Genomic DNA, 119,992 nt, shown 5'->3' with positions numbered 1-119,992 from the left:
AATTGTCTACATGACCTGCATTTTTAATAAGTAATCACTTCAGGGTAACCAGTCACTAACCAAGAATGTAACCTTTATATCAGAGTGGTTGCTTTCACTAATGGTTGATTTATCACTGGGAATGAAGTTCCTCCACAAACTAGAAGACCAGCACGTGTACACCTAATGCACACACCAAGCAACAATCCTAGTCCTGATTATGAGTTTACATCATGCCATTGGTCGCATGCAGACGCACTGATCCAGAGATCAGACAGCAGACTGTTATGAGAGTCTATGTTTTCATGCATGCACGCATTAGACTGAGATCACAGAGTGAGTCAGACTCCTGCTAGTCGCATTCAGTCGTCCTTCTTATCTGTTTGGAAGAGTATGTCTTAAGTTGTGCCAACTTCAAATATGCACATAGCCCGGACGAGCTTTGTGTTTTCAGATCCTCAAGAATCTGACAAGCCTGTCTGGACTAAAGTCTTTGTAGACGACTAAATGGAAATGTCTCATTGGCTACCTTAAAAGGGCTAACACAAGTGAGTCAGGAAAAGTGCTGCTCTGTGAACGTGTCCCTGCTGAAGCCCAAACATAACCAGATAACAGTTTCAACAAACGCTGTGACAGAAAAAAGGTAAATGCAAATATAACAAAAGACCATAAAACAACCTTCATTTTATACTTACTGGATGTACTTGGTGAGGGAGAAGGAAAATCACACTCAAATAAAATACAGTATTTATCTTTCACATACTTGATGTCAAATCTGGAACCACTCTGTGTTCATGTGTGTGTTTCTTAACTTAGATACTTCTAGCTTATTGGGATTTGTTCATCTCACTCCCGGTGAGCCAGTGTGCACGTCTGATATGGTTCAACAGAAATTCCACCAATACTGTAGGATTTTTTTTAACTTTATGCACTCATCCTTTAACTCTTTCCCACTTATAGACAACATTTGATAAACCTCTTTTGCACCTTGGTATATATCCATAAAGATGTGGTTTGCAGCTTTTTCCAAGGGTAGCTGCACAGGCACAGATCACACTCACTACTGATGCACATCCAGTTGTTTTGAAGGTTATTCCCAGTCGGCTTTCAAGGTGTAAAGAGTTAAAAATAAGTCGACATTTTACGCATTTCTTGAGTTGTACACATTGTTCTGGGGCATTAAAAAAATGAGTTTAAGCCAAAATTCAAATATAAAAGACTGCATTAAGTTTTTCCTAAATTGAGACTTTAAAATATTGATATCTAACCATGTGACCTGAACAAGAACACAACATTGTCTGACCTGCTATAACTGGGTTAAAAGTGCACTTCTGTGTAATGCAGAGAGGAGCTGACAAACTGATGAAAATAATAATGACGCTATAAGTGTGGTCACATACTTTAGATTATCAAAGTGAAGCTTACAGAAAACAATGGCTCATTTCCTGTCTTGAGGGCTGCGGTTACCACTGAGGATGCACAGGTCATGTCCTTACACACAGATAAAAAGGATGAGTCCCTCTGGAGTGACTCTTTTTTATTATGTTTACTTCTAGGGAGCAAAATCACGAGCTAATCATCTACTAAATTATAACAAGCAGAAATACGGGAGGTGGGTTTGAGCAGTTAGTTAGAAAAGTTGAATTTGGGCGCTGTTGTCAGTTTCCTTGTAAAAAAAGAAAACTTACATAACACGCTTTAGTGGAATCATGATATCAGAATCTGGACACAGCCCTCATTTAGCGTTGAACACAAGAAAAGTTATTTTTAAAGCACTGCATGATGACAGTCTTTGCTCCACTCCTTATCTTTTTTATTAATTGTGCACTGCAATTACAACAGAACAACTGAAAACATTAGTCACAGTGTGTGGGTAATTTCACTGCTTCTGTTTTTATTGTGTTTCTACATGTGAAACCCCTGAAGGCAGACAGAAATATTTTCACACCTTCGGCAGGGCAGTTTCTCAACAACAGGAGCCATACGTAACGACAAACACACCACGATTTCTAAAGCCAACACACCCAGCTCTTTGGCAAATCAGCTCTCAGGTTTAATGCTGTGTGCTGGAAAACAGGAATCATATGGAAACCCAATCCCACCCACGGAAAGTATGTTCTAGTCTAGCAAAACAGGTATTGTACAAACATTAAAGGTGTGACTTCATGCCAATAAGTTTGTTCCAAGAAAATATTTACAAGTTCAACTCCCAGTGAGAAGGAAAGGAAAGGCACATTTTACCTCTTTTGTAGATCAATCGCACAATAGCTCCATGGGAGGTAAAATAACTTTGTTAAAAAATCAGCAAGACTTAAAGTCTGTGTGTGCCGATGTGCCAAAAAGGATGTAAACACATAAATAACCCAGGGAGTTGGTGAAGTGTTCCCTCCAGGGTGCTGACTTTGATATCTTTTTTAAAAATGCAGCAAAAAAAACCCCTAAAGTCATAAAATGTTGTGTCTTAAAGAGCAAAAGCCACAGATTTGTTCCCAGTATAGTGAGGAGAGTTTGCTGATTGTCTCCTTTCATTATTTCACTCATTTGCACTTCTGTAGAAGCTTCCTTGAACTTGTTTTCACGTTGACTCGGTACATTCCTGGAACGCTTCACCCAGTTGTGCTTCTGACACCAACAAACCATCCACCACTGGGCATCACTGGGAGATTCACGGTGCCGGCTCAAACACACTGGGCTATTTGTAGTAACATGCATTGCACGCCCTAATCCTATTTACACAGTTAGAGCTTCGACAAACAGATGTTTTTAATTCGTCTTAAGTCTGTCAGGGTGTTGCACAGGTTGGTTTCGGGATTTTCATGCTCTTTGCTGTGTGAATGTCCACTTTTAACAGTGTAATGTTTAATTATGATGATGATAATAATCGTGCAACTGTTTCTTTAAAAAAAATGATTCCAGTCACACAATAAACAAAGTTAGAGGCAGATTTGGCTTAGAGCGTTACGGTCATGTTTGTTCCAGAAATGTAAAAACATGATGATAACAGTGTACTGAGAGCGCGGGAGCCCAACGCACGGTTGATTTCTGCTCTTCTTCTGATGTCGCTTTGTGAAATGTCAGATTTAACTGAGAAAAGTGTCTTCCAGTTTAATGTTACTAAGTCTTGTTTGCTTGTTGCCTCATCCTTTGTTCTCTAACTGGCCTCATCAATGTGCCAGCATGTCAGTTTGTTCTGGGGTGTTGGAGAATGTATGAGCTGAGTCAGAAAGCTGAAATCTAACAGACAAGAAAGCAAAATATTCATCCAGATTTGACTGACCCCTGTAATCACATGGATGTGTGCCTGTGTTGATAAAATCTTTTATCAGCACAGCAGCTGTGGTTGATTCTGCTCTGCTTGATGGATATCACAGGCGTGATGAGCAGAAACAGTTATGCAACAGGAGACACCCGGAGTCAAAACAACACTCATTTGTGGCCTCTACAACAAGCAAAATGTGCAGTTTTAAAACAATTTATAGCTTGTTGTTCTATTCTGCCACAGAGCAGAACATCAGGGGTGTACTTTGGATCTCGCCCCATGACAGCTCAGACAGACTCCAGCCTCCTGACAACTCTGAACTGGATAAGTGGCAGAAGATGGATGCTGTTCTTTTTGTTATTGAATCTACAAAGTGCCAAGCTAAAATCTGTGTAATTCTGCTGTCATTCTCTCAAGTGTTCATGCAGGATGTATAGGCTACTTCACTCACTTAAGGAAAGACGGGCATTTAAGGACTCAGTACACTTGAAACTGTGTGATGAAAAAAAAAAAAGACAGCCACAGAAGACTTTTTACCATAAAGTCTTCTGTACTGTAAAAGTACAGCTATGTTACATTTCATTCATAAATGTTTTTAAGTCATGCCTCTGTGTTAGAGCCTTGGGGCAGGTAAACTGAAATAAACAGAAACTGTGTTATCAGAGTTATTAATTACACCTGTGGTTTTCTGTGCACACTGGCAACATGTCATTAAAAAAAAAAACATTCCTCCAAAAGAGCTGGAAGCAGACTGGAATAAAACTGCTTAGAAATCATAGCCAGATCCAAATACGCACTTATCAAACAGTAATAGGAAACAGACTTCAGTGGAACTCACCTTTAATTCCTGAGAAGTTTGGTGCTGCTGCCAAAACAAACATGAGCAATCTTTGCGATATTGTATCTTTGGAAGTGATACTATACAGACAGCATTTATCAACTGCAGGTTTAGATTAGAAGTGACAAATGTTAGTTTGTAGATTTCTGTGTTATATGTGGCAGCTGAGGGTTAATGTCTAGGTGTCTGTGAAGGCTCTGTCATCCAGGTCATGGTAATGTAAGGAGCTTGGAAAGACAAGCGACTCGACGTCTTTAAGTTATTTTCAAGAAACGTAAAAATTCGTCCAGTTGCTTTTCTTTCCAAGCTCCTTAGGCTAATGTCTGCGGTTACAAATTCCTTCCTTGTATCAACAGTTTAGGCTGCTGCTGGTGTAATGGTGTGGGGGATATTTTTTGGAACACTTTGAGCGCTTGGTACCAACTGAGCATCATTTAGAGCGTATCTGAATATTGTTCTTCATCATGTATGTACTTTTATTTTTTATTTTTATTTTTTTTAAATTTTATTTTATTTTCACTTACTGAATATGGGACAGACTTGACTGGGGGAAAGAAGGGGAGAAAGAAAGAGGGAAAGAGAAACAGCTGAGAAGAGGGACGGGGGAGAAGGGCAAAAACCAAAAACCAACAGAATGAGCAGAAAAAGAAAAAAAAGAAGAAAAAAAAATGCATATATCAATCACCTGGGTCACCTGCTGAGAAAGAAAAAAGAAAACAAGCAGAAGAGAACAAGAGTAATAGAATAAACAACATCATAATGATATATGGGAATATGACAGTAAATACTAAATATTAAACATTATTGTGCAGCACATAAGACCAACAGAACACAGTGTGCTTTGAGGTAGGAGCCAAAAAGGGTGTAGTTTGTGGGTGTGATCACCCGTGTGTACACCTGTGAGCATGGACGCGTTTGTTTTTTGTTTTTTTAAAAGGTTCCTTCATGTAATGATCTGCTAGAGGGTGTGGGGGGGCCACAGCCCTGTCTTCCAGGGCATGAAGCAGGTATGGTGGAGATCAAAACTCCAGACATCCAGAGGCCCCCAGAATACAAGAGACCAAGGAAGACCAACAGAGGGGCAGCCGCGCCACTGTCCCAGAAAGAGCTGAGGAGAGTCCCAGATGAGGGCTCACTCAGCAGCCGCGGAGCAGAAGCCAGGGGGAGTTGCAGTGACGCGCCCGTGAGCTCCGCCGGCAGCCAGCCGTGCCTGAGTGACCGAGCCCCCGGCCTCTCGGCCTGGGGCTCGTACGTACTTTTATGACCACACTGTGCTCTTCTGATGGCTGCTTCCAGCAGGATAACGTATCATGTCACAAAACTCAAATCATTTCAAACTGTTTTCTTGAACATGAGTTCACTGTATTCAAATAGCATCCACTGTCACCAGATCTCAATCCAAACCAACAGAGCGCCTTTGGGATGTGGTGGAACGGGAGAATCTCTTCATGGCTGTGCAGCAACACTATGATGCCATCATGACAATATGGACCCTGCTGTCTCAGTCAATGAGAGATACACAGAAAGAGAGGCAGGCTAGGGTACAAAATCCTATCAAGTAAAAACTTTCACTGTGAAGTAGGGCTGTTGTCCTCTTTAAATTAATAGATTTAATGTGGCTTAATTATTGCAATACAAAAAAACAAACAAACTTAATTACAGACAGCTTTAAATGTTTCCAGCCAACAATGACAGCGTACCAGCATCTTTTGATTCAACATGTTTATCTGCATTTAATAAATCATATTCATTACTATTTTCCAGTTTCTCTGAAAACAGTTTTACACTACGGAAAAAAGTGATTTTAACTTCAACTGATTTTTCAAAAATGTTTACAAAATTAAAAAAAAAAAAAAAAAAAACATTTACAAAACTCATTGTCAAGTGAATTACAGATGATTCTTTAACAACTTCAAGGCATTATAATTACATACAAAGTAGATACAGCATAAGTTTAACTGGTTTGATATAAGGGAATGCACAGGAGCTGCGCAGCTTTAATCTTCTGACTAATTGAAAATTTTGGCCACTACTTTTGCTCTAAAAGTGAAAAGGCTTTTTCATTTCATATTCAGAACAGTTGTTAAGTGAAAAGACTGTTTCCTGTCAGGATGGACCACAAAACCAAAACACTGGAAATCCTGGAAAACCAGGAATCCTGTTCAGATGCAGAAAAGACTCACCAGGTAAGTCTAACCTGAACTTTCACACATTCTTCCCATTTCTCCCATCACACCACAAACAGAATTTATGTCTCTCCCCAAAACAATAAATATAAGATGGCAATTTTGTTATAATTGTACAATTCAGCTTCCCTGTGTATTATTTGACATTGAATTCTGTCATTGAATGTCTCAAATGTATCGGACATATTCCATAGCTAAAAATTTAAACAAAAACTAAATATTTTTGTTTTCAGTGAAAAAAAATCACTTTTTATTCAGAAACAACAAAATGCAATCCACATAAGGTTGTGTTAGTAATTTACCTTTCAGAAAATGTAAGATTTTTTTATGTGAGGTTGTTTGTATCTACAATTAATGCTCGCAGTGTCAACATTTGGTCCACGTTTGTTAGAAAATCTACGTCATTTCTTTGCATTGTGTAGAACAACAGCAGAGGAAAAAAGTCCAACATGTAAATAAGGAAATGATGAGGATTTCGCTCAAGGCAAGACGATCAGCTTTAAGTGCTTGACCAGAGGCTTCATCCCTGAAAAAGACATGATGAACTTGTACCAAAAACAAACAAAAAAAAGAAAATCATAACCTGCTTGTTTTTTGTTTTGTTTCAGATTGTATTTCTTCTCATGCAGTTAACATACAGACTTGGTTAGTGATACGTTTTTGTATGCTGGAGGCTTTTGACTAGTCCCCAGTGTCTGCTGGTGTACAATGTGCATCAAATGGAGGGATTTCAACTGTACCCTGGAGGACACCTGCATATATTGAATGCTGAAGGAAATTCCCTCAAATGTTGAGGATGTTTTGTTTCCTTCAATTCATACTGGTATGCAAAAAAAAAAAAAAAAAAAAAAAAAAAAAAAATCATTACCTCCCCAGGTTCCCCTGCCTCATTGTCTGTAGTGCCTTTTGGCCTTACTCCAAGCCTATAAACTGCACACTCTCCTCCATAGTCTTGGCAGAGTTTTATTTTCCCACCTTCGACCTGCTCTCAGAGCGTTGCTTTAACAGGAGCTGGTCTGAAGGTTGCTCTCTGTGAGGATGGAGGTGATGGTGGAGGAATCGTAAAGACTGTCGTCATCGTCTGAGCTGAGAGCTGATGAATCCAAAGCTGGGCGTATTGCTGCCTGAGTTTTCCTCCTGTGAGACATAATAATCACTATCAGTAACCACATTCACAAAATCAGCTGCCGTCAGGTTTGATAAGGGAAAAAAGACTGTCTACACAGCTACAGTCATGGCAGGAAGTTTACATACACTCATCAGGAATCCACACAGCCTTTAGGCATAGTGTAAAAATCTTTCAATACGGTTCAGGTCAGGGTTTTGGGAATGCCATTCCAGAAGCTTAATGTTTGTCTTTTTTATCCATTTCAAAAAACTATTTTGATTTATGTTTGGGATCATTGTCCTGTTAAAACAAACAACTGTGTCCAAGTTTAAACCATCTAGGTGTTTACATGCTTGACAGCTTGTACAGTGTTTTTACGTTGGAAAGCTTCACCTTTAATCATCCAAACATACCTCATGTCATTGTGGTTAAATAACAAAATCTTTGTGTCATCTGAGGTAAACCGTTTGGGTCTTCTTGGAAAACTGGTGACAGAGCTGAATAACTTGTGCTTACATTATGATTGGTTGAAATCATGACCTTGGAATCTGCAATTGTTTAGAAATGGCTCCAAGAGACCTAAATCCATAATTCTCATTCTTAGATTTTCACTGAGATCTGTCAAAAAATTATTTTTATGCCAGCAAAGAGAAACTATCAACTGTAGTTAACCACGATCACTAATGAGTGTTAATAGGCCTTGGCCTTACCAAATACCAAAGTCAATTTAAACCTAATTCTTGTTTTTTATTAGTCATTGAAGATGCTTGCTGTACAATCAATCCACCATTGAAGACAGAACAATTCAAAGAAATCTTTAAAAGCCCAAAATGTCCATGTCCATGATGAGTGTACATCAACATCTGAGCACGAGTCTGATCATCCTTAAAGTGGTTGGATACCCCGCCCTCTGCTGGTAAAACCAAAGAACTACATGCAATTCATTGGAACTCGTTAGAGGATGTTTGTAATTTAATTTCCCCTGTGGTATATGAGTAATGTACCGTTTTAGTTTAATGAAATCGCCGATCCACATGTGGCTGATTGCTGGAATGTTTTACACACATCAGACTGTGTAATGCTGCACCTCAGGGAGGCTGTGTGAATCTTTACCATGTGTCTGTATCAATGTGTCACAGCTAAACAATGTGAGTTCACTGATTATTACATCATGTGAATGCAGTTTTTTTCATTCTGTGACGCAAGTAGGAGGAGATGGTGTCTCTCTCAATTAAACACACACACACACACACACACACACACACGGCTGTGATAATCTGGCTGCCAAGAAGAGCCTTGCATAATCGTTACCAGAAGCTCACATTGAGTAACAAATTGGAAGAGAAAAGAGGAATGGGACAGGAAAAGGAAGCACTTACTTAAGCTCAGTCTCCAGTGCCGTGACTCTGGTCTGCAGAGCCTCTTTCAGCTCCATTTGTTCCTCCAGGTCTCTCTGAGCTTTTCTTCTCATTCCGTCTAACCTTTCCAGCTCTGTCTCTCCTTCATCCACCTGCCTCTTCAGAGCCTTCACTCTCAGAGCAAGCTGCAACACCAGTTGACATTTAAGCATGGTTTGCCAGTATGTGTTTCAACTTTTCCACTTTCTGTGAGTGGATTTCTGTATTTACATTCAGCACATGGTAAATATTTATACCTGGTCTCTCTGTTCAGTGTGTGTTTGTCTTTCCTCATCCAGTGTCATATTGAGGTCTTTTAGCTTCCTCTCCAAACGACGTTGTGTTGCCAACACAGTGTTCTTCTCTCTTGAAGTCAGAAAAAGAAAGCAAGACTTCTCAGCTACTGAGCAAAACCGCTTACCAACTCACTGCTGTTACATGTTACAACTAGAAACAGTGACTCAATCACTTGACAGAAAAACGAGCACGACCTAGAAAACCTACAAAACCAATTTAATGAAACGTTTAATTTACTAGATTTTAGGATTGTCCTGAACAACAACTCATGATCGTCATCAATTAATACCTGTGATGCCATCTGGAACAAAACAGTAGCATACTCTATTTGGACAAAAGCCACATGTCCTAATCGTTTAAATCAGATGTTCTCGGTCACAGGTGTAATTTCAAGCACCTAACCATACAGTCTGCCTTTACAAACATTTGTGAACAAATGAGTTGTTCAAATGAGCTCACTGAAACTGAGTGTGGTACTGTAATGGTCTGTGACATTTCATCATTTCTGCAAAGTGGAAGCATCTAGGAACCACAGGAATGAAGTGGCAGACTACATAAAATTATAGAGCAGGGTCGCTGAATGCTGAAGCACATTAAGCATAAACGTCAGTGCTCTGGTGGCTCACTAATAACAATGCATAATAATCACTTTTGTGAGTAAGAGGAATGTCAGACTCATTCTTTACATTTCTATACAAAAATCTACAAAAACATTCTCAAACACAGCAATAAATAAATAGTTTCACTATATAGATCAACATGAGTGCAGTAGTTGCTGTTTTCACTGCACCTCTCTTCGCTCCGCAGACGGTCTTCCAGCTCCTGGATTTTGCTTTCCAGCTGGGAGACTCCTACAGAGGTACGCGACTGACCCTCCATGTCAACCACACGACTCCTCAGCTCCTTCAGCTGCAAAGACAGACATGAGCAAATATGACGTTAAAAAGTATAGACATGTTGGATGCAAACCCAAAGGCTTTATTTGTAATTAAATCGATAATACATGAGAGTTAAACAATACTTTGGTTAACTTAGCAAACACAAATTTGGTGCATGTGCACATACATGTCTCTCCATTGCATTCTTGTCCAGCTCCAGGTCCTGCTTCGAGGATCTCTCCTGCATGAGCTCAGAGCGGAGCTGATCGATCTGGTCTCTGCTGCGAGCCACACGATCAGTCAGCATATCCACACTGCTTCTCTCCTCCTCCACCTCCACCTCCAAACGCTTTAGTTTGTCCTGATAGAAACAAGAAGAGATCAGTTTAATAAGCTGCTCAGAGGAGACACCGCTGGAAAAACCACACTAATAAATAAATCACACTACTTGTGTTTATTAAAATAATCAGCATTTATCATATTTTGATAGCTATGCTACCCTTGATTTATAAATGTAATAGATGTGCAGACTGTCACAGAGTCAGTGCATGCAGAGCACAACTATTAAAAGCTGTGAGCACAGTATCCATGGGTTACACTCCCAAATGACTCATTCTCCCAAACCAGGAGAGGAGCAGATGAGCCGCTTACCTCCAGGATGCGAATCTCTCGGGTTTTCTCATTGTGGCTGTTTTTGCTGGCCTCCAGCTCTCCCTCCAGGTGGCGCAGCCTGTTGGCGAGCAGCTCTTTATCCAGCTGGTGGTTGTCTCTCTCCTCACATGCAAGAAGCAGCTCCTTCTTCTGCCGTGATATCTAGTTAGAGCGATCAGATTTTTTTTAGAAATGTCATGCATGTGCTAGAGGAAGTAGAATTAAACCCTTGATTATTATTCAGACAGGATATAGTGCCATAACAGTTTGGGTTGATTCCCTTTGAAATGAAGGATCATTTTACACCATGCAGGGCCTTAATCAGACAGTTTTTTTTCCTCGTTACCTGTCTATACATGAATACAATGAAAAAAAAAAAAAAGAAACTCAGTCAAAAGGTTAAAAACACAAGTCCTTAAACCACAGGCACACACCTCTTCCTCCAGTTTCCGTTTATTCATCTGGCTTTTTTCCAGCTCAGAGTGAGCATCGTTTTCGTGACGCTGCACCTCCTGCACTTCCTTGCGTGCTCGCTCTTTCTGTTCTTCCAGTTGAACCCTGAGAGCCTGCGTTTCTTCTCTTAAGGATACGTTTAGAGAGTCATACTGACAGAAGGACGGAGGCAGGCAGGACAAAACAAAAACAGAATGAATTGTGCTGTGCATCCTCCAGTGAGCAGAGAGGACAAGATATAGACTTTTTTTCATTTGCACAGGTATAAAAATGATCCATCCTTCTTACGTCTTTGTTGAGTTTCTCTAGAGCTCTCTCCTGCTGTTGTTTAGTGTCCTCGAGCTGGCTGATGGTCTGTTTGAGGGCCTCCTTGTCCTTTTCTGTATCCTCCAAACGCTGGCTGAGTTCACGGTGCTCCTGGCTCAGCCTGGAGGCTTTCCTCTTAGCCTCATCGAGCTCAGATCTCAGGCCTCTAACCTCAGTGTGGAGTGCGAGCTCTGCCTCTGAGCTCTCTGTAGCATTGCTTTGCAGCTGAGCCTGAGGAAACCACAGAGGACATCCAAATAAGCCTTAATGTGAACAGTTTCCCAGGCATCACTAAGCTGGGTGGTGCTGTAAGGGATGCAACCTTACCTCTAATCTTGAGATTTTCTCTTTTAGACGAGCAGTCGCCTCCTCCTGCTCCTGCTGGGCATCATGGAGCGAGTTAATGTCCAGGTGAGCTCTGCTTAGCTGTGCCTTACTGGTGTCTAGTTCCTCTTCAGTCAATGAGAGCTTCTTTTTGAGCTGGGCAACTTCACCTTGGGCCTCATTAAGCTTCTGCTCTAGCTCTGAGATGGTTGCTGGGTCTGGCAGCTACAGGCAGGAAGACAAAAGATAAACCAGAGGATAAACCACAGTCATTTAAACAGATGCTTTTAATACCAAAACTACCACATTCAGAGAAATGTGTCGACCAAACTGGCTAGTTTTTATGATTAAAACAGGAGTTTAAATTATTATTATTTTTGCTGGGAGATTAAACCTACCCGTTTATTTTTCTCTTGTGCTTTAGCAAAGTCCTCCTTGGCCTTCTGTAACTGGCCCTTCAACCTGTCAATCTCATACTTCAGTTCAGCCTCTTGGTTCTGGTGAGATTTTTTCAAAGAGATGACCTCCATGACCTTCTTGTCAAACTCCACCCTCATTTTCTCTACCTCAGACTTGCCCTTCTGCAAATCAGCTTTGCACTGCTGGAGCTCCTAAACAAAAATGTAACATCTTGTTAAACAGATCATTCAGCAAAGCCTCCGTGATCAGATGAAGTATAGCGTTTGTCTACTGCACCTGGCTGAGAGTCTGTGTGTGGCTGGGGTCTGGTGTCTGTTGTTTCATGGAAGTCATTTTGTCTTGGAGTTCCTTTAATTCTTCCTCAAATTCCTCCTTCTCCAGACGGGTTTGCAGGAGTCTAAGAAATGTGCACGTGCATCTGATCTTAACCAATCAATCCATATATAATTGTTTTAAATAATGTTTTATTATCTGATCAAGAGCAGTTTGATTGTATTCGTTAATCATTCTGATGTATCAGAATTTGCTTTGGTGTTTTCATGGAGGTAAAAGATTATTTTTAAGTGACACAATAAATTGATTTCCAGCTACCACATAGCAGTCAAATAAATTCACAAGAAAAAAAAGTCTATATTATAGTTTTTGCTAAACACACACAAATAAGGCCATCCACACCACACTTCAGCATCTTAAAATGGACAGTTTATGCCAAAATCTAATTTACACATTTTTCCTCTGTAGTGCTTTTTTTTTTTAATAAATAAAGATTGTGCACGTGAAAAGTGAAAATATTTATTATGGATTGCATTTATATAGTGCTTTTCGAGACCCTCAAGCACTTTACAATTCCACTATTCATTCACTTTCACATTCACACACTGGTGGAGGCAGCTACAGTTGTAGCCACAGCTGCCCTGGGGCAGACTGACAGAAGCGAGGCTGCCATATCGCACCATCGGCCCCTCTGGCCAACACCAGTAGGCGGTAGGTGAAGTGTCTTGCCCAAGGACACAACGACCGAGACTGTCCGAGCCGGGGCTCGAACTGGCAGCCTTCCGATTACAAGACGAACTGCCAACTCTTGAGCCACGATTGCCCCAGTTCTTAGATTAAACTGCTGACTGAGTTTAAAAAAAGTTTTATGGTTATGATTTCTCCATAGACATTAGCAAATAAAATAGATGGATATATACTCTATTTTACTAGGTACACCCGTTTAACTACTCATTAACACAAATATCCAGTCACATGGCTGCAACTCAATGCATTTAGGCTCACAGCTTTAGACATGGTCAAAACTGAAGGTGAAACAGCATCAGAATGGGGAAGAAAGATGATTTAAGTTACTTTGAATGTAGCATGGTTATTCGTGCCTAATGGACTGGTCTGAGTATTTCACAAACTGCTGATCTATTAGGATTTTCCGTACTCTGTGTCTCTATGGTTTACAGAGAATGGTCTAAAAAAGACAAAATATCCAGTGAGCGGCTGTTCTCTGGGGAAAATGCCCTGCTGATGCCAGCGGTTAGAGGAGAATAGCCAGAATTCCTTAGGTTGGTGGGAAGGGGGCAGTAACTCAGATAATCTCGTATTACAACTGAGATGAGCCTCTAACACACAAAATATTGATCCTTAAAGTAGACGGGCTATTGTATAAAGAAGACCACACCTGGCGCCTCTGCTGCCAGCGAAGAACAGAAAACTGAAGCTAAAATTCACACTGGCTCACTAAAAATGGACAACAGAAGAGGATGCCTGGTCTGAGAAGTGTCGATTTCTGCTGTGACATTCAAATGTTGGGGTCCAACACGAAAAGCATGGATCCAGCTTGCCTTGTATCAAAGGCTTAGGTTGCTGGTGTAATAGTGTGGCCTCCACTGCTACAAGAACTCAATTCAACAGAGCACCTTTGGAATGTGGAGAACAGGAGATTCACTTCACGGATGGACAGCTGACAAATCTGCAGCAACTGTGCGATGCTATCATGTCGACATGGACCAAAATGTCTGAGGAATGTTTCAGCGCTTTGATCGATCTGTGCTACAAAGGATTCAAAAGTGCTAATTTGTTATTAGCAAGGTGTATCTAATGGACATGGACAAAAGATGTAAATTTGATTTTGGAGTTAACTGTCCGTTTAAAGCTTTATGCTTAGACACTGTTTTACAGTAACTCAGCCCACTATATCAACACAACGAAGAACAGGAAAATAGAATTTTTTAAGGTTCAAATTGTGACTAGACAACTAGACACATTAAAAGTAGAACTAGAACAAATATGATCCATATTTGATTGTTGGTTTTAGACACAAACACTTTGATTTGGCTAAAAATAAAATCATGAAATACGTTTATTGAGAGCGAATGGCCTTGACACTATAGACAGTTGTTAGCACAGTTCAGCACATCTACAGCTCAGTAAAGCTAAACAAACACTGTTTAGTTTGCGACTCTCACTGTGTTTCAGGGTGGCTGGGTGTCTCTCTGACAGAGAGGGTGAGAAACATTTACCAGGTAGAATGAGAGAGAAAGAATGGAAACACATTAGTAAAGAGAGTGCAAAGGAAAACATGACAAGATGATGACAAAAATCCATGTCCACGTGAACACTGGAAATGTCAAAGTCAGGTCAGCAATGATGACTAAACACTGCGAATGATACGACTGTTACATCAGAATGTATTAAGACTCACTCTTGTTTAGTTGTTCGAAGTTCGTCTCTGGTCGAATGAAACTGCTCCATCCAGTGGCTGCTCTCATCTCGACAGTCCTCCAGCTGCTGCTGCAGGGAGCGAACTGACGCATTTACACGCAGGCGCTCTGCTTCAATCCCTGCATGAGACTTAAGTAGGAGACAGAAAAACTGATCACCTGTTGTGTCATTTCTCTTTCGTAGTGTGTGTTAAATCACTCTTTTTGCATTTGAATGGCTTTTCCTTTCAAATATTCAAGTAAAACTCAACAAATGCTGCACTTTCACAAACACACAGAAAAGCTTTCATCTCAGTCCTTGGAAAGGCTATCGAAATTAAATCATTTTCTGTTGTATGAACCATTTTCAGTATTAAAATCCTTCAACTTGTTTTAGAAATATAAAGAAGCAGCAGTATGGCTTCATACTGAGAAAGAGCTCTACAGATGTGATGTTTGCTTTCAAAGTGTTGGTGAAGAAGTATAGAGAAGGTCAGAAGGAGCTGTGTCTTATGGATCGAGAGCGAGCATATGATAGTAGCAAAGAGTCAGGAGTAGCAGAGAAGCATGTGAGGCTTGTGCAGGACATGTATGAGGACAGCGAGACAGTGGTGAACGGCTGGAGTGACAGATGGGTTTACATCAGGGATCAGCATTGAGCCCATTCTTGTTTGCGATGTGGACAGGTTAACAGATGAGGTCAGCCAGAAATCACTGTGGACTGTGATGTTTGCAGTCGACACTGATCTGTAGTAAGAGTAGCGAGCAGGTGGAGGTATGCTCTGGAGAGAAGAGGAATGAAGGCTCGCGGAATCAAGACAAAGTACATGTGTGTGAATGAGAAAGAGGCAGGTATAACAGCGAATATGCGAGGAGTAAATATAGTGAAGGCAGACGAGTTTAAATACCTGGGGTCAAAGCAGCAGACAGTGCACAAGAGAGGAAAAAGAGTGCTGGAAAGGTGGAGCGGATAGCAGTAAGAGTGAAAGGAAAAGGTTACAAGATAGTGAGATCTGTTTTAATGTATGGTTTGGAGACGATGGCACTGACATTGAGATTTTCATTAGGAGTGACCAGAATGGACAAAATTAGAAACGAGTACATTAATGGAAGCGCTCGGGTCAAGCAGACAAAGAGAGGCTACGCTGAGATGGTTTGCATATGTGCAGAGGAGGAATATAGTGGTACAAAGGATGCTGAAGATGGAGCTACCAGGCAGGAGGAGGAAGGAGAAGACCACAGAAAAGGTTCGTGGATGTAGTGAAGGAGGACACGCGGAAGGTTGGTGTGATAGAAAAGGAGGCAGATGATCTAATGTGGTGACCCCTAAACCAAGCAGCTGAAAGAATGAGACAACCTCCTTGCTGCTGTTTCTTAAGAATTACAGGCTGTTTGACCAATTTCAGTTTTTTAACTTATTTTTCTTCTTTATTTTTAACATGGCTGTACATATAAAATGTTTTGTACCTACATAACTTTTATTCTTTATCCCGCTGCATTAGCGTGGCAGGATAATGATGACAGAATAGAATTTCCTGGATCAATAAAGTATTTATCCATCTTTCTACATGCCAACTGTAAGTGATGCTCAGTTTGCTACTGTGAGTGCACACCTGAGACACCTGCTCCATGCTGCTACGGAGCTTGTCCATATCCGCACTGTACTGCTCTCGCAGCGCCTCAATTTCTTTGTCATGTGATGCCACCTCTTCCTTCAGAGCGCCCTTCAAAGCTGTAAGCTCCCTCTCTCTCTGTCGCAGTGTCTCCTCCAGCTTCTTTTTTAGTTGCAAAACTTCCATCAGCTGCGCCTGACAAGAAACCAGATCCTGCACATGCAAGGGAAATACAGCATTAACCTGATAACTCTGACCACTCGCTCATAAAAATGTCTTAAATGAACATCAACTTCCTGTTTCAGAGTAAAGGATTTTTCAAACGAGTGTAAAAAATAGAAGCTACACAGCAGTTTATTTAAAAAGTGGGGTGAGATAAACGATCCCGGTGCATCAGTGTTTGTGTGTGTGTGTGAGAGGCCAAATGTCTGAGATACCGTCTTGTTGCTGCTCTCTCTTCTCAGCTCATCTTGAAACTCAGCCATCTGGTCCTCCATATCTCTGACCCGCTTCTCAGCGTTTTCTCGATCCATACGCAAATGAGTCAGCCTTCAAGGAAATGAGAATAAAAACACGCCTGTGAGGGATTCTTTGAATATAACCGGCACATTTGTTTTGTGAATAAGCTACAGTAGCTGCTTGTGTCATCCAACTGTCTAGCATGTAGCAGTACCATGCCCTTTGCTGCTTTCCCTTGTAAATGTGTTTGCGTGTGTGCATGCCATTATGGTCTTACTCCGATTGTGTTTCGTTTAATTCATTTTTCTTCCGGTCCAGCATCTCCTGGAGTTGCAGATTTTCATCCAGACAACTCTCCAGCTCTGCTTTCAGAGCAGGATCAGAATTGCTAACAGAGTCCTACACACAGACAGACATGATGAATAAATGAGGGCAGTGAAACATAACACCGTCTGCTCTGCTGGCATAAACAATGGGCTTTTAGGAAATGTTGAAGCAGGGTTGCATTTGTGCACCAATCAATATGTGTAAGAGATTTAAGTTATAAAGAGCTATTAGAGATTAAGACCTGCCCAGCTTCCTTAAGACAACATATAATGGGTAATTATTTAGATTAGTGTGTGTGTGTGTGTGTGTGTGCGCGCGCGTGTGGCGCGTGTGTGTGTGCTGCTGACCCGACCAGAGAGCTTAAGGGATTAATCTGAGGATTAATCTGAAGCACACTCCAAGCTAAGGAACCCCCCAGTCCTCCTGGTAAGATTTGTTAAAAAGGCACAAAAACACAGAGGACAGTTTCTGAGTCGATTTGGTTGGTGGAGTAGCTGCTCTCATTCCAAGAAGAGTGGCTTGAGTGTTTATGTGAAGCACTAGATGTGATCCGTGTAATCAGAAACGAGTTACTCTGGTAGGGTACTCTGAATGTTAACACCTTCTTGAGGCTGATTTGAGAAAAACTAGTCAGGTCCCACAAGACACCGAAACTACAGGAACCGTCTTAAAATCTAGTGCACAGTTTCCACTGAAACTGAAGATAATGTAACTACAGATATGGTTCAAAGTTCACATTATGGCTCAATTTGTCCTACTCATTATTATTATTATCATAATGCGTCACTTTAACACTGCTGAAGTTTTAGTTTAGTGTAAATTTACTTACTCAGTGCCAGTTTACTGAAACAGTCAGCTCAAGGTATTTATATTGAACTGCAAAGGATCGTTGGGACCACCCCAACAATCAGATGATAAAGCACGTAGCAACGTTTGGGAGAAAGAACTCCCTTTTAACACAAAGAAAACTCGACCGATTGGAGGGTGAGGGGACCAAAAAGAGAGCAAAGAGGAGCACAGTGACACCAAAAAACAGTAAATAGGACAAAATACAAACTACAAGAAAGACACGAAAGTATAGATATCAATATCTCTGTCTTACTTCTTTTTCTATGCTCCACTTACCTTCCTTTCTTCCAGCAGTGCAGTTTGTAGTGCAACCACCTTTTCCTCAAGCTTTCTTTTCTCACTCATCCACTCCTCCCTCATGCTTTGTTTGGGCTGTCAACATAGTGGACATAGATGAAAACGGTCTCTTCAGTGGACAGCAAAAGAAAAACTTATAGAATTTGACACTTTCAAAACAAGCAAACCTTAAGGTGCTGAATGTTCTGGAAGATGAGCTTTACTTTGTGCCTCACGATGACATCGGTTTCACTACTCCTGTGAAAATGAGAAACTGGTCAAATGACGAATTTACAAACACGTAACTATTTGCTTTTCTACCATTTTATTTAATTAGCTGAATGCGAGCAGAGCTAATAACATGAAAGCACGTACCCTTGTCTCAGGATGTTGTATATGGTCTTCATGGCCTGCTCCTCCTCACTGCTCAGCTCTGCACTCTGACCCTGGTCCAGCAAAAGGTCAGGGGTCACCTTAAGATATAGATCAGAAAACTACTCTTGCAATAGTGCACGGTTTACGGTGGTCAAAGCTCACTGAAAATCTACTTTATTGTGCAACCACAAATAAAACCAATTCTTACTTGTGCCTCAGTCAGATTTGGTCGTTGTGGCTCCAGTGAGGCCCACTGATTCGCTGGCTGTCCAGGAATTTTGGTGACATTGCCCTGGCTGCGCCTCAAGCTGCTGTGAGTTGGCGATGGGGGTGAGGTGTAGGGATTGGCGGTGGTGAGAGGAGATGTAGCTCCTGGACGTTGCTGGGCAGGGGGCAGTCCTCTCTGCTGGCCTCCAGCATTAGCACTATCAAACCTGTTTATTAGCTTGTTGACAGACGTCTGTCTCTTGTTAGAGTGTAGCTCGTTTGGCTGAGGAGGGGGCTCGGGACTGTCCCTCACTGACCCCAGTGACCTGTTAAGCCCTGCCTGATAAGAACCGTGCCAGATATTTCTTTCAGTGCCCCTCTCTCTATCACTGACATGCCACCCCTGCTCTCTATCTCCCCTTACTCCAATTCCTCCATCCAGATTCCCATAACTACCAGACTTTCCATCTCCTGGTGGTCTAGATAACTGATACTCCTCGTTACTCGGCCCTCCATCCCTGTCGAGAAGCGACCCATGAGACTGAGCCCGGCGTAGTAGCCCTCCCTGCTCTCCTCCTCCTATGTAACCTCCCTCTGTTCCTGGCTCTGCCTTCCCTCTGTTCCGAGGAAGGCTATTATAGCCAGAGGAGTACTCGGTCTTGAGCTGAACCCCATACGAATCTCCTTTTTGTCCATCCTTCAGAACCACATATGGTTGGCCAGCAATTCCCTGCACTCTGACTGCTACACCATATTTAGATGTGGTCTGAGTCTTGGTCTTGGGCTGGGGTGCAGGCTGCCCTCCACCATTCTGATAGTCATTGATGAAGCGGATCTGGACACCATAGTCCACCGGGGTCGTCTGACCTGAAGATGGTGTGGTCATACTGGCAATAGTAGAATAAGAAGAAGTTAGATATATTTTTGTAATTTAAAAAAAAAAAAAATTCTGGCTTGAGACTAACAGTACTGTGCCAAGTATTAAGCGCGCCCTCATTTCTTTATATTTTTCTTCCAGTGAGCCAGACATTCTTGTGTTTTCTTAACATGGCCTTGAACAATAGCGCTCCAGGCTTGCTGAAGGTCTTTCAAATTTTGTCTTTGAGCACCAACTACTTTTTCACTCAAGTCCTTGACATTTTCTTTTCTTTTGCCAAGCAGCAGCCCCCCCCCCAAAAAAACAATCATGGGCAGCTGAACAGTATCTGAAATTCATGTCCTTAAGAAAGGAAGAAATGTGTCAGCAAAGACTTGATACAGAACATAAAAGATGCATCTGACCCCTTCAGTTGATCCATCTACTGCTTTCCAAAGCCTCGTCAGACTGATGAGGCTTCATGCAATACCATCTAGAATTACTCTGACTGGCAGCAGCTTTATTTTTCAGCTTGAAACACACTGCCAATGTAGTAAAAGCATACCTGGATGGAAAAAACCCCCCACATTGGAACACTATTGGTTATGGATTGACCTCCCAGAGCCTAGACCTCAACATTATTGAAGCAATGTGGAATCATCTTAACAGAGAAAAGAACAAAAGAGCTTTGAATGTCTGTTAAGAAGCCTGGAGAACTATTCTTAAAGACTACTTCAAGACATTGCAAAAAAGCTCACCTAAGAGAGTTAAAGCTATGAATGAAGATGTTCATGATTTTCAACATGTAAACTCTGTTTCTGATATTTTGATTTCTATATGCTGTATTTCCATTAATGTTTTACCTGTAATATTAAATGTCTGCACCAAATTTTCTTCAATCAAATCACATTTTAGGTAAAACCCCCTCATGACACACAGATCTTTTGTTTCATTTGATTTTTTTGGCTCAGTTTTTTTTTTGCCAGTTTCTCTCTTGTATGTTTTTATATTTCATCTATATGATTTAAAAGTGCAGGTACAACAATATATACCTTATATGAATGTTTTAGATTTTTTTTTAAAAAGGGAAATGATCAAAGATACTTCTACTTTGCTTTCCATGAGGACATTGACTTCTGGACCACCAATAATGGACAACCTGTTTTGTTACAACCACCCTCTAGATAAAATTCTGTGACTCTACCAAAGTATGACTACATAACAATGTTGCACATCAAGCTTTTGTTCTGATAAGATGGTTACTTCTATCAGCTGTATTACTGTATTGAAGCAGGGAGGGAAAAACCTAGAGGAATTTGTGCATGTGTCAGATTTTTCCCAGAATAGAAAGATTTAGCTGAGGTATGTGTGTGCAAGTGTTTCCACACCTCAAATAGAAAATGAGTAATACTGAAAAATATATGGTGAGAGCCACACCTCAAACATCAGCTGATAATAACTTTGAGTAAATAGCAGTCTTTGATGTCATTAAGATACTGTGACTCATCGTTCATCCACCTGACCTGCACACATGAGATTATTTTTCACTGTAAACTGTAAGGCCATTTTTTAGTGTCAAAAAAAAAATCTCATGGTTCTATAACAAGACTGATTGTTTATTAAAAACAGATCTTCATATAGTTATTTGCTGTTTGTCAAGTATAATATTAGTGTCAGCTTTAAAATTCCTCAAATTGTGAAAACAAATGTATAGACAGTAGACTTTAATTAACAGGTAATTCTGAAAAGTAAAAAATAAGAGACACAGACTTCCTTTTAAAATACGTGTTCTGAGATTTATAGGCGCTTTCTAGCTCTTTACTGCTTATGTGGACTTTAACCTCAGTGCGCTCCATTAGTCATTAACCTGAGAGCACACACCCACATATCACTTTCCCCTGTGAGGACCAACTAAGCCTTCTGAAGCTCTTCGAAGTTTCCAAATCGAATTCCCTCAACTGAACTTTGACACCTTGAACACAGACAGCTACTACAGCAACTAGTCAAGTGTCACTACTGCTTTCATTAACTATATCTGAAATTTCTCAATTCATCTTTTTCTTGACTGCCTAATCCTAACTTTTTACACTTCCTGAATACACAAAATGAGGATTTCTAAAATAATGTTTCCATTCATTGCACTTGTTTAAGCTTAGTCACTGCCAGCCTTTTTCATCACTACTGATAATAACTTGTTTTAGGTCACCCAGTAAACCCCATCCCCCAGGACAGCACAATAGTATGGTTCATTCAACTCTCTCCCAAACTATTACAAAACTACCCCCCACCTCTGCGCTCTGCACCTTCCATTTCCTGTCTGCAGCCTTTGGAGGTGACAGACAGAAAGTGGGCTGGGAAACAGAGAGGGAGGGTGAAGTGAGAGAGAAAGAGAGAGAGAAACACTCCACTTTTCTCTTCTTATCAGTGCTGAGTGTGATAAAATCCAAAGTCAAGCTGTTCCTCCAAAACAACCCTCCCTCTCCTCCAGTCCTTACAAAGGACTGGCTACAAAAGTAGCCATCGAATAGATAACTATTTCCACAGACACATACTTCCATAAATTATTGCAACACTTTTTAAAAATTTCTATACTAACTTTTTAATCTGTATGACAAGACAAACCAGCCAAGCTCCTCTGAGATAGAAGTGAGACAAGCAGGAGTGGTAACTATGAAAAGGGGTTTTATATATGAAACAGTTTCGGAGCAAGATAAGAAGGTAATGACTGGCCCAGCAATGAATGGAGTGACGTCACTGAGAATGACCTTCGAAGGTATCTGTGTGCAGCTGGTCGATTTTTTTCACCCTTTGGGAACCACAGAAGAAGCGCTGTGTGTCACAACAAGTTTGTGAAGCTGAGCATAAAGTTTTCAGCCCACTCTTGTAAACCAAGGTCAACCAAAAGTGTGGTCCACTGACGACTGCAGCACAGACACGCAAGATAGTGCACTAACTAGTAATCTTTGATTTAATGGGACATACTCATCTAAACTGGTGTGACCCGTAAAGCAACAAGTAAGCCAAACTGATGTAAAGAAACCAAACTGTAAAGCAGAAACATGTCTGTCTGAGAATATCTGTTTATTTGTCACAGAGGAGGAAGGCACTTCCAGCTCCGACAGCGGGACGAGGTTGAAGGAGAACTCATCCCATTGTCCAGCTGATGTGGGGCGGAAAATGAGGGCAGCAATTCTGGAATGCTATAACTACCCCTGCTGCTCCTGCCCCTCTCTCTTCTGTCACACTGTCCATCTGATTAAAAGAAGTCATTTTCAATACTTAAATTTTGCTTTTAGGCTTCACTCCAAAGTTTTTTTTCTCCACAGCACTCTAAATAAACATGCTTTCTATACTGAGAGTAGGATGGCAAACAAGCTCTCCTTTGATCTTAAACTCGTGATGTGAAACTAACATGTCACACCTAAGGTGATTGTTTCAGGTCTGTAAAACACAGAAATTATTATTTTTTTAAATACAGAAAGCAATCCATTACCCAATAAGCGACTAAACAGTGTTCACTCTGGAGATCCAGAATCTTAACTATGAGTATTGCAACTTTAATAACAGACCAGCTTTGCTTGCACAGCTATATCTGGAGCTTTTGTAATTTCATGAGAGTCGTGCTACCCTGCAGTTATGCAGACGAGCCTGCGGCCTCAAACTCAATTCTCAAAAAGTAAATTGAATTGAAGCTGCTTTCATTTTAAGACCTAAGGTGGAAAGGAAAAGAAAAAAAGAATTAGGACATCAGAATGGGTGAGGAGAAAAATTTAACAACGGCAACGTGTGAAATCACATGCCTCTGCTGACTCAGAATCCACATGGCTAATGTGATAGCATCATCTCTAGACTGGCCCAAAAATGACACAGCTGGAGATGGCAGACAAGGGTGATGGCAACATGTGCCAAAAACATATCCTTAGGGTGTAAAAACAACCCTTCATGTCAAAACGTAAGCACTACAAATACGTAAGCACGTGCTATGCTTTTAAGTAAAGCCAGTCTTCTCTCGTTCTCGTACGAGAACAGCTTTGCATGAGTCACAGTTCAAAACAAACCTTGTTTATCCTATACTGGTCTTTGGTTTCACTCCTCAATTAATAAACACCTGAAACAATTCATTTAGCTGCTCTCCCTTTAAACTTTCTTTTTATTGGCTACCAAAAGCAAACAGAAGGTTTGAAGAGCAAGTGGGCGGAGCTTCTGTCCTCATAAAGCCACAAAACTGGACTTGGCAGAAAAAGTTTTTCTAATTACACATCTTAAGCAGAAAAATAATAATGCGCTTTACTACTTCCGTAAAAAAAAAAATAAAAAAAAAAAAAAAATAAAGCAATAATTAAGATTTTTGCTTCCAAAACAGAATTTTGATTAAAGAACTTTTAAAGAACAGAAACATAAAAATGATTTTGGTTACCGATACTGTCAATTTAGGGCAGATGTGCCATAAACCCTACAATGCACGGGGGTCTAATAAATTTGGTAAGCATTGTATAAACGTCTTAAGAATGAAAATGTAAACGTCTGTGTGCTGAATGAGGTTGAAAGCGATGGAAAACAGCCAGACACTAAACAAGGAAGAATCAAAACACCACATCTGAAAATATTTGCCTTTAAAAAAACCCAAACAAAACAAATCAATTCAAACTGTCATCAACTCATTGCTAGTTGGACTATTTGAGAGCTAGTTTACAGCATGCTATAAAGCTGGCATATGGATGCTGTAAAAACACATTTAATCCTCCTTTTCTTCCAAGTGAATCATAAAGTTTTACAGGACTGTCCTGCAAATCACAAATGTGATCATGTACGCAACAGAGATACAAGTGCTGTACTCTCTCTTCTGCTTTTAAAGGACAGTCAGGTACTCAGTCCTCAGAGTATACTCCCTCTCCATTACATTCTTGACATAACACCAAGCCCTCATCCTCTTTCACCCTCAAACAAACACCCATTTATTCCTCTTCTCAGGCCAAAGGAGTTCATTGGCATAACAATGTACAAAAAATGACACAAAAGTAGGAGCACATAAATACACCCCTCCTTTTTCCAAATTCCTGACACTGGTCTCTCTGTCCTTTACACATACAGGGCGGAAAGTGTGTCAGTGTGGGAGACTCACTTTATGGCGTTTTATCTGCACACTTGAGTGTATCAGCTGCTTGTACGTGTAACACGGCACAGGTCTTTATCTGTTAGTCCAATGTGAGGCATTCCCACCACATTACGAGTTCTGAAACTGTACCCGAAGCTTTGCAGGCTCAATGCTATAATTAGTGAAATTCATGACCCAATCCATGAGCCTTTCCCCACCTCAAAACTATAATCTGCTATTCCTTCTTGCCCGTGTCATCAGTTTCACATGAGCTGTGAAGAGAACAAAAGCAGGTGTACTCTAAATGCATGTTTATCCATTGTTTACCCGGGTTCAATCCTTTAATGGTTTCCCTACAGTTGCATTTATCCCTTTGAGCTCTGTGCTAAAAACCTTCCTCCTGTACCGTTGTTCCAGTGACAGATCGCCTGGTCCCACAGGTGTACACAGAAACACCTGGCTCATTTCTAAACAACTTAATGGTTTTAAAAGTTAAACCTCTGACATTAAGCCTACCTTCGCTATTCTTACATTTGTCTTAAAGAGACGTATTATTCTGTTTTATTTGTCATTTGGTTCCCCTCATTAACGGGCAAATCCAAAAGTTATCTTGGAGTAACGTTAGCTGGTAGCGCTGTTTCTCTCGTTAGCTGCTCAGCTACACTGGCTCACAGTGACACACTACCAAATAAACTATTAGATAACTGCCATAAATCAAAAATAAGTGCCGTTTGGCAGCACCAGAAACCCACAAAGCGTCAAAGTAACTGTCTGAGGAGCGGCGCCTGTCTGGTTTAGCTGTCTGGCTATGAGAAGTCCCAAACCCAGCGTGAACTTACCTCTTTTTTCTGAACTTAATCTTCTGCTCCTCTCGTATCCTGTCGCCTCCTGTATGCCGATAATAATTCAGATATATTGACTGACATCCATTAAAGCCCACACGGAAACCTGAACAGAAATACCTAACTCCTACGGAAATTATCACAGCAATAAGTTCATTATGCTGCTGCTGGGAATGCAACCTGTTACCTTTTTGTCAGGGATGTAAACGTTCCGCCCAGCCCCGCCAAGCACGGCGCTGCGATTGGACCGTTTCGCTGGCTTGGGCGGGGCTATTGATATTGTCTAGGTTTGTAATTGGTGAAACCTCCATGCCAATCATTCCTTGTTTCTGTACCATTTTTTTCACCTTTTTTGCTGAAAAGTGGAACTTGTATTTTTTTTCTCCAAATAATGACCCGCGTAACCTAGATAAACAAGACTCTTCAAGGACTACTGATTGATGCAGGTGCCTCAAAACGTTTATTTCTCCTCTTGACCAGTAGATGGCGCAGCCGTACACCAGCTGGTTCTCAAGGGTGGCAGTTTGCTAGATAGCGTGTGTGAAAAACACACCTATATATTTAGACTATGTCTGTTCAGAAGATGGTCGCTTAGGTTTAAGTTGCTATTTTTAAAAAAATTATAATTCATAGTTTCTTTCTTTCTTTTTATACTAAGTTAGTATTAATAGTATCGATACTAACGCTGGTATTTGTATCAGATTGATATTAGTGCAAAGGACTGACACATTTTGATTTGTTTCTATCCTGTAAGTTCAGTGTGTAGCCCACGAAATTTTGTTAAACACTTTTTCTTAAATGTTTGTTAAAATATTTTTTCAACTTACACTGGGCTGTAGCACTTTGCTATCATAGCAACAAGATTGTAGATGGCATCGGTTGGTGTCTTCCAACCAAAATTGTGATTTTTTTTCCTTCCCACTGTCACCAAGTGCTTGCTCATAAGGGGTCATGTGATTCTTGGGATTTTTCTTACTAATACTGTTGAGTCTTTATATAAATATAAATCACATTGAGTTAATTATTGTTGAGAATTGACACTATATAACAAAATTAAATTGAAAATTGAGAGCTTGAAAAGAAGGCAACAAGACTTCTTTAGATTTATGAGCATGTTTCGCCTCTCATCGAAAGGGCAGAACTGAAGAAGCCTCGTGCACGAGAGGGGAAACATCTTCATGAACCTAATGAAGTCCAGTCTACTATGACCTGGATAACTGAGAACCTACAGACATATTTAAACTTCACTTTTCCATTTTAAGCACAATTTTTGACATTGTAATAGGTTACCCGTGTAACTTTCCATTTAAGAAATCATGGGAACATCCCTGAGTGTAAAAAACATATAAATAAATATAACTTTTATGTCCTTTGTTATCTTTTTCTGTTGCAATGTTATGTGTGTAGAGCTGAGTTGAACACAGTTACTAAAGAATAATAATAATAAAAAAAAGGTTTTAGAGGTTGGGTTCTGGAAATAAAAAGTTTTCATGAGATTTACAATCTTCCTTGTTGAGTAAAACTGCCACTCCGCCCTGTGCGCGCAGCTCCTCCCCAGAAACCAGCGACATCCCCCAGTCTGCTCACTCCAACTTTCCTCTCCTTTCACTCCTCTCATCACTTCGCCTGGTCGACAGACTGGACGCACCATCTCACGCTCCGGGAATGGGATCTTTACTGGGTTCAAAGAAAAACTTCCAATTCTTTCGAGTTTATGCTCTGCAAAAGTTACTTTTCAAATTGCAGGGATAGTTGTTACTGCAGGTGCAGGGTGACAGCAACACAGAGCAGCTGGCTAATGATCTCCAAGACGCACCAGAAGTTGTGAGAGAGTCGCAGGAGCTAGGAATCAGCATAGAATCATAAAGTGGGCTCTGCTTAAAGTGATTAGTCAGATACCCTTGCATACCAAAGTTACTTCAGTCGAAGTGTGAACAAAGTGAGTGTGCGTAAAGTTGGAGCTGTTGAGAACGGCTAAAAGTAACTTTTAGGGGGAGGCTAATGCAAGGAGGTGGGGAAAAATCCAGTAACTTTTAGTAAGGTTTAAAATCAGTAAGAAGTGTCATCAACTTAACAACCATGGCAAAATGGTTCAGAGATTTCCCCATCAACCTGAAGAACGGAAATGAAAGAGTGCGCTCAGCCTCCGAATCTGGTCCACAAACTCGACCCAAACCTTCATTTTCACGAGACAGTTTGAAAGGAAATCAGCGCAGAGATGGGGGAGTGGGGGGTTTGTTGGCAGGGAGAAATAGAAAGAATTCGGCTACAGAACTGGGTCGTAACAATGCTGGTTCTGGTGGAACAGTCTGGGACAGTCTCACGGCTGGAAAAGGTCGCAAGAACGCCAAGAGCGACACCGGGTCATCGGATGAGAACCGCCAGGTCAGGACCTCTAGTGTGGCTCAAGCGTACATCAGCAGGATGATCAAAGTGGACAAACAAGAAAAGACCCCCAAACTCAATGGGATGTGTCAACAGAAGCTACCCGAGAACGAGAAAGGACGATCTGACATTAAAACAACGGTGAGTAACTTATAGAAATTATATAACATGCACATATAACATGTCTTCATATTTCAGCAGCTATTTATTTATGAATTAGTTAATGAAAACATCATTATAGTACAGGGCTTAAGGTCAGTGCTTTCCTTTGTGTTTTCCGTCCATGTCTCAGATCATAACACTGTATTCAGTTTCCATCGTTGTCAAAAGAATACAATACAGTTTCACTTCATTGTTTCAGATCACACAGGCAAACACAATGCGCTGACCTCCTTGCACAAGTATTTCCGCTTGTCCCTCCATTACTTGTCACTCAGTCATGGACACCACACACATACACACACGCACACACACACACACACACACTGCTTGTTGTCTCTGTGACTTTTGAATAGGTAGCAGGCCGGCATTGTGCTTTTCCCTTTTCAACAGCTGATTATCCTGGAGGACTATGCAGATCCTTTTGATGCGGAGAAAACCAAGGAGCAGAGAGAAGCCGAGAGAGCAGGAGTGAATGATGGGTACATGGAGCCTTATGACGCCCAGGTCATCATCACAGGTGAGGTCAGGGTCACATGATCTCGTATCTCAGCAGCCAAATTTTTATTATGAAGGTGCTTCTTGGCTTTCCAGAGATTTGGACTGTTTTCTCAGCAGTTGAGCAAATGTGAACGACATATTTTTGTGAATTTCGCAGAAGAATTCAGTCGTGAACTTAGGCCTACAGCACATCTTTAAACAGAATGGCAGAGTCGCTTACAGAAACACAACAATAACACTAGCAATGTCTGTTCCTACACCTTCACCTTGTATTTTTTTCTTTTATTTGACCATCTTTTGTTTTTCTGAGAACTTAATTCCACTTTTTTAACATTTTGCCTCACTTTGTATATCATGCTTGATAAGCCAAATGTATTCTGAGCACATAAAGGAACACTAATTATACATCTTATTTAAGTTTCTCAGCACTTAGACCACATCACATTCTTGTTAACTTATCATTTTAAAGGGACTGAGAGCCGAGCTAGATCCTCAGTCTCTCTACTGACTTCCCTCCCCGCTGGCGGTGGCTATAGTAACAGTGTTGTGCAGGGACAATGGGTGCAGCTTCCTCTTCCAGCTTCCTGTCTCCTGCCTCTGTTTCCTTTGCCCCATTCTCTCGATAGGACATTGGCCCTAATGCCCTCCTGCCTCCCCTTCCACACATACACAAACACACAGAGACAGACACCAGCTACTCTATGGTCCCCTGCATGTGACAAGAATCGAAAGCCCCCCTCTCACCCCTCCCTAAAAACCTACAGGTTTCCCCCCCGGTCTCACCCAATCACTTCCCAACAGTCAGGAAGCGGTCCGGTTAGTCAGCCAATCAACGGCTGTGTTGACCTTTTCTTCCTGTAAATCCATTGTTTGGTCACACAATAGTGTAGACACACAGGCTACCTGCCGGGCACCAAATGAAAAAAAGAAAAAGGAACATAACAATTAAAATTCCCCGAAAATGTTAAAAAAAAGACAATATTCAAACAATACTTGATTTATTTAAAAGAAACGAGCAAATGAAGGACACAACAGTGGAGTCTATATATGTAATCGGCACAATGTTGCTTTATAGACTGTGTGATGTAAACTCCTAATTTGTGCACTTGAGTGAAAGCTGGTAATAAACTAAGGATATTTCTAAACTTCAGTTTTGTTGTTTATTTTGTCCAAAATATCTGATTTGGACTATAGTGGTTATGTTTGAAATGGCACGTAAATTATTTCAGTAAAAGTACATTTGTAATTTTTTTTCTACTGTAATTTAGTTGTTTTTCTGTGCCTTTAGCTGATCAAATCTTATATACAGTTAGCTAATCACATATCCATTCTGCTGCAGAGGTTCGTAGACGGGGCTCCAAAGACCTCCTGAAAGTGTGTGTCCTGTTGGATCGAGGCCAGAGCGAGGGGAAGGCAGAAGAGGGAATGCCTGCACCCCCAAACATCTATGACATACCCTACGAAGGAGGACTGGAAGGCGACAGTGAGGGCGTGTGGATCCCTGTCACACGACCGGAGTCTGATGTCCGTCCAGCTGGAGAGTACGAGCTGCCGTGGGAGTGGAGAAAGGAGGACATTGTTAGAGCACTGTCAGGTAGAGAAAAGGAGGGAGGGATCACGGGAAGGGTGGGGGTTTAGTGTTTAGGGTGTGGAGGAATAACGTGGATTTTGTTTGTACAGCACACACATAACAGCAATTTTGTGTTTACTTTATTGAGGAAACAAAACAATCCTTCTGAATTAATTTCCAGAGATATGTTTACTTTGGTATCACTGGCATGCTTTGATAGAACTTTTTATGAAAGGTTGATATTGTCTCTCCTGCTTCTTTTAGCTCAGTTTGAAGCGGTGGATTGTTCTCTCAGTAAAGAGAACAATTCGACCCCTGGTCGCCAGCAGCAGCAGCAGCAGCAACAGCAACAGCAGCAGCAGCAGCAGCAGCAGCAGCAGCAGACCCTGAGGCAGAGGAACTGGAGCCATAAAACACTTGTCTCCTCTTCTCTTTCATCTTCCTCCTCCTCTTCCTTTCCATCTTCTCCTATTCTTAAACTCGCCCCTCTTACACAGCCATCTTCCTCCTTTCCCACCCTCAAGCTCTCACCCTCGTCCAGCCCTACCAAACTTTCCCCTCCATCTCCTACCTCTCCCATTCCCCCACTGGATGGGGAGGCGAACAAAATGGACCCCAGCGTGCCCCTGGAGAAGCAGAGGTAAGGAAGGGGGGAAAAGGCATATTTGTGTCCATAAGTAAGGACTGAAACAAGTAAAGTTTTGAGTAACAAATGACAAATACGATGACCGCAAGCCACCAGATTTATTACATGGCGGTGTTGTCATGTTCAAAAATAGTACGTGCATTAACAGAGACATTTAAGACAGGTTTTCGAAACACAAAATATACTAAAAAGAATTACATTGAATAAAAAGTCAAATAAACAAATCTGCAGTACTTTAAAAAGATTACATAACTGTATAAAATTTATTAGACCTTCATCTCCAGAAGGAAATTCCCTGTAAAATATACATATACAGTGATATAGATAACTTATTTGTCAGCTAGCATGGTGTTATGTGAATATGTTCAGGGTTTAAATCCAACCTGTTAAGCCTAAAATATTCCCCAGGGAAGAGTCTTTTCTTTTTATGTATCATTTCTTTAAAAGACCTGTGACCTACCTCTCACCTCTGCATGCTGAAATCAAATTTAGCACCCACTACAACATCCCTGAACAGATTTAGTGGTTGAAAGGGATTAAACAAATGAGACGACAGGTTAAGAAATCTGCTCACCTTTATCTCAGATCTGTGCATTGTAGGTCTTAATTTAAATTAATCACATTTCCCAAAGCATCATCAGGGTAAAGTGCACCTCATATTTGCTTGCTCTGTAGCTCCACGCTGCATTTTTAAATTTATTTATGATAAGCCTACAATTTTTAGAAGAGCCCTCCCTTCCCACCTCCATCTACCCAACTGTTTGCCTGAAAATCAGTTTGACTTTGTAAAGGTTAAAAGAAAACAAGGAAATTTCCATCATGAAGAGCCGCAAAGCCAGATACAGTACAGTATAAATACAGGGATACATAATATATTACACATGGAAGTGCAGATAATTCTTAGTGAAACTAAGCTTTTGATACCAGACGGGTAAGTCAGCAACAAACCTCCCGATGAGACGCTGAGCATAAATGTTGGATGAGAGGTGCAACCTTAAGGTGAGACAGAGAAGTCTCACTGTAACTCTAAACTTTCCTTCCCCGTAATATTAAAGCATGGCGTTTCTTTTTTGATGGGACTTAGCATTTGTTCTTCTCATGTTGTGGTTGAATGTCAGTGTGTTTTGGCTCCTGGCATCCTGTTTATGTATGGTTCCTGCCCGTGGCCACTGTCAACACCACCTTGTGTCCTAATAGGCCTTTCTGGACACCCTACAGAGTCCCATACACGTTCATTTTATTTACCTTGGCGTCTCCAGTTTACCTTTGACTTTATGGGGCGGTCGTGGCTCAAGAGTTGGGAGTTCGCCTTGTAATCGGAAGGTTGCCGGTTCGAGCCCCGGCTTGGACAGTCTCGGTCGTTGTGTCCTTGGGCAAGACACTTCACCCGTTGCCTACTGGTGGTGGTCAGAGGGGCCGGTGGCGCCAGTGTCCGGCAGCCTCGCCTCTGTCAGTGCACCCCAGGGTGGCTGTGGCTACAATGTAGCTTGCCATCACCAGTGTATGAATGTGTGCGTGAATGGGTGGATGACTGGATATGTAAAGCGCTTTGGGGTCCTTAGGGACTAGTAAAGCGCTATATAAATACAGGCCATTTACCATTTACCATTTGTTGACTCATTCCTTCTGCAGTACATACCTGTCAGTCTAATTTGCACTGACTGTAATTTATTGTCAGCGAGTTTTTTTTCCTCCTGTCAATCTGTCTCTTTTTTCCTCTTTCAGTGATATCATGAACTTGGCATCTCTCTTAACTCCATATGTCACAATGCTATATGTCACTGATCTGTTGTGTTTCTCTCCGCACCCTGATCCCCGCTATCTCCCTCCTCCATCGCCTCAATGCCAAGCTGGTACCATGGCAGTGTGAGTCGGCAGCAGGCTGAGGCTCAGCTGCAGCGCTGCAGGGAAGCCAGCTTCTTGGTGAGAGACAGCGAATCAGGAACCAGCAAATACTCTATTGCTCTGAAGTGAGTGCACGCTGTCATACAGCATTGTCATGAATGCGCATAGATTTCATAATCAAATCCGTCTTTCTGATTTCCTTCCTTTGATTGTACGCAAAAAATTGTAAAAATTGACACAGCACATTTATCCTCTGCTGTCACATGTATTTTACAGCTTAAAATTGTATGCTCTCATTTGCCATTAAATACATTTAGGCGTTGTTTCTCACTGACATTTTACCCAGGTCCGATTAAGCCAGATTTTAGCTTTTTTTTTGAGGCGCTGCTGAGGAGCTACAATAGCTGCCATTGTAGTGGAAACCTCTAAGGTGTTAATGCATGAGAATGTGTGTCATTTGTAGAGTAGACGCTTCCAACAAGCGTGCCAGGAACAGGTTCTCCAGGATAAAGACTGAAATCCTGTGGTGCCATTGTGTGTGGGAGTGTGTGCGTGCGTGTGCTCATGTGCCTCAGTGCACATTTGTTGTACGCTGCTCATTCATTTGAGAGTCCACATCATTAACCCCATTTAAACATCCACTGAACTCAGAGAATGCACAGCCTCGTTTGGAGAGAGATAATATTTCCATTTTTTTTCATCTCCTCCGGTTGTGTCATCTGTGTGCAGGACTGTCTCTTCGGAGAAAACTGATGATAAATACACATTTTAAAATGCATCTTTCTCTCTGTCTCGTTCCACTAGGACCAGCCAAAGCTGCGTGCACATCATTGTGGCCCAGACTAAGAGCAGTAAGGGCTTGTGCTACACGCTGGATCAAAGCAGCTGCGTTTTCTCCAATATCCCTGAGCTGGTCTACCACTACTGCACACACAGACTGCCTTTCACTGGAGCAGAGCACATGACCCTGCAGCATCCTGTGCCCAGGCCACACTGAAGATACACAAAGAAAGACACACTCAGACACAAACACACATACTCGCACACATGCGCAGACATTTAGACACAACTCTGCACAGGCACGTACATAAATATGTTGATATATGTGCACACACACACTCAAAGACATGGCTTTGGATTCTCTTTTCCGCCCTTATAGTTTATAGTTTTTATCACCAACATGCGCTACCTAGTGGTCGAAATCAGACACTACAAGTAAAGACCTGAATATTTTACCATTTAAACCAACAAGGCTTTGATTCCTGAAATCACCACCTGAAATGATATGTGTATCTATAAATGAAATTTCAGGTGGACTCCCCTTTGCCTTCAAATCAGCCTTAATTCTTCATGGCATAGATTCAACAAGGTGCCTGTAACATTCCTCAGAGATTTTGGTCCATACTGACTTGATTGCAGTACAGAGTTGCAACAGAGTTGTCATTTCTAGTGATTTGAACAATGCTCAGTTAGTACTACGTGGGCCAAAGCGTGCCCTTAAATACCATTACACCAACACCACCAGCCTCAACTGTTGATATAAGGCAGGATAGATGCATTCTTTATCCCACTGTTTTGCTATTTTCTGACACTACCATCAGAAATTGAGACTAATCAGACCAGGCAACATTATTCAACCTGTTGTCCAGTTGTGGTGAGCCTCTGCAAACTGTAGCTTCAGGTTCCTGTTGTTAGCTGACAGGAACACTAGGACCAGCCCATCAAGCACCAATATTTGAGCCACAACCAAAGTCACCTTCTTAAGTCACCTATTTCTCCGATTCTGATGCTCAGTTTGAACTTCAGCAGCTTGTGTTGACTATGTGTACAAGCCTAAATGCATTTGGCCGGTGCTACGCAATTGGATGATTAGATACATTAACAAGCAGTTGGACGGGTGTGCCTAATAAAATGGCCGACTCTTGTTAGTCTCTCAGTGTGGTCGATACACCCAATTGGAATACATTCACTCATCCATCTGACATGTCAATCAGCCTATTGATCTATTCTTAAAACTGGGCACATTTGCCGACCACTCCTAATGTCAAGAGAAAGAGCTTTATTGATTGGATGATTAGACCTGGTGTAGCGAGAGGAGTCTTATCACATTAAAGTGCCCTGTCAGCAAAAATGGTTTTAGTATGTATAAGTGTTCTCTACTGCAAATATGTGAATATCAGCCTTTATTTACCTTCCTTCACAATCAATTAAATACTGTATGAAGCCTTTATGACTTAAAATCTGTCTTCCTTTGCTGTGAATGATCTGCACCTGTGCATAAACACTACATGTATGGAGCGATTGTTGGCTATCCACTGTTTTTTTTTCATCCCTGTTGCAATGTTGTGATCTGTATATTAATGCTGTAAAACATTTATTCGGTAAATAAAGTACAATTCATTTTGAGTGAAGAAAAACAGTGTTATTCATAGACACAGAGATTGCCAGGAGCAAAAAGTCAAAGGAGGGGGGGTTCAAGGAAAAAGGCAATATGACAGAGATGAGAAGCTAACCAGAGTAAATCTGCTGGCTGTTCTTCTGTAGCTAGAAAACCCATTGACCTGAGTTTGAAATCAAAACAACACACACACGCATGCATGCATGCACATATTTGTCATAAACAAATTACTGACAAACATGAGCACACATACACCCAGAATGCATATGTAACTAGTGCACACATAAATAGCATTTACTCACACAACCCCAAAGGTGCCATATTTAAATCCTTGCCAACACACGCGAAGCTACTCACAAAACAGGAAAAAGCTTTACCCTCGCAGTGACGCATGTGTTTGTGCTAAGATATGTCTTACCAGCAAACACCAGTGTGCTGAGTTGTATGAGCATCTCTTACAGAATGTGTGTGCATGACTGCATGTGCAAGCATGAGCGTGTGCACCCATGTGTACACACAGTTCCGCTCTGTCACTGTGTGTGCGTATTTGCGTCTGTGTGTGAGAGAGACATTTTTCTGTTCAGGGATTACCATGTTGCCATGGTGATTAGTTAGAGTGAGGTAGTGCTGTCCCTACAGGGAATGATGAGAGGGAGGAGAGAGGAAGAGGGAGGAGAGACAGGCTGCAATATATATAAGAAAGCTATGAATAATTGTAGCCATAGTAGCATCAAAGGTCCCCCACAGAACAGACTGCCTGGTTTGTGAATGGAAAGCTGCAACATGTAACGTCGCAGAAGTTAAAAACTAATGAACTCCATTTACTGCTAGCTCATAAATAAAATTTATTGATTGTGTGACGCCTCCTTAACTGGCCAAAGTCTGTGGTCTGGTCTAAAACAAAACATCTAGCACTCGCTGATACTTCAGCAACTCAGATGCTCAGTTTTGCACAGGCTTTATTTAACCTAGACATTCCGGTTCAAGGGCTGTCCCTAATCTTGGCTATCCTGCTACCCAGTGTGTCACAAATGGCAATGTTACACAACAGACAGCCCTAACTATTTTGCCCTTCCTGCCATCCATGTGATCTGTCGTGGTTAGTCCTGTATGTCCTCTTAATTAAATCACAGAGCGGGTCAAAATATACAAGAGGCCTGGGGTGCTGGATGCAGGATTCTGGGGAGTCTGTTTTGGGGAAAGTTGTTTCTGGTATTCATCCAGCTTAACATCTTAGATGCTTGTTTGCCTTTTGTTGGCCTTTAATATCATTGGTACCCAGTGAAAAGCATATGTGCATCTGTGATAATAGGCATGTTTTATCGTGCACTGCTCAGTTTAAGATCTTTGCTGTTTGCATATAAGATGTCTTCTTTAGCAGTGGTGGAAATTAAATGTGCAAAATAAACAGGTATGTGATTATTTTACAGTGCAGTCTTTATTCTGGACACCCAAAATTTTCTCTGAGTGAAGGTCTTGAGCCACACCTCTGTATATTTGGCTAAAAATGGGAAATATGTGGAGTGATTTATTGAAACATGTGCAAACACAGTATATTAGGAGTATATAAAGTTTGGGATCATTCTCATGCTAGAAAATGACACTGTTGCCCATCAAATGCTTTCTAGATAGTAGTGCAAAGTGGATCAAAACCTTATGGTACTTTTTTACCTTCATGATTTCATACATTTTTACAAGATCTCCAACACCACTGGCTGAAATGCAGGTCCAAACCATGACAGAGCCTCCGCCGTGTATTACAGATTGCTGTAGTTGTACCTGTTGTACCTCTCTGCTGACCTCCTCCGTAGATACTGATGACTTGAACCAAATATTTCCAATTTATGATTCATCACTTCCATAAGCATTGTGGTGCCGTGGTTAGCACTGTTGCCTCAGAGCATTTCTGTGTGGAGTTTGCATATATGTAACTTAACCCCACAGCCCACAGGGGTACCCCTCCTCTAGTATCCTCTTAAGTATTGTGCTATTCATAATTTCTAAATTATACAGAATTTAATTCCTCTCGTGGCTAATGACAGAATTATCTTGTGTTTGTAGTGATAATAATACATTTCCCAAATCCTCCCGGAAAAAATAAATATCAACTCAAATAGTATCTATCCATCATCTACCCATTGCTCTTACCTACTTTTCTAGTTTGGGGTAGCAAGGGGCTCAAACACATCTCAGCTGTCACAGGGAAAGAAGCAGGGCACACTTTGGACTGGTTGCCAGTCCATCACACGGCCAACACAAAGAGAGGCAGATAACCATTCATGCTCACATTCACACCAATTAGCCTAACAAGCATGCCTTCGGACTGTGGGAGGAAGCCAGGGTACCAGGGGAGAACCCACAGGCACAGGGAGAACATTCAAACTCAAACAGAAGGGCCACAGCTGGCCAGTGGTTTCTATAACCATGAACCCTCTAATTTACTACAGAATATTGTAAGCAAAAAAAGATTTTGAGTGAATTAACCATATTTATTTCTACTTGTTAAATTTCTCAGTGTGAAAGAAAATGACAAGAACCGGCTTATGTCAATGACAAGACCTGATACATAAATTTAGAAAGTAAATTAAATGCAGGAGGAGATTTTTGGTTAATAAAACTCAGACACTTAGTGAGATACAACAGTTTAGTAAGAGTACAATAAACTTATAGCAAAGAAAAATAATATTAATTAGAAATACTATAGGTTTTTATAAACGCAGTCACATTTCCCCACTGTAATTTCTTAGACTTTGTTGAGTCTTGTTCCGGTAATCACTGTGTGATTCATAGTTCTGATTTGTGTTTCCCAGACATGACAGAAGCACAGGAAGTAACTGCAGCCACTAGAAGACGGAATGACAGCAGGAGAGGAAGGGACAGAGAAAAGAAGCGAGAGAGAGGGAGCGTGAGGTGGTGTTAGGGGAAGACAAGCACTCGTGGGGGTCCCAGCTTTTAAATAATTCAGAGAGAGACTCAGCACTCAGTAAGGGGAGGAGCACTGTCAGGTCAGCTCATTTCGCTGCAGAGCATAGGTGGGGGGGGACGGAGACAACTGTACAGCAGAGGGAGGGAGGAAGAGTGTATAAAGATAGCATGAGAGAGAAAGACATGCAGAGGACTGTGGAAGAGTTTGCTATTGTGTGCATTTATGCATGAGTGTGTGTTTTGTGCACGCGTGTTCACCTGTGTGTATGTGTGCTTCAGTGACGAAAATAGACAAAACGAAGGAGAAACAGGTCGCTTCCTCCTGGAGCTTTCTGGTTTCTCTGAGTCACTATGGCAACCGCCTCCTCCCTCCAACCCATACTTCTGTTTACTTGGCTTTTTTGTTCTCCCACGCACTTTTGACTTCCTTCCTATACCCCTCCTATTTTTTTTTTATTATTTGCTGGAGTCCCATTGCCCTTCATCGCCCCATTCAGTTATCATCAGATTGTGAGTCTCAGCTCTTTCTCAATACCTGGACACATTTGTTTCTTAACTTCCATTTCCAACTTCATTCTGTGCAGCTCAAACATGTATCAGAGGTCACTTTAGTGGCCTAAAGGGTAGAGGAGAAGGACACACAGAAGTTTCAACTTTCAGACTACAGACCATCCTGGGGAGCCTGTGTGAGGATAGGGATAGATGTGGGGTGTGGCAGATACCAGAGCATCAAATTAACACACACACACACACACACACACACACACACATACACCAGCCAGATTTCTTATGATTTACATTTACAGTTAATATTTTTTAATATAAGCAAAGCCAATGTAATCACATTTATAGCTTATGTTTAATTATCACAGCTACCACCTCCACAAATATTTGACCTGGAACTTTAACTAAACATAAAAATCCCATTAAGTTTGACAAGGTTACTATAAAGTCAGACTGAGCAGCACTCACACCCTAGGAGTGCTTATTATTACATTATGGTGATGTATGACTTTGTGCGGGGAACACACTGGCATCTCTAACTGAGATACGGAGTCTCAGAGGTATGCCACATCCTCTCCTCCCGTCTCCCCCACCCTGCTCCTCTGTGCGCCCCCCTCACCCGCCCCCGCCTTTCCAGCGCGTCGCATCGCTGAGCAACGTTCAGCACGGACAGCCAACACAACTCAACCGAGCGCAGAGCTTACCTGGCTCCGCTGAGATATTTATATTTTCCCCTGAAAAGGAAGGAGTGTGGACCGCCGGAAAGCCCTGACGTCACCATGACAGGTAGACAGTAAAGAAAGGTTTGAGTCGTGAGGAGGAGAGGGAGTTAACACTGCGGGCGTGCTTGAGGTGGCCTCTCCATCCCGGTGAACACCTTTCCGGGCTCGGAGCGCGCTCGGACGCACGTTTGACGATGGACGGCTGGCCGCCGCTGCTGCTGCTGGCTCTCCTCGCCATTGCGGGAGGTGAGTAGCCTACCTTGTCCACATAATGGCTCCATCGAAGCTCTTGTGCGTCACCCTCATAGGGCAATAAAACACCGCGCGTCTGTGCATTAAGGGAATCCGAAAAGGTTTCTTCCAAGTAATGAAGAAGTGAATGCAATAAAAAAAGGACTGGTTAGACGCTAGGGAGAGGCAGAGGTGGAGAAAGCGACTCTTTCACTGCTGTGTCACCATCTTTCTTTAAAACAGCAGCGAGCGCGACGGAATGATGTAGTGGAGAAATACCCACTCCATAGAGCACAATGAAAATACATTAGCAAGTGTAAAGGGGGAAAACACTTGCATCGTAAGCATATAAAATACAAGATATATTTAACCTGAGATTCTGTTGGGCTTAATATAATGCGTTTAGGGACGTGTGTGATGTTCTTCTATGGAATTACTGCTATTTCAGTGTTGAGTGTGCGGGAGTTAGTCACATTTTGGTAGATCAGATGAAAATGATACGTATTAAAAGACTTAAATCAAACTTATAATCTTTTCTACTGAAAATAAAACATGTGATAAACATACATGAGAAATTTACCAGCCTACTGCAACAGCTAAACCACTGTGGCATCAGTTAGCATATTCCTTCTAATTAATTGAGAGAGAAATAAATTATCTTATCACTCACTCGCCTCTCTCTCCTTCTCTCTCATTAACACTGAGGTCTTGCATTGAGTGGGCAGGTTAATAAGAGGCATGTTGGGCTAAAACAACTTCTTCTTCCTGTCATCAAAGGGCAAATGATGTGTCATCAGGGTGCACAGGGAAAGCCTTCTGTTTTTGCACAACAGCTTAGATGGATAAACCTATTGTTATGGGGCGCATGCATTGGGTGGTTATCTTATTTATGGCTCTCGCAGCACATTTAAAGTAAATACTGTAAGCTCTTAGGTTGTTTGGACATATTTTACCTCTGTAAGTTGGCTTTATTTTGGTGTCGCTCCAACACATCCGCTCAGTGGCTGAATTATGACTGCCTTAAGATTTTGTAACCTATCTACAGCAGAGGATAGAGCAGAGGCCAGCTCAGCAGCTCAGAGCAAAAGACTGCCTGTGCAGCAACACACACAGCACACACCTCTGTCCACTCGCGCGCATGCACACGCTTGGCCATCTGCCTTGCACTGACTAACCGTTCATCATCACCAAGGGCGAAAACATGCTGCTTTGACTCCTCTTTTACACCCTCCCCCCAAAAAAGACAGCTTTACACCCATAGTTCATCACACTGCATCCAGAGGAAATGACGAAGACAGATAGTACGAGATAAAGTGCTTCAACTAACATTAACCTGCCACTTATCACATCAAGCACCGGTTGCAGACGTTCTCACCGCACAGCTTTGGTAAAAATAGCAGCTGTATACTAGTTAAAGCATCCGTTTAAGATTTATATGGAAACAACATTTAATGCTCGATTTTGTTAGCAAAAATACAAAATCTAAAGTCTTTAGAGACATACAATAAAATGAAGATAACTAAAGAACATGAAAATAATCAAAAAATATCAGGAGTAACATTCATTTAATAACAGACTTTGTTTTACAGTGAAAATAATGAGTTCCAGTGAAAATCTAATAAGCTAAATGCCAATAAAAGCCTGAATAGAGCTAATTGTTAAAATGTCAAATGTCAAAGGACACGCTTTTTTGTATGAAGCTGGTGTAAATTTGCACAATATTCAATTCTTGCCCTATATTCGGTTCAAACAGAGGTGTTTGCACTAAAAATGCCAACATGAGATATCACTTTAAGGAGCCTCATAAGCTGTGGAGTACTAATGAGTCATCTTCCCTTAAGGGAGAAAATCTGATTAGCATCATCCTCAGAGACTATAAACTCTGTCCACACACAAGCACATGCAAACACATGTTTGAAGAAAAATGCACACTGGGCACATATAAACACACACACACACACACACACACACACACACACACACACACACACACACACACACACACACACACACACACACACACACACCTGGAGCTTATAAGGCGTTTAAGAAGTTTCCTACAAGCGAGCAAGCAAAAACACACAAATGTTAAATACTTAGGAAACACAACCTTTGCCTAGTTTGAGGCTTACGTGTTGATTTCGGTGTTCTTATTTAGTCATGTTTGTCCTTTATTGTAATGTTCACGTCATATAAGAGGCGAAGAAGGCAAGAGACATGTGAGAGAATCCATGCATTTCCCACAACAAAAATAGCCGGCATAAAAAAAAGGTGGTGATCGAATGAAGAGGAGAAAAGTCATAGGTTTACACCTCCAGAGCCACGGCATCATTTACTTACATAAGCATCCACACACACACACACACAAACACACACACACGGAGGAGTCTTGTATTGAGTGGCTGTGCAAGGACGCTCAAGGACATTTCACCACCTGTCTAAGAGGCTGCCGTGAGGATTTGGCCATCTCGCTGTGTGAGGAGGATGTCTCTTGTCATTTCCCCAACAGGCCATGCATAATAAAAAGAGTCTGTGGGGCTGAGCTGACCTAATGCAGGGGTTACTTGATATGGAGCAGAGTCTGCGACACTCATCAGCCAGAGATGTCTCTGCATCTTAAAAGATATTTTAATAAGTGCATGCATACACTGGAACGGTAGTCCTCTGCTATGTGTGAATGCACATCAACAAATCATCTCTGTGCTAGCGCTACAGTCTAGAAAGTTCTGCTCCTTTACTTTAGTCTGTCATCACTTTTTGGGGTTTTTTTGGTGCACCGATTTTCCTCATCTGATCTTTGCAGAATCTCATTGTTGACATGACAGCACCCCTGCTATCGTCTCGCTCAACCTCGCTTTCTCTTTCCGCGCTTTATCTCGCTTGCTTATTTTCTCTGTCTCTATCTCGTTGGACCGACTCCCAATACACAGCAGTAACAGGATCAGATCAGCGGGTAGGGGCAGCATCTGTGATTAAAAAATGTGCAGCGGATTCACCGCACGGGCCTGCACTCGCATGTGAGAGTGTGCGTGATTCCATGTGTAAAACCCTGTGCTCTCATGTGTGATTTGTGCAAGATTGTGTGTGTGTGTTTATGTGAATGAATGTGCAGCAGTAGTAGCAAGAGCAGCAGCAGCACACAGCAGTGTGGCCCGGGAGATTAAAGGGAAGCAAAGGGAGAGCACAGAGGTTTAATAGAAACTTAAGCAGCAGAGAAGAAGAGGCAGATAAGAGACGTTTGGAAAGTTAAGAGTTTTAAATCTGACCTTGTCTAAGAATATTTAAAAAAATAAAGGTGGACTTAAGTCGAGGCAGGTGTGTGCTTACCTTGCACTGATACAGCTTTTTGTAGAAGTGCATTCAAGATGACGCACACCTTTCAATAAAATCAAGAGACGAAAAAGACTTTCTAACTTCAACAAAATGCGACATTAAGAGTTATGTGGAATCATTTTTGCAGTCAGTCCTCTTGTTGTTATCTATTCATGGGCACATTTTTGCTGCAGGCGCTGACCTGGTGCAAGCGTGGCCTCGCGATTTATGAGTATCTAAACGACAGTGCAAATAATAGCTGCGACGAGAGGCATAATGCATTTCAAGTGATGCATTTTATTGCAGCCCCTGAAATAGGCACCGCTGTTAGAAGGCCATATCCTGTCATCCAGCAGCTGAGCTCCATGCGTTTTAATAAACAAATGAAAGCTATTACTGCTTATTTACAGTATGATTTCTGGATGAGTTAAACTGCAGCCTCTGACGGCGATGCTTTGCAGCCTTCATTATTCTAAACTATTTTAGCATATTCTCCTCAAATTTCCCTTGATGTGACTTCAAAATGAATGAAACACTTTCCACAGCAGCAATATATTCTGTTTTGTCCCAGTGATCCACTGAGCTAATATCACTCATGCACCTATATATTAGAAAAATTCAAACCTAAGATGTCATTTTAATAGCTCTAGCATATAGCTAGAATATTTATGGCATTTGTAGCAACAACAGTCTATCTATAAATCTAAATATGGGCGTATATCTACGTATCCATGATACATGGACACATTTTTTTTTAAATTTGTCAACAAATTAAATAGTTGTGTTGATCTGTGCATGGTTTTCTCTTAATATTTATCCAGGTTCCAACTAATTTGTTTAAAAATTAATGTTTAAAAATGAACTCAGATTTTAAAAAAATGGTTCTTGGGTAAATAATTGAATTTATGTCAGATTATCATTTTGGCTTCCAGTGATTATAAAAACAAAATAAATGAAAGAAAACAGCTGTTATTGTGTTCCTGTTTTTGTTTTGTGACATGCACTCTCCTCTTTATTGGGCACACCTGTTCAGCTGCTTGTTATAGCTCGCATGGAGACGACCTGCTGAAGTTCAAACTGAGCATCAGAGTGAGGAAGAAAGGTGATTTGGCATGGTTGTTGGTGTCAGACAGGCTTGTCTCAGTGCTTCTGCTGGGATTTTCCCACATAACTATCTCTAGACTTTACAGAGGAAGTTCTGTGAAGAAAATATACCATGAGCTGCAGTTTTCTGCGTGAAAATGTCTTCTTGATGTCAGAGAATGACCAGACTGGTTTGAACTGATGGGAAGGCAACAGTAACTCAAATAAATACTTTTTGATTAAATTCAATTCAGTTTTATTATATATAGTGCCTCAAGCCACTTTATATTCTAATGTAAAGACCCTTAGAGTCAGCTAAAGACAAAAATCAGGTGTGATGCGTCTCAGTTTCTGCTGCAACGCTCAGATGTTCAGATGTTAAGGTCACAAACAATATGAAGACGTGTTGTTTACACCAAATCCCGCCGTGTAGTAATGGCTCGTTATAGTGGTGCATTGTTGCCCCTCCCTAAAATCCAAACACGATCGCAGCCAAGTCCTGGCAGGTTTCATTTAGCTCAAGCCAGGATCCTGCAAAGAAAGGTTTTGGTCAAATTAAATCGTCTCTAGAAACAATCTGATTTCAAGACGTCACGCCGTGAAGCAACAGCAAATACTGTGCATGGTTTGTCACTTGTTTTAAAACAGGTCTTTATTCATTACGGCATGTTTACAAAGTCAGTCACTGATCTAACCATATAACTAAGATCTAAACGCTGGTCAAAAATAAATCATGATTATGATCTTTGCCATATCCGTGGATCTATTAAATAAAAGGTTGAAAAAAAATTCCTTTAAAAAAAGCTGTTTTTTTTTTTTTAAATTAATAACATGTGATGATCAAAGATTAAATGCATCAACTAATGTTTCAGCTCTAATAATAGAACAACATGCTGGAGTGATTTGTCAGTGCTTTCTGTAAAAAAATGAAAACCTCTGTGGTTATTAAAACACAACAAACTCGACTGACTTTACATCTTTGTGCGCAGCGTGGAAAGACAATAAAGCTTCAGGCTGCAGTTAGCCCACAGTGGAATGCCTCTGTTTTTGTGCTCTGATATTGCAACTAGATGGAGGATCAATATTAATATCTCAGTTCTATGGCCACTACAGAGCCAATTGGGTGTTGCCAGTACATCAGTGGATCTCTCCATTATTGACTTAAGAATATTTCAGCTGCAGCCAAAAAGCCTCTTTAGCCGTCGACAGAAAGGAGGGCAGAAAATGACCCCAGTTTCCCTCCAACCTTTTCTCATTTGAGCGAGCTGTATAAATAGAGATCATCACTGTAATAGTCTTAGTGGGATAATTCAATTTAGATCTCGCCTCGCCTTCATTTTCTCCACGTTTGTCTTTACAGCGTGTGCTCTAGTCTCTAAGCAGCATTAGAAATTATAACCAGATGCTGTCAAAAGTAAAGATTTTATAAACAAGTTGTTGGGGACACAAAAGGTCCATCAGCACGCTAAGATTAATGGCTATTTTTAAGGACGAACGGATTGAAGGGGCAGACATAGGTATAAAGCAATCTGACCTAATGGCTACCATCTTGTCTCTTCCGGTCCTCCTGTCACGGAAGCGTGTGCGTGTTTGTGTGTTTGCATGTGCACGGTGATGTGTAACTTCCCTAGCTTACGGGTCTAATGGGGAGCCCTGCTGAAATATTCATAATGTCACATTAAGTTTGCAATATCTGCTCTGGAAAACAAATATAAAGCCACCTGAACTACCAACAACATTAGAGCCGTTCAGTTCAGCCTTTAGCATGTGGAGACAGAGGCACATCAGTCTGTGGTTAGTAGCATTATTTGAGTGTTGAAGATGAGCGGCCGAGTTAATGTGTTTGCACACTGAGCAGGCTCGAGTGTGTGCGTAGTTTTACATTAAAAAAAAACGAGATAAGAAAAAATGAATCTTTCTGCCTGATTAGTTGCAGTGCTGTAAAATATTGGTGTATCCTGACCCCATGCTCATTTTTGCTTAGTTATTTTAAGCTATTTCTGTAGTAAATGCTCTAGTTCACGAAGAAGTGGTAAAACATGGCGTGCTGAAAGTGTTGTGGTATCTATCTATCTAAATGAAGTACATGAGGCAAAAACAGAGTTTGTACAAATCAATATTTGATATGAATACCTTTATTCTTAAACACAGCCTGAACTCTCTTAGCCAATCTTCAGGAAAAGTTCTCCGGGCTTCTTGAAAGACCTTCAAAGCTCCTCTGCACATAGTGATGATCATTTTAGGTCAGTGTTAAGTGGCTTAATAAATGTAAAAAAACATCTTCTAAAAATGGTCAGGTATAAGGACTGGACTTAAATGAATGACAAAGCAGCCGATGTTCAAAGAGAAACTTTAAAAGATCTTCAGTAAGCCTGGAGAACTTTTGCTCATGAGTGCTTTAAAAATTACAAGAAAGTCTGTCTCTACTGAAGCAAAATACAAAGAAATGAGGGACTTAAGACTTTAAGATAATTAATTACATTTTGTCTATTTTACTACATAGTACTTTTATAGTAAGCAGAAATCTTTCATATACACGTATGAGCATGGTTGAATGAACCGTGCTCTTCCTTTTTTTCCTCTGCCAGTCTGGCTTCCTGTCTCATCCGACAGTGTTATTGCCTTGTGCTTCCGGGAATAATATACATTACTCATATGGTTCTGACACAGACAGCAATGCTTATTTCCCTGATGAATGTGTGTCCACAAAATGGCACACATGCACGCATAGAAAAAAAAAGCCAGCTCTTGTGCACAAAAGTACAACACTCATGCTGACAGGACTTGTATTGATGATGCTGATTTAGCGAAGGAAAGGGCAATAAATGTACACTGGCTGTCAGCGACAGCGAGATGGAGATAACAAACAGGATGGGAGAAGAAACGGGCTGACTGGGATGATGAAAAAGATGGTAAAAGTGTTAAGGAAAATGTGATGACAGAGAAAGAGCAGAAGATTAAAAAATAGGGGATGTGGGAGCGAGGGATTGCATCGAGAGGTCACGGGGTATGAATAGAGTCCTTATTGATCCAGAGATAGAGGCTATCATTCCTGTTCAGTGAACACAGCAGCGCTACAGGGCAAAGAGGAAGGGGAGGGTGGAGAGCAGGGGATAAATAGAGGAGGACAGAGTGTCACAGAGGAGCCGGAAACATTCAGAAGAAGTTTGGTACGTCTTCTTTCCATTTCTGTGTTTTAATTTACCTTTTGAGCTCTCATGTTGCATTGCAAGCATCAAAATCAGACCAAATAAATATTGTTTTAAAGTTTTCTAAATACAGTTTTTGTGGTTTTTTATGTTATTTCTATTGGCAGTGACTTCCATTCATCCATAGCCCTGTATAAAACAGTTCTTTTATTTTCGCTGATTCTTGCTATGGGTAATAAACAGTGTCCTGTCTGGGAAAATGTTTATCTCTATCTGCGCTAAAGTACAATTTTTTAAAACAAAAAGACTGAAATCCTTTACGCTGTACCAACTGAACTCTAACAGTTGTTAATTAATTCAAATTTGATTTATTTTTGCGCAGATTCATGGAGAAATTGAGAGTCTAAGCTCTTTGTATACTTTTTAATATCATTGTGTTCATTAAAAAGAAATAATTTTACCTACATCAGCTTTCACGCGTTTGTTTTCCTGCAATGTTAACGGCCTTTAAAAGAGAGTATGACAACATCGGTACAGTTAGCAGCCTGTGTTTATCTTCAGGGGTGGAGCGTGAGGGTGAAAAGACGCAGCGCAGGGATGAGCAGATGCCAGAGAGACAGGGAGTGAAAAGCAGGAGGGAATGAGGAAGGAAGCAGGAGGTGCAGAACAGTTGTTTTTCTCAGTGCATCACTCTCTCAGTGAAAACACCCCCCCCGGAAAACCCTCCCCTCCTGTGTGTGGTGTTGTGACAGCTCTGCCTAAATTCAACCACTCACACAGATAGGACTACAGTCTGCTACAGATGGAGGGATGGGAGGGGGAAGAGACAGGGGAAGGGACGCGAGAGACTGAGTGAAAATAACCCAGAGCTACAAAAGAGTGGCAGTTGGGGAGAAGTGCAGCAGGGCAGAGGAGAATACATAGAGACAGAGCAGCGGGACGAAGTGTGTGATAGAGACAGGAAGGAGAGCGATAGAGACATACAGAGTGGTTGACTCATTCTCGTGATGTCAGATCTCGTAAGATCTATGCATTGAGGTGTGCTGACGTCCTCCAGCCGCCGGTGATGAGCAATGTCGCGGCTCTCAAAAGAAGCACTTACGGCACCACAGACTTCAAGCTCCAGTATGTTTGTATTGCAAATCCAATTTGATAAAACACCTTTTAAATAAGGCCAAGTGAGACACAGATGCCTGCAACTTTGGTGCTTCCTGATAGAGCCACACGATGATGATGATGATGATGATGATGATGCGCTTTCATTACAGGCGGCCTTGGGGCAGACACAGAGGAGCGGTTGGTGGAGCATCTCCTAAACCCAGCGCATTATAACAAACTGATCCGTCCTGCGACTAACGGCTCTGAGCTGGTTACTGTGCAGCTGATGGTGTCTTTGGCCCAACTCATTAGTGTTGTGAGTATGGACACGTCTGGGATTGAATCTGTGTGCATGATTTAATGTGATTTTTAGAATTTAATTTGGATAATAGAACAAACAACATAAACACAAATGGTGATTCATTTAAATTTCTGTTTTTCCTCCTGGTAACCTAAACGCCAGAATCTTGATTTAAAACTCAAATTAAACATAATCACAGACAAACCAGCAACACTGAGCAGTATTTGAATATTGTGACGCAATGAATATTGTACTTGTACTTGTTACTCTCCACGACTGCAAACAAGCCTCAGACAAAGGGTAACGTTGCTTTTGTCTCGAGGCTGAAATTCTCTGCTCAGGTTTGTTTGTTTTTTTTATTTTTTTGTTGTAAATTTAACGGCTGCACCGCCGATGTTGCACATAAAGATGATTTATAGTGATGAGTTCTAGCCAGCATATATAAAAGCAGTTACAGGATTCCTTCTGTGGCGCGGGAGGAGCTCTCTAAAGAGAAATTAATCTTGAAGACATCATTAGGGTTATCTTTGGCCTCAGCTTGAAAACAACATTTATTTCCCCCTATTACAAAACTGGGACATGGAGTTTGAAGGATGTTTTCTGAAGCTTGACCCTGTTTAAACATACTATAAATCAGGACATCTCATCCTCACTGAGTCTTTTACATACAAATAACAATGAGCCGCTTCTGAATAAATTCATGCAATAAAACTACAGCTTTTAATGTGAATGTGTTCCATTGCAGCATGAACGAGAGCAGGTGATGACCACCAATGTCTGGCTAACACAGGTGAGAATTTTGACTCCCCATCTGATCTAATCACTGCGTACCCAACATTATGCTACATGGAAAAAGAGAAGGCAGAAAGCTTAGTGAAATGCAGAGAAAACAATGAGTAAATATTTATTTTTAGGTGTGTTTTTTTCTTAGATTTCACAGTGTCGCAGCTAGGTCAGTGGACGTGAATCACAAACCGCGAGGGACTTGGACGGTAGTCATAAATGTGACTTAGATAAACACAAACACACACATTGAAGGTTCCTCTCTCTAAAATTTACTACTGTACGTGATGAATTTCATTGGATAATCAAGTTCCTGAAGTGTTATCACACCAATAGTACACGATTCACGGATGCAGTTACTGGGGTGGAAAGATGCATTTTTCTTTTCCGTGTTGTTGCTGTTTCTGGATAGCTGAGTATGACCCTGCCAGCAATCATGTAGAGCTTCAGTTCAGACAAAAGTCGACAGGACTGGTGAAGAGAGACATCAAAAAAGAGAGTCATGCTCGTCCTCAAACAAAATCCAGAAGAAGAAAAATAAGAGATGGGAATTTACCAGAGAGTGAGAAATGTACAGAAAGACATTTCTGAAGCTGAACTCATGTTTCTGCGCTAATGTTGTGATTTTTGATGTTCTGTAAAGTCATATGTGACCTCTTATAGCTGAGGTATATAGCTATTTGGGCTTAATACTTATAATAATTTATTCAACAACATGAACATATTCTAGATATTCAGACAAATGACCAAAGACTGGCTTAAGCTGAGATTCACAAACCTAACAACTTTGGAAAAAACCCCCAAAAAAAACAGCAAAGATGGGTTGTAAATAAATAATAAAGAAAATCCAAGGATTTAAACTCTTTGTTTCACTACAAAATTGTAACTGTGATGAGCTGATAAGCAGCAGGACTGTAATCTATTTCTATAGCTCTAAGGATGCACATTCATTTCCCAAAAGAGTTTTAAATTTAGTTGTTTTGTTTTGTTTTTTAAGATCACAGGATATTTTTCTTTAGTCTTACTCTTCTTATCTTAAGTGAGCTCTTGTCCAGAGAAGCCATCTTTGTTTCTGGATCTTTTTTAAATATGTCTGCAGTGGAGTCAGTGCAGTGAATATTACATAATACTGTTTTTTGTCCTTGTCCCCTGAGTATAGAGATTTCCCTCAGATTCTCTGAATCTGTCATTGATTTGATCTGCTGTAGACGATGATTCCACAAATTATTTCCAATTCTGCACAAAAATATTTTATATTGTAAAACTCTTTGGCCACATAGTCTTACTAGGAGTTGTGAACCCCTTCCCATCTTTCCTTCAGAAAGACTCAGCCACGCTAGGATGATTTTGTATACGCAATGAAATTCTTCTGTTTAGAAAACTGTATAATGTGGCCATTGTTGATGGTGTATATATTCAGAAGAAAAGGTCAAGTTTTGAATACCTGGTCAGGGCATGCAAGGCAGATAGCTAAAGCCATACGTCAGGTGTTGAAGGACAAGGACATATTGATGAGAAGTGGGCATGTGGACATGGAATATATGGGACAGCATACACTGAAAGACACAAACAAGTGGCTGGGATAGTGTGTAGGAACATCTGTTTCCCAAGTCCCGATGGGAGACACCACCAAAGGTGGGTAAAAAAACCAAAAAACCAACAGGCTAAGGTCCTGTGGGATTTCAAGTTCCAGACAGACAAGCAGCTGCTGGCTAACCAACTAGACGTAGTGCTGGTTGACAAGGAGCAGAAGACCACAGTTGTGATAGGTGCGGTGTTCCCACCGGACAGCAACATCAGAAAGAAGGAGCCAGAGAACAGAGAAGTGCCAAGGGCTGGAGGAACAACTGGAGCAGATGTGGAAGGTAAAGGCCAAAGTGGTCCCAGTTTTAATAGAAGGATTAGGAACTTCAAGCCCGAAACTGCAAGACTGGCTCCAACAAATTCCAGGCACAACAACAGAGGTCTCTGTCCAGAAGAGCGCAGACCTAGGAACAGCTAAGGAACACATGCATACCACACCGTCAGGGAGTGAGAGGGAGATTTATATATATATATATATATATATATATATATATATATATAACCGTACTTAGAACTGCTTTATATGAAAAAGTTTATATATATATATATATATATATATATATATATATATATATATATATATATATATATATATATATATATATATAAAAACTTTTTCATATAAAGCAGTTCTAAGTACGGTTGTCACACACTGGCACATAGACAGACACACACATGAGCCAGATTAGGATTTATGACGTGTAACGGAGCATAGAATCACCATCAGTGCTCTATGGATTCTTTGCCATCAGAAAGTAGGAGTGCCAAGGACAGCTGTCGTGAGCCGAGACAAACTGTAATGACCACAATGCATCACAGTTACAGAGGACAGTCTAGCATGAGCAATACAGCTCCAACCTGGTTATACCACACACAGAACTGTGGTAACAGGTCACAGAGGCTTCAGTGTGGCAATGTCAAAGTCTGATCCACAACATGGAAAACAAGATAATGTTTGTCTTTTACACAAAGTTGCACAGAGGACTCAGATGTCTGCTGATGCATTCACATGCACCCACACACACATACCTGGGAACAGCTGCTGCATTATAATCATGCTGAGTGGTTTGCGGCCGGGTGTGTTTTAAAGACCATTCAGGGTCAGGACAGACATGAGTGTTACTCTGGCTAATGGTAGAAGTGTGATGAAGGTGCAGGTTGGGCAGATAGCATATAACGTACCTTAGGCTTATCTTTATTGCAACATGTCATGTTGACCAGTGACTGAGTGACGAACACAAAAAGACAAACAGACACACCTTCTCCTGTCTGCTTCTCTCAAGATGTCATTTCCTGCTGTGTGGTTGGCAGATGAGTGACTAAGCGTTGTGTTTTTATTGGCCTTTAGGAGTGGCAGGACTATCGTCTGACTTGGGTCCCCGAGGAGTTTGATGGAATGCTGAAGGTCAGGCTGCCCTCCAAACACATCTGGCTGCCTGACGTGGTGCTTTACAACAAGTGAGTCACTCTCTCGTCCACCTGTCCTCACTTTGTAAAGATACAAACTGATAGTGCATACACTGCACCATGAAAGTACAGAACAAGTCACCTGCACTGCATACATCAGCAAATGAAGTGATGAGTCGGTGCACACAGTTGTTCCACAAGAATGCAAACTTCTGTCGTCTTGTCTTTTCCACTTGTAAAATATATGAAGCTTATTTGATGTGCTCGCTGAGAGTCTAGATAATTACCATTGCCTCTCTTTTAATGTGGCTCTTCTATCTTGGACCAATGGAAGGATTTGAAATTACTTCTACACTGTCATACAAATATGCAGCCATCACTTTTAATTCTGCTATTGAGAACAGATTACCTTATGAAAAGTCTTCAGGGGTGCGCATGGTTGACTTAGCCTATTATGCACCTCCAGACCAAAACTTTTCTGCTGGGAATTTAATGACTTTCAGCCTTATTCCTGTCCCTACCGTCTGTGCATAGTTCCTATCCCATCAGCTGCATTCCAGAAACCATCCAGTACTCCTGTGCTGACATACTACATCATACATTTTTATGTGTCGATTCATTTGTGGTTTGTGGTAACTAAATACAAATTTACTTAGGTCCCGAGGACCTTTAACAAGTTGGCAAGATGAGCGGTAGGAATCACTCATGTGCAAATGAGTGTACTATCACATACATAGTACATAAATGATAACGTCCCAAATAAGCTTCACTGTAATGTATTACACAAAATGATTAACGTGTAAACTTCATCCGCATGTTTTGTTAATTAGAATTCTCCTGCATGTCTGAGAGAGAATGGGGATGTTGCGGACCACTGGTCTTAATGTAATGGAAACTGAGTGTCAGCATACAGTATGTAAATCAGCTCATCAGAGCACAGCGATCTGTCTGGCCTTCTCCTCTTTCCCTGCTTCAGGCCTTACTTGACTAAAGATTATAAGATCCCTGACCCAACTAACTCTGGAAAAGTGATCCCGTTAATCCCGTGTACCCCAGGTTGGGGTGTTATCCTCCATGACTCCGATGAGTCCAACTGTCAGTCCTTTAAACTGGAGGATTAACTCAGCTTATGCCACTACCACACCACTTTTTATATTATTATTTCATTTGGAGAAAAGATGAAGCGGGTCATAGTGCACTGAAAATGTGCAGCTATGTGTTCGTGCAGGTTCCTCTTTTGTATGTTAAAAATATTCTTGCTGCATGTATTTTTCTGCCATTATCGTAAGATGACATGAAATTCATACAGCTCACAGTAGCTTACATGTGCTGTTTAATCAAGCCCAGATTACCTTAAAAATGATGTCTTCTGCCTGGACTTCACATTCATTTGGTTCCTTATCCTTCCTCTGTGTGTTAATATAAGGAGTCTGTCACGCTGCTAACCAGAGAAACCTCAAAAAGTCACACCCATAACTTCAAGATTCGTTAATGTGTCGCTGAGGTCTAATGAAGCTGCTGCATAATAAGATAAAGCACTACCACATTACCCTATTCAAGAGGCCTGGAAGAAACATGGCTCCTCATGATACTCTTTTATTATTTAAATCATCACACCAGCATCTGGATTTATGTCTGACTCCTGTTTTTGTCTTTATCCTCTCTGACCTTGTCTCTTAGTGCTGATGGGGTGTACGAGGTGTCGTTCTACTCTAATGCAGTGGTGTCTTACGATGGCAGCATCTTCTGGTTGCCCCCGGCAATCTATAAATCAGCCTGTAAGATTGAGGTCAAGCACTTCCCCTTTGACCAGCAGAACTGCACGCTGCGCTTCCGCTCCTGGACCTACGACCGCACTGAAATCGATCTGGTGCTTCGCGCTGATGTAGCCAGCATGGATGACTTCACCCCCAGTGGAGAGTGGGACATCATCGCCCTGCCGGGCAGACGAAATGAAAACCCAGCTGACCCTACTTACGTGGACATCACATATGACTTCATCATTCGCAGGAAGCCTCTTTTTTATACTATCAACCTCATCATCCCGTGTGTGCTCATCACCTCGCTGGCGATCCTGGTCTTCTACCTGCCCTCTGACTGTGGCGAGAAGATGACACTCTGCATCTCAGTGCTGCTGGCTCTCACCGTGTTCCTGCTGCTAATCTCCAAGATCGTCCCACCAACTTCACTGGATGTTCCTCTGGTCGGAAAGTATCTGATGTTCACCATGGTTCTGGTCACTTTCTCTATCGTCACCAGTGTATGTGTCCTGAATGTGCACCATCGTTCTCCCACCACACACACCATGCCCCCTTGGGTTAAACTAGTGTTCCTCAACAAGCTTCCTGCCCTGCTCTTCATGCGCCAGCCGAGAAACAGCTGCGAGCGTCAGCGGCTGCGTCAAAGGAGGAGGGCGCAGGAGCAGAGCGAGGGTGGTCGAAGTGGAGAGGCAGGGGCCTTGATGGTGGGGCTCGGGCTGGGAACTGCTGGTGGGAATGGAGGGGGGACCTCCACAGTGTTTGGTAAGGAGGACAGTGACCCTTGTACGTGCTATGTGAACCGCGCGTCTGTTAAACAGTTTGGAGGGGATCTGGGAGGTGCAGGAGGGGGATCCATCGATGGTCTAAACAGAGTCAGAGAAGGTCGAGAAGGGAGCTCTGGAAACCTTCCAAGAGGGAAGCAAGCAGCTGCAGGTCCTGCTTTGACCCAGGCCCTGCTGGCTCAAGCCTGTCCAGGCTTTGAGGAAGCTGTGGAAGGAGTACGCTTCATCGCAAATCACATGAAGAGCGAGGATGATGATCAGAGTGTGAGTATTATCTGTTGCTTCATATCAGAGCCTGGAGCTGATAGTGTTGCACTAGATTTGTTTATGTTTTATAGCTGGTTAATAAACTTCACTATCATAGTAACTGCAAAAATAGCATTTGACAGCTGCTCAAAATAGATTTTTATGTTGACAACAGATTAAATAAATTAGGACCAGATTAGCTAACTGTCTGCATCAGTGCAAACGCCTCTTTTGGGACCAAAAATCTTCTCTTTGCTGCTGAAATGTGTGGACAATAGTTTTTGAGGAGCTCTTATTGTATATAAATTTATGGGAAAATTACTCAGAGTGGAAAATTGAGCTAAACATATTTCTGGTATTTCGGTATTTCAGTAATGCAAAATTCATAAAGGCTATGTTTGTGTTACAGGAAATATGTCTTTACTTTAAGATGTAATTTGCAATATTTTAGGGAATTTGGGCCACAGTGAAAACTGCAGAGGACACAAAAGCCTCTCAGCACTGTGCACACAGAGTTGTGCAACATAAAAAATAATGTGAATTAATGAATTTATTTTAAACTCTCTTTAGCATCGGCTCTATTATAGAATAAACAGACATGTCTGCCAAGCTATTCGTGGGACTCAGATTTCCCTCATATTAGAAAAATATCAGAATTTTACAAAATGCTGTTCAGGATTTTGAAGAAACATGTTTGTTGCCCACTAAACTATTTGATTCCACAGAGGGGAAAAAAGAATAAAAATTAGAGGGATTTTAAAAATAAAGATCTTAAAGAATAAACATAATAATAATGCCAATGACAACAATGTTTTGCCCAACATATGTACTTTACAGTAACATAACTGAGCAAAACACACCTGGCACCATATTTTAATTGTATATATATATATATATATCAAAAATAAAATTTAAATATAACATAATGCAAATATAATAAGGTGGGTGCCACTGCTGGTAGATTTGTCTTTGCTTCAATGTCTGCCTTTAAGAAAAAAAACAATTCTGTTATACTTTTAAATTATTCATATTCTTATTAGCCCTAGCTGCTAGCTACCAACTGAGTTATTATTATTTCTTTAAATGATAACTTAACTCATGGCTAATGTAGCTATCCAATATTTGCTAGTAGTTAAAGGGCTAACATTCATGTGTTCACTGGCCAAGTTGACTTTTATAATAATTGTTTAACACTTAAGTGTTGTTGAAGCAGGAGCTTTACCAACTTCATGTTTTTCATAAAGTGTTGTTCAGATTTGTGAAAATCAATTCAGCTGCTAGTGAGGTGAGGGGCTGTATGCTAGCTGTGTAAAGTTGTGTGCCATCTGGAGGAGGCAAAGGCCGCCCTGATGGGATCAATACTTTTGCAAATGAGTATCTAATCCATCCAATCTCGTTTTTAATATCTGAGCCTATTTTTTTAACAACCTGATTGCCCACAGCTGCCGCTGAGTCAGTCTTTCCTTTGACTTTAATAAACACCTGTAGGCTTATATGTCACATAGAAAAAGCAAGAGCAATGTGCATTTACACACATGACACAGTAACAATAACTTAAAATGTGCATCGGTCAGGACAAAAGAAAATGTTGTGTTTTCTTTGAGGAAGCTGTGGAAGGAGTCCGCTTCATCGCTAACAAACCTGTGCAAACCTGAAACCTGTCATACACAGGTTTCAGGTTTGCACACTGACCCATTTTGTAATAAAGCAGCTCTTCTCTGCATAAATCCTGCAGTCAACTTGAGCCTTGCTGTATAATGTTTGTAGATTATTCACTGACTAATCATTTCTACTCTGTTTTGAGCTGTGAATTTGCCCTCCTCCTCATAGACTGTCCTGGGCATTATTGATGTCAAAAAGCTTTTTCTTTGCTTATAAAACTGGAAAAATGTTGTTTTTAGATAGTTTAGACAGTTAGTTTTGATTACCTGATAACAGTCCACTCACATCTGTGCTGTTTTCTGTGATTGCAACACCACTAATTTATTCCTCTCAGTAAATCTGTCTTTTTTGTGTAATCACAGACTCAGAGATAGTTATTATCCCACTGTAGCTGCCCTGCTTTAAAAGACTGCGATTTTACTGTTTGTGCTGACCTTAGCACTTTAATCAGACACTTTCTTTGACTGATAGAGCCTTTTAGCAGTGAAAGAAATTTTTTTAACCTTATATTGTAAAATTATATTGTATTGTAAAATTGGTCATTGGGTTATTTTGGGGGGATGGGGCTTAAATTATCTAGTATTTGCTAACTGTCTCCTTATGAAAAGAAACACAGCTCCAAATAAATGCTTTTGTGCTGCTTGTCTACTTTATTTGTTGAGCAGCAGCTTTTAACTTAGTGCTATTCCACTAGCTTAAAAAATGTAATCCTGTAAATTTAAACAGCAATTTTGGCAAAAACAAATGACATTAAAAAAGTGTATTTGATGTGGTGCTGCAGTTTACAGCTCTGACACCATGCATGCTAATATAGCCTGTGATAATGTGAGATGAGCACCAATAGTATCGGCTGATAATACATACCTCCATATCTATTACTCAGATTCAACTGTGTATTAACATAAAAAAATTATCATGTCTCCGTGCGTGTGAAATCCTGCCATAAACAATCTTCTTTTATGCGCATATGTTACCAGCCATAAAAAGTATCCAGAGCAGCACAGATCAGTGCCATATCATGTTATAGTCAAGACCGAGCTGTGCGACTCTGCTGTTTAGTACTGCCATTTAAAATGCAAGGGTTAGTACAAAAGGCCAGAAGCAAAGGAGACAGATCTGGTGATGCAATCGTAACCCTCTGAATATTCGACACAGACATGTAATTATAGCAGCAGCGGCAGCATGACGTGTGCATAGAGAAAGAGTACAACTGGTAAAGAGCTGGAATAGAAGAAGCGAGTCAGCAGAGTGAGGGTGTTATTTTTTATGTCTTATCCTGACCGCATCTTATTGGAGCGTGCGTCTGACATGGGAATTAATAAACCGCAGTAATTCTGTCTATCACTGATATAGTTACCATCCCATCGCCTTTAAAATCCTCCCATTCCCAGCGCAGTGCATGGCTCATCATTCATTCCCCTCTCTCTTTAAGTTATCATCACAGGGGTCACAGTTTCAGAACACCCTCTGTTTCTCTCCGTCCTCCATCTCTCTCCAGTCTCTTACATCCTTCTCCTCCTCCTTGACTCGTGTCAGACCTCATCAGAGCTGTGTAGCTGAACGAGTCTCCATTCACATTAACACTTCACCTCCATTAACGTTGCGTCTAGTTAAAGGCAGACGGGTAGGTCGAATGATAATGAGCATGACTGGACTTGAGAGTGGGATTCTGCTCACCTTAATCTTTCTCTTCACCCTGTTCCACAACCACAGGTGAGCGAGGACTGGAAGTATGTTGCCATGGTGATCGACCGCCTCTTCCTGTGGATCTTTGTGTTTGTATGCGTGTTCGGCACGATGGGCATGTTCATGCAGCCGCTCTTCCAGAACTACACAGCCAAGACCATCAACATGCCAGGTTGACCATTTTTCCCCAGCCACAATCACGCTGACAGACAGCTCCCCGACCAATCAGCACAGCAGGACATGGGCCGGAGGCGGGGGGTGGGTCTGGGTTTTAATGTGTCTATGGTACAGGAACCGGAACTGGAATAAACAACAATCACATCCATTACCTTTATAGTAACAGTTTTTGCAACAAACGATTTTTCTCCTATGAAGATAAAGAAAAACACCATCTTACTCTTACCTGCAGGTTTTTGGTTGTTGTTTTTTTTGTCCAGATGCTTAATGGTGTGACCTCTTTCTGGTGGAAAGGTCTCTCCCTGCTTCCCTCTTCAGCCAGCCAGGGAGTGAGGATTCTCCGAGTTATTCCTTGTTGAACCTTACGCCAGCTAGTTAACACCGCATTACACTGACTGCTTAAGTGACACGTGACATACCTGTCTTCAGCTACGACAGACGTTACTTATTCACTATGTTAATTGATGTCAGTATCAGAGAGGAAAGGGAAGTTTATATCAATATCAAGGTTCTTATACTCCCCCCCCCCCCCCCCCCCCAAAAAAAAAAAAAATCCACTCTGTCAGTAAACTGATTCAATATATTTTATCATAGCATAGCTGCTTACCACAGTATAGCATTGAGTATATATTATTAAGATTTCTCTATGTTTATTAGATCATGCAAGGATATGACGCTAATAGAGAGACTATGGTGTGTTGTATGATTGTATAGATATAACCAGAATGTGATATAAACTGTAATACACAGCCTGTGATGCGCACACTAACACAATATGTGTAAAAGCAACAGATTGTGAAGGAAAAATATATAGAAGGTAGTTGTACTTCGAAAAGAGCCAGGTTGCATTATTACATAAAAGTCAAAGGGATGAAGTAATAGATTATGCATGGACGGTTTTCTGCTCAGACTGTTGTGCACAGTAAGTAGAGAACAGCCGCAGCCTGCTGTGCCAGAGTGCACAGCTGCACTGAGACGAGTCTAGCTCCTGAGAAATTGAGGAAGCTGAGCCAAGAGTGTGGATATGGGCTCCTATTTGATGGGCGGTGGAACATGGTGGATTGATGGGAGGTGTATCATGGATATTAAGTCATGTCACAACTGTTCATTTTCTGTTATCAGAGCAGGACAAAGCCTCATTCGCTCGTCATTTTCTCCTCTCTCCTCTCCTCTCCTGAATATATAATTCTGCAGTGGATTTTGTTCGTGTATGTAATGTCCAGAACATATGTACACATGTACATCTGTGAGATACAGTGTCCAGAGGAGCATAACACATGTATGTATCCCTCCCATCCTTCCACCCTTTCAATTAATCTCTGCTGTCCTCTCTCCAGTCCCGCTCTGTTTATCTGGTCTTCCACGGGCGCTCACTTCTGACATTTAGTCCACTTAGAACAACAGCTAACTTCCAGTCATTAGTGCCGTATTCTTTTTGTGGCAGATTTCCACAATCTTCACAGGATCCCTGACAACAAAGACGATGCAAAAGGTCTTTTCAGGCACACATGCAGTCGGGTGGGGGGAATTAAATTTTTAGTAAACAAGAGCAAAATGCCAACAGGAGCAACAATGAAGCAGTCCTGGCAAGGCAATAAGTTGTGCAAAATCACAAGCAGAAAGGGTGAATGCCGAGGAGAAAAAAAAAGCAGGATAGGCAGAGACAAAAGACTCTTGTTATTAGTGCAATGGAAAGGTACGATAAACCTCTGGAAAAAGGCCATCTCCCCAGTCACTGTCATTTGCTACAGGTTTCCTGGCTTTATGCAGTCGTGTGACCAACTCTGCAGCTCAACTCAGTTTTGGACTGGAAGGCGTCTCTTGCTGTGTCTAGGGCGGATGGGATTACCCGCGGGGGTTCCCGGGCAGATCCCGAACAAGTGTGAAAAGCCTATCAGAGACCTGTGAAAACTGTAGGCTGCATGTCTCCACACGGAGAAAGTGCTGCTGTCCACTCTCTTCTCTTTCTCTTTTTGACCTTTCCACTCTCCTTCCTTTCTCTCTCACTTCCTCTCTCATTATGCTTTCCCATCTTTCACCTTCCCCTTCCTGACTCTAAAATCTGCTCCTGTGCACACCTTAACCAGTCCAATAAAGGTTGTAGGTTCAGATTAATCAAAGTATGTCTGCGTGACATGTTTTCACATGAAAGAAGGAAACATTTCCTGGCTTTCTAACACTGATGCTGGCAACTTCCTTTTTTATATGAACAAAAATGCACACACACTCAGTCACACAGTACTTTTTTTTCTCTTAGGAAGCAGGGCTTTTAAACAATAATGTGTTTAAAGCCCTGTCAAGGTCACTCTGGGTTCTGATTATTCTACTGTGAAAACAGGACTGTAGGTAGTTCTTATCTACACATATAAACCTGACATTTTTAGTGCAGAGAACCAGTTTGAATAATTCACACCACAGCAGGAATAACTGTCTCTCATATCTTACGCTTAGCAATACTTAAAGACAGCATCTTAGAATGTGTATTTCGTAAATACCACATAGTATCTCCGGTCTGCATCCATCCACCTCTGGCACAAACTGCTGTACCCATGTGGCAATGCAAATTAGAAGTAATGCACCAAAACCGCTGGATTCAGAGGACCACTTGCTGCCACCTGGTGCTCGTTGTTTGTTCATTCTCGTTCTCTTCTGTAATAATGCATAGCCAACTTGTTTGAGTAAAGGTCACATTTATTTTTTTCGGGGAAGGGGGGCATCCCTTACTTAAATGTGTGACAAGATGCACGAAAAGAGCAGAAAGAGAGATATTCACATATTCAAGAATGACAGCTCTTGAAACACTAAAGATGTTCACTTTGCAGTAATATTACAGTTTGAATGAATTCAAGAGACATTGAAGACAAAACACAACATTTATTTCTCTATTAGAGGTTTGTTTGTGTGTGTATCTGTGTGTTTGTGAACTTGAGGTCCATGACAGGATGTCCCAAACGGGCCTTCTCTCTCTCCTTAAGTGCTTCCTCCCTGGAACATGTGGGATTTTTAAGTGGAGACTCTGGGCGAAGGGTGTGTTCACTTCTTCTCTTGCTTGTCATTGTACTCCAGGAAGAAGTCGTTACAGGCCACAGTGAGAGCTCCAACCAAAATGATGAACTCTGTAAAATCTACCTCTCCATCATTGTTGGAATCCAGGTCTCCCATAATCTTATCCACAGCTTCCTTATCCTGGGCATTCTGCACGTATCAAGATACAAAAAAAAGCAATGTCTTTTCTGTACACATAATCTACATTTGCATCTTCTCTTCCTAAGTATGAACATGTGCTTTCTTACCCCCAGATAGCTGCCAAGCTCTTTGGTAAGCATTTCTTTGAGCTCACCCTTGCTCAGTGTATATTTGTCCCCGTCATTTCCAGAGTACTTATGGAAGGTCTGGATCATGAGCTGCATGGCATTCTCCAGGGTGGAAGCATTCTCAGAGTTAGGCAAAGACATTCTGTAGAGGAACAGAAGGGTGGGTTGAAGATACAGTAAGAACAGTTCATGTCAGTACATGTGCTCTGTCAAGCATTGGGGGAAGCATGGAAGTCTAATGCAGAAAAAAATCAGGTGAGAAAAACCTGTCTGTCGTTCTGTTTTGCACTTAAATGTGTTTGCAAATATGCATTCAAGTAAGATGAGTTTTGCACACAGTATTTGGGCAGAAACCTTATCTAGCTTAACAGTTTCTTCATCGTGTCCTGGCCCTGATAAGATTTTGCCACAGATAAAAGGATCCTGCTCTGCCAAGGTTTTTGAACCTCCGGGAGTCCGGACATAGTCAGCAGCAACCGGACATGTGAGCCAGCTGATAAGAGTGAAACTCTAAGCTGGTTAAAAAGCCCATCCACTGGAGAAGATGTATCGGGGACACACAGTGGCAACCTGATCTGGCTTTTACTTTAGCTTTACCGGATAGCAAAAAAAACACCACAAACAGGTGTAGGTCCTACCTTTGTTGAACCTGTATCACCTGTGAACTGTGAAGACTTTTCCTAATTGTCAATCACAGCTTATAGTAGTTTTCACATAGATTTTATTTCCCAAAACAAATCAGCAGGATGTAAAAATGACTAAAAATGCATTTTTGGCATGCTATGTCTTTCCGATGTCTAGTTAACCAGTGAAATTGTTTTTTATAACTTATCAGTGAATCAACTGAAAGTTCTCCCTGTCCTTAGTGCTCTACACGAAGGTACTCGACAAGTGATGAACTAACAGACATGCTCTAGCTGCATCAGCACCAGTATGCAATCATAATTGGGAAAAAAGACAACAGAGAAATGTGGAGACAGTTGAAATCTGTCCCTCTGTTTCTTACCTGAGTGGAGGATTAGTGCTGGCCTGCTGCTCAGGTGCAAAGAGAGGAGGTAAAAGCAACTGTTAAGGAGGATGAGGACTACACCGTCTTAAATACATCCCTTACTCCACCCATCCCACTTACCCCTTCCTCCTCCTTCTCTACCCCCTCCACCTGTTGCCCCTCTCCTCTCTACCTTCTCTGTTTACGCCAGAGACACCTGCTATCCGCTAATTGGACATACACAAGAGCCGGTTGCAGCTACAGAAAGACTTAAGGTAAATTGAGGTATTCACAATAAGTCTACAAGCCAAACCTGCCCTAATGTGCTCAAATGTGTTGAAATAAGAAAACTCACTAAAAAGAGAAGAAGTGCTGGAGAAAAGATCTATTTGTTTCCAAATATTCATACGTTGTCTAAACTCACTCGACCAACTGCGCGCTCCAAGCACAATGGGCTGTTGTGCAGTGACAGTGACATATTGCTTACCGTGTCACAGGTTGCTATTGAAATAGTGGATTACCCTGCTCCTCTGTTGTGCAACCGCTTTGTACTTCATGTCAAAACAAAGGAAAGGCTTGCAGGAAGTGCTTAAAATACTGCTATACCAAGGCAAAGATTAATAACTCAATAGCTTATCCAAAAGCACCTGGTTTCAAGCAGCAAAAACATTGTTAGGTTAATTGTAGGGGTAGGATGTTCACTGGAGGAGGGGAGTGCGGCGGAGGCTCATGCTTGTTATATTATCCGAAGGATCAGAGTAGCACCGATGAATGAAGCCATCGCACCTGGCAGTCATGCAGAGAAATCCCCACACAAAGGAGAACATGACAATGCGAGGACACACACACACACGAGCACTTTCACAAGCTTGTTCACACCTTTGGCTTCAAAATACACCATACATGCAACAAAAAAAAAGCACAAATAAAGACATATTTGAACAGGAACAGAAAAAATTCTTGAAATAGTTCAAGACACACCTTTAAAGCTGCACACCACCCTTACACAAACCACGTGAAGAAAACCGAGAAGCAAGAACAGAGAACTGGAACAGAAACATACTTTAAATAGTTCGTGTGAGGCATCCACCGGACTTGGAGACATCTGGATAATGGTGAGAGCGAGAGCCAAAGACCATGAAAGTAATTGCGTTTCTGAATGAATGATAGACAGGCTTGTGCTTAAAATTAAACATTAAAGCTTTTCATATGAAGAGATCATGTTTTAAAGTGCAGTGATGGTAAAGCATCTTCTCATTAATGAGTCTTTGGAGCATCATACTGTGCCAGTAAGGGGGGTAGCACGGAGTGTGTGTGCACATTCGTATACACCGAATGTATAGAGTTGCTGAGTGAAGGGTGGTGCACAATAGAAAGTGTAGACTGTATATCAGGATCAGGTTGCAATAAGTGATACATCTAAAGGGTGCTGAGTTTGACTAGTCGGGCGATCGTGGCTTAAGAGTTGGGAGTTCGCCTTGTAATCGGAAGGTTGCCGGTTCGAGCCCCGGCTCGGACAGTCTCGGTCGTTGTGTCCTTGGGCAAGACACTTCACCCGTTGCCTACTGGTGGTGGTCAGAGGGCCCGGTGGCGCCAGTGTCCGGCAGCCTCGCCTCTGTCAGTGCGCCCCAGGGTGGCTGTGGCTACAATGTAGCTTGCCATCACCAGTGTGTGAATGGGTGGGTGACTGGATATGTAAAGCGCTTTGGGGTCCTTAGGGACTAGTAAAGCGCTATTTAAATACAGGCCATTTACCATTTTAGTCAGGGATGTCGCAGCTATATTTAGCAAGTGCTGCTGGAAAGGAGCGGGCATGATTTAATTAGTGTCAAATCATGACAGAGAAACTACTGCACTTATAAAGTACTTCCGCACATGTAGAAAGAAAGGAAATGTATATGAGAAAGGGAGGTTCAAAGGTGAAATCTTAAAAGACTGACAAATGTGCAACAGCAGCAACCACAGACCAAAAAAAAAACAATTTAATTTTAATATAAAGCTTTTATTTTGAAAACATTGGTATAAAATGTAGGATTGGTATAAAAAAGACCAGCTCAGAATCCTTCAGTGACAGTGTTACTACATAAAGGTTCATTTGGACAGACATTAAGATCTAGTATAGCCGGTTAACTATCTCAGAGAAAATCATTATGATCTGATGTATACATGGTGGCTGGAATGTTTGGAAATGAAAAAAAAAGACATTTAATAAGCTCAAAAAGAAAAAAACATGGCTGAATGCAGATCCTCTCCAAATACTGCAACTTCAAGAGCATCTACGATGAATCTGGATTGCTTTCAGTCTTGCGCTGACTCATGGAGTTAGCCAAGTAACCTATCAGGGTAAGGTATTCCTCGAAGCTGACCTTTCCATCGCTGTTTTCATCCAGTCCCCTCTGCATCTCCTTAACAGCAGAGGAGTTGCTTGCATCCTGAGTTTAAAAACAATAAAACAAATATTAAAGAGATTAGAGATTACAACTGCTTTTAAATTCATGTTCTAATATACTGGCAGCATGACGGACAACCACAAAACACTTACTTCCATGACACCACTGAGGTTTTTCTCCACCAGTTTCTGGAAAGATTTGCTGTCTAGGTTCTCCTTCCCCCTGGAAGATTTAACAAACGTGGTCACCAACGTCTTAATAGCGGACTCCATATCTGTATAAGAGAGTGAGACAAGGACAAAGCAGAAAAGAGAATTTAGGACAGATAAGGACATATCTTAGAAGACTCTCAGACTCTCAAACACTGTGCCATGAGATACTTTTCCTGTGAACTTTAATAATATCATAATGCAAAAAACTAAACAGAGCATTGAGTGGATGAGACGCTTATTTCATATTGAGCATTTCATGCTTTGTTTGGTTCTGATTGTGAAAAAGAGTAATGTCAGCTGTGAGTTTGTGGAAGGCTTGTGCACAACTATGTGACCTTTAACTCCATACAACCAAATTATAAAGCATATTATGATGTATTTAAATTGACAAACATGTCATTTATAATACCTGATGATTTTAAAAAGGCAAAACCCAGACAGAAAAAAAATCCCCCTAAGACCCTCTTGTCCTCTGTGGGAAGAACAGAAGTGAAGAGGAAATCCTGGGATTTCTTCTGACGCCACATTTGCAATAGTTTGACAAACAGATAACATGTGCTTTCTTTTCAAAATGGTGCAGCTTCCACGTTTTCTAGGGACAAGGGAACTTAAGTGATCATTCATTTATTCATATATTTTTTGCAGATAATATGATAATATTGCTAAAAATCTAATTGTTTCTTCAATGTCAGATTCTTAACTTCACATCAGTGGGATTGCAGAAATGTACAGTATTTTCTAACCCCCTAAAAACAAACCTTTTACTCAGTGTCCTTTGCAGTGGGCAGCAAGACTTACTAACTCCCATTTTTAACCATTTGTCCCATTCAGAAACCAGAGGACCAAGTGAGGCAGGAAGGACTTTACTCATACTTGTAGAAGCGAAGTCAGACTTACAGATGTCAGCGGACGAGGTGGACAAGGTTGAGAAGTTAGGGCGGGAAGGCGAGAGCTCAGAGGACATACCAGCTTCTGAGGAGCCTGAGCTGGGATTAAGTGACCCATGGTCATGACAAGCAATGTGTAATGTGGAAATTTAACAATTTATTCATTTAACAAGCAGGGGCCTCAGTAGCATACGGAAGAACCATACACAGCCACGACAGCCTGGCACCTCCTCCTCATGCTGCTCACAAACTTGGTCCAGCTTGGTCTGGGATGGCATCTCATTCTTCAACCAGCAATTGTCACAAGTCAGCCAGTGTGGTTGTGTTGGACGCTATGGCCCAAACAGCGCGCACAAGCTGATCCCACAAGTGTTTAACGGTGTTGAGGTCAGGGCTGCAGGCAGGTTCTTCCATCCTCTCCACACCCAAATTCTTCAGATAGTCGCTGATAAACCCTGCTCTGTGGGAGCGAGTGTTGTCACGTTCGAGCACAGAGGTCAGTTGCTAAACCTCATCTTGATATCTTTGTATTGCGAGTGCCTCCAACGACGACAATCCATGTTTATCCAGTGAGGGAGATGCTGCCTCACAAAATCACACCTCCTCTACCCTATTGGTGCAGCAATCAGAATGGTTGCTGCACCAGTGATGAAGGATGGTCATATCAGCCTTCCTGGCAGTTCTATGAGACCAGCGACTGGCTGTGTGCTGTCTTTTCTGGATTGTCTGGGTAGAGACCCCTCGGCCATACCGTCCTGCAAACCTTGACTGCAAATCTGTTAAAGGCTGCCTCTGGTTCCTAAGTGCTAATAGGGTGAGGAAATGATCTTCTTATGTAGTAGCCTTCTTGGGACGTCTATTTCGTGGCCTGACTCTGATATAACCTGTTAGATGGAGCTTGGCCTTCAGTTTGGAGATGGCACTGAAGAACAATCCAAATGATACTGCAAATTGGTTTTGTGCAACACCCACTTGAAGTTGTCCTATAGAACAAGCCTAATTCAGATCAGTCAAACATGGCGTGCTTGGAGTAGACACCAGTTGACCGCTGTAGCAAGGCCTGCTAATCACAGACAGTTAGACACTTGATAGCCAGAACTGGAGTACCAAAAGTTCAAAACAAGAGTCAGTAGCAGAACAAGCTATTTGGCATTAGCAGAGAAGATTTGGCAACTTTTTCATGGGCGCAACCCATGTGGTACTATTTAGGGGGAAATGAACAGACTTTAATGGTATAAGATTTCCCAAGAAGCATTGTTACAACAAATAAATAACAGACCAATCCATGACTTGGATCCGGATACACCGAGTCCTTATTATAGCTAATTTAATAAGTTGAGACATATTCTTCAAGACTGGGCAGTCCATTGAAGTAACAAATGAGATTATTCTTTTTCAACATCAGAGGAGAAAATTATGTGAGATTTCTGTTAAACAGCGTGCAGGAAGGCTGCCTTAATCTGCTGAGACCAGTGAAGGTCTGTGCACTGTAGATGAGCTGATGTTTCCTTTCCCACAACTTCAGAGCCCCGCCTTGTTGTCATCTTGCTTGAGCTCAGGCTCCTTAAAAGCCTGAATGTCGTCCTCTGAGCGTTTGCCTTGCTTTTTTAATCAAAAAGTTCAACGATGTGAGGTTTTTTTTTAGTTTTTTTTTAAAAACAATGTTTATGTGTTCAGTCGTAACTGTTTTAATGTTAAATAAAAAGAACTTTTTTAGCAGAAATGAAACCAATATCATTTCATCACATCATTCTGTCATCACGCAAGACTCCATGTTCATGACAAGGGGCAAACAATTAAACAAAGAAAAACAAAAAATTTAATGAATAACAATTTTTTTTTCTTCTTTCAACTACAACACTTAAAATACCTTTTAAAAAATCCTTGTTTGATATTTAGAGTTTTAGAAAATTATTGTTCAAGTGGATTTTGAAAGTGCATTCAAATTGGTTTATGTAAGTGTCAAAAATGTGAGACACACAATTGACGTCAGCACGGAAGGGGAAGAGGGGGAATGGGGAGCGATGAGGGGACCCAGGTTGGATGCTGGTGGAGGTAAACAGAGCAAAAGAGAGGGAGTGAGGGGAGGCTGAAGAGATGGGGAGTCTCTAAAGGTAAACACAATGGGAGCTGTGATCTCTGACGGTGGACATCTGATCCCCAAAAGCGAACAGGAGGCTGCGAGATCAGATTACTGCCTAATGCCCGACTGCAGCAGCACACACTACCGCGCACTGTAGGAACACAAGTACGCACTGAAATATGTCACCCAACTAGTGAGCCAAACACTAACAGATAACCTGAATGCCAACGTCACATCCTGCACTCACTGAGCAAACCAAAAGCAAACCATTTACAATCTCACTGGATGCCAAATCCGGTAGCTCTAATAAATAAAAAACAGCAACATCAACACAGCACACACTGGAAATATGACAGAAAGCTAAAAAACAAAACTCTACTGATCTATTTTAAGCTTGCAACTAATTAATTCCATTAGTCTGTTTTTAAAAGCAGGCACAATAATAAAAACAACTATTTAAAATACTGTAATTAATGATGATAAAATAACATTTAGACACTGCAGTTACAGAGTCCCGGCTCACTGTCACACTGTCAGGGTTTTCTGAGACATTTCAACATAGCCGTGCCATTATTAGGAACACTGGTGCTTTCCCCACTGTGACAAATATCTGCTGTGAAAATGTCTGTGGTTTCATATGTGACACAGAGATGATATATATACATATATTTATATATATGCATATATATTCTCAAATGAGCTGGTGGTGCATGCTTTTTATTTAAAATGCAACGCACCAAGAAAAGGCAGGAACTGCTCCCAGCTGCAAAGGATTACAAGTAATTGTGGTAAAAAAAAAAAAAAAAAAAAGATCTGGGGCCACGTCAGAGCCCTGTACCTCTAACAAATAAACAACTAACAAAAAATAACATGTAAAAAACAACACAAAGAAATAACCATAGTAATTTGACTGAAGTACACAATTACTATGCAGATTAATCAGGGAGATTTTCAGTTATTTTCTGTTGCATGTGCACATTATGTTTCCAAGCACAATTTGACTAACACAGGGGTCTTTTAAGGTCACTCCCATGAAGTTTTCTCTTGTCTCAACAAAGTAGAATTCCAAGGCAATGGCTCGCAGAAAACAAAAGCCCTGAATGAAAGCTGAAGATACTTGAGCAGCATTGATAAGTATCTCAGCAGCGTGGGGGCGAGGTCTTGCTGCAGGATTTCCAGTGTGTATTGGAAACTACCACAAAGCAGCAGTGGACACTGGATGGGTAATAATCATTGGTGCCTGGAGTGATGTTGCTGAGGTAACTTTAGAAGCTGGTAAATCTCCCATCTGACACTGATGTCATGCCTCACCGCTCACACTACTCACCTACTCTGGCCCACACGAGAACACATAGACATACAGAAAGACGGAAAAGCACACACACATATGCAGAAACACACTCATCTAAAGAAGGACAATGCCAATTAGGACTTCTGTTGCATTAACCTAATTACTGGGTGAATGAGAGCAGGCACCCAAACCCTGGATTTTGTTTCATGTCTCCCTGCCATGCCAGCACACACTGACACACACACACACACACAACTCTTTTCAACATTCAAGTTAGCATCTGTCATCAGCCTGCTGCTCATTATTATTTAATACGTTACTATAATTGTCTTAACACCTTCCTAACATCCTCCACAAGTCAAACAGCTCGGGAGCAGGCTGTTTACAGGCCATATATCAAAATGCTCGACAGGCCACAATCCATTAGCATCTCTCCTGAATGTAACAAGATGAGCAGAAAACCAAGAAGGCTCCAGTATGAACCGGAGACATCAGGGCCACAAAAATCCAAAATGAGTAGAAAGGAACATGTGGCAGGGCCGTATTTGTCTGATAAGGGCAGGGAGCGTGTAATGACGACAATCGTGGCTCTTGTACAAGCTCTTAGTGCATACACATTCCAACTCTGAGTGTGGAGATGGTGATTAGAGAGAAGGCAGTTAGTTGTCAAACAGAAGCAATGTGTTTTCTAGTGATTTGTCAGTTGCAAGTGTAATGATTAAATGGAAATTGAAACATCTGATACAGACATTTGAACAGGAATATACTTTTCATATTGTTGGTATGAGGGTTTTTTTTTAATGACATTTTTTTTGCATTTTACACAGAGTGGTTCAGCAGCTGCTAATGTGCTTGTGAGCATCATGGATTATTACCAGTAAGAGAAGAGAAGAGCTAGATTTTCCTGTTTTAAACATCTTTAGAAGCCTAAAGTTACAAAATCATCCAGCACTCACAAAAGAAAAAAAAAGAAGAATTCAAGTTTTAAACAATAAATATTAAATAAATGAATAATGACAGTTATTTTTTATATCACCGGTGTATTATAACATGCAGCCCATTAAGCTCCCTTAATGGGCTGCATACACACTGTAGCTACATGAACTCCTGAATTAACGGAATAACATGAATATTGAGCAGACCTAGCAAAAGAGAGGGAGGTAATGTGAGGTAATGTGAGGTAATGAGCGCTGAAACTAGATGAGACTTGTCATGTGCAAACCAGTTTTAACCCAGTAAGTCCATCTAACCCACCCCTCACTACTCCACTAAAGAAGGCAAACTGAGAACGCGAAAACCGAGAAAGTTTGAGCATGCTTCCCATCTCAGACCAAACGGATCTCTCTCTTTTTTTTCCGTCTTCTTCTGCGATGGCAACGGACGTGAGCAACCATTGATCCTTGACCAGCTCCACCCTGGTCGTGTTGTTTGCACTAGGTGTGACTGACTCACTTCCCCCGTGAGCATACCTGTCATCGCCCAGGTCGCTATTTCTCCTCTGCTTCATTAACTACACCGGGTCGAAGCCATTCGAGTCTCACTACCGGAGTCTTATCATAACGTTAATAATTCACAGTGATGAGAGCCAAATCTGGCTGTCGTTACAACGGTCACATTATGACTGACTAACGGGGCGATAACAGCCTCGGCGCACACGCCAAAACTAGTAAGCGCCGCGCGTAACGGAGATGTTAGGGGCTTGCCCACGTCGCACATTTACATTTAGCCCTAACTAATCCTCACAATTTGTAGAGTGACCACAGGCAGGAGTGACACACAGCAGATAAATAAGTAAACGCGACTCGAGACTCCGGTTTCTGTGTAAGTGTAAAGGGATTGGGGTTACATTACCAAGAAGATGAACCCGATCCCTGTGGCCACCAAGCTGGGTAATGACAATAGAGAGGCTGGCAAGTAATAGAAAATTGATGCCACGGTGCAGAAAATAAGTTCAAGTTTTAAATTTTTTGTGTTGAGTAGAAAGGTTTGAACTCGCAATTTAAAAAAGAAACAGCTGAATTTATTAATGAAGAGAACTCGTAATGGAGAGAGAAAAAAGCACTCACCTTTGAGAGCGAGAACAAAAGCCTATATAAACTGTCTCAGCAAATGCTCTGCTTCTTTCTTTCAGATCCTCCTCGCAAGGCTTCCTCTAGATTAAGCAGCTACACATATCTTTTCCGTGATTTAACTTCTGACTCAAGCCAGTTTTTTTCACAGTTTTAGGGCGTGTGCCTGGGAGAGGAGGAATGTGGAAAGAGGCGCAGCTTGAGCAACGCAGCAATATTTTCTTAACAAAGATTTCCGTTGTTCCACAAAAGAGTCTAAAAAAGCGTTTTTGATTACAAAAAACTTGCGGCCTTTCTGCTTCTGTTTTATACTCACACCCGCATCTTTGCTATTTTTTTAAATATATACATGTATTATATTATATTGTACTTTTTTTCTGGCACAACACAGTTTCTCTCAACAAGTAGGGACAAGAGCGCGCGCATGTTTTAAGCGCGTGTGTGTTCAAAGTCTTACGAACAGACAGATGCAGTCAAGCCACACCCTGAAAGTGGTTCAAAGAGTGGAAAGATGGAGTTATGTAGCAAAAAAGAAGACACCCCCCCCCCCCCCCCCCCCCCCACACACACACACACACACACACACACACATACAAAGTAACGAATGAAAGACTGGACAGCAGAGAACACAGAACTATCCTGTTACATTTTATTCAGATTTTTCCCTAAACACCACCTCTGTTGGCGTCCGGAGGGGAGATGATGATTTCCAGGAATTAGGAAGCCAGGAATGCGCACGCACGCACACACACGGCTGTAACACACTACATTCCTATTCTGCAGTTTCATCATAGGACTGTGAGCACGCCGGGCTTAAAGCATGTGTGTTTTCGCTGCGGGCTGGGATTTGTTCTAAAACTACCGAAACCGTGTAGTGTTATGTAAAAGTGAAGTGACTGAATCTACCTGAGAGCCTCTTGAAACATGGGAGGTGGAAATGAAACACAAAGTATTGACTAAAAACACATGACTGTGAAACTGAAACGGGCTTTAGGGTGTTTTTCATCTGGCTGAAATCCCGTTTTTTTTAACTACATGGCACACAGGCGACACAGTAACACACAGAACTGCGAAAGAAAGAGTATCCGAGGACACTCTTATTGGCTAAACCTCCCATGCTTGCTCGCAAGTTGCCCAATCAGCTGCCAGAATTCCAAGAAGTTGAGCTCTCCATCATTGTTCTTGTCCAATGAGCTCATAAGTTGGTCAATGGCAGCAGGGTCATCAGCTTTCTGCAGGAAAACAGGAAATCACATGTATCCAATATTAAAAAAGAACCGTCTCAGTCCGTGGATAATGCAAAAAATTCGGTTAACACTGGTCATGTGTATGGAGCGAGAGATCAGAGGCAAGCAGAACACACTGGCATGCAAACGAGTTAAAAAAAAAAATCATGCTTCATCAGCAGAAGTGGTTTGGCACAGAACTCTATTGACTCTGTCCCCATCTAGTGGTCATTGCGATTATTACAACTATTCAAACAAGAAGAAGCATGTGGAATTTTCCACACTGTGGGTAAAGCAGGCCTTTATCCTTCGAACATGTAGAGCACAGACAAGACAGTCTCAACAACGCAATACTTTTTTTTTTGAGGGGGGGACATTTAGTGTGAAACATTAAATGGAGAGTAATATCCTGTCCCAATATGAGATGATGCAACTGCTCATTCATGGTCAAGATCACAGGCAGGAGAGCTGTTAAATGACTCAAAACTCCAGTAAGACTGCAACTGTTGATGAGAGCTCACATAGATGATGACTAACGCTTAATAACATCAGCTTCCCCCTTATGATTAATTTCGTGAGAAACAAAACTCAGTTTGAGTAAATTGAGTCTCCCTGATTATACTTTAATAATGAAACTGCGGGTCTTCAAACTGATATCTAAGTATGGTACTTTGTGTTGCATCTGGTCTTTTTTTCAGCGTAGTCAGCGTACAATAAGTGCTAACAGTTAGTAGCCTGCAGCCTAAATCCGCATATAAACTGTCTGTAAGTACAGAACCAATAGTCAATGCAAAAAAGAAAACAGGCATCTATAGAAATAGAAAATGTAATAGATACTTAAGTAAAGCCACCAACCTGCTGTGACTATTAGATCAATGAATAAGAGGTACAAATGAAACTACTGTGCACTGATTTTACCTTGACGAAGTTAAGGAGCTCTGATGACACCAGTCTGTAAAACTCATCTCTGCTCAGCGTGTCAGAGGAACCATCCCTGCCAGCACAGGCCTTTAATGGTCGACTCTTTTAAAAGCATATACTGAAGTTCAACAGAATTCTAACATTGATTTGGAATAAAAGACAGTGGAAACTCACCAGCTGTGTGTGTGTAGGTATTTGGTGAGTACAAACGTCTTTCTTCTCCTTTTGTACCCTGCTGTTGACGGATTAAGTAGATAAATCATTGGAATTGTTAAAAGTGTAAACCATATTTCCAAAGAAACCACAAATGTTTTTCCATGACACAGCTGTGTTTTCAGATGCACACACAGCTTGTAGCCAATCTTTGAAGAAGGATGGATTACTAGATGCATCATCTCATTCAGGAAAACCACCACAAGACTGAGTGGTGGTTTTCCTGAATGAGGATGAGGTTAACATTAACATTCTGCGCTGCCTGTGAACTATTTTTAATCATTTTTGCAGGTCATCCCAGTGCACAGACAGTTTATTTCCTTTGCTTCTTGTGAGTATGAAAATGTGGGCAGAATGCTGTGGAGAGCAAAAAGTAGAGCAGTACATCAGGTATATAATTATACTGTCTGTATATGGAAACTTTTGAATGAGGATGAGAATGAGGCACTTGGGTTTTACCTCATAAAATTTTTTTTTTTAAACTCTAAAGCTCTGACAGGATGTGCACAATTGGCATATTAGGGAGGCAGTTAGCACTAACAAGCACATCGGCTTTATCATCCAAATATCCCCTCTTCTAGTTTTTGTTTCTCTGCTGTATGACGCACACACCCAGACACACACATCTTTATCCCCTTATACTTGAAAAAGCAGTATTTAGTTCTCCTCCTTCCATTCCCTTGGCTGTCATTGGGGAAGGAGAGTGTGGCAACTAACTCAAAATAAATGGCTTAGTGAGGGGGCTGGAAATTGCTTCCCTACACACAGTCTTATAAAAGCATCGGTGCTTACAGTGGGCCAATGCTTCTAGTTGTTTTAAGATTGATATCCTGGGACTGTAGCTGCAGGTGTATCTCTGTCTGAGGACATGTCTTAAAGTTCTAAATTGCTACTTAAGTCTACAACACCAGCATTTGGCCTTGAGGCAAACATCATAGGCCTAAAGGTTTTAAGCTAAATATAAACTTAAATTACTGCCTTGGGGTTGTAGGCCATTCCCAACCAATCAATTTAGGCCCACATGTGTCCACATTTATTATTAAATGAAGTGAATTCAGTAGATTAGTGTCACCAGTTCAGTTTCTGACCAAATTTAAGTAAATACGTTCACAGCCTGTTATTTTGTAAAAGACTGTCCTGAAACATGTTCTCTAGAAAATTGACATGTAGTGGTGAAGCCGACCTTTGACCCTTAGGACATGAAATTTCACAGCTTAATTCATTTATGCAGTAGTTATGCAGTGGTTGGCCTCACAGTAAGAAGGTCCTGTGTTTAAATCCACAGCTATTTTGGGCCCCATGCTGAGCCTGCACAGATTCTCTCCAGCTCCTCTGACTTATTCCAAACCTAGACATGGGGTGAGGGTGCTCGTGGTGGTGCATTCCAGTGTGCTCCTAGTGCCAGTCCCAAGCCAGGATAAATTGGGAGGGTTGTGTCAGGAAGGGCATTCTTTGCCAAATCAAATATCATCAAGAATGAGATTTCCATAGCAGATTGGGTGCAGCTCGGGCTACTAACGATCGCCTCTGGTGCTGTTGGCCAAGAGCATGCCACCGGAAATTATGCTACTGTTGGCTGAAGACAAAGGAAGAAATGTGTATATCAGACAAGGAAATGACTCAGCTGGATAAAGTTAAGAAAAATGGATGGATGGATGGATGGATGGATGTACACAATAGGAAGGGACAATAGATTAAAAAAATATATATATCCTAATTTCTTCTCTATTTAAGATTAACTTAAAATAAGCAGGTATAAAGGCTGCTATTTGCTGAAGCAAAGTTAATGAAACAGTTGATGTACAGACAGACTACATTAGGATAAATGTTCACTAAGAAACAACTTCTTGTTCTCAACCTTGTAGAATTGTCTGTATCAGTGTGGCACAGCAACAAAGGCACCCCGAGCTCAATGCATCTAATAAGATGAGTTTGGCAATGTGGTGTGGTTTAATGGGTTGAACAAAGAGGTGGAGCAGGCTGGCACACAGCTACTAATCATGATCCCTCCTTTATAGTCTGTGTGGGCCCAGAGGAGTGACGCACGAATGAAAGGCAGTGGCGCTGCAGCTGGGGCAAAGTGTCGGAGCTGTTTGAGTCTGTAAATAGTGTAGAAAAAAAAATACAGTGTGTGGCAAGAGCCCGTGGCTTATCTGTCATCACTATGGAGAACTTGTTACAGCGAGCATACACTTCAGGAAGTATTCTTAAAGACTAAACAGGTGAGTTAAAGGAAGACAGAGTCAAGTATTATTCATCACAGAGAGGAATTACATTTATTATTTTTTAATGCCAAGAACATGGGAAAACACAACTGTAATGACATTTAAAGTTCTCTGTGCTACCACACGCTGTGTGGCAACCTTTGAAGAAAAAAAACAAAACAATCTCTATGGTGCTGAAGGCCTTTAAATCTGCTACATTTCATAAGTTTATCCACACGTAAAGAGATAAAGAAAGTATTTTTGAAAACATGTCTTAAGTACCGTCACCAACCACAAACAAATGTTACAGTCATCACAAAGCAATAACTTAAGGACATCTGCACAAGCTCCACACCTGAACAGCAATAAACATGCTCAACATGTCAAAATCTCATGTGCCCATCAATTCTCTAGATTTCACCTATAAAATAAGTTAGACATTTGTAGATTTAAGCAAGTTCCTAAACACAAGCATAATGTATGTACAAACACAAGTGTCATGACTACAGACCCTCGCTCAAGTCGTTCAGCAGTCCATGCTTAATTAACAAAATCAGCCATGATCAGCGAATAAGCAGATTTTAAAAGTGCACAGTGCCGCTTGCAGAAAATAGTGAAAGTGTGGTGTTTGAATAAGACTGTGCAGCATCTTTTAGAAATCTTATTGAGAGCAACAGTGTAAGAGAATTGTGAATAGCAATGACTTTCACACTAACGGACATTCACAGTAGCTGCAGGTGGTCGGTCCCAAATAAACAGCTGTAAGTAAATGTTCATACATTTAGTGGGACTGTTTTAGGCTAGCAATATTTGTCTGTCACCATCTAAGATGTATGATGCAGATTCTTAAAATATCAGACTCAGCACTTCACACACACGATGTACGTTCAAGCCCTTCCTATGTAACAGTGCATTAAGTGTTTGCATATGAGCACTCAAAAACAAACAAACAAACAAAACAAAAAAAAAAAAAAACCCCACAAGTGGACAGCAGATGGAGGTAAAACACAAAAGGTCGTCCTGCAAAAAGCATGACAGGTTGATAAATGTATACTTTAAGCCTTTGTGGTCCAATAAGAAATGTTCCCTTTGAGTAAACCCTCGCTCGCTCTGACTCCTTTTAGCCACTTTTGACAGATCCATCAATTCTATCATTTCATCAGCCACGTCCTTGTCCGCTCTCCTTTCCCCAGTCCCCTTTGATTCTCTCCTCTTTCTCTCCACCTCCTCGCAATGAAAACTTTCTCATGACTTCTCTCTCAAACTCCTCCATTTCATCCTCTATGGCGCCATCTTGTTCCCCATCCTCGTCCTCTTCCACCATGTCTTCTAAAATATCGCTCAAATCTTCAACAAAATCTTGAAAGCTCATCTGATCATGAACAAAAACGCCATCCTTAAAAAACTGCGTGGCCAGCTTTTTGAGCTCCTCTCTTTTGGAATCATCGACACCTGCCTGCTCTGCCTTAGCTAGATAGGTTTGGAGGATGGCCTCAAACTCGGGTAAGTGGACAGGGAGCAGCCGCTCAGCCTTTGCACAGGACTCCAATGAGTCGCACTCCTGTGAAGGTTTAGGACTGTGCTGGAGACGCTCTCTCTGCTGGACCCAGTACTCAGGCTGCCCCATGGAGGGTTTGCGGTGTGTATGAGGCTGCTTTTGGTCTCCGTATTGATGTTCTTCCTTTTTGCCATGATTATTTTTAACCTTGTATACATCTTTGCTTTTCTGGAATTGCAATTTGTCTTTTTTCCAGTCTTCATTATGCTTCTTCTCCTTCCTCCCGTCTCTCTCTTTCGATTGCTCCCGTTTCGACTGTTCCCACTTCTTGTCCTTGCTCTTCCATTCCTTATCGTGTTTCCCATTTTGACTCTTCCGCTCATGTTCATTCCATCGCTTCCTGTCATCTTCCCTCGATCCGTCTTTGCCGTGATTTTTACTGCCTTCCCACCGTTTCCTTTCATCCTTTTCTTTCCCTACTTTACCCTGAAGTTTGTCATTTTTATCATCCCTCTCAGTGCCTCTTCTCCACTCTCTCTCTCCTTTCTCCTTCCACTCTTTATCTTCCCACTGCACTTTGCCACTTTCTTTGAAGCCATCTTTCAGCTTCTTCCATTCCTTTTGTTCTTTCTGTCTCCCCCCACGATCCTTTCCTTCCTTCCAGTGCTTGTTCTCCTCCTTACCTCCCAATTGTTTTCCCTCATTCACTTTCTCATGCTTTGGTCTTTTCCTATCGACATCTTCATTCCATTCTTTTTTCTCCCTCTTTTCTGCCCGCTCTCTTTTTCCTTCCCCATCTTTCCATGGCTTTCCTTCATCACCTCTGCTAGTCTTCTCTTTCTTCCAGTCTTTCTCCTTCCACTGTTTTTCCCCTTCACTATGCCTCTTCAGTCTACCTTCCTTATCATTCTCCCTGTCAAACATTCCTTGCTCATGTTTTTCCTTCTTCCATTCTTTTTTACTGCCATCTTTACGGCCCTTTTTCTCTCCTTCCATCCCTACAGATTTTTTTCTCTCTTTTCCCGCTTTCTGCTCGCCCAAGTCATAACGATCTCTCTTCACATCTTTCTTTTTCTGCTTTGGGTCATCCCGTGGATGCTTTGTCTGTCTCCCTGTGGATCCAGCCGTTTCCTGCTTGCTGTCCTCTGGCTGACCAGGTGGGGGCAATGTAGCGAGCTTCATGGAGGCTTGAGTTGTCTGACTGCCTGCTGGAGCAACCACAAAAAGTCAAAGTTAGAAAAAGAAAAAAAAGATACAAGTGTGCATTGCGTTTCAAAAACAGAGAGAAGAAAGCAAATCACTAAATGACTAATCTACTCCCAAGCTTTCTTATAACTCTCATCCTTCTATATCTCCTACTCTCCTCCACATCCCCTCCCTTCTTCCTCCCTTGCTCCCTTTGTACCTGAGGAGACTTTTAATTCTGTCACAGTGGATCTCAGAGTTTCTAGTTCTTTCTGTAGGGCCGGGAATGACTCCAGCTCTTTCTTCATCCTCTCATTCTCTTTCTGAAGGACAGGAAGAGAAGCCATCTCTGTCTTCAACCTACTGTTTTCCTTCTCCACCGCCTCCCACCTCAGCCGCTCCTTTGCTCCCTCTGCTGCATGTCCCTGGGCTACTTTTAGCTCCTCGTTCTGTGTCTGTTTAAAGAAGAACAGAAAAAGAGGGTCCTGTGAGAATACCACACACTCACTGACACCTTTATCCACAGACACACATGTATTTATACAAATGTGCATTACTGTACACACGCAGAGGAGACGAGGTGAGAGACAGAATGGAGTCACACCTGAAGTTGGGCTTGGAGCACAGAAATCTGCTCATTCCCTTTGGCTAGCTTGTTTAAAAGCTCTGAATTGTCAGCATCTAGTGGGGACTGAGGAGCCTCTGGGTTAAGCCACTCCTGTCAACAAACAGAATTACACATCTGCAAGATATTAGAAGTCTTCTCAAAATAACTATTGCCAGGTGGAGGAGTAGAGAAGAAAAAGGTGTTAATGGAACGGGAAAGAACAAGAACAAGTCACTGTACAGTAAAATTAATTTTTTTTTTTTTTTTTTTTTTTAAATTGCCACTCATTATACAGTAAATAAAGGTTAGACTAGAAGAAACAGACAGAGTAGACATTACACTGACCCGTTTTCCTGGTAGCTCTGTATCTTTCAGATCCATTGTACTATAGTTGCTCTCTGCAACGCAAATATTAGTTTCAATGCGAGTAATAAATTAAAAATAGCATGCAAAAAACAAACAAACTATGTGCAATTACCCAGAAACAACATGCTTAAGGTTTCTGACAGTAAAATGAAATTTAGCTGAGCAGAAAAGAAGCATTCATAATACACTTCATTACAAATGCATTTGTAAATGCAATAGAGAAAAAAAAAAAAAAAAAAAAAAAAGGATGGATTCCTTGGTGAAGTCCTCATGAATCCTGTTTTCACCTTTACCTCATTCTCACGCCTTTGCTTTTCAAACTGTACGTCAAAATCAGGTGACAAACTGAGCTTACAGGCTTCTAAAGCTAATATTTACTGTCGTTCTTGGTCCCTTCAAAGCAACAAGGTTGCCTTTTGATAACACCTACACCAAGTATCAGGACAAAACCCCACATTTAACAGCATAAAGAACTTTGAAAGCTTTTTTTCTGCAAAGTATTACATGCAAAGGCTTTTTCCTGCATGCATCCTCACACATGCAAACATGCTGTGGCCAACAAAGACTTAATTAAATCAGTGACCCACACATACACACAGAAAGAACCTACCCTCATCCAGATCCATGAAGATACCTGCATGTATAATACACCTCAGTCTCGGAGCATCCTTCATCTAATCCAGTGTTAGTTACTTTCTATTCTTTTAAGCTTTTACCTTTAAAATATAATTTTAAAACAGGCAAAGAGCTTCCCAAAAAAATCTAATTAGAAAGAAAGAAAGAAACGTTAACCTTTGTAACATGCCTACCTGAGAAAAAAATGGTGCCAAGGCCTAACAGAATGAGAGCACCTAGGATGCACTTGTTCACAGAAAACCCGCTGTCGTCTTCTCGCTGGGGGAGCTGAAATTCGTCCACTTCCTCTTCCTCTTCTCTTCTCCCAATCTGCTCCAGAGATGCTAAAAGGGACCTTCTCTTCCTCACCTCTGACTCTCCCTCCTCACCAGCCTTCTCGGTTCTCTCCTGACTCACTTCTGAATCTGCATGGGGGTCTGGAGGGGTGAAAGAAAACAGTATTAAGGTGTAGTTCTACCAATAATTAAGTTACAGGAACACCTCAAATATAAACTGAAAACACCACAACAATATGCAATCAGAAATTTCAACCCCCAGCAGCGTAATTATTTTAAGCACAAAGTTGCAGTACAGATATTTCTTGCTTTTATATAGCTGATATAAGATAGCACTCCAGCTAAGCAGGGTATGCTGGTTAATTTGCTCCACTTTCTTATATTTAAACTCAACAAATCAGTCTGGCTTTGAAAGAAAAGAGCAATGATATAACTGGCTCTGTAAAGACATCACTAATGCTGAACTTTACTTTTTAAACACAAATTGTAAGAAAAAAAAAAAAGAAGTGCAGAACAGAGTAAAAGAAGACCAATCATTTGATGGTGCAGCAGTAAAAAGTGACACAAACCAAAACCACTACACTGCAAAATATTTTAAGTGGTTCCTGTCCCTCTGAAGCCAATTTACTTCTGCAGGGTGTCATGTAACTAAAGGTTTCTGTCACATCATGCTCCCCTCCACACACAGCCTCTCCAGACAACCTCCTGGCCCAGATACTGAAAAGTCCATAACCAGGTGTTCCAGCAAATACACTTCAAACACAAATAGAACATGTGGCTTAGTCTCCAATAGCAGAAGAGAAAGGCTGCATGCCATGTATACAGTGACATACACATAATAAAGTTTTTCTAATATTAAAGTAATAATGACCCGACTTTCGCCCTGTTCATACCTGTTTCTTTTCCCAAGTCAGTTGTCTTTAGATACGCATCTGACTCCTCCCCTTCTTGTTTTAGCTCCTCCTCATTTCGCAGATGCTGCGTTCCTTCCATCTGCACACACTCTGCACCTCCAAGAGTCTCTGTGCTCAACAGTAAGAGTGGGGGCTCATCAGGGGAAGGAGCTACATGAGTGTAGGAGTCAGAGTATGAATCGGGGTCAGAGCTGCTCTGCGCCGGGCCCTCAGGTAGGCCTCCTGCCTGGCTGACTTCATCACTGCCATGGTTCAAGTTGCTGGAGACTTCCAAAGAGGAAGGAATGGGGTTATCCGTGACAGAAGTGGGCACAGAGGTGGGCTGATCTGCACTCAAGCCTCCACTTAGCTCTGCTGTTTTTTCTTTTGGTACCTGGATATAAGAATAAGGTCATTATAAAAAAAGTTTTTGCACTTCTTATAATTTGGCACTTTTGGTTAAAAGCCAAGCAATACAACTTTGGTCTTAAAGGTTTAAATGTTATTTAAACAGAAATATTGTTGTGTTATCTTTAGCATGAAGAACGCCGTCTCTAAGCTACAGCTGAAATGAGTCACTTTCCAAATCTGAGGAACAAATGAGAAGGATAACGCTGCTACTTGGAAAAAAAAAAAGGCAAATTCTGTCCAATTAGAATCAACCAGTCTCACTACACTATAAATAGGTTTAGTATTTATTCTTTGAGCATTCAAAAATAAGCAATCATTCAAGCCCCGGGATTATTAGAAAATTAAAACGTGGGAGAGGAGAATGCTTTCTTTGGCCAATCAAGGCTACACATTCAGCAAAGCCGCGTGACAAATGGTACTGTTACAGAACAGAACATTGCATGTATTGCTGCCTTACTAGGTAGTTCTCCACAGGGAGCCCTTCTGCAGACTTTGCACCATTTGCAGGCTGGTTGTTGTCCCCAGAACCTGGATCAAACACAGACACAGGAGGGGAGCCATTTAGGCCAGCAGTTCAACATTTTTCAATCCTGACTCTTTGAAGTGGAGCAATTCCTACTCGTGACACCAACACCTGCCCCCAGTATGCACAGGCAGGGTGAAAAGCAGTGGTGATGAGGTGTATTTTTTTCTACTTTACCAGTTGTTTTCTTTGATTACAGTCGTTTCTGATTGCTTAGGTAATAACTTTGCAATAATAGCTGGAAGGCTCAAAGCTCTAATGCACTAACTGCAGAATATTACATCAAGCCAGTAAAACTATTTTTGAGACACTCTTGTAAAAATTGAATTTATACGTTAAACCCAAACCATCATTTAAAGAACCTCTACACACTGATGTAGTGAAACACACACTTTATGTTTTCTGTGTGCAAGGCAGAGCAGCTCGCATTAATCAACTGACATGTGTGTGTAAATACCCATGTTTGCATGTATGCATCTTTGGAACCTTACTTACCTTTATTTCTGCACACAATCAACAGAAATAAAGGTTATAAAAAAAAAAAAAAAAAAAAAATTATATAATATATATATATATATATATATATATATATATATATATATATATATATATATATATATATATATATATATATATATATATATATATAAATAAATAAATATAATTTTGCATTTTAAATATGCAAACACTCCTCAAAAGACATTAGCGGTAGAACAAAACATTTCCAAGGAAAAATACAAGAAAGCCAGCCAAGTGTCATTCTCTTTGTCAATCCAGACTCACAACTTTATCCACATCTCATGGAAAGCATCAAATGAGTGCAAAGCAATCACTTTACAAACTGCCTGTAAAGCAGAGAAAGCACATTCAGTTTGCCAAACTTGGTAAATGCACTTGCTACAAAAGTTAGTATTTTCAGGTATACTCCGATCCTAATGTGGATATGCGATTGAGAAAAGGAATGGATGTGAAGGCACCTGGTGCAGTTGTATGGCTTTCTCCATGGTACTCCGTCCCCATTATCACAGGCTTCAGGGTTTCAGCAGCAGTTTCCTAAGAAAGACAAACACCCAGTCAGAGAACAATCCAATGCTGTGCAAAATATTAAGCCACCCATCAGGGTGCAGTCATTTACTGCAATGTACAAACACACATTATATAAAACCAAAAAGCAGTCTTCTTGAAGGACATTCAAAGCTCTTCTTTGGGTGTTGGCTGCCTTTTGTTTTGTTCTCTGTCCACATGATACCACGCTGCTTTAAAAATGTTGAAGTCTGGACTCTGTGGAGGCCAATTCATAGCTGAGTGTTCCACTGTTTTTCTATGCAAATATGCCTTTACTGCACCATCAGTGTGTTTGGGATTACTGCTGTTTTGATGAGACCCATAAAATTTTACATTTGGATTTATCACTCCATAAGACTTGCTGCCATAAGTTTCAGTCCAGTTCTTGTGTAATCCAGCATATCTCGACCTTTTCTCTGCGTTTCCATCTCTTAAGAATGGCCTCTTGACAGCTACCCTTTCACTGAGGCCATTTCTGATGAGGCTTCAGTGATCAAGTGAAGAAAGAGATGCTTTCAGGTCCTGTGTCAGGATACACTGCACACCATGTCGAGATCTGCCAAATTTTTCCCCTAATAGCTCTCTGGAAATCATGTTGTTGATGCAATAATGATTAAGTGTTAAGTGGCTTAACAAATAATCAAAAAAAGAAAATCATTAAATTACAAAAACTGGACTGAAAATGAGTGAAAAAGCAGCCAGCGTCTGAAAGAGCTTCAGAAAGCTTGAAAATTTTTTAAGACCACTTGAAAATCAAAGAAACCTCACAGGTGTTTCATTTTCAACACCAATTTTGATATTTAGTGAATTAAAAATCTAATATTACAATGTATTTTTTTCTTTCAGACTTATGAAGCATAACTAAATTTCCCACAACATGTGTTATTTGTAGTTATGGACGAGTCCTTACTGAGAAAATATGGCAACATAACCCACAACTTTTAAAGATAAAACAAGATTCTTTCTTCTATCTATCTATCTATCTATCTATCTCGTTACTGGAATAATAACAATAATGAGTGACTGAGCATCACCCTCTTTAACAGGCTCACAAATGAGAAGATCTTATAATAGTTTGCCTTCCTGAATACTAGTCAAATCAGAAAGATCAAGACAGACTTAGTACAGAAACCAAACTTCATATTTAGGTAACCAAAAGAAAATAAACTGAGACCAGTAATTTTGTTTTTTTTAATAAAGCATTTTGCTTAAAGCCTGTGTATTCCAGTGCTCTATACAGAGCGATGATACCTCAGGAGTTAGGATGGTCCAGCTGTTATTAGGACTCCCAGTGCCAGACATGGCCCCCAAGAGACTTTGCGTGTCTCTCCTGCAACAAAGAACAACATAGAGAACAATGTGAAGAGTGTATATACGTACACCCTGAATCAAAGCCATGCATATTTTACAGTTTGACTTACAGAAGAGACAACTAACAATGTGCCACTAGCTTACAATTACAGTAACAACATGAGGACTGCAGCTTTAAGAAATTTACGCTCATTGTTTACCCGATTTGAATACAAGCCTCTACTACTCAGCCTCACCCATTTTGCCAATAAAGGTCTGACTGTAATGTGTTACTGAGGTCTTTGTGCGAGTGTGTGCATTTTGTATGTGAGCAGGAAGTCTAATTCCCTGGGAGCATTCAGTTCTTCATTAGTAGTTTATGTGTGCTATGAGCCTTTTGGCCAGCCTGGCTTTTGACTAGCTGGGAAATGTTTTGGCAGAGACATGGGTAACTAAGCCCGGCACTACAATGGGCTGTCCATTTCAAAGGTACTGGTCTCTTAAACAGAGGTCTACAAATGAGCACATTTGTGGTGTACACTATCTGCCCACTGCTTTGGAATCACTTATTTTACAGTAAAATCATTCATCTTAGCTGCCACCACAGTAGTTGAGAAAATCATCTCCCATGTAACCACTTCAGTGTCACCCCCTTGTTAGGTGGAAGTGTCAGGTATTAGATTTTTATAAAGCTTTTCCTTTCAAATTACACAAGGTAGCATAACAGCGAGACATATTTATATGCATCCAGTCTAGTTTTGTATGAATTCTGAAAGAACGAGGCACTTAAGTTAATACCACACTGTCTGGGTAATGACACACTTCACTCCCCAAATTCAATTCTCTCCCAGCTCTGCTATTTAGGTCTCCTAATCGAGTGCCTCCCAAGAGAAGCCTACTGAATCTAGCCTGGGGCCCAAGGAGCATTGTGGAGGATATAGTGGAATGGTTTAAATAGATGCCAGCTAAATATAGCTACCATGAGATTGACTAGAGACAGACAGAGGGAGCATGCAGGAGATGGCCATGGGGAATAAAATAGAGGCAGAAATGTATTCTAAGGACAGTTTTAAAAAGGATTATTTTACATGCAACACAAGGGAGGGAGAAAAAAAATAACATCCTGTTCTGATCTTATTCACTGATCGGTACGAATAGCATTTAATTTAAGATCTAGCTGTAGGAGTCGGTGCAAGATCATACTTTCACAGTGCATGCGTCTAATCTCAGTTTATCTCTTCAGACATTAATCTGCATGTGTGTGATATCTTCCAGAGACTAGACTGTTAATCTTTTTTCTTTTTCTTTTTTGCAGCGTCTTTGCCTCTGCATGGAAAAATTACCAAAAAAGGTCAAGAGATAAACTACAAGACTTTCCATGAGGACAGCCAACGCTGGGCTGCGAGCTAAAGCCAGCTCCACACAGCATCACCGCTAAAAGCAGACCGCTCTTATCACTATGCAAAAAGGGTCGGGGTTAGTTGGAAGAAGTTCATAACCTGCGACAGGAAATGTCACACGGCCTTAAAGAAGACAACAACATCTGGTTAAACTCAGGAATATCACTTCTCACATGAGGTGAGGGCCGCTGTTAGTAGGCTACTAAAGGCTTCACAAGCCGAAAGTTGTTGAGATTAGTCCTTAAAAAAACGTTTCCACTTCAACGACGTCTGCCGAGCAACCAGGAAAACGTGAACGTTTGCGACACAGAGGGAGAAGAAACGACACTAGAAAAGACGTCGTTATCTTGTAATACAACCAAAAATACAGGTGGGTCTTACCGTGGTCTGTCACTTTACTTTAGACTTCAGAGGACGCCACAGACGCAAGCTAGGACTTCTTTGATTCTTCCCATCAAACTTGACAACTTATAACGTGCCTCCAGAACTTACTGAGCCATGCTCTTCTCGCCCAATCACAAAACGCGTTTGCTCTAGTCCCGCCTCTCGCTCATCCAATAAGATATCGTTGTCGCTTCACTTCGGCTGGAAAGCTTCTAAGTTGATTGACATGTATATATGTATAAATATGTAAGTGATGGAGGCTGAATTAATGTAAAATTAATACTACAGGTTACTGCTACTGCTACCCTGACATTAGACAGGCTTGAGTTGATGGTTTCCATCATAAATAGAGCCTCCAGTTTAGCGATAATAATAATGCTCTTTTGCACACTCACTTAAGAAATACCAAGAGTCACATTAGATGCAAGCTAAAACAGTTTCATAGAAGCTATATTACTGACACTTAAGATCAAAGCATTTTTCTCCCTTTAAAGGTGTCTGTGCAGAATTACCTAATCATCAAATGACCAAAAGAAAAGAAGCAAAAATTCAGACATGTAGGTAATAATTTTTTCTGTTTATGAGTTCCTTTATTTATTGCCACACCACTTTGTGTTGTACAGTGAACATCAGGTGAGCCACAGTCCTGGGAATCTCAGATCATCAGGGTACAATTCAGAAAACTCTAACCCAGTCCGGATATAAAGTCTGTATCATCTTGAAACCTGCTGGCAAGCTTCCTCGAACCCCAAAAGACCTCCCTTCCTATAGAGACACCGAAAAACAAAAAGCAAAAAAATGTTAAAGGGTTGAGTGGTTTTATGATTTTGAAATTATTATTGATAGATTTATTAAACACTATAAATTAAAGCATGTAGTTTATACATAACAGTCATTCAAAACAAGTCATACCTGCCAAGGCTTTACCATATAACACTCCCATTTCTGATGAAATAAAAGCTGGTTGAAATTACAATACAGGACCCAGTGGAGAAACAAGGAAAAATCTGTGCTCTACCACTTGATGTACCCTTTTCTCTCAGTCTGTCAGTCCAGGATCTCTTTGATGCACCAGCAGCAGAGGAGGAAATAGAGGCATTCTTTAACCGACTGGATAAAACTGTAGGCAAAGTTTCCTCCCAGGAAGTTCTTGCCTCGTCCCAGGCCCATGGCCATGTCCCGCAGGTGCTGTCCCAGAGAGGCGGAAGGCATGGCCTGGGGAAGAGGACGCTGGGGGTGCATGGCTGTGCAGAGGGACCAGACAAATGCAACGAGGAGGGCAGTCGATGAGAAGAACTGGAAGATGAGCTGTGACAAATGGAGTCAGATGAGACCCATGCAACAGCTGAGCTCTGCTCCGTATTCCCGGCACTGTTCACTCCTCTACTTATAACCTCCTATACAAACTGCAAGCGCTCTCCACCCACATCTGGCATTTTCTGGACTGTCCTCTAGTTTCAAACGCCCGCTGACTGATTAAAGACCTTGTTTACCTTTGCTGTACTCAGTTCCCATGTGTCGTATGATGCCCCCCTGAATAAGCCCCTGCTGTTCCAGCCACAAAAAAGAGAGTTCCAGTAGCTCCAACACATTCGCCACGACACCACACTCTTTGTTCGGGTCAGCGTACAACAAACGCTCATATTTTCTCGTAGTGTGTGCTTTGTTTCAGTCTCTGCTGAACTTTTTTGATGTACACAGAGGGAGGCACAGCAAAAGCCAAACTCACAAAGCCAGATAAGTGATATATGTATTTATATATGCAATCTATATTTTTCCAATACAGGTGTAAACAGACACATTTCCCTAAAAACAAAACAAGACAAAGAGTATTAAAACAGAAACATAAAGTAATAAAAATCATTATCTGTGCACACTATTTCAAAAGGAACCTTTGGCTTTTTAAAAACACAAACCAAAAAGTACAACAGCATCATCAACACTACCACCATCACCAACAATAAACAACTAATTTTCTGAAAGGATTTTCATGCAACAAAGGCTACTGTGATGCACAATAATAACACAGAACCAGTTCACTAACGATAAAGAGCATCAAGTGAGCCTGTTCCAGCCCACACACACATACAACAGGTACGCACAGTAATGGCAGAACTTCTCTGCCGTTTTCCTATTTCTGACCTGCATAAAGCTGAACATGCAGACTGACCCGGCGGTCACTCGGGTATGTGTGTGCATACATGATCTACAACATGTTAGCCCACTTCAAAGTCTAATGACTAACAGATAGTTAAGGTTTAGGCTGAAAAAAAAAATCCCTTCTCAAATTTTTAAATTTTGGCTTCGGTCTCTTCGACGTGTTCAAATTCCACATGAGCGACCTCTGTGCTGTGGTTTCTGGCTCTGTGTTATTTATCAAAGAAGTCATTAAATATACAAAAATGGAAACAATAATCCATCACTTAAGCTTATCAGTCAAAAATTTATGTTATTTACAGATGATCAGGAAAAACCCCCGATCCCATACCACCCCGACCCCCACTCCCCCCCAGATGGTGACATCAAGTATCTGTGACTGTAAGCTGAACGCGAGAACGTGCATCAGAGGAGATTGCCATCACTAGATCTGTTTGCGTGTGTTTACCGGAGTGTCATTTTTGCAAAGTTGTTGATAAACTGAGACTTTTTTTGTAAGATTCTCCTGTAGCTGACTACATTTGAATTAAGTACATAAGGTGACTGCATTGGAGTGACATGACTGCATTGAAGAATCAAGGCACGATCAAAAAGGTATATATATATCTATATATAGATATATAGATATATAAACCAAAAACAACTACATCATGAAGGGAGGAGGAAAACAGTAAACAATAACGTGAACTTCTCCCTCCTGATCCTCGAAAATCTGTGAACACAGCACGCCGAGGAGCAACCTTTGGCTGAACAGTTCATTGTTAGCAATATCCGTCTAACCTCGGAACATAAAAGGTTTGGAAATCGTTCATTATTCTCTCAAACGATTCAATAAAACACAAACATAACATCAAAATTACATAACCAGTTACCATGACATAACTTGCATTGTTTTTGCAGAAGGAAATTCATTGCTTAGACTGTTAAACACTTGTCAAAGGGGTCTCCCGCTAACTGCTCTTTTCAATTAGGATATTCTTTAAAGATATAACACATAGATTGTCGATGCAAACGCATATTAAGGTGTTTAATGTAAACCAAATGCTCAATAATATCTCGTCTAAGCTTCTCCAAACTTACTGAATTTTGTGTTGTGGTTGATTTTGATGTATTTTTTAAAAATCTCCTTTATTGCCCCCCCCCCATGCACACAATCGTTCCTCTCCACTCTAAAACGGGCATGTTTCGAAATGCATTTCTTTCTACACACAGTTGCTCCGATGCCGCAAACGCACAAGATCGATAGGAGTTGTTAATATTCATGGCTTCCTTTTCTGCTTCCTTTTCAACCAAGTTCATGTTCTTTGGCATGACAGGTGGTGCTGACTCAGTTGTGTAAAAGGTGTGTACGTCTGCGTTTAGAAAGGGATTGGGAGGATACAGCTGATTTGATCCTTGCGTACTCAGGGTGTCCTTTGATTGATGAGTGCCAAGATAATAAACAGAAACACAGAAAAAAAAAAAAAAAAAAGGAATATACAGTATATGAAGATCATTGGCATAGCAGTCCTAGATTTGCATACAGGCTTTCCTCCAGGGGTTTAAAAGTCCTTAAAAGAGGAGAAGTTGGGGTTGGGGGTGGCCCTCTGATGAGATCGGAACCAAACTCGTATACCTGTACACATATTCTCCAGCCGAATTATTTTATACCAAGGATTGCTGTGAGAGTTTGTGTTTGAGCCTAGTTCAGTCTCGGAAACAAAGAACTCTTGCCATCCAGTTTGTGTTTTATCTAAAATGCTCCAGCAACAGTCTGAGGAGGATTTTTTTCCCTCCTTTCAGAAAGAATAAAGAAAGCACATGCTTAGAAGTACTGAAGATCTCCCTCCATGTCCCTTAATGTTCCTTTCCACACTCTTCAGTTCTGCCATTTCAGTACATGATTCCATGTAGTATTACGTTTCCACTTTTTTTTTTTTCATAATTACAGATAAAGATTTTTTTTTCTTAAAAAACAAAAAGAAAAAAAAGATTGCATTTGTTTTCTGCCCCATTCTGTAATTTGCAAAGGGCTCCTTCCTGGTTCACAGTAGGCTGAGAAATTGCAGCAGTGCTTCTCCGCTTTGGAGGAATGCGCCTGATAGTCGGTGATGTCAGCGAAGGAACCGTAGATCACAGTTTGGACAGGAAATATAGCAACAGCAGCAAGTGAGTGATTTTGCAGAGAAACTGGTGATACTTTTTCTATTTTTTTTGGCTTTCTTTGCAATGTGTGTGCATATGTATCGTTGTGTGTTAGGTGTAGTGTTTCTGTGTGCATTAAAGGAAATGAGCGTGTGTGTGTGTGTGTGTGTGTGTGTGTGTGTGTGGTCGTGTATGTTGTGCAGAACTGATATAATAGTAGGAGTGTATGTTTTTGGTGGTGTATTTCATTGGTGTGGGTAAGGTCAGGCCCTGCGCTCTACTGGCTGTTGCAGACACACTTCACTCCCAGCTGACACAATGGGAAGTCTGTTGTCCATGTGGTAACTGATCAGGTGGCTGACACTCGAAAACCGGTGGTCTTTTGTACGGACCTGAAAAAAGAAAAGGGGAATAAATTAGAGTAAGCTTCAACACCAATATAACCCTCCACTCTGAAATCTCTGTTATGAATTTGATCGTTTCGTGACATACCACTCCTTCTGGGTCAACGAGCAGCAGGTGTTTGGGCTGACCACCCTGCTGTCCCGTGAGGACGTACTGCCCAGGTGTGGTTCCAGACTCCCGCACCAGGAAGTCTCCATCTCGGGTCAACAGTTTCTCTGCTTCCTTACGACTTAGGCTCCCGTGGAACCAGATTTCAGACTGTAATTGCTGCACCATAGAGGGCACTGCTGTCACTGAGTTTGGGCCTCCATGCCCAGAAACCCCCAGGGCATCATCCAGTGGCTCTTGAAAAATGAACACACAGAAATGTATTATTTTGTATTTCACTGTGGATAACATGTTGTCCTGTAGGATCCCATAGCACTGTCTGCATTTCTGCACGACCGATAAATAGGGAAGTGAACCACATTGACTCTGACAGATGCTGCACACAGTTGTGGACTCTGCCGTGAAAAGCTTTATGTAGTCAATCAATAATCTTATACAAATTGCCCCTGTAATGGACAAAGACATTCTAATATCCTTATCTTCCTCTGAGGCTGACTTCTGTGGAGAGCTCCACTGCCAATTAGCATCAGTCATATGGAAATGTAAAATACAAACTGCTTTACTCATCTCACGAGCCCAATGATTAACCCTCTTTTCTTCTCACATGAAAGAAAAATAGCTGATTGCAATTGCCAGAAATTTTGGTCATCTTGATTACAACCCACACACATCACAAATTACCTTTCTTATTTAGTTTTCTCACAGGCTAATGATTTGCACTAGTGTTCAGGATTCAGTCCATTTGAACTTCACTTAGCAGATTTCCAGCAAAAACGCACAAAAAGACACTTACTCATGTCGAAAGCGTCTTTGTGAGCATTTCCGTTTGCTGCAGCTGGGAGGCGAGGTTTATCTACGTTGACGTACGAAGGGTCATCAAACATCTCCCGCCCACCTTCTTTGGCACCCACTAAGAAAAAACAAAATAAAAAAGGAAATAAGTAAAAGTTGCACAAACACAGGAAGAACTTTGCCACGTATTCTCACTTCCTTGCAATTCTAAGAATTTTATCAGGACTAAACAGGGCAAAAACGGAGAGAAAGTTTGACCAATTTCTCATGATTTAGCAACAAATAATATAAAGAAATATGTTAGTAACCAAAAAAGAAAAAAAAAAAGGACAGGAACGACAGATAAAGTCCAAAGAGATGCACACATGCAGGCAGCGACAGAGCTCACCTGGCAGGGGTGGCAGAGGCTGTTTATGAATGTCATTCTGACCCGGCTGTCCATAAGGCTGCAAACACAGAGGGGTACAAACAAATGCTGAATGCGTGCACCATGTGGGCATCCTCAAAAAAATGTTCTTTTCTGGCTAGTGAAATGATTACAATCTATTTATCTATCACTTAGGAATGACACAAGTAATTGATTAATTAATTAATTAATTTTTTTTTGGGGGGGGGGGGGGGGGTATGCTTGTCTTCCTTCTTTCATGTTAATATGCACGGTTCTCACCAGCGTGGCACCAGGCCGGGTCCTCATGTCAATCACTCCAGCAGGGGGAGGCTGTTTTCCAGGGAAATTATTATAGTACGGGACATCAGGAGGCGGAGCAGCCTCATCTTCTTCTTCCTCCCATGCAGAGCCATCAAATGGAGCCATTCTGTCACAGAGAACAGATACAGAAACAAATTATACGAGACAATATGCAAATACAAGCTCTTGGTTTAGGTTTGTGCAAGCGACAGTTACCTGTCATGAGGTGTGACCAGTTTCGGAGGGTTTTTTAGATACTGTTTAAAACGCAGTTCGAAGGCCTGACCAATGGTGCTGATGACTTCCTGGGCTAAACCCTCCGAACACTCCAGGATATGACATGCTGCAATAAGGAGGCACAAAAAGCTGATAAGCGGGCTTCTTTTGAAGGAAGCATGTGCTCCAACATACAAATACGTTCAGATACAGGTAGAATACAAAAGCACGTATGCATGTACATTTTTATTATGTGCGATGATGTAGGACACATGTAGCAGCTCTAATACATTTTGCATACTCTAGTTTTAACTCAGGAAATTACATAAGCAATAGGATGGCTTCTTTTTTTTATAAGCACTGCATGTTAGAACTTTAATGTCAATAATCTAGCCCGAAGATTTTCACTTTCAGTATTAAACAGAGGAGTGTTTTTGCTTTTTCAGCTGAGAAATGAGCCATAAGTTAACTAATTTAGCTTGCAAACAAACTATGGGACTTCAAAAATAGACATTTGGTGGAAAATGTACTTCTGCCTTTTCTCTACACACTGGGTGTCTTAGCTCTAGCGGGGTATTTGGCAAATTCAAAGGGGAATAAACAGCTAATAAAGCTATTTAAGTTTGATTTACTTATATTAAGATTAAATTCAGTTCATACATTAATGAAAATGTTTGGTTATATTTGCTGAAAGTAAAAAAAAAGAGGACTAGTTGCACAGTGCAATGAAAGCAACTACTCTAACTCATGTATTAAAGGATCATTTTATCTACACTGGCAGCTGCTACCTTGGTGAGGCTGTCATTTTGCCACTTACCTCTCTGGTTGACTGGATCTTTGGCCACATATGCTACGTACTCAGCTGTATCCTGAGGGAGACCGACAAGGAAGACAGTCAGAATGGGAAAAATCAATAGGAGGGAAAAGTGAAGGGCAGGTTTAGGACAGAAAAGCTAAGAAGAGAATAAGAAGAAAGAGGTAAAGCGAAGACTTTGGTGTTTAAGCCACAGCAGAAGTTAAAAACTTACAGAGCTTAAAGAAAAGAGAGAGAAGATACGAAGTAAAGAGATAATGTCTGGAAAGAGGGACTGCAGTCCAGGCAATCCAGTAAGGCTGCAATAAAATGAGTGGTATTCAGAGCAATAGACAATGACAGAAGGCAAGGAGGAAGAGCATGCTGGCTGAAGAAAGATGGAAAAAGGCGAGAGTGAGATTTCAGCTGAGAAACAGGGTTTGGCTGACTCACTGGGTCTCCTCCAGAGGCGAAAGAGATGGACTGCATGTGATGATTGGCGATTATCTGTGGAGAAAGAGAGAGAGAAAGAGAGAGGGAGAAAGAAGGAGAGGGAGAAGGAGAGCACGTGGGTGACATGAAGTATGTGGGAAGTGAAATGAAAGCATGTGGATGAAAAGACAAATGTGGAATCATTACTGAGAAAAGTGCTCTTTCCTCCATTGAGCGCTATCAATTGCAGCGGAGATAAAAACTAAGTAGGGACAATGGATGGAACACCTTTTTAACAGTCTGCAACAACCACCCATGTTAGATCAATAACAGCATCAACACTTGCTAATGCTTCAAGCACAGAGTGTGGTCTGTGAGTCCTTAATTGTGATTTGGTATATGTTCTGCATGACATGTTTCTTCGCGCTAATGCGAATGCACTACACCACTGTATACCATCTCCCCAAAGATAAACATCGTGCAGCAGCTATTAACTCATTAGAGGTCTAAGAGGAGGATCACATCCTGCCTTGTGGTAAAGCAGGAATCAAGACAATGGTTAAGAGGGATTTGTGCAGCATCCAGAGTAAATGAGGCAAACAATGAGAAGCAGTTCCAAATATATATCGGGGCATCTCCTGAATATTCCAGGAGGTCACGATACATAATAGATATGGAAAAATACTGAGAATTTCTTTAAAAAAAATGATGTTTATATCACTGAGATTCAACCACCTTTAACATTTTAGTGAACTAAACATGTTTACACCATTAACAAGAAGCTGAAAGCAGTGGGAATGATTACAATGCAACTCTGAAGGCAAAGAATAAAAACATTTAGAATTTTTGAAATAAATCATCTGTAGATTGGTCTTCGAAAGTAAGAAAACATAACAAAATCCACACAAAAATTCCTCAAGCAAAGAGATCCCCAGGTTTTCTCTGCTTCGGTAAACTCCACAGGCTAAGTGCACTCAGGGTACCTGAAAACATGCCCCATAGCTACAACAGAGAGCTCAGACAATCAAGTGTATTTCTGACTCAAAAGCGAGATTACTGGCTTTCAAGGACAGCTCAACGGAATGCCTGGGTAGAGTTTGCGAAAACAGCAGCTTGAGGTTAGAGCTTCGTTCTAACCTGTTTGCAGTCAGAGGCCAGCAGATTGAGGCTGCTGGTCGAGATGGTGAGGCTGATTGTCATGCCTGCAAACTGTAAATTACTCTTTCCCAGGATGGACGTTAGACAGCGAGAAGAAGGCTGCAAAAGGAGAGAGAGCAGTTTTAGTAATAATCAAATCAAGGTGCCCAAACCAAAAAGCAACAGGACGTTTTGTTTTTTAAAAAAATTCAACAAAGCATGATAGTCCACTGAGTGCTCCCTGCCTCAGCATGACTGTGGGCATATGTGTGGAAATGCCTGTGTGTGGGAGTGGGAGAACAGCTGCAATTGTGAAAGTGATCCTGTCTCCAAGGCCAACTGCGACCAATTGGGAATAGACAGGACAGTTCGCATACTGTAGCCTGGGCCAAGAGCATCACACAGACCATGCCAGCACTATTGTGCCAGCATTATTGCGCCAGCACGTTTATCCAAATCCTCCTACTGTTCTCATGGCTTTCATCCATATTTGTTCCAAAATGTTTAGAGTGTGCAGTGAGAAAAGCAGGAGCAACAGGACAGGAAGCACATGCTTGGCCACATTAACCTCAGTCCTGCCAAATCAGAGGCACTAGACTAGTTTAATCTATTCTAGTTTATATCCTATAACTGTATTTTGTCTGCTGTGCTATACTGTCAGACATTCCTTGGTCAAACCCTGCTACAGCAGCTGAATATAGCCACCTGTTTTATAGACTGTTTGGGTGGATGTTTTTAGGTTTACAGGAATACTGTGCACAGACACTCGCAGTCTTTAAACAGCAGACTGGCGGCTGTGTCTGCTAATCTGTTGTGCTCCTTTGGCCTGACGCTGGCTCCACACAAGCTTCTACTCCACCTCTCCAGCCTCCCTTGTGACAACAGGGAGGGAAAAGAGAGATCAGAGAGTGACTGGTAATTACCTGTGAGTAGTCGGCTAACCACAGAAGTGTACAATCAGCCCAAATCAAGATTTGTGTGTGTATGTGTGTACTTGTAAAGCTATATTTGACGGAATCACTGACTTTTAGATCACTGGAGGAAAAGTGGGGACATTTCGGTTGGTCCTGATTTTTGTGTGTAGGTTAAGGTTATAATTAGGTTTAGATTAGGGATAGGCTCTTCTATGAAGATAAAGAGGCAAGGGAATGGATTAAGTCAGTGAATGTGCTCATAAAGATAGCCAAACAATAAATGTGCATGTGGTCCAGCTATACTCACGTTTTGGGGACCTAAATCAGTTAACAAAGACACATTATGGAAAAAAAGGAAGTGCCAAATGTGTAATGTTTATAGTTCAGGATCAATGTCATAACAAATAGGAAAAACTCCAGGTTATGAATGCAACTTAATGTAATGTCCTCTAAAATCATGTATACACGGCTCTTTGTGCATTTGTGTGTATACATGAGACTAAATAGCCCACTGACCACAGGGTGGACAACGGAGCTAAATCTAGCTCTTATCCAGAAAACTCTTCATAACGCTGTCCACTTAAGTCTTATAAATAAATAATGCTCTGTATGGGTGTGTGCTCCTGTATGTAGCGCCTACCTTTCTCCTGCGGGCTCCTTTGGCACCGGGTACTGCCTCACACACCACAGAGATAGCTTCCCTGAAAAATGAAAAACATGCATGTTTGCAAATGGCATGTAATTGACCTAAACACCTTCCCAGATTCACATTTATGGATATTAAATGAGATCTGGCAGCGGGTGATAGAATTTATCGTCCCTGGCGACTGGGCTCGTCTTTGCCACGGAGACAAACATCATTGCGGAAACCAGATGGAAACCACCAGGATTCCAGAACATTCTAATTTGGGGGCTCTGAGAGCGGCAGGCGTGTACATGCAAACACACACGGGCAGATGTAGTCAGATGCTAAAACAGAAAGAAAACAAGCCCCGCAAGAAAAATGGAGCGGAAGCGAGCGAGCGGGCAAAGGAGTAAATGCGAGGTGAGTGATGTATGTGTGAGCCATAACATTTTTCAAAGTGTAACCACACTTTTAACATCTCGCCCCCTCAGAAACAAAGCAGAAATGAAACGAGTGAAAGGTCAAACCTGCAGCCGATGAGCTGTGTGTAATCTCACCTGGTGACCTGAGTTCTGGTGTTGAAGTCCAGCGCCCGCATTGATTGTAGCACCTCCACGCATCCCATGTACTGCCCAGGAAACAGGAAGGCAAAACATTAACATTAGACATTTCCTACATCCTGGTCCCATTGGACCAAGGGAACACAACAGAGGAAGAAAGCAACAGTATCCTTTCCACAGACTCAGTTTCTAAAAATGAAGGGTTTATATGTACACAAAAACAGCTTGGCAAGGGTGACGTGCAACTTTGCATTTAAGCTAGAGGCTACTGAGAATGTGCCAGTCACTTACCCGTACACTGTAGGAAACACCAGTGGTGCTGACCACATTGTCTGAGTGCAGCCAGCCACGGGTGGGCTTGTTGACAAAGGAGCCATGGCGCGTCCACTCGTCTCCTCCCAGCTGCCCTCCTTCCACCCGTGCCCTCCTAGACACCCCTCCTAGCCGGTTCATGTCCTGCAGAGGAGGTCGGGGAGGGGGAGAAGGAGCAGTTAGAAGCGAAACAGGGTGATGAAGTGGTGGGGAGGAGCTAGAGTTGCTCCTGTCATCCCCAGAGGACTCAACAGGTGCCTGAGGTGCCTGAGCTCCCTGTGATTTGCTTGAGGCCTTGAGTCCTGGGAGAAGAGTAGCTGAGACACCCAGACGAAGAGAGCCCATTCTGGGGAAGAAGGAGCAGAAGGTGGTGGGGCTGTTCTCAGCTTGTTGGGGAGAGGAGGGGGGCAAAATGGGAGTGAGAGATGAGGAAGAGAGAGAGGAAGGTAAGCCAGGGGAGGGTGTGAGGGGGGTGACAGGACTGGAAGGAGGAAACGATGATGGATTGGAGTTTGTTTCGTCAGTTGAGCTCAGTGATTCACTCCGAAAATGGGTGTATTTTGTTTTCTCCATAATGAATTGAATCATAATGAATCTGCAGTGTCAGTTTTTATATCCGTGCAAGTCCACACAAGCTCTTGTGATTCAAAGTCTCTTTGTCTCAGTATTCAAAGTTTTTCTCTGAAAGGACAAACAGCCATCTGTCTGTCTTGCTCAGTGTAAGAGCTGCATCCATCTGTCTGGTTGTGTGTCCTCCACTTGTTTCCAGGCAGCCAAAACCCAACTGCTTTAAAAACGGCTTTATCCACAATGAAAGCAGTATGAGCAAAAGCACAGAGGAAACGTTGGGTGCCCCAGTTAATGGTAAAACACAGACAAAAAAAGCTTTTTAGTGCACCAGTGCAGCTCATGTTGTCATGAGTTCATTTTGAAATTTACTTGAGTGTTTTCTGAGTTCCCAGGAACTGATGAATAGCTTCTTAGCTGTCCACAGACTGTTGCTCTTGGTGTTTTGCCATGATGTAAAACAATATCTGTGACTATCTTGTCCCAACTTAATAGCCTCTGAGTGAGGCCCAGTAATTCAGCTGTCACCAGCACCATGAAGAATCAGCACAAGTGATTGTCTCTCTGAACACCCCCTCATGTGTATGTCTTACTGCTCTGGGGGGTGCGCATTTCTATGTGATGTGTCTACATGCATGAGGCAGTATAAACCTTGCCGGCCTACAATGCTTCTTTGATTATCTGTGTATGTTCGTGTTGGCATGCGCTTGTGCGTGCACGTGTGAAGCAGCTCCCCTTGGCAGCTCTATCCTGCTTGACACGGGCCCATAAAAATCCTATTAGCAGCCAGAGAGGGGATTGCAAGGAGGGCCGTGCACGCTAACGCGGCAGCGACGCACACATTATACACAGCCTCAACTGGTCGATACGACAGCAAGCACCTGCAGAGCTCAATGAAGCCCAGAACTGCTAAAGAAGAGAGAGGAGGCTTACTGATGTATGGCTAGTCTCCAACTCTTGGTAGCAGCACACTTTCTTTAACGCCTACTTTTCACTCCCTCTCTCTCTTCCTCCAAATGCTTTCATGTCCTCTCTGAATGGCCCTCGCTCTCTCTCTCCCTGCTTCTTCTTCTTCTTCTCTTCTCTTCCAGATTACCTCTGGCGCAGGCGCCTTCCCTTTCTCTGAACTCTTTCCTCCCTTCTCTCTGTCTCCTCTCTTATCCTGGAAGTCTTCTCTCTTCCTCCACACTATGTGCTCCGCCAGCCTCTGTCTCTCCAACGCCTCCGCCCTCTCCCGCGCCACCACTTCCTCTCTCCTCTTCCAGATGATCTCTCGCTCCCCCTCTCCCCCTCCCTCGTCTGCTCGCCCGTTCTCCAGGCTGTCCCGTTTAACAGTCCCTCAGTCGAAAAAAATTAATAAAAATAATATTGAGCCCTGTCTTTCTGCTTCCCTTAGCTTTAGGATTATAGATGGTTAAAGGCTAGGCATGGTAACCTTTGACACCAACAGAAACCCTAAAGACAAAAAGTGAAGTACTTAAGACTGCACTGGCAGAGTTGAATCTGTTCCTGACTGATGTTCCTGATATGGCTAAAACAAGTGAGCCTGTCTTGTTTCAAGTGTGTTCCCTAAAACTGGCCACATAGGGTGTTGATTTTTTTCTTCCTGGAGCACCATTAGATAGCGGTAGTTTGAGTCTGAGATGCTGCCTGTGTCTGGTACACTGACACACACTGCAGTAGCACGGTGGTGATGTAACACTGAAGAATGTAGGTCATTGGCTGATAACAACTACCGGTGGTCTTGTTGTGATGGTAATGAGACCTGATTGGTCAGGTTTGAACTCCCAACCCAGGGTTCCCTGAATGGTGCTGAGGCTCACCAGTGTTCAACATGTAGTCACTCGCCCAGCTGGAAATGCTCAATCAAAACTGCTGTTAGGCTGATTTCTCTATGCACGGCTGTTCTCACCCTGTAACTTTATTACGGCCTAGTTCAAATAGCAATCGCAGAACAGAGTTATTTACCTGAGAGAAAAATATTGACACTGTCACAGATGATATGAACGAGCCAAGAGTTATATTCCTTCCTTATCTAAGGCAGGGCTTATCAAGCAGCAAGTAAGCTCTCTCTACTGTACAGACACCATCTCACATCTCATAGTCTGCATAGTCCAATCTAGAAGGCAAACAACAGTCTGTTTACATTAACAGTCTCTCACAAACCGGAGCCCTACAATTAAAACAGTCTGCAACAGTTTGACCTCAGTAGGAGGCAAAGCTACACCTACAGTCCAGCAGTAAACTGGCTGGCTGACCTACAACTTAGTGCTGCTGAGGCACTAGTCATACTTACAATCTGTTGACCTTTGCTCGCTCAAAGGAGAAGGTTTACACCCACCTTTTCCACAACACATACAAAAGTCTGTAAAAGTGGCACCAGCGTTTCAGTAATGCCAAGCAAAAAAGGTTGATTATTTATTTCCTCCTCACACTAAGATTTCAGAACTTCATTCTGCCTGAAGGACAGCCCACAAGCTGGTGGTGGGCGCTCAATGCATGGCAAAGGAACAGTCGCCTACACCAGTCTAGCACCACAGAGGGATTGTCTAGCAATTCTAGCTAGTCATCCATCTGGTCTTGGCCAGAAAGCACCATGGAGGATCCAGTCATACTTATGAACTGCAAGACAGGCTGGGACGATCTCCAGAAAGCTGTAAAGCATCTAATAAAACCAGAACTTAGTCCGTAGAGATGAATAGCACTTAAAAAGGCAAACTATTCAACCTCAGTAGACTTGCTAACACTGGAGAGAAATTCAGGTGCTGTTAAAAAAAAGGGAGCTGCTGAAATGCTCTATGGGCAGAGTTAACCCTGGCTCTTCCCAGGGATGTTTTAGTGCACCGAACACAGTGTAGGTCAGGTGACTGCAGAGGAGATGACCCTCTACAGGAAGAGAAATACTGAGTCACCTAGAGACAAACAGCAAAAGGAAAAGGCTGTGACAAACACAGCTAATGACTGGTAATTGGTGGCCTTGGGGCCACGCAGCTGTGATATGTACAAGTGAAATCAGTACTGTAATCTAATTCATCCAGTCATTTCTGATAAGAGCGCATCAGTTTGACTGATGGAAATGGTAGTTGTCATTAATAAATGTGAGATCGGGACAGGCTGGACGGAGATGAGTCGTACAAGGCGAACACGGAGAATTGGGAGGGGGAGACAGGTGACCTGAAACAACCCTGATTCCCGGAGCTTGCCGAGCTCCGCAAAGACAAGGACTGTCTAGTAGAGAAGAAGGGAAACAAAAACTCTAAAAACTGACACAAACAATGAACTAATCTTGTTTTATCAAGTAAATATATACAATTACCAAACGGCACAGCACCAGTTTAAAAAGATAGGACAAGGAAAACCAACTTTACATCTTGTTCTGTCTGCAGCTGCTGCCCGTTGCTATGGCAACAGACATTAAAAGAGATGCCTGCAGAGGATATATACTGAGAAGTCCTGACAACAGCAGAAATCTTCAGACAAAGAGATAACCGCTTTGTCAAATCACATTGCAAGCAATTAGTAGCTCCATCAAAGGCTCCACATTAGAGCTCTTTTTTTTCATCCAACAGGAGAAAAACTACAGACTCCTAGAAAGATCAATATGGTTCAGGAAATGATCAAAGTTTGGCCGGCATCCCGCCAGCCATAAAACCGAATCAATGTTGACATCCGATGTCGGTCGCTTGCACCGACTCCGACTAGGGCATGTAAAACTGACACTGTTTTCAAAGAATAATAATCTATTTTCTAATAACTGTATAAACAAGAATTTCACCAAGAATTAACATCAAAAAGACAACTCATGTTTAGAAAACTTGCATAAAAACAACCTGAATATTCTGTGCAGCAGCTAACAAAGATTAGAATGATTGTATAACATCCTGCAGAGTAGATCCTACGCTCATGAAGGATAGGAAAAGAAAATAGAAAATCACAAAGGGAGTCTGTATTTCCAAAAAAAGAAAAGAAAAAGTAATTAAACTGTTCTGTATAAAGTGAGTCTTATCGATTTCCCTAAGTGTTTTAATGAATGGCAAAAAAACAAAACAAAAACCGAAGTAGTTCCTTTTTTGGTTTATAAAGCATGCAATTGATAATCCACGGTGATTCTCCTAAAGCTAGGTTCCGTATTCACATAAGAACCACATTAATGTTTAAACGGCCACAGCTTGTTCGATCATTCGTCCTCTCCTTCCTCTTCCTAGCTTTCCCTTCGTCCACTCCCCGAAAAACGTGCTTCTCCTCTGATCCGCTCTTCCGCTCGATTAATTCACAAAGTCACTGCCGGCAGCTCCTCTCCATCTATCCTCTCCTCCGTTTGGCTGCCTCCTCTTTTTGTCCCTCCTCTCACTCTCTCTCTCTCTCTCTCACTCTTTCAGCAGATGGTGAAATGGCAGTGTTGCCAGGATGGATGATGGTAGTCCTTCATTGTGCTCCTCTTCTCCCCTCACGTCTGTCTCTCATCCCCACTTTCCTTCCACCTCTGTCTGTCTGTTAGAGGCACAAGCACACTGTCTGTCCTCCCCTCCTCCCTGTCTGGGTGGGTGATGCTGCCTCCCATTCTCAGTCTCTCTCTTTCATACACACACACACAACCGCGCCACAGCCTGTGCCCTCCCCACCTTCTTTTCTCCCATGCTACCTCCTTCCTGTTTCCTTCCCTTCCCCCCACCTCCTCTCTGCAGCCAGAGTCATTTAGCAGTATACATGTGTATGCACAGAAAGATGCTGCACTTCTACTCAGAAATGCACACACTCCAAGGAGAGATGGAGATGGGGATGGGGAAGGAGGAATGAAGGGAAGGGAAGAGAAGGGAAGGGATGGTGGATACATGTGTTTGTGTGTGCATGTGGAGGGTGGGCTGTTCATGTTGGGTATTCAACGCTCCTCCCTTATTCATGTTTGGTAACCTGAGAAACACAGTTAAAGAGTGAGGGGAAGAGAGTGAGAGAGAGAGAGGAAGGATGGATATAGATAGCCTCTGTGTGCTGTGACATGAGGTCACTCTATATAACCTTGATAAAAGTGGACAAAGTGAGGGGAAAAAGGAAAGCAGACTGCACTCGCATGATGATAAATATTTCCAATGTTACTACATGACTACAGCACTCTAGGGGAAAAGACTGGAAGACATAAAGCAGAAATCCCACAGATTGGTCTTGACATTTGAGCGCATCTGATGAGAAGGCAGTGTTGCGGAAAGTAGAGGAAACCACACATAGAGTGACACAGGAACCCGGCAGAGTGGATAGCAGAGTCCTCAAATGACACCCCAAAGAGTCCCCGCAGTACCAATTTTCACCACTACACCATCATTGTGAGCTCAAGCAGTGCACTCAAGGATGTGAAGGTTCATAATGAGACAACTGCAGACAGCTAGCATTAGTCATCATACACAGTGATCTGATTGGTAGTGATGGGCATGATTGGCGAAGAAGACACCCTCCACCGCCCAGAACCAGCGAAACACACGATACACTGTGGCTTAGGGTTGACCTAATCGAACATTTTGTGCTCCCTTATTAGATTGAGTGAATTAACAGTTCAGGTGCCATCTTGAATTTACATTAAAAAGATAGCAACCACACTGAGCTGACAGCTTATTCAGTACACCCAACTAAAACTCATTGTACGATCTACTGTACAATATAAAGCACCTTGAGGCAACTGTTGTTGTGTTTTGGCGCTAGATACATAAAATTGAATTGAATTGAAAACTACTGCAGTTCAGCCAGTTTCTTCTCCATGGAGCCGCAACCTCCAAAAATAACCAAACATATCCATCTGAAAATATAGATATGGGTTTTTTAGCTCATAAAGGTACGATTTATCTCACAGCTTCCAACTGCATTTGTTTTATTTGGGTGCAACTAATAAACTGCAGAGGAAGTAAAGTTAACATCCCATTCAAACCACAATAAATTTACATGCACAGGGCTGTACAATTACTGAAGCACGATTTCAAAATGACTTTAGTTTCCAGTTCTTTCTTGCAGGTGAAAACTTGTGCAATATTAAAGATAGCAAATGAGGAGTAAAAAAGGAGGGGCGTGTGATTTTTCTGCATCACACTGTACTGCTTCTTAGAAGGCTGCGCTTTGTTGAAACATCTCTTAAATAAGGTTTTTGTTTTATGTTGCATATGCTACTTGGAAACCCTTTTAAATGGGTCAGAGAACATTCCAGTTTGTTTCATATCAAAGCCTGAAACGTGACACTTTCATAACGCTCGATTATAATTTCATGAAAATGGAAAGGAGGCATCTTAATTGGTGAAATATTGCACACCAACTACAATCACTCTTGTGTCCACAGTATCTTTGAGAGCAATTTTATTTTATTCTTGGTGTAATTGTGCAGCCCTGAAATTACAGTGCTTTAACAAATAATGCTTATTTTACACATATGCCCACCAGGGCTGGATGCGAGAGTCTGTTCATTTCTATATCATATCAGAAATTTAGAAGCAGCAACTCCTTTGCCACTGTGGCACGATGTGTTTTTTTGATCAGCTGCTTGTATCATTTTAATGCCTTACCATATATTCCATCGGCCAGCACAGGCAGCGTGTGAGTCTGTAGCCCTAAAAACACCAAGGTGCACATCAACACACAGTACACAAAAGCATACACAGTCGCAGACAAGCACACACGCACACAAATCAAAGAGCAAATTACAGCGTGCTCCAACCAGCGCCCTTGCAGCCACTTGACTTCCAGCATGCTTTGCTCCCAGCATCAGCTGTGGAGAGAGTCATGGGACCTTCTTCATATCGAGCACACAGACACACAACACTGACACAGGGAAGAGGCCGGGCGATACTGAGAGGGATAAAGTAACGGAAAGCGAAGGAAGGAGAGAGGAAGAGTGAAAGGAGAAAGGCAGAAATCCGCTGTGCGTGTTGAAACATACCCTGTGGAATGAAAAGAATCAACTCATAGGACTGCATGTGTAGGTTGTTTGTGTTTCAGCTTGCCCAGCGCGAGTTAGCAAGTGTGAGTTTAGGTGTTCTGCGCCTGCAGAAGTCTGTGGAAACTGCAGCTAGTCAGTGTTTATTAGATGAAACAGTCGGAGACAGACTAAGAAAGAGCTCTGGATCTAATGCACACGCTGCAGGGCCACATCTGCAGTCTGCTCATACACTGTATGTGTGTGTGTGTGTGTGTGTGTGTGTGTGTGTGTGTGTGTGTGTGTGTGTGTGTGTGTGTGTGTGTGTGTGTGTGTGTGTGTGTGTGATTTGACCCACCTCACTTATCCTTATTTGAACTAGTCAAAAAAAAATAAATTAGCAAAGATGAGTAAACAGGGCCTCGATGCTGACATTTTCTCTTGGATTCTTGCCAGAGATGCTGACTAACATCAATTCCCATTATCAAGGCAAGACAGACAAGAGTCGAGTAAAGAATGAACAATAGAAGGGAGAGAGGGAGGAAGCGTAACTCACACGGGAAAGTCTCAAACGTAAACACAAATAAGCAGGCACACTGGAAAAAGGCAATCAAATTTTCAAAAATTAGGCTGAGGGTGAACATTAGATTAGCCACGGCTTCAGCAGGAGTACTTTCTCTCGGCTTAGTAGCTCACTACGCACACAGCAAACATGTGAGCTGGCTATTTTGGGTTGTGCTTCCACCACCACCACCACCACCACCCCTCCTCTAACCACACTCCCACATCTCTATCTCCTTCCATCATTCTTTTCCTGCCACCACTTACTGCTTTGCTCCACTTACGACTTCCACTTACAACTTCCTTCTCGGTTTAACGGCTTACTTGTCAGAAACTGCGGTGTTTCTACACCGAGGTTCCAGCTGAACCTTTGAACATTGTCTGGCGTAACCTTTAGTCCTCCGTAGCAGCAAGTATCGAAATTCTTCAAGGGTTCAAGTTTGCATGAAATACTTGGGTCAGGGTTTGTTTTTTTTTACACAAACATACGTTTCCGGATTTAAGTCATAGCTGTGCAAACTTTGTGCAGTTTGCTTTTGCTCAATTAACAAAAGTTCTGTTCACATAGCAAACTGGGGTGAACATCTGAAAGCGAAGTGCAAACGCAATTTGATTCAAACTTTTTTTTACTGGACAACCACACCACTTCACCCATTAAGACTGTGTCATCTAATTTAAGTACATGTTGCTGAGTCGCTGCTTTTACTGTTATTTTAACAAGTTTCCAAGTCGATTTATTTTAGTGCTGTGTCTTTAAACATTGCTTCATGTCCAAGTGTATCTGAATAATGTTAACCAGTGGCTTCTGAAAAGTGCATGCTGAGGAGCGGATACACAGAATAATCAACGCTACAAAACAATAACAGCTAGGAGATTTTAACTTGACCCTAAAGTGACCCTAAAGAGTTACTTCAATACTATTAACACTAAGCTGAAGTAAGATGTGGGATCATTCCATCTAAAAACATCACATTTTCTGCTCAGCCACCTGTGATTTGCCTGAAAATGTTACAGTTTAATTCGGACATAAATGTGTGATTACTGGGAAATGTTAACCTTGCAAAAGACAACTGGTGCACATTTCTAAACGTTATATAGCTGTATTCCACAATAAGATCAATTAAAGATGCAGAATCCCTTTTAAAATGCAATTACTACTCACCGAAATGAAGAAAATGCTATTTTTATTCAGATTTTGTGATGATTGATCAAATATGATAATTATGTTAAGCTGTACCCAGCAGAGAGTCTTCCCCAGATAGTACAAAATTCTGGAGTTTCTTGGAGTACAAGAACTTTACTTAAAACTGAGAAAATAACTGTTAAATATATACATATTTAGCCTGCTTTGTGGGCATGAACATTCAGGCTTATCATTATGCACTTTAAAATATACTGAAGACCTCCGGTGAAGCGAGCCTGAAGGAATCCTGATCTGCAAGAAGAGACACCGTTTGAAAATGCAATCTCAGCTTTCTGAGTAAAGAGAGACAAACCACAATAAAGACACAAACAGACTTTCAAGTTAGATACGTGGCACCACAGAGTCACTCTGCTGTAAAGCGCTGCATATAAAAATGCAACAACCAGAGTCTCATACAGAATTCAGAAAAACCATCAGCAGCCATCACGCTGCTAATGAAATTCCGCCGAAGCTGCACTAACTTCTGTTTTTTAGCATCGCACGGGACGAGATGTTAATCAAACTGTGGCTCACGCAGTGCGCTGAGCACGTCGCGCTAGACTGAGCACCGCAGGAGGAAACGCAGCTGAGACTCGGCTCTATTGTATGAAGGCAGTGACGGACAACCACATGCTATGGCCTCAAAAACAAACTCCTACAGTTGGTTTCCAGAATGCGCTCATACACACCAGGAAGTAGAAAAAAAACGCGAACAAACAACCCCCCTCCCCACATGGTCGGAGAGACAGACAGATAGAGTACATGAGCCAGACAGAAGAAACCTGAGAAAAACACATCCTCACAGGTCAAGACACCCACACAAAAAGCGTATGTAGTGTCGACAGTCTCGAAGTGTTTATAAGAGCTTAGCACCTCAGCACTGTGTTTTGTCAATAGTGATGCACCACAGGCCGAAATCCAAGTCTAATATCTGCGGTAATATTTGCACTGCTGACAAAAATCGAATTCTTTATTTTTGAATTGGCTGTGCGTCTGAGACGCACGGACTCCGTGCACAGCTGTCAAGCTGAAACCGCTGTAACAATCAAGTGTCACACCTCCCGTCAATCAAGGCGAAGGCTTTTACCGGTGACCGAGGGGTTTGAAGGGAATTGGACAGATCCAATTTTAATCAAGTGGATTTTGGTTTACGTTGGAGTGTGATGGAGTGGCCGAGGTGCTCGACTTTGGCTGACAGTTTGTGTCCCAGACTGTCCTCCTGCCTGTGCTGTGTTTGTTTACGTGGGTCTAAGACGCACACGGCCTATTTGTCAGGCTCCTGACATGTGTCTGAATCTACCGCTTCTTGGGATCAGATGTTGACTGGACCTTCCCTCGGCCTCCATTTCATCGGTGGAGATAACTTGAGTCATATAATATCGTGTCAGCGGCTGCTGGTCTGAGCGGTATGGTTGACCCTGATAACAGCACTGAGCCCACTGCTTTCAGCTACCTCAATCACAGCACATAGCCTTGAGTCTGCTTCTATAATAGTCTGTCTGCCCTTCACTTGTTTACCGCAAACTTTAACTCTGTCACACTGACCCTGTTTTACACATCTGAGGTGCGTTTTGGTGACCGTTCTCCATGGATGCGCACAAAAGGGGTAACATTAAGTAAGCTTTTTTTAATGTCTGACTTTGTACAGATTTGCGAGTGGGTTCGTGTGTGTACTGATAGCTCCTAAGGCTTATCTCACTGACACTTTATAGCCTGAAGCAAATCAGGCAGATTTCAGCAAAGCCAGGACAGGCTTTAGTCCCTAAAGCAAAAATAAACACAAATTTATTAAATAGTGAAGGAGTAGTGAAAAGTATCTTTCATAATAATCTCCAATGTGATGGGGAAAAAACTTGTTCTGGGTGCAAGAGTCCTACACCTTTTTTTCCGCTTTTATACAAAAGAGGGAAAGTAAGAAGGTTGGAGAAGACGACAGCAGCAAAAAGTTGCCCCTTTATACCAAAAAATGTCCTCAAATAACTGTCTTATTTTGCTCAGGTCTAGTTTGAGTTTATTGGCGCCTCTTAAAAAGAAATGGCATGTGAGTGACCTGCTTTCTGTTGTTTTTGCTCGTCCAGAGGACACAATGATGACTTCTGATCACTTTCTCTTATAAACATTTTATCAGAGGCTCCAACAACAGCTCACTTAGGTTTCAGGTTTTAATAATAAAACCTGGCAACACACACACAAAGTTTGAAAGCACAAAGTTAAACATTTAGTTAACTCGTGCACGCCCCAGTCTAACCATTTACATATTTCTTACAGTAACCCAACAGGCTCGACTGCACCGTGGCGTAACATAACAACGAAACATTGAATTGTCCGGCAGAACTATGTGTCCCCACAAATTTAGCACATAATCAGTTTCCTCACACTTTTCATACGTGCTATAGCTGACGCACAGCACGCAGAGACCGCACCATGCCCACAAAAAGTGTGGGCAACTTTAACGAGCAACTTACCAGCTCTGTTCCTCCCTTTCCCTTGAATGCCCCTCCTGCCCACCAAGCTCTGTTGCTGCTGTTGCACAAATTTCAGCTTAATTTCATATAACAGGGCAAAGGGTCGAAAGTTTTGTCCGCCGGGATCCTTGTATATTTGATGCTTAACTTCATAAAAGAAGACTCTAAACTTCTTCTTTCCTCTCCCTTTCCGTCCCTGCCTCCTCCCCCTACCTCCCCCTCCACGATCACGACAGAAGTCACTTCCGCGAACAACGCAGCGTCATCCGGCTCCTCTCTCTCTCTCTCTCTCGCTCTCTCTTTCTTTCTCTTCATTTCCCCCACTCCCGTGCGAGTGTGTGCGTGCGTACGCGCGCGCGTGCCATTTTGCACCTGGACCACTCAGTGTAGGTTGCGCAAAAGTGGAAACCCTGACCGCCAGCCATAAGTCTGCAGCTGAACATGTACTTTACCGTAGATAAATACAGCGCAAGAACAGCTGTTTTACGCCTGAAGTTTTGCTTTTTCCAGCATTTAGAAAGAGACCGCGATGACCCGCATCCGCTACCAAAACAAACCATCAGCATCAGCTCAGGGCATAAGCTGCTGGCCCCCGCTTTGAGGTGTTATTACCGCAAAGAAATTGACATAACTACATACGCACTGTCGTCCACATATGTTTTAAACACGTTTTTGTGTTGTCCATACATGTCCATACATTTGAATATGATTCTCGTTTCTTTGCTTTTCTTTTTTTTAAAGCAGTTTGGTGATGAGATAACTTTCTTCAGGCCGCAGCCTTATACCACCAATAAGTAAACATGGCATTGTGCAAGACGCTAAAGCCCAAGAACTAGATCTTTACCACAGATTGTATGCATAATACACATATTATCACGTACGAAGGCAAAGGAGTGGCTGAATTCTACAGTTTCAGAACATGCTGATTCAGTGGATCGGTTCATGCGTTGGTGCACTGACACGTACGCTTTTTTTCTTTTTTCCCACTGAAGCATGTAAAAATGTACCCGTGAAGCAAGTTTGCCCTTATTTGACTCAAAAGCATTCCCTCCAGGAAGCAAAACGAATATAGTTGTGCTTGGATCTAAGAATGTTGTGCTTGCATCTCAGAATTGCCCATTCACGTAATCATTTCTAGTTTTATATAATTATATGATAGACCATCACATAATTGTATCACACAAAGCATTTTTATTTTTCACGTTGATAAGGACTTGTTCTGCAATCCCAGTCTGCTGAGTAAGATAAGATAAAATAGCTGTTATTACTCCTACATATGGGAAATGGGCATTATTACAGCAGCAAAGTAGACAGATAATAATAACTGGAACAATAATAAAACAATAGAATACTTTATTATTTTGTAGGTCATATGATCTGATAGAAAAACAACACATAAATCAAGCGTTGTACGCGCTCTCGTTAAGCGGACATAAAGGTACAAGGAGTTACGTTGAATGATCAGTGGTTAAATTGATTAATTTTTAATGAATTCAGACAGACAGAGTATATCTTAAACCGTCGATGTGTTTGAAGGCAGTAAAATGCTGTGCGCGAGAATCAATTCGTCTCTCACTTCGGTTTAATATTTCATCCACAAGCAGACAAAACTGTTAAATATATGCCAACATGCTCCACCCACAGGCGAAAAAGGTAATTATGAGTTTAATAACAGCATTTAGGTTTCGTGGAGTTCACTCCTCCAGTCAGCAGGGGCGCACGAGTGACAGTAATCTATTTTGAATCGGGCAAAGGAAGGAGTGATTCTCCGTCCTCTTCCGGGTGGTGGTGCAGCAGTAAAGTTATGTTACTAATCGTTTGGCTGACACTTGTTTTTAAAGTAGACAAGCGACATTTATTACTCCTCATTGACTGTACTGATTCCGCCACATCTTTAAATGACTTTAGTGTACATTACGTGCTGGTCGTTAAGATCCGCCTCCTGAAATATGATTGGCTATCGTAGTGTGGTTTTAAGGTCACGTCATACCTTGAGCGACAGCTCGAGCTGCAGCTGTACCAACCGGTGATAGGGAGCTTAGCACGGACATATACAGCTGAGGGGTAAGTTCCCTCGGTTTTAATGAGATTGGTTATCAAATAATAAATGTAACACCCGGACTTTTTCCTCACACTAAACATATTCGTCGAGAGATATCGACAGTAGAGACAAAATTGAATGTGCACATCTACTTAAATTGTACTTCTTTATTTTGGCATAAGTAACCTAGCGAGGAGACTTAGAGTTAGCTAAGAATTTACTTTCAGGTGTTACACACGCTCACACACTTGTGATATTTGCCTTGTGTTTCAGTTATTTTTTGGTATGGCCATAAATGAATATGTCTGAGTTCACTTTATTTTCGCCCCGTTAGATAACTTACAAATGTTACGCAATGCAAACTATGTAAGCAGGTGCAAGGCAGTTGTGTCAAAAAGCGAATACTAATGTTTCTACGTTTTTAATGTCTAATATGGTTTCTTGTGTTGGTTAATAGACTGTAGTCAACGGGATTTACGGAGGGGCTAAAATGAATTATTCCAATCTCTGCACTCTTTTCCAGATCTCTCTTGAAAAACTATTAAGAAAAAAACAAACAAACAAACAAAAAACACCCAAAACACTTTTTACCTTATACTTTGTCACTTTGACTTGATATCGTCCATAAGACATGTGTTGGACAGATCATAGGCCAGCTAGTCATCTACAACAGTTTACCCCTAATCAATTCTTGGCAAATACCAGAAGTCACTGTTTGCTTTATCCTTCTGCAACTGTGACTCCCAGGCTGCTCTCCAAACCACATGCACAATGTGAAGCTTAACATACAAGACACCTAGAAGTATCATTAAATGCCTGCTTTGGATCTGTTAATCCCTTAACAGTGGATTTAAGTACCATTATTTCTCTTTTTAACACATTTGTGTAATATAGATGTTTTTGCTTTGTTATCACAGAGTTCTATTTTGTCAGCAGTTTGCTAGCGTTTCAAACACTGGATGGAAAACGTGTTTTTCATCTGCATCAAATGATTATCTACCTTAAAAGACACAAATTATTAAAACTATTAAAACAAACTGTCACCATCTTATTGTTAATGATGCACACAGGACTACTGCAATTTAGTTATATACAACTGAAAAACAGTTAATACACACATTTAAATAGAAATAAAAAGTTTCATTAGCAACCAGTGACTTTTAATCATTCAAGTGTTTTAAATACAACTCTTTTCTTATTTCAAGTTCAACCACTTAACTCCAATTTAAAGCCTTATCAAAAGACCTATATAAATAAATAGCCGATTTAAAAAAAAAAAAAAAAAAAAAAAAAGAGAGAGAGAGAGTCAGTGTTAAGGAAATGCAGAAGAAATGCACAAATTATTCACATGTTAACAGTACACCCTTCCTCTTCCAGAGATACCTTCAGCTAAGGGACACACTATGACAGAGAAGAGGGTCTGAACAACAGCGAAGCCTTTTCTGATGTTCTGTGTGGATTCATGCTGATGTAAGAAACATTTCTTGTCACTGTAAATGCAGCAAAGTAATACAGATGCTATATTAAAATGCACAAATATCTGACAAATTACAGGGAGATCTTTAATATTTGACCTTAATATGGGGTGCATTTGTTTCCTCTGTTATGGTATTACAGAAATCACCGTTTGTAAGACATGCTGGCTTTTCCTTTAATTTGTGGCCCATCTGCATATTAACAGTTGAGCATACTGCACACTGCATTCCATATTGCATATGCTTACATACTATGCTAAAGAGGTCTTATTGACTCGATAGGTTTTTGACTTTGCTGAGTGTTGATAAACCTAGTATAAATTTGTAGTAAGAAGTACTCAATTAATTTGTTTCCATTGTTCCCAGCTTTTCTTTTCCGAAGCTGAGTAGAGCAGTGGTGCGTGTGAGGAGACTGGCAGCTCATCTCAGCAAGGCAACCATGTCAACAAACCTCCAGAGCAACAGTTCGTCTTCTGCAGCCAACGGGGATGCTCCTACTGCAGCCATTCTCATCATTGGAGATGAGATTCTTAAGGTGCTTTTGGTGTTGATAAAGTTTGTGCCTTGTGTGGCTTTTAAGCTATATGTGTGTGACAGCACCCAAATGAAAATCACTGGGAGTTTGTGCAATTGAGGAAATCAATATAAACTGGGTTTTTTGTAATAGAAGTAGGAGCTTGCATTGTGCAGTGTTTAACATATACCGTCATCTGCATCCCTATGTGTTTGGACCTCTATCCAGTCTCTGATGTGCATTTCATGACCTCAGGGGGAGAAAACTGCGATGGTTATGTTATGTGGCAGCTGTGGCTGTTTCTGAAATCACAAGCTTACTATTATTTTTTTTGACTTGACATGATCATGATTTAAACATGAAGTATTTGATTTTTGTCCAGTGTCACATCTCTCTGCCTGAAAATCAGCCTTCAGTCCTTGAATTTCATCAAGCAAGACCTTGGAGTTTCCTTTTCCTTTTTCTTTATTTTTTTGTGTTTCTTTCTTTTTTTTAAGGTTCTTGAATCTGATGTGCATGTGGGTGTCTCTTTCAGGGTCACACAGTGGATACCAACAGTGCCTTTCTAACTAAAGCGCTTAGGAAGCTTGGAGTGTCTGTGCAGCGCATAACAGTCATACCGGATGTGCAGGCAGTCATTGCCAAAGAGGTGGCCCTCCTTTCATCTCAGTATACGCACCTCATCACATCGGGGGGTATAGGTCCCACTCACGATGACGTCACCTTTGAGAGTGTTGCCATAGCATTCCACGAGGAGTTATATGCCAATCCAGACCTTAGCAAGCTGGTTGAAGAATTCTTCGGGGTTGGGGAGAAAAACAGTGCTGCTATGAAGCTGGCGATGGTGCCTCGCTCAGCAAAACTTAACTATGGAACTGACCCTCAGACTGGGCTAAAGCACCGCTACCCTCTGGTGAGTGAACTCGGTACAGAGGAATTTTTATAGAACACAAAGTTACTTCAAATATATCCAAGCTACATGGTGCTGTTCAACCCATAACCTTTCTTTAAGGTAAACAAAAGTGACGGTGTTTTCTTTAGAAGACAGATTGCAAACTAACTAGTTGCTGAAGGAGTGAAAATAGCTTCCTGCAGTGGTCAAAACAATAAATACTCTGAGCACACACAGACACCAGGCGTGAGAAGCATTCACACCTCTTACTCACAGGTCATTAAATTTGGACATTTTTCTCTTTAAGGTTAATATCTTTGGTGATTTATTAATGTGTTTCAAGTTGAGAAACATTAATGTACAGTATATTATTATTGAGAATTTACTATTGAGAATTTAAAATGAAACAATGAAGACCAGCCCTTAAAAAAAGTGCCCTGTCTCGGCAAAAGGTGGAGAAGGAGTTGGATACCATTCTCATGCTTGTTAGCTATAAATGGAACCCCAGACACCAGCCATTTATCTTAGCAAAAATAAATATCTGACATTTACAAAACTGTAAATCTGACCTCAATTATTAGCTGTCTCTGGGTTGCAGAGATGTGATTTAATTCCTGCATCATATTTCAATAGTTTCAACAATGATGGCTCGAGTACCGCCCCACATCTTTTCTTATAATTTGATGTGTCTACCTTTTTCTCCCAGGTCAGTGTACGTAATGTGTACATCTTTCCCGGGATCCCATCTTTAATGGAGAAGGCCTTCAATGGGCTGGAGCATCTCTTTGCTGGTTCAGGGACCACCTTTCACACTCGCGAGGTAACTCCATAACCAAACCTGTTACTTCAAAATCCAGTCCAAGTCAGAATTAGTATACTTTTGTTTTTTTCTAATTAATTTTTATGTATTTATCTATTTTTTACTTTTTGTTTTTAATAGAGTTTAGTACTTCCTCTATATTTCTGATATTTCCTTGATACTTTTAATGTATTTTACCTTTTAGTTTACTTTTAGTTGAGTAAAATAAAGTTGATTTGAATGCAGTGTTTAAATAGTACAATTAAGTTTACCAGACATTAGCTTTTTTGTTTTTAGGTGTTTGTCGATGCAGATGAAACGGACATTGCACCTGTGCTGACCAAACTGCAGGCTGACTGGGGCCGAAAGGTGGCTCTTGGCTCCTACCCTGACTGGTTGAGCAACTATCACAGAGTTAGGCTGGTCCTGGACGCAGACAGCCAGCAGGAGGTGGACAAAGCCCGAATACAGCTGCTAGACAAGCTGCCCAAGGGGAGCGTGGTGCCCTTAGTCACAGACCCGGTGTCCATAGCCCCCGCTGAGGTGTACGGATTGGCCAACAGTGGTGAGTGTGCGGAGAGTAATGGAAGATGATTCTTAAATATGTGTCATCTTGATATAAAGTGAATACTGACTTGTGCATTTTACACAGGCATTGGGACCAATAAAGAAAGTTAAAATATTAAAGTAATTTAAGTCGTAAAGTCAGAGTGGATAATAAAAAAGAAGAATATAACTCTGTGAGACAGAATGGTGAATAGATTACAATAAAGCTTCAATAACTAAGCTATGACAAACTACTAGCAGCTTTTTTTCTTTTCTTTGGATTAGACGTAGAAATGTGGGCTCATTTCTAAGATGCCTCACTGCTTGACTGCATTAATTATGAACCATCCTCTTACTGTCGATTCCTTCCTACAGGTACAGAGCTGGGTGAGAAAGTCATGTCTGCACTGAAAACAATAGAGGCAGCACTCCATCAGTATTCAACAGAGCAAATCTGTGTTGGCTTTAACGGGGGCAAAGACTGCACAGCGCTGCTTCATCTCTACTATGCTGCACTGAAACGGTAACAGGAGGGGAGAAGACGAGATGAGACAATTAAAACATTTTTGTGGATTTTTTTAATCTGTGAGGGGGGAAAAAAAACAAATGACCTGAGAGATGAAAGATGAAAATGAAGATTCAAATTAAAAACATAATGATAGCATTAGCGCACAGTGGGGTGTGAGATCTCAGCAGGAAGTAAATGGAAAAAGAAAACTAGTTTGAGGGCAGCACTTAGAGAAAATCTTGGAGAAGACTGACTACTTTTTTGGACTTTTCATGACCTGTGCTGGACAGATTGTGAGATATGACAAATACTTATCTGATCTTTTTCTGTGCCAGCATTGCTTATCTTTTTAAAAAATGTCCCTTTTTTCTCTTCCTGTCACTCTCAGCCGATATCCAGATACTAAAGAAAAGGTGAAAGTCCTGTATATTCGTATTGTCTCTCCATTCCCAGAAATGGAGAGATTTCTACAGGACACAACAAAAAGGTGAGCTATCCACCATCTAGCTATCTATCCAGTTGATGTCATGTATTTTAATATATCCAGTCCAGGTCTTGTTTTGAAAAATGTGGCCTAACCCTGTCTGTGTGGCACCACTGTATCTCATTACTTGCCGTTGTATGTCCCAAAGATATAGCCTGGAGCTGTTCACTGTGGAGGGCAGTATTCGCCAGGCACTGAGCGAGGTGAAGGAACGAAGGCCAGAGCTAAAAGCCGTCCTGATGGGGACCAGGAGGAGCGACCCCTATTCACATACACTCACAGACATGTGTCCTACTGATCCTGGCTGGCCTGACTACATGAGAGTCAACCCCTTACTAGTGAGTGTCACACAGTATGCATGCCGTTATATTAGGACTGTATGCTGGCTCTACGTGGCGTGAGGCGGTATGACTCGCCTCGATCTGTTTTCCTTTACAATCGACTACCCCTAAATGTGCGTGGGGTTGTTAGAGCAACTTGGCCAAACATCCCGTAATGTCATTTGTACGTGACACAAACGCTACAACAAAGGTGGACATCAAAGCGATGGTATACTTGCTGCTCAGTCTGTGGCTTTTTGTCAGACTGGGACCAAGTAGGTACTAAAAAAGTACCTGATACCAGATACTATCACCGAGGCGACCCGAGTAAGTACTAATGGAAACTGCTATAAGATCATACCTCATGGTTTTCATTTTTAGCGCTTTTTCTGTTGCAGTGCTGTTTCTCTCTCTTTACTGAATTCATCTCTCTAGACTCAAATGAAGTCAAAGTACGTTCAAAATAAAGCTAAAAATACCCCAAAATACTTGAACAGAAAACAACATCATGCACAGATGGATTAAGACTTTTCTTCCATATTTACATGAAATACAACCATCTAGTAAAAAATGTGTATTTCCCAATTGGTTGGGAGTAGTTCCTGGAAGTTGCTTGTTACCAATTCCATCAAAAAACTCTCAACAATTGAATTTAATTACTTGCAGGTTGCCATGGTTCCATGTAGCTTTTTACCCCTTTAGCTGTAAAAGACTGATGGGTTATTGTCACAATGAATATGCAAGTTTGTGTTACTTGAGAAGGAGGTGACATGGGATTTTGAAATTGATACCATAGATGCAGCTACTAAAAATTTCAGAAGAGTTTGACTCCTTGATCTCAAGTTCAAGGTCAGAGGTCAAGTTTCCTGAAAATCTTTTGAATGTGATAATTTGATTTTGAAATTGAAGTCATAGGTGTATCTAATAGGAGGGATACCATTGGTAAGCCGCTAGTATTTTTCTTGTTTGTCTGCAGTACTTGCCAACCACGAGCTAAAGTAAAGGTGGAAGTAAAACTTGTTTTGTTGAAATGTACAACACAAATCGGAAATGGAGAAAATTCACCTTCAAAGGGAAAGTTGTGCCAACATTTTTCAAAAGGCCAGAGCTCAGTTTCTGGATCGTGTCAAACTTTTCATAGTTTCATTACAGCTCAGAGAGCAGCTGGACTGTATTTGTAGACAAGTACGTCACTGTATGACCACAGCAACATGGTAGTGATTAAAGCAGTCACGTGGAGGTTTTTGTCAAGTCATTGGAGAATACACATTTTTCCTAGCGACAGATGTCACTGACCGATGTGTAAACCCGCGTGATTCAGGCCTTAGCAGTCATTTTCCCAGTGACCACTCATAACCGGTCATTTTCCTTTCATGACCAGTGATTGTCAGATTGTAGGGTCGGGTAGTTATTATTCACTTATTCATTTGACACCACATTGTCACCATGATTGTCACATGTCTAAAACAGCAGGTGTAAAATAATGTGTCTGCAAAACCTCATGACCTGGGAAAGCTTCACTTGTTATCCTTGATGTTATTTGTCATCTTGATAAAAATTTCTGAATAATGCTTTATTCGTAAAGCTTTAAACGACTATTTTTCCTAAATAAACTCACACATAATGTGAGTGCACCAGTACATTAAAAGGCTTTCTAATGCAACACCAACGCAGAGTGAGGGATGCATGTTAACATTTCAACATGAAAGGGTCACAAAAGTGAAATCATTGCAGTGCTTTTTGCTGAATAGCTGTAGCAAGCTCACGTCTTGTTCTTCTGTTTAGTCTGGCTGAAGAATGGATGTGCATAAGCGACATGGCAGTCGCCTGCTTTATTTGATTTTATTGTTAATGCTAGTACTGTGTCAGCTGCTGTGATGGAGCACATAGAAGCACAGGTACATTTAGCAGTTGACCTCAATTCAAGATAATTTATGTAGTGCTTCATCTCATGAGTATATCTAAAAGGACTCCACAGAGGATGAGTTATTATAGCTTGAACAAAGGGAGTCAGTTGCAAACCAATTACATTTGTTTTCTAACACTCTCCAGGACTGGACATATCACGACATCTGGGCATTCTTGAGGATATTATACGTGCCCTACTGTATTCTCTATGATAAAGGGTAAGGATGTGTTAGTTGTCTTTATTCAGGTGTACACAGCTTAAAAAGCAGATCTTTAGGTCTAAAATATCTCTGTTGAAATGTAGGTACACTTCACTCGGCAGTATGGACAACACCTGTCGAAACGAGGCACTGAAGATGGTGGATGCCAGGGGGGTGACACGATACAAACCAGCCTACCTCTTGGAGAATGAAGAAGAGGAGCGAAACTCCCGCGCTTGAAACAATCTGTGCTCGTCTTACTTAAGCTGTTCTTCGTGGAGCCATTATTTTTTCTTTTTAAGGATGTCTGCTAACCATCCACCCTCATTTAATTCATAAGAAGGACCTTTTCAAAAATACCATGTCTGACTGCGGAATGAGATCACAGAGAAAATGTGTGTTGCTTGTGTACATGAGTCTAAAGTAATGGCTCTCTGTGCTGTTG

General features: G+C 41.5%; 10 protein-coding genes across 19 annotated transcripts in view; 3 read left to right on the top strand and 7 right to left on the bottom strand.

The window, feature by feature from the left end:
- Positions 1 to 5,671: 5,671 nt before the first annotated feature.
- cgna (cingulin a) lies at positions 5,672 to 25,887 on the bottom strand. Of its 4 annotated transcripts, none has more exons than XM_086311745.1 (21): positions 25,683 to 25,887; positions 18,894 to 19,779; positions 18,686 to 18,783; positions 18,499 to 18,568; positions 18,311 to 18,406; positions 17,136 to 17,257; positions 16,837 to 16,948; positions 16,400 to 16,612; positions 14,789 to 14,937; positions 14,553 to 14,579; positions 12,373 to 12,493; positions 12,075 to 12,287; positions 11,680 to 11,901; positions 11,335 to 11,583; positions 11,028 to 11,198; positions 10,594 to 10,755; positions 10,130 to 10,303; positions 9,855 to 9,973; positions 9,025 to 9,133; positions 8,750 to 8,913; positions 5,672 to 7,399 (listed from the first exon to the last, which is right to left on the bottom strand). In XM_086311745.1, the coding sequence occupies exons 2-21, from the start codon at positions 19,776 to 19,778 to the stop codon at positions 7,264 to 7,266; spliced, it is 3,612 nt and encodes a 1,203-aa protein (XP_086167871.1). In that variant the 5' UTR covers position 19,779; positions 25,683 to 25,887; the 3' UTR covers positions 5,672 to 7,263. The 4 variants fall into 4 exon arrangements, with proteins under 4 accessions (XP_086167871.1, XP_086167873.1, XP_086167872.1 ...); XM_086311747.1 differs by having other exon boundaries at positions 18,686 to 18,756; XM_086311746.1 differs by lacking the exon at positions 14,553 to 14,579.
- A 1,412-nt stretch (positions 25,888 to 27,299) lies between these two features.
- On the top strand, positions 27,300 to 35,197 carry she (Src homology 2 domain containing E). The gene is made up of 6 exons (XM_086311744.1): positions 27,300 to 28,211; positions 28,623 to 28,749; positions 30,070 to 30,324; positions 30,565 to 30,940; positions 32,797 to 32,916; positions 33,596 to 35,197. The coding sequence occupies exons 1-6, from the start codon at positions 27,765 to 27,767 to the stop codon at positions 33,786 to 33,788; spliced, it is 1,518 nt and encodes a 505-aa protein (XP_086167870.1). The 5' UTR covers positions 27,300 to 27,764; the 3' UTR covers positions 33,789 to 35,197.
- Positions 35,198 to 39,264: 4,067 nt separating this feature from the next.
- chrnb2 (cholinergic receptor, nicotinic, beta 2) lies at positions 39,265 to 59,132 on the top strand. Of its 2 annotated transcripts, none has more exons than XM_086311742.1 (6): positions 39,265 to 39,586; positions 48,384 to 48,529; positions 49,260 to 49,304; positions 52,230 to 52,339; positions 53,969 to 55,094; positions 58,452 to 59,132. In XM_086311742.1, the coding sequence occupies exons 1-6, from the start codon at positions 39,535 to 39,537 to the stop codon at positions 58,599 to 58,601; spliced, it is 1,629 nt and encodes a 542-aa protein (XP_086167868.1). In that variant the 5' UTR covers positions 39,265 to 39,534; the 3' UTR covers positions 58,602 to 59,132. The 2 variants fall into 2 exon arrangements, with proteins under 2 accessions (XP_086167868.1, XP_086167869.1); XM_086311743.1 differs by lacking the exon at positions 39,265 to 39,586 and adding an exon at positions 48,034 to 48,240.
- A 2,156-nt stretch (positions 59,133 to 61,288) lies between these two features.
- On the bottom strand, positions 61,289 to 62,994 carry s100t (S100 calcium binding protein T). The gene is made up of 3 exons (XM_086309987.1): positions 62,922 to 62,994; positions 61,895 to 62,057; positions 61,289 to 61,796 (listed from the first exon to the last, which is right to left on the bottom strand). The coding sequence occupies exons 2-3, from the start codon at positions 62,054 to 62,056 to the stop codon at positions 61,635 to 61,637; spliced, it is 324 nt and encodes a 107-aa protein (XP_086166113.1). The 5' UTR covers position 62,057; positions 62,922 to 62,994; the 3' UTR covers positions 61,289 to 61,634.
- A 1,890-nt stretch (positions 62,995 to 64,884) lies between these two features.
- LOC147319268 (protein S100-A16) lies at positions 64,885 to 71,991 on the bottom strand. The gene is made up of 3 exons (XM_086311741.1): positions 71,833 to 71,991; positions 65,446 to 65,567; positions 64,885 to 65,335 (listed from the first exon to the last, which is right to left on the bottom strand). Exons 2-3 carry the CDS (start codon positions 65,563 to 65,565, stop codon positions 65,180 to 65,182), a joined length of 276 nt encoding a protein of 91 aa, XP_086167867.1. The 5' UTR covers positions 65,566 to 65,567; positions 71,833 to 71,991; the 3' UTR covers positions 64,885 to 65,179.
- A 910-nt stretch (positions 71,992 to 72,901) lies between these two features.
- Positions 72,902 to 75,191, bottom strand: LOC147319267 (protein S100-A11-like). The gene is made up of 3 exons (XM_086309798.1): positions 75,171 to 75,191; positions 73,980 to 74,084; positions 72,902 to 73,067 (listed from the first exon to the last, which is right to left on the bottom strand). Exons 1-3 carry the CDS (start codon positions 75,189 to 75,191, stop codon positions 72,933 to 72,935), a joined length of 261 nt encoding a protein of 86 aa, XP_086165924.1. The 3' UTR covers positions 72,902 to 72,932.
- Positions 75,192 to 76,443: 1,252 nt separating this feature from the next.
- On the bottom strand, positions 76,444 to 87,073 carry pbxip1b (pre-B-cell leukemia homeobox interacting protein 1b). Of its 5 annotated transcripts, none has more exons than XM_086311735.1 (11): positions 86,930 to 87,073; positions 85,110 to 85,188; positions 83,771 to 83,846; positions 82,728 to 82,798; positions 81,860 to 82,253; positions 80,865 to 81,107; positions 80,666 to 80,689; positions 80,035 to 80,087; positions 79,687 to 79,800; positions 79,303 to 79,537; positions 76,444 to 79,105 (listed from the first exon to the last, which is right to left on the bottom strand). In XM_086311735.1, the coding sequence occupies exons 2-11, from the start codon at positions 85,158 to 85,160 to the stop codon at positions 77,559 to 77,561; spliced, it is 2,808 nt and encodes a 935-aa protein (XP_086167861.1). In that variant the 5' UTR covers positions 85,161 to 85,188; positions 86,930 to 87,073; the 3' UTR covers positions 76,444 to 77,558. The 5 variants fall into 5 exon arrangements, with proteins under 5 accessions (XP_086167861.1, XP_086167862.1, XP_086167864.1 ...); XM_086311736.1 differs by having other exon boundaries at positions 76,444 to 79,102; XM_086311738.1 differs by having other exon boundaries at positions 79,447 to 79,537.
- A 412-nt stretch (positions 87,074 to 87,485) lies between these two features.
- lenep (lens epithelial protein) lies at positions 87,486 to 89,425 on the bottom strand. Its single transcript, XM_086311734.1, has 2 exons — positions 87,845 to 89,425; positions 87,486 to 87,697 (listed from the first exon to the last, which is right to left on the bottom strand). Exon 1 carries the CDS (start codon positions 88,172 to 88,174, stop codon positions 87,980 to 87,982), a length of 195 nt encoding a protein of 64 aa, XP_086167860.1. The 5' UTR covers positions 88,175 to 89,425; the 3' UTR covers positions 87,486 to 87,697; positions 87,845 to 87,979.
- A 10-nt stretch (positions 89,426 to 89,435) lies between these two features.
- Positions 89,436 to 105,230, bottom strand: shc1 (SHC (Src homology 2 domain containing) transforming protein 1). Of its 2 annotated transcripts, XM_086311732.1 has the most exons (12): positions 98,175 to 105,226; positions 97,881 to 97,951; positions 97,339 to 97,399; positions 95,785 to 95,904; positions 94,669 to 94,722; positions 94,240 to 94,291; positions 93,423 to 93,549; positions 93,186 to 93,333; positions 92,907 to 92,964; positions 92,520 to 92,636; positions 91,706 to 91,962; positions 89,436 to 91,605 (listed from the first exon to the last, which is right to left on the bottom strand). In XM_086311732.1, exons 1-12 carry the CDS (start codon positions 98,781 to 98,783, stop codon positions 91,477 to 91,479), a joined length of 1,803 nt encoding a protein of 600 aa, XP_086167858.1. In that variant the 5' UTR covers positions 98,784 to 105,226; the 3' UTR covers positions 89,436 to 91,476. The 2 variants fall into 2 exon arrangements, with proteins under 2 accessions (XP_086167858.1, XP_086167859.1); XM_086311733.1 differs by lacking the exon at positions 94,669 to 94,722 and having other exon boundaries at positions 98,175 to 105,230.
- Positions 105,231 to 111,678: 6,448 nt separating this feature from the next.
- Positions 111,679 to 119,992, top strand: part of flad1 (flavin adenine dinucleotide synthetase 1) — a 9,625-nt gene continuing 1,311 nt past the window's right edge. Inside the window, exons 1-11 of the mRNA XM_086311731.1 lie at positions 111,679 to 111,924; positions 113,279 to 113,371; positions 113,743 to 113,911; positions 114,426 to 114,803; positions 115,489 to 115,602; positions 115,879 to 116,146; positions 116,503 to 116,650; positions 117,024 to 117,122; positions 117,268 to 117,457; positions 119,492 to 119,565; positions 119,652 to 119,992. The exon at positions 119,652 to 119,992 is cut by the window's right edge and continues 1,311 nt beyond it. Of these exons, the coding sequence (XP_086167857.1) occupies positions 113,364 to 113,371; positions 113,743 to 113,911; positions 114,426 to 114,803; positions 115,489 to 115,602; positions 115,879 to 116,146; positions 116,503 to 116,650; positions 117,024 to 117,122; positions 117,268 to 117,457; positions 119,492 to 119,565; positions 119,652 to 119,787 (1,584 nt within the window). The 5' untranslated portion in view covers positions 111,679 to 111,924; positions 113,279 to 113,363 and the 3' untranslated portion in view covers positions 119,788 to 119,992. The remainder of the gene's footprint in view (positions 111,925 to 113,278; positions 113,372 to 113,742; positions 113,912 to 114,425; positions 114,804 to 115,488; positions 115,603 to 115,878; positions 116,147 to 116,502; positions 116,651 to 117,023; positions 117,123 to 117,267; positions 117,458 to 119,491; positions 119,566 to 119,651) is intronic.

The sequence above is a fragment of the Aulonocara sp. 'chitande type north' Nkhata Bay genome, linkage group LG11 (genome assembly GCF_057382095.1).
Source record: "Aulonocara sp. 'chitande type north' Nkhata Bay isolate Kocher_YH1m ecotype deep benthic linkage group LG11, A_spYH_male_GT1.1, whole genome shotgun sequence".
Classification (NCBI taxonomy): domain Eukaryota; kingdom Metazoa; phylum Chordata; class Actinopteri; order Cichliformes; family Cichlidae; genus Aulonocara; species Aulonocara sp. 'chitande type north' Nkhata Bay.
Note: the sequence above shows the minus strand (reverse complement) of the source record. Positions and strands in the feature narration are given on the sequence as shown.

Excerpts from the sequence above, each read along its gene's own strand:
- cgna (XM_086311745.1), bottom strand. The coding sequence starts at position 19,778 with ATGACCACACCATCTTCAGGTCAGACGACCCCGGTGGACTATGGTGTC. Across the intron at positions 16,613-16,836 it reads GAGAGAGCAGCAACAAGACG|GATCTGGTTTCTTGTCAGGC; the intron begins GTATCTCAGACA and ends TTGCATGTGCAG. Across the intron at positions 11,584-11,679 it reads AGAAAATCTCAAGATTAGAG|GCTCAGCTGCAAAGCAATGC; the intron begins GTAAGGTTGCAT and ends TGGTTTCCTCAG.
- she (XM_086311744.1), top strand. The coding sequence starts at position 27,765 with ATGGCAAAATGGTTCAGAGATTTCCCCATCAACCTGAAGAACGGAAAT. Across the intron at positions 28,750-30,069 it reads CGCCCAGGTCATCATCACAG|AGGTTCGTAGACGGGGCTCC; the intron begins GTGAGGTCAGGG and ends ATTCTGCTGCAG. Across the intron at positions 30,941-32,796 it reads GTGCCCCTGGAGAAGCAGAG|CTGGTACCATGGCAGTGTGA; the intron begins GTAAGGAAGGGG and ends CTCAATGCCAAG.
- chrnb2 (XM_086311742.1), top strand. The coding sequence starts at position 39,535 with ATGGACGGCTGGCCGCCGCTGCTGCTGCTGGCTCTCCTCGCCATTGCG. Across the intron at positions 49,305-52,229 it reads CCAATGTCTGGCTAACACAG|GAGTGGCAGGACTATCGTCT; the intron begins GTGAGAATTTTG and ends ATTGGCCTTTAG. Across the intron at positions 55,095-58,451 it reads GCGAGGATGATGATCAGAGT|GTGAGCGAGGACTGGAAGTA; the intron begins GTGAGTATTATC and ends CCACAACCACAG.
- s100t (XM_086309987.1), bottom strand. The coding sequence starts at position 62,056 with ATGTCTTTGCCTAACTCTGAGAATGCTTCCACCCTGGAGAATGCCATG. Across the intron at positions 61,797-61,894 it reads AGCTTGGCAGCTATCTGGGG|AATGCCCAGGATAAGGAAGC; the intron begins GTAAGAAAGCAC and ends TGATACGTGCAG.
- LOC147319268 (XM_086311741.1), bottom strand. The coding sequence starts at position 65,565 with ATGGAGTCCGCTATTAAGACGTTGGTGACCACGTTTGTTAAATCTTCC. Across the intron at positions 65,336-65,445 it reads ACCTCAGTGGTGTCATGGAA|GATGCAAGCAACTCCTCTGC; the intron begins GTAAGTGTTTTG and ends TTTTAAACTCAG.
- LOC147319267 (XM_086309798.1), bottom strand. The coding sequence starts at position 75,191 with ATGGCCTACAACCCCAAGGCA. Across the intron at positions 74,085-75,170 it reads TGGCCTACAACCCCAAGGCA|AGTCGACCATTAAAGGCCTG; the intron begins GTAATTTAAGTT and ends TGCTTTTAAAAG. Across the intron at positions 73,068-73,979 it reads AGCTCCTTAACTTCGTCAAG|AAAGCTGATGACCCTGCTGC; the intron begins GTAAAATCAGTG and ends GTTTTCCTGCAG.
- pbxip1b (XM_086311735.1), bottom strand. The coding sequence starts at position 85,160 with ATGTCTGGCACTGGGAGTCCTAATAACAGCTGGACCATCCTAACTCCT. Across the intron at positions 79,801-80,034 it reads CAGAGCTACCAGGAAAACGG|GAGTGGCTTAACCCAGAGGC; the intron begins GTCAGTGTAATG and ends GTTTGTTGACAG. Across the intron at positions 79,538-79,686 it reads TGCTCCAAGCCCAACTTCAG|ACACAGAACGAGGAGCTAAA; the intron begins GTGTGACTCCAT and ends TTCTTTAAACAG.
- lenep (XM_086311734.1), bottom strand. The coding sequence starts at position 88,174 with ATGCACCCCCAGCGTCCTCTTCCCCAGGCCATGCCTTCCGCCTCTCTG.
- shc1 (XM_086311732.1), bottom strand. The coding sequence starts at position 98,783 with ATGATTCAATTCATTATGGAGAAAACAAAATACACCCATTTTCGGAGT. Across the intron at positions 97,952-98,174 it reads GTGTTTCCTACAGTGTACGG|TACATGGGATGCGTGGAGGT; the intron begins GTAAGTGACTGG and ends TTTCCTGGGCAG. Across the intron at positions 93,334-93,422 it reads CTGGTCACACCTCATGACAG|AATGGCTCCATTTGATGGCT; the intron begins GTAACTGTCGCT and ends TCTCTGTGACAG.